This window comes from Ailuropoda melanoleuca, chromosome 8, assembly GCF_002007445.2.
Source record: "Ailuropoda melanoleuca isolate Jingjing chromosome 8, ASM200744v2, whole genome shotgun sequence".
In the NCBI taxonomy this organism is placed as follows: domain Eukaryota; kingdom Metazoa; phylum Chordata; class Mammalia; order Carnivora; family Ursidae; genus Ailuropoda; species Ailuropoda melanoleuca.
This window is the reverse complement of record NC_048225.1, coordinates 100,268,252-100,412,430: the sequence shown is the minus strand read 5'-3', so window position 1 is coordinate 100,412,430 and position 144,179 is coordinate 100,268,252. Positions and strand designations below refer to the sequence as shown.

General features: G+C 40.7%; 1 protein-coding gene and 2 long non-coding RNA genes across 5 annotated transcripts; 2 read left to right on the top strand and 1 right to left on the bottom strand.

The window, feature by feature from the left end:
- Positions 1-44,744: 44,744 nt before the first annotated feature.
- On the top strand, positions 44,745-57,155 carry LOC117803451. Of its 2 annotated transcripts, none has more exons than XR_004627334.1 (4): positions 44,745-44,894; positions 47,092-47,247; positions 54,714-54,753; positions 56,026-57,155. It is a non-coding gene; the product is annotated as an uncharacterized LOC117803451 (long non-coding RNA). The 2 variants fall into 2 exon arrangements; XR_004627333.1 differs by lacking the exon at positions 56,026-57,155 and adding an exon at positions 48,854-49,084 and having other exon boundaries at positions 54,714-54,846.
- Positions 45,032-109,104, bottom strand: LOC105235522. The gene is made up of 5 exons (XR_002141776.2): positions 108,863-109,104; positions 108,524-108,635; positions 104,293-104,438; positions 99,327-99,404; positions 45,032-48,466 (listed from the first exon to the last, which is right to left on the bottom strand). It is a non-coding gene; the product is annotated as an uncharacterized LOC105235522 (long non-coding RNA).
- A 52-nt stretch (positions 109,105-109,156) lies between these two features.
- ZNF281 (zinc finger protein 281) lies at positions 109,157-113,003 on the top strand. Of its 2 annotated transcripts, none has more exons than XM_011218903.3 (2): positions 109,157-109,297; positions 109,520-113,003. In XM_011218903.3, the coding sequence occupies exon 2, from the start codon at positions 109,538-109,540 to the stop codon at positions 112,217-112,219; it is 2,682 nt and encodes an 893-aa protein (XP_011217205.3). In that variant the 5' UTR covers positions 109,157-109,297; positions 109,520-109,537; the 3' UTR covers positions 112,220-113,003. The 2 variants fall into 2 exon arrangements, with proteins under 2 accessions (XP_011217205.3, XP_034522887.1); XM_034666996.1 differs by having other exon boundaries at positions 109,163-109,297; positions 109,524-113,003.
- Positions 113,004-144,179: the final 31,176 nt, after the last annotated feature.

Genomic DNA, 144,179 nt, shown 5'->3' with positions numbered 1-144,179 from the left:
CAATATTATTAGTTGTATTCACTATCCTATACTTTACATCCCTGTGACTTATATATTTTATAACTGAAAGTTTGTATCTCTTAATCCCTTTCACCTAGTTCACCCATTTGCCCCCCCAGCCTCCCTTTTGGGAACCACCATTTTGTTCTCTGTATTTAAGAATCTGTTTCTGTGTTGTTTCATTTGTTTGGTTGTTTTTCAGATTTCACATGTAAGTAAAATCATATGGAATTTGTCTCTCTCTGTCTGACTTATTTTGCTCAGCATAATATCTTTTAGGTCCATCCATGTTGTTGCAAATGGGAAGACCTCATTCTTTTTTGTGGCCGAGTAATATTCCATTATATACAAGTACCACATCTTCTTTATTTTTGATGCAATTATAAATAGGGTTTTTTTCCTTCATTTCTTTCTGCTAGTTTGTTACTAGTGTATAGAGATATAACAGGTTTTTTAATATTAATTTTGTATCCTGAAATTTTACTGTATTTATTAGTTCTAATAGTTTTTTGATGGAGTCTTTGGATTTTTTTATATATATAGTATCATGTCATTTGCAAAAAGTGACAGTTTTACTTCTTTCTTAAAATTTGGATGCCTTTTATTTTATTTTTTGTTTGATTGCTGTGCCTAGGACTTCCAGTACTATGTTAAGAAACTGAGTATGATGTGAGTTGTGGCCTTTTCATATATGGCCTTTATTATGTTAAGGTATGTTCCATCTCTACTCATGTTGTTGAGAGTTTTTATCATGAGTGGATATTGAATATTGTCAAATGCTTTTTCTGCATCTGTTGAGATGATCATGTGATTTTGCTTTTTATTTGGTTAATGCTGTGTATCTTGTTGATTGGTTTGCAGATATTGAACCATCCTTGCATCCCTGCGACAAATCCCACTGCTCAGGGTGAATGATCCTTTTGATGTATTTTTGAATTTGGTTTGCTGATACTTTGTTGAGGGCTTTGCATATATACTCATCAGTATACTGGCCTGTAATTTTCTTTTTTTGTACTGTCTTTGTCTGGTTTTGGCATCAAGGTAATGCTGGCCTTGTAGAATGAATTTGGAAGCATTCCTTCCTCTTCAATTTTTTGGGAATATTTTGAGAAGGATAGGTATTTACTCTTCTTTAAATATTTTATAAAATTCAATTGTGAAGCCACCTGGTCCTGAACTTTCATTTGTCTGAAGTTTTTTGACTACTGATGCAATTTCATTTCTAGTAATTGGTCTCTTCAGGTTTTCTATCTCTTCCTGATCAAGTCTTGGCAGATTGAATATTTCTAGAAATTTATCCAGTTCTTCTAGGTTGTCCAATTAGTCTCTTATAATCTTTTGAACAATATGTTAATGTTTCTAATGTAGTATAAGCATGTGAAATCATCTGACACTGACCATTAACCTTTTCAACTCTAATACAGAGTGTAGATTGTTCTGAATAACACTTGATTTTGCCTAAAGCTTTTGACCCCATTCACACTTACATGATGAATATAAAATTCACATGTGTAATTTTGGAAACTGAAACTCAGAAGCTTTTAAAAATATAATTGAATAAATCTAAAAGTCTAAATTTCATATAGGACATTACAGATTTAGTCAATTATATTTTTATATTATATATGTAATATATATTTTTGTTATATATTATATTTTCTATGCTTGTATTATATTTATATTATATATATATAATATCAGAAAATGACAAGCACTATAAAGAAAACCAGTAGATTAAAGGAAGGGGATAGAGAGTGCTAGGATACTAAGAGGGAGGGTTGCTATTCTATGTATGGTGATACAGTGATGTGGGAGCAGAGACCTACAAGAAGAGGAGACTGTGGTAAGTAAGAGGAAAAGGCAGAGCAGGTAGGGCCTCATAGACATTTGTAATGACTTTGGATTTCACTCCAAGTAGAGAAGCACTGGAGGGTTTTAAGTGGTGGAATTACATGATCTGATTTAAATTTTGAAAAGTCCATTCTTTCTGATGTTTGGGGAATAGGCTGTTGGGTAATAAGGTTGGAAGTACAAAGACCAAGAGGAGACCATGGAAATGATCCTGGGGAGATGATGGTGGCCGTCATGTGTTGTCCTTTTACAGATTTGATCAGAGTGTACTCCAGTCAGATAGGAACTCACAGGCTCAGTAAAAATGAAAATATTGGCAGGGGTTCTATCCCAGCATTTGAAGCAGTTTGTAGACAGCTCTGGGGTCAGGAAATCTTCCCGTGGTGCTCTATCTAGACTGAGCTTGGTGAGCAACCATGGCATATTAGAAAGCAGCACCAGGACCAAGTCAGGGAGCAGCTTGGGATCCACGGTGTGTGGCACCGTGAACCTTGGTTTGTAAAGCTTAGAAAAGTAATCCATGCTAGTGTCAACAGGAAAATCATTGTGGGGTAACTGAGCGGATTCTGGATCCTCAGATCAATACAAATTCCTCACTACCACCTTTAAAGAAAGTTTTGAGTAAGATAAATGCACATAAGAAAAATTGAAGAATTGATTATACCTTAGATATTTTTTCAAGGTAATGAGATTGTGTGGAGAGGACTATCCGACAGGAGCCCCTTTGGCCAGGGACCCAGCCACCCGACATGCCCCCATGCTGGGGAAGTTAACTGCCACCTACCTACTCTCCTGCCTCCCTCTGAGCTCCTACAGGGGCTCCCCGTCAGCAAATCCACTAAGAACTCAGAGGGCAACAGAAACCCTGAGGCTCTTCACTGGGGGTCTGCTTCCTTAGTATGGTGCAGAGTGGAAGAGAATTTAGCTTAGACCCTGAAAGGCAAATACCTTGTGGGATGGTTGACAGTGTGAAGGAAATGCCCTTCAAGAACTAGGAACAAGGGGGGCGCCTGGGTGGCACAGCGGTTGAGCATCTGCCTTCGGCTCAGGGCGTGATCCCGGCGTTATGGGATCGAGCCCCACATCAGGCTCCTCCGCTATGAGCCTGCTTCTTCCTCTCCCACTCCCCCTGCTTGTGTTCCCTCTCTCGCTGGCTGTCTCGATCTCTGTCGAATAAATAAATACAATCTTTAAAAAAAAAAAAAAGAACTAGGAACAAGAGACTAAACAGAATCAGGCTTTGTAAGAAATGCAAGGTGGAGAAGGGAATCAATACTCTTTTAGCATAAAAAAGTCAAAGTCAGGGGTGTCTGGGATGCTTAATTGGTTAAGCGTCCCACTCTTGATTTCAGCTCAGGTCATGATCTCAGGGTCCTGGGATCGAGCCCCCCCCACAGGGCTCCCTGCTCAGCAGGGAGTCTGCTTGAGATTCTCTCCCTCTCTCCCTCTGCCCCCTCTCCACTCTCTCTCTCTCACTCTCTCTTTAAAAATAAATAAATAAAACCTTAAAAAAAAAGCCATGTTAACAGAGGAAGAGATCTTGAATGTAGACTTGATTTATTAATAGGATTAACTTTTGTAGTTCTAAGGGATAATCAGAGCAACAGATAAAACAAAACACCAAACTGCAACAAAAAGAAAGGGAATCGCCCCACACCTTTCCTTCAGGCCTCTCTCACCCTCCTTGGGGCTAGAAGCCCCCCACCCGCAGCGGCTGGAACTGGCAGAGGGAAGAGACTGGGCTCACCCTCTATCCAGAGGCTGTTGTGTAATACCCTGGAAGAGGCTCGAAGCCCGTTCACCTCCCCCCACCCCCAGACAAGGAACTCTGCAGAGAAAGGAAGGAGACAAGACTTGGGGAAGGAGGGCTCTCGTGTAGGCTGACGCGTAACAGAAAGACCCTTTTGTCTGGCTGCACAAGGAGGGAGAAGTCATGTGAAAGACACTTAGCACTGGCCTGAGCACTGAATAAATGTGAACTGTTGCCACTTATGCTTTCTCTCTACTGTCCTCCACGCACCTGCCCGCCCCTGCCTGCACCTGGCCGTACTGGCCGCACCTGGCCGCACCTGCCCACACCTGGCCGCACCTGCCCGCCCCTGCCCGCACCTGGCCGCACCTGCCCGCACGGCAAGGGCGCAGACTCTACTGCAGATACCCGGCTTCAGCTGCAGGAGCCTGCTCTCCGCTCTCACCTCTGGACTGTGAAAGAATCTTCTCTGGAAGGCCCTGCTCCCTCCCAGATAGGTCCTTACTAGGCAGTGTGCAGTCTCCTGCCAAAGGCTGTGGGGGAGGGGTGGGGGAGTGTGGGTTTCAAACTTAACTTCCAGGCCTTCATCCCTTCTTGCACAAGTAGTGGGCTATTGGATCCGGAATTGGTCCTTTGTCACTCCTGGGCTCACAGAGGGGTGGAATTTACAAATTAGGCATAAGATCTGTGGCAGGTGTTTGATCTGTGAATTTCTAACTCCATCTCAGTCCGAGGGGCCTCGGACAGTTCTGAAACCAGAGGCCTGAGGGGTCAGCGTGGAGGGGGGCTCGTGGGCTATTTAGGTGAGTTTTCATCTTACAGACACTCCGCAAGGGGGCAACACCTTTGAGGAGCCTTTCTCAAGGCTTGTATCTATTCCCTGCTTGTATCTATTTCTCCCTCCCCCAGATCACTTTGCTTTCCATGCCCTCCTCTGAATGGGGCCTGGGCACAGCTGACTGGAGCTTAGGGTGGGGAGCAGAGGGGGAGAAGCAAGCCCGACTCTCTTTTCTCTGTGTCTTTTTTCTGCTCCCACAGCCCTGGAGCCCCTATAGACAGGTCCTGTCTGTTGGCTCTTTGTCTCCCTGTGCGGTGCAGCTCAGGTCTGGATTGTGACATTTGCAGGGCCTCCCTGCCCTGGGGGCTCAGACTCCTCCGAGCAGGGCAAAGTGACTGTGGCTGAGATGTAGAAATGTTAGCACCCTCTTTTGGTTCCCGGGGCACAGCAGGCAGCAGGGATGCCATCCCCAGGCATTGCAAAGTGTGTATTTCTCTTCACTGGGGAGTTTTGGCTTAAGGCAGGCTCGGGGAGAGGCAGGGCAATGGGCTTTGGACATGGTCCAGATGCTTCGGGCTGGGCTAAAAAAGTAAGCTGAGAGCCCCAAGTATGGATCACAGCTGCACTGTGGCTGCTCAGTGGGACAGTGGGAGTGGCTGCGACAGCCTGCAGAGGTCCTCAGTTTCAGGGTCTTTACCCAAATTAAATACGGCTTGCCGACAGCGGAGAGAACACACCTTACTTTCCCCATAAACCAACACTGACGTGTTATTTTCTGTACGGTTTGCAGTCACCTAACGGGGTTGCGTTTGCAGGGTAAGCCTTCAGTCCCCGCTGGTTTTTCCCCTCTCAAGTCAAGAAGCCTGAATTTCCGGTTGCAAACAGCAAAGGCTCTCAGGTTACCAGGTCAAGGAGATAAAGAGGTGACCTCGAGCACAGGAGACTTCCACGCAATGCTGTCCATGAAAATAAGTGTGTATTCTTAACCACCCAGAGCGCTTGATAGGTGCACTTAAACGATGGCCACACACTCAGGGCTTCAAACGTGCCAGACACTCTCCATTAATCTTTTAAAAGCCCCGTTAATCTTACCACTTTTTTACATGAAGAAAAGGTGAAGTGACTTGCCCAAGGTCACACAGCTAACGTGCGGGTAGGGCTGGGACATGAACCCAGGGCACTCTGGTGGGAAGCCTCATGCTTAACCGTTGTGTTCTTGTGCCTCGGTGCCAGAGGGGGCCACTCCCCAGGGTTTGAAAGAAATACTACGTTTAAGTAAAACACAAGTGCTTTCTGATTCTCTCCAACTCTTACCAGTCATTGCCTAGTTTCTACCTGTTTTTATGACAGGTTAATGGTAACTGCCTTCTTTCATAATGAGCCCTGTTCTCCCGTGAGGGCTTTAGTAACTTTAGATTCTGATTCAGTGCAGATAAAATGAAAAAAAATCGTTCTCATCTTTGAAATTGTGTTTAATGTAAGACCATATAGGCAGCTTTGAACAAATTATAATGTCTTTTTTTTAAAGATCTAATTGGCTTTATTAAAGGATTCGTGAATCTGGGAAGTGTCCCATCTAGCAAGGGCGGGGGCAAGGAATGCATTATTTAGGCAAGGTTGCTCTTCTAAGGGGAGCCTATCAGTAAATTCTTTTTTTTAATCTTATCAATTGTTAAAATTTAAATTTAATTAATTAGCATATAATGTGTTATTGGTTTCAAAGGAAGAGGTCAGTGATTCATTAGTCTTATATAACACCCCATCGCCCCACCTCTCTCCCCTCCAGCAACCCAAATTTTAATGTCTTTAAAGCTTCTTCCCAGCTGTATAATTACTCAAGAAATTAGGACGCCTCACTCTTCTGATCTTTCAGGACAGACATGAAAACACCCGTAAACCCGGTCTGCCTTACCCTGGCTGCCCTGGTTACAAGCGGTCCATCCCTCCTCCTGCTGCCCCTTTAAGGTTTTGTGTTAACGGGAGAGCTACACAGGGAGTCACTTTGGGTGCTTCACGCTAGAAGTTCGTTTTTTAGAATCTGATTTTCTGCCGACGCTTACTGTGTGTTAAAGGGGTTTTGCACTTCTCTTCTCTTGAACTTGAGGTGGGGTGGGAACTGTGAGGCAGCTAGTCCTCTGCTCTGGACTCGGTAGGTTTGGTATGAATGGTGCTTTGCAGTTCCCAGGGCCAAGGACAGAGCACGGGCCATCCTGTCCCGAGGCAACTATCCACGGCCGGTGACTCCTGCACGCAGTCTTTCTGGGCAGAGCCCGGCTGCTGTGATTTTCATCCTAAACTCATTTTTAAACCCAGTTTTAGTATGGATCCCTGGAGGGCTCTTTTTTTTTTTTCCAAAGAATTTATTTATTTATTTGACAGAGATAGAGACAGCCAGTGAGAGAGGGAACACAAGCAGGGGGAGTGGGAGAGGAAGAAGCAGGCTCATAGCAGAGGAGCCTGATGTGGGGCTTGATCCCATAACACCGGGATCACGCCCTGAGCCGAAGGCAGATGCTTAACCGCTGTGCCACCCAGGTGCCCCCCTGGAGGGCTCTTTTAACCCCAGCTCTGGTGGAGGCCACCAAAGAAGAAGTTAAGAACTGAACCTGCAAGTAATGGTAGAATTAATGGAAGTAATGGCAGAGTTAACTCTGCAACTCTTGAAAGCATGCATGCAATTTGAATAGAGAGTTACTAAACACAGGTCAATGGCAGCCGGGTCCCACTTCCTGTAGAAAACACGGGGCTGACAGACACCATGTGACGTCTAGGACTGACAAACCATAGCAGAGCAGAGCTTGAAAAGACTTGAGAGTTCATGCGCTCCACCCCTGTCTTTTATCTTATTTATTTTTAAAGATTTTATTTATTTATTTGAGAGAGAGAGAGAGAGCGTGAGCGGAGGGGAGAGGCAGAGGGAGAGGGACAAGCAGACTCCCCGCTGAGCAGGGAGCCCGACGCAGGGCTTGATCCCAGGCCCGGGGATCATGACCTAAAGTGAAGGCAGACGCTGAACTGACAGCCACCCAAGTGCCCCTCTACCCCTTTATTCTAAAGGGCTCAGTCAGTGACACAGCCAGTTGGAGGCCAAACCTAGCATAGTAGAATTCTCTCGTGATTTGGCTGGGAGTGTCGTGTCTCCAAGAAGTGGCGTGCGAAGTCGTGGAGATGCGTTCGAGAGGAGCCGTAGAAGGCACGAAATAAACTCTTGATCCTCGGGAGGCCAGGCCTCATCATGTCTGGCTGGCAATTGGTCAAACTACTTTGGCGTGTCAGTGTCTCCATACGTCTGGCAAGCTCTGGAGGATGTCTTCTCACAGAGGTTGACGACGGATGGGGAGCGTGGCTAAACCAGTAGATTCCTCAGTCTTGTAGTGAGAGCTATTTTTTTTTTCCTGTCTGTCCAGTGTCCCCAATGTGTTTGGTGAGCTGATTCTTCCCTATTCTCAATCATGTGATTCTAGTGAGGTGGCCGATTATAGTGTTCCTTTCTTGGCCCTAAAGATGGCCATGTGACCTAGGCCTGACCAAGGAGAGTCAGAGGGGAAAAAGAGGAGAGGCCTAATGACTTCAATTGAGTTCTTGGGTCCAGCTGTGTTGGAAGACAGGATTTGCTGTTCTGGGCTCTTTCAGTAACACGAGGCAATTACGTTTCCGTCACTAAGAACCAGAAAAGCTGTAGGGAATGTCAGGCTGGAGGGTAGGTTGCTGAAGGGGCTCAACCTGACACGTGTGGTCATCAGACTGTTCTGTAACAGAACAGAGTCCACCCAACCCGGTACCTGGGTGTCTGGCAGGCTGGGGGGAGGGGGGTCTCTTCTCTGAACTCGGTCACCTATTCCCAGAGCCGGTCATCCCAGGAAGGAGAGGGCTATGGACCGGGGCAAGTGCCTTCAGCTGGTCCAGGAAACAAACATGGTGACCAGTGTAGGGACAGAATAGGGCACAACTCTCCTGCCATCTTGTCTAAAGAAAGGTATTAGGCTAGGGAGTGCTCTGTGGCGGAAAGGCGAGGGCCCTTCTGATCTCTAGTGCTACCTCGGTCCCTTGACCTCTCCAGGCCTTGCTTCCAGAATGGAGCAGAGGCAGCGTGGTCAGAGCTGCAGGGGTAGGGAACCTCCCTGAGCCCCCCAGACTGATTCATACTTGCACCGCCTCTACCGACTTCCAGCACGTGGCCAACTGATGGGTCCTGCGCCAGGTGCAACAAGCACAGCCCAAACTCTCAGGCTCTTGGGTGGACAGAGGAATGTTTCCATTGCTCCTTCGGTTGCAAAACACCTTCAGTTCCTACCCCTCAGCATCTGCTGCAGGTGTGGAATGTGTGCCTGGGCTCTTGCCTTACAACGGGACTAAGCCTTCTGCAGCCCATTGTCACAGGCAATGCTTTTTCAGTTACTTGCTCTAGATCATTATGAGGAAATTCTGACATTTCTAGGAATTGCCCTTATGCAGTTTGATTGATTACTTGACTCTTGCAAGTGCAGATGCCCCGTCGGCCTGAGGAGCTGTCGGAGTTTCGGGTTTTACACCCATGGCACAATATTCAGAAAACACTGCTGGGAAATACCTACAAAATGTCAGGTTTAATTAAAGTCCATGCTGAAATTTCCAAGAATGCTGTCGGTGGGCAAAGGTACCATATTTCTGGTGACACCTAGATGAATTTGGACCTTGTTGGTCATGTGAGCAGCCAACGGGGAGAGTCCTGAACACATGGGCACTTCCCAGAGGTTCATGCCCTATTGTACATATGCTTAGAATTTTCTAGTTTATCCTCTTTGCCTCTGAAGTATACATGCAATTATCTGAAAGTTCACTGGTTTCTAGAAACAGTTCATGTTTCTGTGGTCCTCTTTTTTTTTTTTTTTTTTTTTTTTTGCTTTGCATTGCATCACAGAAGGATTTAGAATCAGCACGATAACATGAACGCAGTTGACTCAGCAGATAGGATGCTGACTTCTTGGGGACTGGTTTTCTTGCCTTATTCTTTAGGAGAAGTTGAAGTATTGAGGGTGACACTTTTTAATCTACCAGCCCCCAAACATAATCCTGGTAATGATGGTTGGAAAAGGAACACACCGTGACGTAATAGATTTTTTACTTGCTAGGTATTTTCTAAATCCTCAGAGCAGGAATGGTCTCCTTTAAAGTTCCTAGTGATTTATGCAAAGAGACTTGGCTCCTGGATGTCCCTCGAGCACTAAGCACACCTATTAAAAAAGCATCTGGGGAAGAAGTCTAGGGAAGTGATGTTTGCTTGCGGGGATTCTTGGCACTATAGAAAAGGTCTTTACTTAAAAGAGCTCACAATGGGAACCCGAGAACTCCAGAGGCTTCCCTTTCCCTTTTTGTCTCACAAGCTAACTTCAGAATAGGTTTGTGTAGAGAAAAGGCAGGGTCCTGGTGAATGAGGCACGACTTCTAGATAACCGAAGCTGTTCCTGGTGAAGGCCTGGAATGTTCTGCCAGTCCCTTCCCTGGCAAAGGTCCTCTTGTCCCTACTGCTGTCACTTCCTCGCTCCCCAAGTTGTTCTTCAAGAATTCTCACCTCCAGCTTCCCAAGTTCAAAACGACAGCTTCTTGGCTGGCGTGTCCCGTTGCAGCTAAGTGCCGGCTTCTAGAGAGAGGCTGTGTTCCCTTGTGGTGTGACTGCAGGGGGATTGCGATGGTCTCCCTGCTTCCCAGATCTCTAAGTGGCCTCCCCTCATTTCCACACTGGTCTGACTCTCGGGTCAAAAATTCGGTTCTGCAGGAGAGGTTGCTGCCAGGTGGAGCACAGAGTGAGGAGACAGACTTCTGCAAGCAGAATGGGGTTTCATTGGATTTTATCTTATTTCATAGAATCCAAGCGCTTTCCAAATCGTCAAGTTTTGTCCGGAATTAAAGGGTGAATAAGCAGATGCGAGACTCCAGAGGAAAATCGAAGCTTTTTTCAATTTTGCTCTATTTCTTCCCTCTCCTTCCCTTCCCAAACTTTGGCTTCTCAAAGGCAACCCTTGCCCCCTGCCCCAAGCCGCACCTCCCATGGCACCTGCAATAGCCCCCCACCCCAGCCAGCAAGCTTTCAAAAGTTTTTCTGAGCCCTAGGCGTCTGTTGTCCTTCCTCAAGGGATCTGGAAACTGCCATGCTGTGGATAGGATGTCAAGGAGCAGTCAGAAGTTAGAGCCTGGAAAGTTCTACTGAGAGTGTGTACTTGCTACGTTGCTCCCATCCTGAGAAGCAGAGTGACTTGCCGCTCCCCACGCTGTAGTTGCCTGTGGCTGGGGCAAAGGGAAAGGCAGCTCGGGACAACGTGAATCCAGAACCCGTGTAAGGAGAGTCGTAACCCAGGCTCTTGTTCCAGCTGCGTATCTATCTGCGTCATCTTGGGCAGATCGTCTGTCCTCCTGGTTGTGGACACCTCAAGCTTTGTTGTCGGGGTCGTCCGAGATGAGTTTGCAAAAGTGTTCTGGAGGCGACTTTACGAGATCGGAAGGTTGGTGCTTCTCACCCTGCACGTGAATCCCCTGGGGGTCTGGCTAAAATCAGATCCCGAAGCCGCTGGTCCGAAGCCGACCCTCAATGGGCTTTTCTCCCAAGCTCCCCGGTGAAGGCAGCGCCGCGGGTCTGTGGACCAGTAAGGGGCCAGGAACCTACTGAAGGTGTGTCATGGGCCAAGCACACAGTCGGTGCTTCGGGGGGTGACAACTGTTATTAGTTGTAATATTCCAGATAGGTTTGCTCTCATTTTGATCTAGGGAATTGCTTCCAGATTAACCTCCCCGCCTGACCACTAATCTAGATGACGGTGTATTTTGCAGCCCTGAGGAAAATTCAGACCATGAACTCTTTTCCCTGCAGAACTCTCCCTATAGGCGGCCCCTTCAAAGCAAGGACTTTCCTGATGATATTTCTGGAAGGATTTTTCCTTATCCCTTTCCATTGTCTCTGCTCTGTGGATGGGTTAAGATGCATTGTATCTAATTTTATGTAAAAACCGAGAGGTTGGGATAAGCCTGTATCACATCAAAGGAGGGCACGGGCTCACCACGTCTACCAGCTGCATAACAGGAGGCTGGCCTATCAGGAGAAAATGTGAATTTTCTTACATCCTCCTTAAATTTCTGTAGTCCAGTCCATCCGGTTCTGACATAAAATGACAAGTACATATGCAGAAGCCGGTGGCCCCAAGGAGCTCAAGGAAGTTTCATTTCCTCATTCACTTTTACTGAGTTTTTAAAAATAATATTCCATAGTCACACTGAACTCCAGAAGTGCATGAGAATTTGTAACAGGTGAAGAGAGAAGGAGCTCTTGTCCCTTGGCTGTCCCCCTCCACAGGCGCTGTGTCAGGCGCTGTCCCCACTTGATCGTATTGAATCCTTACAGCCTCATTCCTTTTTATTTTTTTTAAGATTTTTTTATTTTTAAAGTAATCTCTACACCCAACGTGGGGCTCGAACTCACCACCCCAAGATCACGAGCCGCAGACGCTACCGACTGAGCCAGCCAGGAGCCCCCTTACAGCCTAATTCTTATTATCACCATCCTCAGTTCACAGATGGGGAAACTGAGGCACATTCCCAACAACGGGTCATGCTCACCTGTGGACCAAGAAGGTACATTCCTTGACCACAGCACTGAGTAAATGGTAGAGTGGCGTGGGAGGGGATTCCGGTTCTTTTGGAAGAAAATTCTTTCTATTCCTTCGGTTTGCTAAGGACTTGATGCCTTTTCCCTCAACTGTCCAGGGACGAGTTGTTTTCCATCTGTATTCCTCTGGTAAAAATTAACTTAAAAGTGGACTGGGCTTCCGGTGCACTTGGCCTGTGAGGCACTTAACAATGGTCACTTTTCACCCTAGGAGGGGCCGCAGTGGTGGGAGAGGATGGGTTCCCAACATGTAATTTATCTGTTTGCTTAAAGCACTTTGAAGTCTTTCGGGATAGCGGGGCTGTGTAGATGTGCTATTTATTATTCATCAACTTTGTCCTCGTAATGGTCCCCCCTGACAGGTCTGAGGCAGTCGAGAGGGGTCAGGCTGCCAGGAACGCCACCCCACCTCCCTTCTCGGTGAGAGGGGGGCCCCCAGCTCACACTGCCACATGATAGGTCCTGTCGGGGTCCGCAGCTGCCCCGCGGTGCTTATGAAAGCCCTACAGTCACCTGCACCCTCGCGAGAATGTCGTTCAAAACACAGGGACCCTCAGTTCGTGGGTGAGTAGGGAGAGCAATAATCTGGCAGACCGAGCATTTTTGTTTCGGCTCTTTGGAGTTGCTGAAAGTCTTGCTAAACGGGATGCCTCCTACTTCACGCCTTACTTAGTGGACTATACGGAACGCAAATACTTTTTTCTAAAAGTCAGACTTTTTTGTCTGATTGTGAGAATATTCAAATGCGCATTTGTAAAAAATATAAGAAAAATAGAGAAATTAAAGAAGAAAATAAATATCGCCAGTAGTCCTTGCTGCCCAGAAATAATAACTTCTCTAAACTTTTAATTTTAATTCCTTTTGTCATTTTCACGCATACACACACAGACACACACACACAGACACACACGCACAGACACACACACGCACACAGACACACACACACAGACACACACACACAGACACACAGACACACACAGACACACACACACACAGACACACACAGACACACACACAGACACGCACACAGACACACACACAGACACACAGACACACACACACAGACACACACACAAAGACACACACACACACAGACACACACACACAGACACACACACACAGAGGTTCTTCATGCTGCATGTGCTTCTGTCATTTAAAATTTTGTTTCATGAATACTTTCTTGTTCATTGAGTATTTTAAAAAATATGATTTAGGGGCCCCTGGGTGGCACAGTCTTTAAGCGTCTGCCTTCGGCTCAGGGCGTGATCCCGGCGTTCTGGGATCGAGCCCCACATCAGGCTCCTCTGCTATGAGCCCTGCTTCTTCCTCTCCCACTCCCCCTGCTTGTGTTCCCTCTCGCTGGCTGTCTCTCTCTGTCAAATAAATAAATAAAATCTTTAAAAATATATATGATTTAAATGTCTTCATGTACACTACGCAAGCTGGTCTTCCTTTCCTGGTTTAGGCCTCGCATGGTTTTAGAGCAATCACCCAGAATATTATTTTCATTTGGTGATAAAAGGGAGAGGTGACCTGACTGAAAATGTGGTGACAGTGGAACTCAAACAAAGGTGAGTATATTTCAAGGAACCTCTACTCCTGACATGGGGCTCGAACTCACAACCCCAGATCAAGAGTCACATGCTCTATGGACTGAGCCAGCCAGGCGCCCCTAAGTCGAGTGTATTTTAATATATCATTTAAAAATAAACCATTTCTTTTTTTTTTTTTTTTTTAAAGATTTTATTTATTTATTAGACAGAGATAGAGACAGCCAGCGAGAGAGGGAACACAAGCAGGGGGAGTGGGAGAGGAAGAAGCAGGCTCATAGCGGAGGAGCCTGATGTGGGGCTCGATCCCATAACGCCGGGATCACGCCCTGAGCCGAAGGCAGACGCTTAACCGCTGTGCCACCCAGGCGCCCCCAAAAATAAACCATTTCTTATACTAATGAGCTTCTTTTCACCCTGTTACTAGACTAGAATAAAAATCCTACTTAATTTAGGCCTTTCCTGAGGTTCGAGGACGGTAGAATCATTTGGGCACGTACTGGCAAGAAGCAAGGGATGATATTGAGACCACGATGCGTTCCTCGAGCAGACATCACACATTCACAGACTCTCCCGGTGTCGGTGCCTTTGCGTGCACACCCTCTACGTTTAGTGATTCCAGACGTGAGAGCTCAGACGGGAGGTCTGCTCTGAGGTATTTCCCTGCTCTTCTTACTCCTGTCGGGAGCAGTCGGTTCATGCTTACAGACCCATACACTACATTCCTTTCAGAAGTATGAACTGGAACAGATCAAGCTGTAACTGAAAGAAAATAAATCTGAAATAATACCCACGAACACCTAAGAGCCCAGGGGGAGAGGCAAGGCTGAGCAAAATTTAACCTCTGGTAGTGAGTGCCAGATGTTTTGAGGGTACCACCCTGACCCTATTGTGTGTGTCCATCACTGGCTCCTCTAAATGGGGTTCTTTTTTTTTTTAAGGTTATATTTATTTATTTTATTTGAGAGAGTGTGTGTGCCCACGTGTGCATGCGTGTACCCATGAGCAAGGGGAAGGCACAGAGGGGGAGGGAGAGAATCTCAAGCAGACTCCTTGCTGAGTGGGGAGTCCGATGTGGGGCTCAATCCCGTGATCCAAGATCATGACCTGAGCTGAAACTGAGTCGGTTGCGCAACCAACGGAGCCACCCTGGCGCCCATAATAGGGTTCTTTTTGGAACCTCTCCTCTTACTAAGATTTGGTTCTGACCTGGCAGGCCAGGGCCATATCTGTGTACAGATACCGTCCCTTTGTACAGTATTTAGCCCAAACCCACTCACAATGTCACCTAATAAGAGGCTTTAACTTAGTTATTTCCTGACGAGGTAATGCATGGACCTGGTTCAAATTTTAAAAGGCACAAAAAAGTGTCCAGTCATAAAAAGCCTTCTTCCCCCCCCTGTCCCCAGGTGCCCAGGTTTTCAGTTTCTTATATCTTCTTCCATTGATACTTTATGCACTTTGCACAAATACCTATATAGTTTTATTTTTCTTCTTTTTAATCAAATAGTACCTACTATAAACATTCTTCTCTGCCTTACTTTGTTCACATAGCAGTGTCTTGGGAATCATTTCAAAATCAGTTCATGGAGAGCTTCCTTGTTCTATTTTCCAGCTGCATAGTATCCCACTGTTTGAGCCATAATTTAATCAATCTTTTTTTTTTTTTTGAGAGAGAGAGAGAGAAAGTGAGTACAAACCGGGGGAGGGGCAGAGAAAGAGGGAGAGAGAATCTCAAGCAGACTCCCCGCTGAGCACAGAGCCAGATGCAGGGCTCAATCTCACGACCCTGAGATCATGACCTGAGCCAAAATCAAGAGTTGGATGCTTAACCGACTGAGCCCCCCAGGTGCCCCTTAATCAATCCCTTATTAGTTGACATTTGGATTTTTTCAGCCTTTTACTATCACAAATAGTGCCTCAGTGAACACAGACAGAATAAGTCATTTTATCTGTATGAGGGAACAATGTACACCTTGGAGCCCTACTGAGTGGAACTGAAAACTTGAAAGGAACAGGGTGAGCTGGGGCCAGTATAGTTTCACGTTGACCCGAGTAGGAAGTCAGTGTGTTTAGTTCTTTTTCTAGTAAAAACAAAATGAACCTGAGTTAGGACCTGGTCCGGTACTGGCATGCAGTAGGGATGACTGTTCTCTCTCTGCTCACCTCAGTTCGCTGAGCAGCAGTTGGGTTTCAGGTACTCTTATTCTCCAAGAACTTCTCTTTTATTCCTACCCAATCCCATTTTTTTGCATTTTTAAAGAATCACGAATAGATCTCAATCCTCCCAAACACGGGAATTTCAAGTGCCATCCATCCTCTGTCTTTAGCCCCAAAAGAAAACTGAGCCTCCTGTCATATTTCCTTCCCTTTCCCTCCTCCCTTCTTCCCCCTTACCTGCTTCCTTCCCTCTTTTCCTTCTTTTCTTCCATCAACAACCAATGACCAGCCTTTACTAAATGCCTGGTGTATGCCAGGGCTGTGCCCCAACCGCTGCCCTCAGGGGTTTACCACCTAACAGGAGACAAAGAGAGGGCAATCGCTTTGGTTGGGCAGTTTAGGGTGAACTTCCTGGAGGGAAGTGGGCCTGGAGGAGTGAAGAAGACCTCACGGGCAGGATGGAGGTTAGGGAACCCCAGGCACTGTTTCCTCCAGTTGGAATGAACAGAACAAGTGAGGCCTAGAGGGGGAAGGTGTGTGACCCAGCCACAAAGAGCATCCAACTAGTATAGGGGGGCATAGAAGGCAAGGTTGGGGAGGTAAATTGGGGCACGCCTGTAGGTCTTCCAGGAGCTAGGAGTCAGAAGATGTGTGAGCAGAGCAGTGAAAAGTCAGAGCTGGAATCAAGTCACTGCTGCACTGGGCAGATTGACCTCTGGTGTGGCATGAGGGGAGGGGAGGCTGGCATCTTGGGACCAGACAGGAGGCCATCGCAGAAGTCCAACTGAGAAGTAAGAGTCTGAGCCGTGGTGATTGTGGGAATCCATAGCAGATGGGTGGGGAGGCATCGGGGGGCTGTACGTGGAGGGATCTGATGATTACGACACTAAGCCTTTGAGCCAGGGTGATGGAGCAGTTGATGATGCTTTTGATAGAAATAGGGGCATCATGAAGTAATGTTACTTTTGAAAGAATATTAAAAATTGCACTTTCCCAGGGCACCTGGGCGGCTCCGTCAGTTAAGCATCCGACTCTTGGTTTCGGCTCAGGTCATGATCTCAGGGTCGTGAGATTGAGCCTTGCGTCTGGCTCCATGCTCAGCGGGCAGTCTGCTTGTCCCTCTCCGTGTGCTCTTCTCCCCCCACCCAACACCTCCCACTCTCTCAAATCAGTAAGTAAAAATCTTAATAAAAAAATAAAAATAAAAATTCCATTTTCCCAGACGAAGCTGGAGTAGTAGGAGAATCTCCAGGTGGAGCGCAGATGGACAGATGGAGCTGGAGGTCAGGCCAGAGGACGGGTGACAGCTCTGCATCCTGCCCACTCGAGTTTGTGTCCACACCACCTGCTACATGTGTGGCCATTGGCTTGTGTGACTCCTCTATGGCTCAGTTTCCTTTTCTGTAACATGAGGGTAGGAACCTTCTTCAGAAGGTGGTTGTGAGGATTAAATGGGCTGATGTTAATATTAAACTATCAGTCCCGACTCCGCTTTCTCATTCATAAAAGGAAAGCAGGTAATACTTGCTTCATGAAGTTCCAAGTACTGATGGAGATGAAAGTCGCTAACCTGGAGGTGCTAGGCACATCTCCTGGTGCTCCGTAAATACCTCCTCACGATAAAGGCCATTCCTACCTTGCAATTCCTTAGACCTCCCTCAGGGGCAGAGAGGGAGAGAGAGTCCCAAGCAGACTCTGAGCTGAGCGAAGAGCCTGATGCAGGGCTCGATCCCACGATCACGACCTGAGCCGAAACCAAGAGTTGGTGGCTCAACCTACTGTACCACCCAGGCGCCCCCGGGGTATTTTTAAATAAGAATTATCTGAAAAAGAATTTCTGGAAGTTTGAACTCAACATCTCAACTATATTAAGATCACTTCAAATGAATGTTGAAGGAATGCTAGCCACCCAGATACCAATCTTTTTTTTTAATGTGTATTTTTCTATTTTTAATAATCAAATTAAATTATTAATCTAATTGAGGGGTGCCTGGGTGGCTCAGTCGTTAAGAGTCTGCCTTCGGCTCAGGGCGTGGTCCCAGCGTTCTGGGATCGAGCCCCATGGCAGGCTCCTACGCTGGGAGCCTGCTTCTTCCTCTCCCACTCCCCCTGCTTGTATTCCCTCTCTTGCTGGCTGTCTCTCTCTCCGTCAAATAAATAAATAAAAATCTTCAAAAAAATTATTAATCTAATTGAAAAGGTAGAAAACTAAAAAGAATAGGACAATAATACACAATTCTACTTCCTAGGGAAATTATATTAACATTTAGAAATCTTGTTTGATTTTGGGGCTGTTAAATAAATATATGTATACATATACCTATGATATATACCCTGCTTTTCTTTACTTTTTATATTATCAGTATTTTCTCAGAACAATCAATATTCTTTTACACCATTACTTTCAATGATTGCATAAATCCATTCTATAGATGCACCATAACCATTCTTCTAGAACGGGAGATTTGTGTTTTTTACAATTTCACACTATTACAGATAATGCTTCAGCAAGCATTCTGGTGCATAAACACTTTCATCTCTGATTATTTCTTTAGGATGTGTTCATAGAAGTGGGATTACAATATCCAAGGGAATGGAATTTGTAAAGGAGTTTGATAGGCATTGACAAATGTAAACTCCCACCGCCAGTAAACAAAAGTGGCTATCTCACCATAAGCTCACTCACAATGAGTATTATTATTTTTAAAAAATTTTTAGGCCATTTCAAAGGTGAAAAATGACACCTTGCTTTTGATTTAATTTAATGTTTCAGTTAGTAGTGAAGTTGAACATTTTTTTCCATATGTTAATTGACCATTAACATCAGCCAATGGTTTTTCTTTTATGAAGAAATTGTTTATGCTTTTTGCTCATGTTTCTATTAAGGCATTAGCGGGTTTTTGTTTTGGTTTGGCTTTTATTTTAGTTTGGGTTTTATGTTAGTCTCCCATAGATTTATAAATATATTACACTTTTGTCACATACATTGCAAATATTTTTCCATTTCTAGTTTTCCTTTTAATTTTGCTTGTTATATTTTTGAAATTCAGGAACTTAAAATTTCATGGGGTCAATACTGATCAGTATTTTATTCCATTGTTTCTTTTCATACATTTTATTTTTTTAAAGATTTTATTTATTCATTTGAGAGAGAGAGAGAGAGCACAAGTGGGGAGGAGAAAGAGAGGGAGAAGCAAGCTCCCCTCTCAGGAGGGACTCTCATGTGGGGCTCAATCCAGGACCCTGAGATCATGACCTGAGCCAAGGGCAGGCCACTTAACCAACTGAGCCCCCCAGGTGCTCCTCTTTTCACACATTTTACGCCTAGAAAATCTTTTCCTATCTTCAGTGTGTATAAATAGTCACCATTATATTCTTCTAGCTCCTGTAATGCATTCCCTTTGAATTCTCTAATGCATTTGGGATTTATTTAAGAGGTAAGGAGGGTTTAAGAGGTAAGGGGGTTTACCTCTTAAGGGTTTAAGAGGTAAGGAGGATTTTCTCCCAAATAATTAGCTGTTTTTATTAAAACTATTTGTCACACACTCCATCCCTTTCTCATTGATCTGTGATTTAAAAAACAAATATAAGAAAATAAAAAATAAATATGATACCCAACTGTCTCAAATATTCTAAGGCTCATTATATAATCATTTTGTCTATTCCATTGATCTGTTTATATATTCTCATGTCAGCACCACAGTGTTTTAAGTAATATATCTTTAAATTGGTTTTGATATCTGGTAAGGCAAATCCTTCTTCATTATTCTTTTCTGTCAGAATGTCCTAACTATTCTCAACTGTCTATTATTTCAGAGAAATGTTGAAATAATCTTGTCCAACTTTAAAGGATAGTATTTTTAATTTCCTAAGCCCATATGTTAATTGAAATAAAGTATTCCTCCATGAATTTTCCTACCTCTCTTCTCGCTTGCGTTGCTGATTCTAATCCAAGGTAAGAATGCCCCTAAAAGTCCCTGGCAGATGACAGAGAGGAAAATTAGAAGCAGATAATAGCTCTCTTGGGTGAATAGTATTGAACATTACGTATTTCCTTGTCAGAACAATTAGAAAGGGGGGAAAATCAGTAGATGCCTTAAAACCTCCTAGGGAGTTAAGTGGGCAATTTCAGAAGTAGAACTTCCATGCACACGGACGTTACAAGAGTCAAAGTGGCTTTAATTGGAAGTGTATGGCATACACTCAAGAGAACCGCCACACACGGTGTGCCTGCGTTTTCGTAATAATCCGGAGTGCTCCTTCGGTCGGGTGGTGAAGCGCTCACATCAGTCTAAACGCAGCCAACAGCAGCCATTGTGTTTTGTCCCCCCCCTTTGTCCCCGCCCCGACTCCGGGGGTGGGGGGGGTTGGTGTGTCATCAGAGGAGTCAAGCATGATTCACTCGGCTGAGTCAGGGTCAGACGCCGGCGATCTTAAAAATAGATGCTCTGGAGAGCAAATTTAGCTTGATTTCGTGAAACATGCCATCTTACAGGCAATGGTAAACCCTGCCGGAAACGTCAGTATTTTAAGGCGCTTTGAAGAAACTTCTCCTTTGGGCTCCGTTTCAGTGGAAGCCTACGAAAAAGAAAGAATAAACTACTCCCTTTAAGTTCTGATTTTTATAAAGACTCTCCCGTGAGGGTATGAACTAGTAATAAAAGTAAAGGTAAAGTTCTTTAGTCAATGGTGCAGAGCCCTACCTTAAAAGGACCGGGACGGGAGAGGTCTTTCCTGTACAGAAAAAGCAGCGTTTATCATTTCAAAAGGACTGGCTTGGAGTTTTATTAGTTTGGGTGGACTGATTGTTGTAACAACCCTCCTAGTGAGGGGCTTAACACAATAACGCTTTATTTCTCACCCGTGGTACAATCGAATGAGGGTCAGTAGGGCAGCGGACTGTGCTCCAGGCATTATTTCAGGGACGCGAGCTCCTTGCGCCTTGCACTTTGCGCGGGCTCCCCCCTCCTTTTAGGTGATTGGAGTCCCTGCTGACAGACGGGAAAAGGAGAGGAGGATCCCATATAGGCAGTTTTAACAAGCCAGGCCTGGGCTTAATTCTTCCAACGGGCATCCTTCAGTCCCGTGGCCAGACCTCACTGCTGGGGAGATTGGAAATTACCGTCTAGGAGTGCGCTGGGGAAGAAGAGAGGAGGAGCCGAGACACTGGGGAGTGCTAGTGGCTTCTGCCACAGGACTCCTGTATTTATTCATGATATTTATCGAGCACCTATGGCGTGCCAGACATTATCTGTAGCTAATACAGCAGTCCACGGGATTGCACGGGTGCCTGCCTCAGGAGAATGTAGTCGGTTCTGAATCCTCGCTGTGTGAGTTTCAGCTGTCGGAGCCGCCAGGTGGGGATGACCAGAGCTTGCAGTGCTGTTTAAGGACTGCCCGAGATCATGTAGGGAAAGCCCCCATCACGCTTTGCATAATGTAGTAAAGGACCTGTTAGGTGTTGATCACATCATTTGTCTTTAACATTGATTGTTAGCTATAAGTGTTAAGGCACAGAATTCACGCAATATGCGCTTTCCTCTCAAATCTCAGAATTGTGGATTTGTTTTCAACCTATATCAATGTTTTTCAACATTTACAAATTAAATGACTGGATTTTCTTTCTACCCAAACATCATTTATCCAAAGAAAAAAAAAACAAAACGAAAAAAACAAAACCCACCTTAATCCTTCAACCCAAATAGTTTATGAGTTTTATTATGGCCCATTTATACTCTTACTACCGAGGAAATAAAAACATACATTTGAGGACCCAGACACCATAGTCAGTATAAATAGTGAGAGAATTGGTGAAAGGAAGCTCATAGGTTTGCAAATCAAAACCTGGACATTGGAGGGAATGCGTCATCCCCTGCAGTGCTCACATTGGCCACGAGATGGCAGTGTCTCACAGGAATATGGTGAACGCCCCCGGGGACTGGTTGGTCTACTTGTCTCGGACTTCAAGTCCTAACTTCAAAATGAACTAAAGAGAATTGAAAGGAACAGTAAAACATGTCAAAAATGTTTTTGTTCTTAATATTGTAAAAATAAATATCTCTAAACACTCTCAAGAAGTTCTCTTGTGACATTTTCTATCTATTTTTTTAGAGGCCAACAGAAATAATACAGTTATTATATTTTTATGAACGCTGAAAATGTGTGCAACTTGTGGGGTTTTCTGAGTCATTTGCTGAGTGCCCTTTGGGGTTGATTTCTATTCTTGGCTTTCTATGCACATCTGGGAGCCAGTCTTAATTGAGGCTGCTGATGTAAATTCTCATTTTTTCCTGGTTAAAAAAAAAAAAATGAGGCATTCATGGGGAGACATCCAGAGATGCTAAAAGTGAATGGGGAGTTCTAGTGGTTTTTATCTTTAAGGTGATCCTGAGACTGTCCAGCCTGGAATGGAAACCAGGTAATGTTTTGTTGTTTTAGTTATAATCTGTATCTATGGTTTTTCCAGAGAACTAAATACTGAGTGGCACTCAACAGACAGGGATGATGAGGTGCCTTACCAAAAAACCACATTAATCACCATCGTCATCATCATCATCACAGAAGCTACCATTTATTGAGATATCACTGTGCGTCAGACACTGTTCTAAGGGTTTTACATGTATCTTCTCATTTAATTCTCACTCAAGCCAGGTATGTGCAGAAGATACTGATGTTGTTGGGTGTCTGGGTGGCTCAGCTGGTTAAGCATCTGACTTCGGCTCAGGTCATGATTTCCAGGTCCTGGGATCGGAACCCCCACCCCCAGCCCTGCACTCAGGGGGAGTCTGCTTATTCCTCACCCTCTTTCTCTGCCCCTCCCCACCACATGCTCTTTGCCTCTCTTTCTCTCAAATATATAAATAAAATCTTTTTTAAAAATTATAGTTTATTTACAAGTGGGGAAACTGATGCAAAGACAGGTTAAGCAACATGCCCATGGTCACAGAGCTAGTAAGCAGTAGTTCAGGACTTGATTGTTCGAAAAAGAAAAAATGAGCCCTTGTTTTTCTTATATGTCACATACTACTCCTCTTTTAAATTCTAGGCTTTGTCCATATATTAGCATTTCCCTCATCAGGTGCTTGCTTTCACTGGACAGTCCTCATTAATTCCATATTAAAACCCTACCACTCCTCCCCCAAATCAAACTTCATTTCTAGAATGAGTCCAGAAAAAATCTGGCCAATATTTTTAAAAACTTTGCTCCGCAGCCTGAAGGAAGAAATTGAAGGAATAATGAAAGTAAAGGAGACTTCCTGCTGTGGGGTGGTAGCTCATTTGCTTTTTCTGGGGACTGCCCAGCAGAGAGACCCTGGCCTGAGATGGAGCGCTCCCATCACCGTCATCAGCCCTGACTGCCTAACACCTTCCCATGGCTTCTGTTGCGGCTGACACCGCAGGCCAAGCAAGGACAGCGAACAGGTTGCTGGGGTGATGTGGTGCCCCCCCTTCACCCCCAACCTCAGCTCTGACCGCCACTTAGGTCATGTTTCCCTGCTTCACATAGAATGTACTGTGTCCCTTCCGACCTTCATAGAACGTAGTTCAGTTGATAAGGACACAGTTGTATTGTTACTTGTCCCCCAAAAAGGACAGCGAACCCCATCAGAGCAGCTCTGATGGTTTCTGCTTTGTTCATCCCATCCAGAAATGTGCCTGGTACACAGCAGGCGCTCCAGCGTGATGAGCTAAATGAAGAAACTTACCGTGATCGTATTTGCAGAATAAAAACAAAAGTCACATGATCTGGAAAAGGATATTTTTCCTGATTTGTTCATTTATTTATATGAAGTCATGTAAATATATTTCATCACGTTTTTTATTACTCTTAAAAACCAACATGATCAAGATCATTCAGTATTTATGCTGGAATCAGGACTGCAGGGAAGGCGGGGCGTGGTCCTGAAAGGGCTGGGGTGGGGTGGGGGGCTGGGGGTTGGTGCGCAACCCCGTGGAGGGCCCGCCCAGGCCGTGGGGCCCTGACTGCGAAACCAACAACCTGCTCCCATACTTGGGCGAAGAGCGTGGGCCTTGCAGGGTGGAGCGGTTGGGGAAGGCCTCAGGGTGAGGGGCAGAGGCTAGGTGGGTGCCGGTGTGAAGGGTGGGCGCTGCCACCCATCGCCCCCCGACACCCTCCCCCCCCACCCCGTGGCCCACCGCTCCGCTCTGTCTGGGGTAGAAATGAGCCCCACAAAGCTTTCAGCATCGACCCTTTCTTACAAGTTCTCCGTAGAAACTTTTGCACTAAATCTGGGCTTTAGTGAGAAGCCGCTTTCGGCGGTTCAGCAATAGTTCCGGGGCTTCCCTCCCCCGCTGTCAGGTTTGCGGGTTTTATTTGTGTGTGTAATTGGAAAATTCCCCTGTGAGGCCGGACAATAGCATCCATGTCGCTACACAGATCGGCTCGTGGCTGCACCGAGAGGATTGGGCAAGCTTTTGAAAGTGAGGCCCATCACAGAGGTGAGGGTCAGGCTGGTCATTTCGCTCCTGGCTGCGGTCGGACATTGGTCTTTGCGTTGGACTATTAGGAGGTGGCAACAGCCTGGGGAAGATGGGGTTGCGGGAGCAACAGGACACATAAAACACATTTACGATGCCTCCGTTGGCAGATGGTGTGGGCTGCTCGAAGATCCTGGAACGGCGGCAGTTTTGTGCTCCACCTGGGGCCCCCCCTGCAAGTCTCCGCAGGGCTGTTGGTGTCCCTAGAAGGATCTCCTTCAGTGCAAACGCTCACTGGCCGGGTGTCTCTCCTTCCACTCCTTCTTCCCTCTGTGCCTTCTTTCACCAAAGACAAGCAGACAGCATCGCCAAGTGTATGCTCGCTCTTTTTTTTTTTTGGTCCACCAAAACCAAATCTCTCTTCTCCCAGATCCTTGATAGTTTGGAGATGATCGCTAGAGGACATTTACTTTGCATTTGAATGTTTCCATTGTTGAGGGTCGTGTGTGAGAGATGAGCAGGGCCACATGCACTGATAAATAATCGAGAAAGGTTTGCTTATGAAGCGAGGACGTGTTTCAGTTTACAATGGCATCTTTCCTGTTGCTTGCTTCCGGGTCAAGTCCCCTTTGGCTGCAGAGCCCCGGCCAGCACCCCTGTAGAAAAATTGCCCTCTTGCCTCTTGCTGTGGGACTCGCTTCATCGCCAACCTCTGATTTTCATGTCTCTGAATTCCCCAAATCTTTTGGGTTTATATTTAATAGACCAGTGTTTGCGTAAATCAATGCCTATAAACCATTCACTGGGGAACCCGGAGCTGGTATTTTTATGACTCAGAGGACAGGAAAAGCAGCCTCCGCGTAGGCCAGCCATGAGTTTTGTGATTGAGTTATTAAGTTCTTGTTAGATCCCTGTCCTGATGTACCCATCTCCTGCAGCCTATAATGTCTCTAGTAAGAAAGGGGCTAAAAGGCAAGCACGCTCCACCCCGAAGTCCTCTGGAATCTCAAATATACTTGCAGTTTGAGAAATAATTCCAGTTTGGGTTTCCTGTGAAGGCAAGAATTAAGTATGGGGTGAGTGAAATCATTTCTACCCAAATATATCTTTAGCTGCATAAATGTATTTTTTTTTTATATTATGTTAGTCACCATACAGTACATCCCCGTGCATCAATATATTTCTTAGCAGTGCTTACTTGTTCCTCTATTTGTTTTTAATGAATTCTTTCAGAGCAGGGGTTAACCAGAAATGACCCATAGGCCAAATCTCACCCCTCCGCTTGTCTCTGCACGACCCCCACACTAAGAATGGTTTTTTACATTTTTAAATTGTTGGGGAAAAAAAATCAAGAGAATAGTATCTTGTGATATGACGTTACATGAAATTCAAATTGTTGTATCCATAAACAGTTCTGTTGGAATGCAGTCACACTTACTGTACTGTCTCTGGCTGCCCTCGTGCGACAGTCCCAGAGCTGAGTAGATACCACTGAGTGGATGGCTTGCAGAGCCTAGAATATTTACTATCTGGCCCTTTGCAGAAAATGTTTGTGGGCTCCTGTTCTAAAAACCATAAATGATGCCTCTTTGTTTGCCAGGAATTTCTCAGAATGCAAGTTCCCAAATGGCTTTGCAATCCTTTCACATGCAGAAGCACCTTTTCACAACAGTCCTTGCTGAGCAACGTCCCTTGTCATTTTCACAGTCCTTCAGATTAGGTGGTTGTCCCCTTGAAGACGTCTGTTCAATGAGTGTTTTTTCCCTGGATGTAACCTTTCAACGGGAACAGAAACTCTTCACTTGAGACACCTGGCAATCAGGCTTCTCATCCCTGGCTGTATGTTCGAGCTTTAAAAAATCCCAATAGACAACTGGCACCCCAGGCCCATTAAATTAGAGTCTCTGCATTTGGGGCCCAGGCACTGGTAGTTCTTAAAGGTTCCCAGGTGATTCTAATGTGGGTCAAGTTTGACTACCACTGTGCAAATTTACGAAGGGAGAGCCCTCTGTTATTTTGAAATTAAGGTTTTAATTGTTATAGCCAATTCCATTGGGAATTCAGTTCCTTTCCACACATAGTTGTTGAATGCCCATAAAAGGGTAATTGCTCTGGAAGCTGTATTTCAAAAAAGAAATGAAACGGCTCTCTGCCCTCAGTAGTCTAGCAAGAAAAAGCATCAGCACCAAAGGAGGTGGCCCCCTTGTTCCCAGACAGACCAGTATCCAAGTCATCATTTCTGGGAACTTGTTAAATAGGCAGAATTGGGTATGTAGATATATGGAAGCCAAAAAGTATTAATAAATAAAGTGCTAGCTTTAGAGCCAACGAATGATCATTTTGGAAATGACTACATCTATATTAACTATAATCTGTATGTGGGGAGCCTTCAGTTTTATCATAGAAGCAGTATCATCATAATACAGAACTCTCACTTCCTCCCACGTACCGGCAAAGCAGCCTTGAGTGTGTCCCTTAATTTATTTTAGATTTATTTCCCTCTTTTGTGAAGTGAGGGTAATATAATACCTACATCCCAGGGTTGGTGGAAAGATTAGATAATATACACAGAAGCTCTTTTATGACTGTAGAGTTCTAGTCAACATAGTTTCATTGGGGCTTACACTGTAGTGGGAAAGACAGAAATAAAGAAGGAAACAAATACGAATGAATGCCCATGCTGGTGAGAAAAGTTTAGCAGGAGAGAGCATAGGAGTGCTTGAGGGAGGGCGTGAGGGTGTTGTTTCAAATAGGATGGTCAGAAAAGGCTCACTGAAGGGACCCCAACAGCTGTTAATTATTACAGTTTGGTTTTGGGGGGGAGGGGCAAGGGAGAGGGAGAGAGAGAATCCCAAGCAGGCTTCCTGCTCAGTGTGGAGCTTGATCTCACAACCCTGAGATCACCACCAGAGCCGAAATCAAGAGTCAGACGCCCATTTATATAGTAAGTCTGCTTTTTTTGGTTCTCATGAAGTTGCAACAATTAAAGTATATTAGGTATTGTAAGTATGAAGTCATTGTAAACATGTATGCAAATGAATGAGTGAAATTTTGGTTTTGAGCTGATCTGGATGATCAAAAATGCTTTATGGTAAGTTTTAAAATTGGGAATGAAGCCAAAAATTAAAAAAAAAAGAGAGAGAGTCAGATACCTAACCAACTGCACTGCCCAGGCGCCCCTCATTACAGTTTGATGAGAAATAATGAACTACATGATAGGACGGCTAGGAAAGTCTGAGAGAAGGCAGTGACCAACTTACCCAGATCTTTTGTCTCCTGTCTCCTTTGACTCCAAAATTGTTGGGGCACTAACTCTGGTAGGGTGAAACTTTGCAATATCTGCGTGTGACTCTTGTTCTGATAAGAAAATCAGGGATGGGTGAAATAACTTCCCACTTTTCAGAAGCCTAATAGCGTACCTTGTGTTGGTATATATTTAGGTCAGTCCTAACCATAGGCTCTTGACTTCATGTGTTATGTGGACGTATGAAATGCCTCCAGACCAACTTGTAATTGGTAAGATTAGGGACCACTTAAAACTCCTTCTAGAAAAATGGGTCAAAACATGAAAAGATCTTCACAAAAAAATTCATAGAATTGGCTGAAAAACATGTGGGAAAAAGTTTATCTTTGCTAGTGACCAGGGAAAGACAAATTAGACCAAGATAACATTTTTCACCTGTCACATTGGGAAACTGGCTTGGTCATAATATGGTGGCGGGGGTATGAGCTGATACCTCCTTTTTTGGAGGGCAGTTTGTCAGTACCTGCCAAAATTTGGAATGCATGCTCATTGACCCAGAAATTCCATTTTTGGGGAATCTATTCTCTAGAAGTAATCACACACAGCATATAAGAATGTATGTATAAAGATATTTATGATAATAGTAAAAAAATTATAGACAATGATTCTATCATAGGTACTTGATATATATTTGTGGAATGAATGCATGGTTAAATGGAGTAGTATAAGACAATCACAAATGAGGTAGGTCTGTATGAACAAAAAGGAAAGGATTACTATGTCAGTGAGTGAGAAAACGCATATATGTGCCACATATATGCACAAACACACATAACACGTTAGGAAAAGGTCTGAAAAGCAGCTAATCGGACTGCAGAAATCTGTGCTAACAATAGCAAAGGGCATTTAATTACCGCTTTTCTTCATATGCTTCCGAGTGAGAGGTAAGGCGGTAGTGAGGGAACATTTCCACTTTCATTTTACACGTCAACATTGGTACAAATGCTTTCAATGATCACATACCACTCAGGTTCGTTTTTACCATTAAAACAATGTATATTTTTAAAGCTTTTTAGAAATATATGTATTTTCAAGAGGGAAAAAGCATAATATTCCTCATTAGTTAACTAGCACTCATTTTGTAACTGTTGTGACTAATTGTGGAAAGCATCTACTAAGTGCCAGACACTTTGCATATGTTTTTTCATTTAATCTTGCTAGATGGGGAAATGAAAGCTTCTAGAAGTCAAGTAATTTGCTAAAACTCCCACATCTGCATGTCGTCAGGATCATCCGGTTTCAAAGATCATGAGTCCTCTTGTTGCTGACCAGTGGTCATGGAGGAGGGCAGGGAGGACACAGACTACCGGGTAGAAATGAGGTCTCTTGAGGTCATGTCAGGGCACCCTCACAGACCCAAGAGCAATACTGGAGGCAGGGACATAAGGGATAAACTTTGCCTTTCTCACATTTTGCCTAGGGTCCATCTATGTGCAACTAAGAACTAAGACATTGCTCTAGAAAATTTTGAATTATATTTGGACTCTTTGAGGCCAGACATAGGCACCAAGCTCGGAGTTCAGATCTCGCCAAGTTGTATCTCAGCCATGGAGCCATGGTCACCAGAGAAAGTCATGGGAAAACCAGTTCTCATTTGCTATAAAGCTGTTTTCTAGAGAATTGAACATTATATTCCTCAAGGTCCTGAGTATACGGCTATAGGGAGACATTTGAAGCATCAAGTGCTAGGACTCCATTGGTCACCCCAAGAAATGGCTGCACTTTCTCCTTTCAAATACCTTTCAGACAACTAGAACCCAGTAACCTACATAACCCTTTTGGCTCTGGTTGTTAGAAAGCAAATTTGAAGCTCAGTGATTACATCTGTTGGGCCTTAGAGTGAGCAGATCTGTTGACTCTGGATATTCTCTTCCCAGATTTTCTAATTTTGCTTATATTACATTGCCATGTCTTTTGCCCACCGAGTCAAAGCCAAAGTCTTAACAATGTCCTCTCTGGCTCTCCGTGGCCTGGCTCCTGACCAACTTTCCAGCCTCACAGCTTACCATTTACCCTGACTGCGACCCGCTTTCTACGAGCACACACCAAGCTCAGAACTGCTTGGGGCTTTTGTCCTCTCTCAGTTCATTTCTGTACTCCTCCTGCAGCTTTTCATGTGGTTGGTTCCCTTCAGGTCTCAGTGGACGGCCTCGGGGAGGCTCTCGGTGACCTTTCCCCATTCAGTGTCAGTTACTCTGCGCCGGGTCACCATGTCCATTTCCTTCAGAGCATTTAGTGTGGTCTGTATCGATCTTGTTTACTTACTGACCGTCTCTCACCATCGAAATGACTAGAGTTCAGGACCTGGTCTGTGTGAGTCACCTCTGTATTCCTAGAGCCTTAGAAGATGGGCACACAGGGGGCACCCATTAAATATTGGTTGAACGCTTACTGAATACATTTGTTTTAGGCTGCTTCAAATTCTTTTTGGTTCTACAAGAAAGGTAAGTTATAAACAATCAGATCAGTACAAACATCAGACATAACCACGAACTGGGGTACATTTCTCTCTTCTTTGCCTGTGGGGCACATACCCAGGATTTTAGCTTATTGTACTAAGCACTGTGCTGACTAATTCCTGTAGACAGGTCCCTGGCAAGGTAGAAACTGCTTTATATAATCCTTACACCAACTAGCAAAACTTATTCCTTAGTCTCCCTCTCATGGACCCATCGAACACATTTATTGAGGGGTCAAATGCTCCCCCTTGGCCTGCAGACTGTTCTCATTTCTCCCTCCTCTGTAATATTGGGCATCACACAACTGGTTCACCCCTGCCTGTGTGCTGTGTCCCATTGGCTGCTCTTTCACAGGTGCTGATCTCGTCTCAAAGAGATGTCTGGCAGTCAGCGAGAGCTTGTATTTTCTTATATGACTCTTCTCTCACTGTCTGGGACCCCGTGCAGTGTAGATACTAAATATGCATTTGATGATTGAATGATTGATGGACATGTCATGTACCAATCAACAGGAAAGCGTATTTATTTCATATTTCATCAAAGCAGTGCCTTGACAACATATCATTTAGTAACGTACTCAATGACGCCACAGAGCACATTCGTCAAGAATAGAAAAGTCCTAGGCATTCTGGAGGAGGTTGGGTGAATAACACGGTCTCTGCCTGCAAGGAGCTTGTGGTCTCACTTGGGAAATGGGAAATATAAAACGTTAACTAACTTAAAAGTTAACATATATATATATACATATAATTATGTATGAAGATAATATATAGTAAGGTAATGGAATTTTAGTGTTGGAAAATATAATAAGGATCTAGACTAGATATTAGTAACCTCTCTCTGTAAAAAGCCAGACAGAAAATACGCTAGGTTTTGCAGGCCATGTGGTCTCTGTTGCAAGTGTTCAACCCTGGGGGTCCCCAGCAGCCACAAGCAGTATTTGGCCACAAGCCAGAGCTTGCAGACCCCTAGCCACAGGATTTCAGTAAGTGTCTTTGGGTAGGAAGAACGCTGGGCTCCTGTGGTCCGGAAGGCAGTGCTGAGGTAGGAGGTGGGAGTTGACCTGGTCTTTAAGGGCGTCATTAGGTTTGGAAAGCAGACAAGAGGAAAAGAGATGGTTGAAGTTAGATGACCGTCACTAGAAAGGCAGCAAAGCTGGGTATCTGGGAAAAATGGTGAGAAGGTATATGGCAGGAAAAGAATCCGCATTCAGGAATAAAGGGAGGGAGCTAAGACAGAAAAGGTGGTGGGAGCTTTGGGCTGAGCCTGTAGACTAGAGCTTCCAGAACCACCCTACCCAAACACCTAAAATGCTGTTTCCACATGGTTATCTTTAAAAATCATGTAATTTATCGTTCTCTATTATGTGTGTTTTAGTGAAAACAACAAATCTCGTAAACTACTTCCCATTGCATGAAATGAACGCTCTAGGAAAATGTGCTCTATTCATCCAGCGGTTTCGAGGACTTCACCGCACTCCTGGAGGGGCTGTTATTTTAGTTGGAGAAGGATGGTTGTGGGCAAGGAGAAGGATTTGGAGGAGAACTAGGGCTGGGGAAGGAAGGCCCTTTATAAAGGTCAGTATAACATGCTCAGCTGGCTGGGCGACATGCAGAGGGACTGAAATTGGAGGGCTTGGGGACCGATGAGAAAGCTGTTTTCATGGACAGCTTTGACATAGCTCTGACATAGACAGGTGAGAGATCGTGAGGGTCTGCTGCGGAGGGACTGGAAAGGCAGGAGACAAACGCATCCGGAGGCAAGGATGCCAGGGCTTGATGACGACCAGCTGGGCAAGTACATATTTGCATCCAATGATTTCAAACTTCAAGTTACGTCGGAAGACTCAGCATTATTTTGTGCTCTCAGTTTAGAGATACCTTTTATTGGTTCTGAGATGCATGCATCATAACATCTTAACATATCGGGAGGCAGAATGCATCCAACAGTTGAGGAAACAATCCAGTTTATTTGTCAAGTTTTGTTCTTTCTTAGGGGTACATAAAATTATGGGATGTTTTACTGTGGCATCTAAGATTTGTTGAAATACAGTATTCGTAAGATTTTAATGACAGATTACTAGCTAATAATTTCTCTGTTCAACACAATACTAAAAGCTGCTCCCACACGCAAGAGGAGGTTGGAAGGTTTTCTGAGCCCACCATGGGGTTTTTTGATCTGATTCTCAAACAGGGCAGCTCTCATTGTCCCGTTGACATAGGGAGGCAGCACAGACTAAGATCCAGGATTTTTATTTTTGTCCTGGAACTGCTCAAAACAATGGAGGTTTGTGTGTGATCTTAATTTTTCACCTACGACCCAGCAGAGACTACATTGTATACAAAACGTAAATAAATCGCATAACATCCTTCTATGACCTTTGAGAGGATGCAGATTTTGTCAAACTATGTGAGGAGCTTTCTTTAGACGATGTCCTACTTATTTATGGCAGTTAACTTCCGGTCAATGTCAGTTTCACTGTTTTCTGAGCAAAATATTAGACGGTTTGCAACATTCTAAAATTATAGAAGCTGAAAAATAAAAAATAAAAATAGATAAAATTTTGGAATCTGCCCTTCCATGGGGGGGGAAGCTTGGAGTGAAGTGTAGGGAGTTTCCCCTTGCATCACCACTCACCCAGCCTCACCCACTTGCAGACCTCCACTTATCTCTTGCTTTCTTCGGAGTCAGCTTCCCTTCTCTATTCCCTACTAGATAAAGAGTCTGATTAACTCATTCATACATAAATAAGAGTCAGATAAAAAAGACTCCATTTCTTCCCCCCAGAGGCTTTGGCATTTTCAATTATGAGCTCATCCCTTTAGTCTAATTGTTAAATATGAGGGACCTGAAATTGCACTTAGAAATGCGGCGGAGGTGGGCGTCTGGGTGGCTCAGTTGGTTAAGCATCTAACTCTTGATTTCGGCTCAGGTCATGATCTCAGGGTTATGAGAATGAGATCAAGCCCCACATTGGGGCTCTGGGCTGGGCTGGACCAGGAGCCTACTTAAGAGTCTCTTCTCTCCCCTCTGCCTCTGCCCCTCCCCACCACATGCGTGTGCGTACTCTCAAAAGAAAGCACTGCAAAATGTCATCTATGCATGAAATAATAATAGTGATACAGTAATAGTAATAATAGCAATAGTAATAATAGTAATATAGTTTTATAGGGTGATTGTCAATGAGTTTCTTTTTTTTTTAAGTGTGTCACAGAGTGCACACTCACTAAATGGTGACTTAGCACTATGGTTACTTCACAAATCCCTGTGAACTGATTTAGGCAATGAGCTTCAATAGCTTCAAATTTCAGAATATATTTCTAGTGAGCATTTTTTAATTTGAAAAATGCATGCATTTCCCACCATGGTTGGGTTTAGCCAGTAGTAGTTTTCAGTGAGCAGTGGCAAATTTCAAGGGCAAGGACCTAATTCAAACGTCTTAACAAATGCTAGAGGACCTATGTGTGATGGGACTTAAGAGGAGGTCTGCTAACATCATATTCTTCCTTCCTTGAATTCTGCCCACCCCTCTCCATCTAAATATTTTTAATAAAGTGAATTTGGGAAGGCACCTATGAGATGTCCTTCACCGGACACAGTTTCCCGGAGATTCCCAGCGGACAGTCAGGTTCTGAGTTGTGGAGTGAGGTTGGTTGGACCCTGCTGGGATCAGGGTTGATTAACGACATTGTGATAAGTAGGGAAACAGATCAGTGGCAGCTCCTGCTCCCAGCTGTCACAGCTGTGCCTCTTCACTCTTCCAGCCCCATCGTGCTCCCAGGGAGCCTTTAAAGCACCTCCTTTCTACGCATTTCTGTAAATTATTTGCTCAGATGCCAAGATGCCATCGAAGCAGCTGACGCTGAGAATTTGGTCAGACGCGTGTATTACCTAAGCAATTCCTCCTCCCGGCTTCCCCGAGAGTGAAGGGGAAGACACGTACTCTAACTTAGGAGAGAAAGAGGAAGCGAGCCAAGTGGCAAAAGCCAAGTGCATGGTTAGTAGGGGAACGCTGTACATCATTTCTTTTCCTGAAATGTTTTATAAAGGTGACTGACAAGTGAGCCATAACGTGCTCCTGAGACTCTCACAGAGAGAATTGCCAAGTGTGACTTGGTATCTGAGTTAATTCATCCGTCGCAGCAATGTGGCATGATGTCCACAGGTAATGGAATAATAATTATCGGGTGACCTATTACACAGCAACAGGCACTCAAATCACCCTCAACACGGGGATTCGGAGGCATGCTTTCATTTTCAATAGTCTCGAAAGGGTCACTCCATTACCTCCTGAAGAATGATTTAGGCTGGCTGAGGGAGACGCCAAAGGCAAACCACAGGAGCTGTGCTCTGCTCTGACCCCAATATACCACGCACGGGTAGGGTTTCAAGGACACTAGAGACAACAGCAACACATGGCATGTTTACTGTGTTGGCTGGACCGCTATTGCAATTTCCATTTTTAAGAGGGGAAAACTGAGACTCACCGAGGTTGATGAACGAGAGAACTAAAACTCTTCTGAGTCTCATGCTGTTTTCTTTCTATCACATCCTATCAATACAATTTTTCCTTAAAAAAGACAAAAAAGGGGATACACTAGACCACCAGTAAGGTGTCTTCTAGCTCCTGTGTTCTGCAAGTCCCTGATCTGAAATATGAAAGCTGGCTTTTCAGACTTGGGTGACCATCTGTGGTCAGCATTGTTTCAAAGGCTGCATCCCGCGGTGCAGACTTGTTCATTCTGAAAAGGTAAGTTGTACCCTTGAAGTCAGAAACAGAATGAGATGATGTAGCAATATTGGTTAGTATGGCATCTAAATAAGTAGTCTCCAAGTAAATAATGAGAACGGTACAATGAGCACTGAAAGGCATCTAGAATTTGTGATCCTTCTTAGAGCAGTTTCAGAGATATGAGCAAAAACTAAGACATCAAAACATTTTCGAAGAAACTCTTGCCAGTTGAGTTTCATGCTATTAAAATAGGACATTACTAAAGGCACCTCAAACCTTTATACCCTCTTGAGGCTCCTCTACATAAAATTAGCAGACAATTTTTCTGAGAGACATTGGAAGACCGTAAACCAACTCTCTCATTAAAACAGGATTATAGAAATGTGTTTTCAATGGGAGAAAGTTAATTTTTAAACATACATTTTTCAATTTCTAAACATGGAATAAAAAGTTTCTCTTTATTTTTAGATATAAAATGCATATTCCTGTAAGCAACATGACTGAAGAGCTTTTGTCTTAAACTTCCACTATTTATTTATTTTGCCATTATCTGGGATGTCAGCAGCGTCTTGTAATGCCTCGTGTCATTACACAAAAGCAAACACAGTCACGTTACATTAATGACTGGGCTAAGATCATATAACTGACTGGCTATAATTCTATGCCCCCTTGCTATAAAAAACATGACCCTAAATCCTAACCAGCTTTGGAATAAAAGGCCCCACAATTATGATATAGTAACAAAGTTCAGGTTATATACAATTTGATTGTTTCAATTCTCTTTGTCTATTCATTTTCATTTCACCTACTATTTATACGTGGTAGTAAAAAGTCAAGCAGAAAATCCACGCTGGTATTTTAGGTACAACATTCATCTACCCAACATGTTTGGCAGGATAAAACTAAATATAGTGGAACCCTTTTTCATAATCCCAGTGTTTGAAGTTACAACAGTGTAATTGTAATCACAGACCTTTTCCATATGTATTCATGTTTCCCAAACGAGGCCTGAGTAATGATCTACATCTAAATACATGATCAATCATCCCCAATACCACCTGATTTTTAGCTAGATTTGTCTTTACCAGATAGTAGGTATTCAGCAAGTACTAACTATGTGAAGCAGAAATAAACTCTGTTAGGGCTGTTACTTATCCAATGGTTTCAGTAGAGATTTTTTTTTAGTTAAAGCAGTGATACATGCACAATGTATTAGGCAAAACAGCACTAAACGGCGGTCAGTGTGATCCCGTCTTCCTTGCAGGCACCACACATTGCAAGAGGTCTCGTGCGTTCTTGCCCTTCCTGTGAGTCCGGCAGGGTTATTTTTTGGAGGCTAGGTAGAGAAAGCTTCGCCATCGTATCATTTCCTTCAGTGCCAGCAGCTTTTATCCTTTTCAGCAAGTGTTTAGAGGAAAGTGTTGGTGCTTATTAATCTGTTTCTTGTCTTACAAATGTGCTGATGCATGATTGGTGGCAAAACTACCCATCTGACAGCTCTCAATGTAATCTACATGGCAGGACGAGATTGTTACACTGAACAGATCTGTTTGGAGTTGTTATTCTTTGTAATTACCTTCATTAAGTGAAAGCATGTGTCAATCAACTTTGAACTTTAAACATACCAGTAATTTGCAAGAAAAAATGTATTTCTATTTCCTATAGGCACATGTGTGCTTGAAGATGAGTATATTATGTAGGTAGGTATATACGTGGTATTAGAAACATATTTCTGTAATTTTCTGAATACTTAATTACCCCCTGGTTTGCATCTGATAACTTACATAAATAAAGCATACAACGACTCCAGAGAATTGTTGACAATGTGAGTTTAATAAATAGCTAACTTACATACTAGTGTGAACAGATCATTTTTAAATAAAGAACACTCCTCCCTGAATTCCAGCTATAAGACCATACATTCACATTAATTTTAACAACCGCTGCTCACTGGGGATATCGGTTTGAAAACACATTTACTCTGTTGTTCTACCGTATTGTAAATGGACCATGGTGTTACAACTTTCTTGATTTGATCAGACTCACCTGGGTCAGAAATCTTCAAGTACAGAACATTCCACAAAAGTATCCAGAACTTTAAAAGGGTCGGTCCAGAAGCGATACTCATTCTACCCTTCACTGGCAGTTATTAACCGATACCTTTCTCGGCTCCTGTAACTAATGCCCCCATGCGTTAATTCCTTTATTCATTCCTTCAACCAGCCCGCTTTTATGGAATCACCCTGATGTGCACAGCACTGTGAAGGATTAAAGAAGAAATAAGATGCTCAACGGGGGCTCTAGGAAAGGTTAGAGGAGAGAAGCTGCAGAATTAGCCGCGTGTTGTCCTCCCACGGCTTTCTCAGCCCGTGCGTTAAGCAAATTCCTTTTCTGCTTCCTTCCAGTAGCCATTTACCTCCACCAGGGGGTGATCAGGGATAGAAAGTAAAGATGAAATTCCATCCCTTCTCAGGGCTGGCATTGCTGGGGGAAGTGAGGTTCCCAGACGACCTGTTGACTTCAGTTTACGCTCCATCCTGGCATCCCTGGAGATGGTCAGTCCCCGGTCTAAAACCCGCCAGCAGCTTCCCAGCTCCCAAAGTGAAACTTGAGCCGTCGTTACCTCCTTTGTACCCCCTCCCCGTAATCCCACACCATATCCCCCACTACTCACCCCATCTCTCAGGTCACTGCAGCCCCACGGCCCCCACGTCCACCCCCACGTCAGCCTTCGCGCTGGCTGTTCTCTCTGCCTGGACCGCTCCTCCTCGGATGTGCTCCCGGGTGTCCTGCTTCAAGCTGTCAAATGTCACCTTCTCCATGAGACCCACTCTGGCTGTGCTTTCAGAAACGGCAGCCCCGCCCCCTACCTGCGCTGGCATGACGCCCCCCCACTTCAAAAGAGCACTTAAGCCTTCTAATATACCGTGTCCCTTACTGACTAGCTTTACCGGCTGCCTCACCTCACGAGGAGACGAAGTCTATGAGGACAAGGGCTCTTATTTGTTTCATTGTTTGTGTTGTACGGACGCCCAGTTCCTAGAGCAGGAGACGTAGTGTCTATTAGACATCCCACACATCAGTGACTATTTCCACACCCCCATGGCCAAGCACAGGTTGGCTTTGTTCGGCTGTCTCCTCTTGCCAGCTGGACCATGTGCGGTGAGTGTCGTCGGTACGTGTCAAGACCTCAGAACAGGGCCCGGCACGTGGGAGGCTCTCCCCGCACCGGAGACCCTGATGCGAGGCGTGGGGTTAGAGCGCGTGCTGAGGCTCTCCTCCGGCTCTCCGACATGTGCAGCCTGGGGAAGCGCCTTCATCTGCAGGTGCCGCCACGCTCACGTCATAACGGAGCCGGTCGTGATACGAACTGCCTCAGGGCTGTGCTGGAAGCTCCAGTGACGCAATCCATGTGAGGCCTTGGTTCCTCACAGCCTGGGAGGGAGAGGGTGGTGGGGGCTATGGCAGGAAAGAAATCTGAGACACGGAGGGCTAGTCTACAGACTCGCAGTTCCAGGAGTACTTGAACCAGGGCGACTGATGTTGATCATGAAGCTTTTGGAACAATTTGAGAAAACTTGACTCTGGGGAGCGGCCCCGGGGGTCATTTAGGGGAAGAAGTCCTGCAAAGCTGTGGAGTCTATTCAGGACTGCGGGGGGAACTCACAGAATCCCTCCCGGTCTTTGGGTGGCGCTGAGTGTGTGATGTTGGGTACATATTGGGTGGCGATGTCATTTTGGCTGAGAGTTAATCCCGTTCAGTGCAGTGCGTGCATTTAAAGCATGAAATCCTAATCTTCTCCATGAGAAAGGCTACAACTTCCGTGAGTTCCTGGGAGTGGAGGTTGTGAAAATTAGAGAGACAACCAGAGAAAACCATTCATTATTGAGAAGGAAGAGGTGCCATTACGTGGGAGGAGGGGAGGATGGGGAAGAGTTTATAAGACGCCCAAACAGCACGTGCAAAGGTCACTGAAATTTCTATAATTAAGGAAAACATTTTTGGAAGTGATGGGTCGTATCTCTCTGGGTTATATGCTGACTGCTCTGACTGTAATATTCCGGTTAACACACTCTCTTGAGGTTTACATGATTTCAAAAAAATATATATGGTCATTTCAGCATTCAGTTTTCTGTTGTTGAAGTACACCTTTTATTTCTAACAGCTTTATTGAGATACAATTCACATAGCATATAATTCGCCCATTTAAATTACACAACTCACTCTTTTTTAAAGTGTATTTGCAGAGCTGTGCAACCATCACCACAGATGATTCTAGAACATTTTCATCACCCCAAAAGAACCATCCCCATGAGCCGTCACTTCCCTTCCTCCCTCCCCCAGGCCCTAGCAATCACTAGTCTTCTTTTAGTCTCTATGGATTTGCCTCTTCTGGACATTTCGTGTAAGTGGAACATGCAATAGGTGGAGTTTTGTTCCTGACTTCTTTCGCTCAGTGTATGTCTTTAATTTTCATCTAAATTGTAGCGTGTGTCAGTACTTCATTCTTTTTAGGGATGAATGATATTCCACTGTATGGTTAGACTGCATTTTGTTTATTTTGTTTATTCATCTGCTGATGGACATTTGAATTGTTTCCACTTTTTTGGCTCTTATGACTATTGCTGCTATGTGTATTGGTATACACGTTTCTGTGTGGGTATATTTTTATTTCCTATATATATATACACACACTACTCCTGTAAATATATGAATAGAATTGCTGGGCAATATGATAACTCCATGTTTAACCTTTTAAAGAACTGCCAGGCTCGTTTTCAAAGCAGTGAAGCCCATATTCAGCAGCAAAGCAAGAATTTTATATATGCTATGGCCTTTCAAGAATCTTTACTTTTGGGGCGCCTGGGTGGCACAGCGGTTAAGCGTCTGCCTTCGGCTCAGGGCGTGATCCCAGCATTATGGGTTCGAGCCCCACATCAGGCTCCTCTACTATGAGCCTGCTTCTTCCTCTCCCACTCCCCCTGCTTGTGTTCCCTCTCTCGCTGGCTGTCTCTATCTCTGTCGAATAAATAAATAAAATCTTTAAAAAAAAAAAAAAGAATCTTTACTTTTTATCGAGACTTTCTCCTAAGATCTGATCTCTGCAGCCTGAAGCCTCCAGGGTAGCTGACCTGCAGACAGGGTCACGGGCAGGTGTCTGGGAGTCTGGGAGGTGTGACAGAATAGAGTAGGAAGACAACCAGGACAAGGAGAAGAGAAAGAGCAGGAAGAAAGAGAAAGAAGGAGGGAAAGAAAGGAAGGGAGGGAGGGGGAGAGATAAAGAGAGAAAGGCAGGAAGGAAAGAAGGAAGGAAGGAAGGAAGGAAGGAAGGAAGGAAGGAAGGAAGGAAAGGAGGAAGGAAGGAAAGAAAAGGGAAGAGAAGGGAAGGAGGGAGGAAAGAAGGGGGGAAGGAGGGAAAGAAGGTGGGAGGGAGGGGTCAGCAGAGGCAGGAATCATAGGGGGTTGGGCTGCCTGTCGAGGCTGCCCACTCCTAAGCCTAAAGTTAATCAATATATTTGTATCTAAGCTTTGTGAGTAATTTCTGCAAATGCTCAAGAGGGAGCGTGTGTGTCTCAACTCCATGAAGGAGGCTGAACATTGTGTCATCGGCTGTAGCCTGTCCACAGGATTGCTCATGTCCTGTGGTGAAGGGCAGATAGGAAAGTGACTCACTTCACGTAGGGCAGTGCTTCTGACGCACATGAGAATCACCTGGGAGCTTTTAAAAACTATGTCTGCCAGGGCCTCACGCCGGAGATTGTGATGTGATCTGTCTGGGGTGGGGCCTGGGTGCAAGTATATTTTAAAAGCTCCCCAGGCACTTTATATGCAGCCAGTGTTGAGAACCATTGATGCAAACATACAGTTTTTATATTTCAACAAACATTTTTAAGACAACTACTGTGATGATCTTTAAATTCATCATAGGACTTTTTCAGAAGCACATCAGAGCCCCAATTACTGCTACTTCTAAAGGATGCTAGTGAATAGGGAGTTTTGACTGTGATATCAATTTGCCTCCTTAGTGCTCTCCTTTGGCCAGAAATCATTCTGTTTTGGAACCATGGAGCAAATCTGTTGGGACCCCTGGAAAATCTCGAGGTGGAAGAAAAGAGTGTAAGGTGGAGCTGAACTAGGTAAGTCTAAAATCAATATGGCCTCTTGGAGACCCTGGAGCCCAGAATGAGTTTCCTGATCTCCAAGTTGGGAGGTAGTCTAGGGAGTGATTCTCTTCATGCAGCCGTACATTCATTCAATACATATTTACGGGGTCCCTTCCGAGTGCCTCATAATAATCCAGGGCACCGTTGTAGGGTTAACAGCATGGTTCTCTGGGCTCTGTGACTTCTGTCTCCGTGAGTCTCCATGCCCTTCCTACTGCCAGCATAGTCCAGGTCACCATCTTCTTCAGCCTCCGCCTCTGCAGACATAACTGGTCTCCTTGCTTCTGCTCTTAGCCCCCCTGCGACCTAGCCTCCTCAAAGCTGGAGGGATCATTAGAAAAGAAAGTCAGATGTCATCATTCCTTTGCTCAAATGCCTTCTCATCATACTCGGGATTACATTCAAGCCCCTTGATCTTACAAGACCTCACCTGCGCCCACATCTCCATTCTCATCTCTCCTCTCCTCTTTCTAGCACTTTTGGCCTTCATGCTCATTTCTTCCTCAGGGTCTTTCCACTTGTCCGTCCCTCGGCTTGGGATGTCCTTCCCCCAGCTGCCATATCCCCAATGAGCTGACAAGCCTCTCTGTCCCAAGGTGTCCCTGTGCCAGCTGCCTGTGTGTCCCGCACAGCATCTAGTAAGGTCAACTGCATTTAGGAGGTACTCTGTAAGACACTTGAGGATATGAGTGGACAAAAATATAAAGAAAGCAACATGCTGGAAAAACCCCAGCCCAGAGTTCTCTGGAACAGGTAACTCAAAACAGCCAGCTCAGCATATCAAAGTCTGATGTGGTTCTCTTGCTGCTCCGAGAGCTGCAAAGATTTTACGCTTGTGCAAGCAGATCCTCTAAAAGAAGTAATTTTCTCTTTAGGAGAGTAGCAGTACACAGGCTCAGCAGTAAATTCACAGCATTTTACAAGAAGATGAAAAGTGAAAATCATATGAAAAGTAGCAATCGTGCCGTAGCAGCACCTACCTGCACCTTAATGGTATGATGCCATAATTCAACCATAATTTCTCTCTTTCTCTGTGTCTGGCTCTCTCAACTATGGAAAATGCTTAGTGGTCTACACAACATGATATAAACCAGTGGGAGTATAGACAGATGCATTTAGACATAACACAGTCTTTGTTTCCCATATTTCTTCTACCATTTCACGAACAGTAGGCTTTGCATCTGTATAAATGATGCCGACAATAGTGTGGGACTTTAAAGACATGGTCCATGATGGCTGGAGTCCACGGGTCACCAACCACAGATGAAAGTGCAGACTGGTGGGAGAGGTAGGCACCATTTCCATCTGGTTTCTCTAACTTTGATTTTTTTTTAAAGATTTTACTTATTTATGTGACAGACAGACAGCCAGTGAGAGAGGGAACACAGCAGGGGGAGTGGGAGAGGAAGAAGCAGACTCCCAGAGGAGAAGCCCGATGTGGGACTCAATCTCGGAACGCTGGGATCACGCCCCGAACCGAAGGCAGACGCTTAACAACTGCGCTACCCAGGCGCCCCATCTCTATCTTTGATTTTTAATGGGGTTTCCAAAAACGCTTTCACCCTATGAGCATTCATTCTGCTTACCTATTTGGAGCTGACTCAAAAATTGTCTAGGACTAACCTCTGTGTACAAGTCCAAAAGCAATACATATGAATTCTAATGGAATAAAAAAACCAGTTACCCATAGTTCTACCACTCAGAGAAAACTCTTAATAATTCTATATTCCTATGTGGGAACACTTGGACATTTTTTCCTGTGATTTTGAAAGTAATATATCATCATAGAAATTTTGGGAAATGCAGAAAACTGTAAGAGAAGCTGAGGGACAAACAGCCCATAATGTAGAAAGACTTTCTTTTTTTTTGTTGTTATTTTATTTATTTATTTATTTTTATTTTATTTTATTATATTATGTTAATTACCATACAGTACATCTCCAGATTCCGATGTAAAGTTTGATGCTTCATTAGTTGCGTATAACACCCAGTGCACCATGATACGTGCCCTCCTTACTACCCATCACCAGTCTATCCCATTCCCCCACCCCCTCCCCTCTGAAGTCTTCAGTTTGTTTTTTCATAGTCCATAGTCTCTCATGCTTCATTCCCCCTTCTGATTACCCTCCTTTTCTTTATCCCTTTCTTCCCCTACCGATCATCCTAGTTCTTATGTTCCATAGATGAGAGAAATCATATGATAATTGTCTAGAAAGACTTTCTGATAATGAGTATTTTACCATGACACACACGGAAATCAAAAGCATGAGGCTTACTGGTTGAAAAACCCCAAATAAAAAAAAATACAAAAGTATTCCCCTCGGTCTGAAATGAACAATACTTGTAGCCTCTCAACATTGGAAGTGACTTCTAGTTTCTGGAAATGCTGGGGTGACTCCTGACCCTGAGGATGACCGTGGAGTGGCTCAGAATCACTACAGGAGATGGGAAGCTGGGTGAAGGCTAAGAGTGTGTATGTGTGTGTGTGTGTGTGTGTGTGTGTGTGTGTATGTATGTATATATGTATGTGTGTTTGCGGAGGGAATGGGGAAGCAAAGTGGGTTTGCTTGCACAAGCATCCAGGGTCGGGAAGACCAAGGGAAAAAGAGATCAGGCAGGCCAAATCTCCAAATGGCTCTGCACAGGGGTCTGAGCTGGTGGGAAACCCGGTTTGCAGGCTGCCCTCTGGGGGGGTCTTGCAGACGCTGAGATCCTAGATTTGGCCTGGGGTCCTTCAGGTGCAGGGTCAGCTTCTCTGTGGCCTGGCAGGACTATTTGGCTGCAAATCAGCTCATCTGCAGCAACTAGGCTGCCATCGAGCCTAGTAGACCAAGATGACGGGAAAGTGGGCTCCAGAGTGTGGAGGCGGACCCTCATCCCTGTTTGTTCGTTTGAAGATTTTGTTTATTTATTTGAGAGACAGAGAGAGAGAGAGCGAGCAGGCACATGTGTGAGTGGAGGGAGGGGCAGAGGGAGAGAGAGAACCTGAAGCGGACTCCATACTGAGTGCAGAACGACACAGGGCTCCATCCCATGACCCCGAGATCATGACCTGATCCGAAACCAAAAGTTAGACGCTCATCTGACTGAGCCACCCACGTGCCCCCTCCCTGGTTTGTTTTTTTTTTTAAGATTTTATTTATTCATTTGACAGAGATAGAGACAGCCAGTGAGAGAGGGAACACAAGCAGGGGGAGTGGGAGAGAAAGAAGCAGGCTGCCAGTGGAGGAGCCTGATGTGGGGCTCGATCCCAGAACGCTGGGATCACACCCTGAGCCGAAGGCAGACACTTAACGACTGAGCCACCCAGGCGCAGCCCCCTCCTGTTGTTTTGAGTAAGAAGTGGCTCCAGCTCTCCAGGTGCTTTAGGAGAACGTCAACTTGTAGAAAGAACACTCTCCTGGGAGCTCATCACGTGTCCAGCTTTCCACCCAGCTCTACGACTGGCCAGCCTGAAGCCCTTTCCTCTGTTTAGCCTGGATTTTGTTTTGTTTTGTTCTGAAGTGAAATCAATGCCTGCCCTGCTTACCTCTCAGGAGAATTATTATGAGAATAAAACAAGGTGATAAACATGAAAGACTATTCCTACTATTTAGGGTGATATTCTGTGGCTGAGTCCCATGCACCCTTCAGATCTGTTAGTTCAGCGCTCCCTCCAGGGGGCCTCACTGGACCCCCAGCCTGGGTTAGGTGCCCCCACTTCCCTAGCAGTTGATTGCTAGCAGATTGATGGTGGTCAGTTTACTTCTCTGCCCAAGCTAGTGCTTGAGGCTAGCTGGTTGGTCCTTGTGTTCTTACCCCACACCTAGCACAGCTGGGGGCTCTGTACATCTTTGTGGGCTGCGTGAGTTTACACTGAGTCATTGCAGAGTATAATGCAATAGTTACTGGTTGGCTTTTTATATAACACAGCCAGAAACTGAGACTCCAGCTGCTTGACACGTTGGCACCCTCGACTTGCCAGCTTCCACTCTAAAACTGCCCCACGAAGCTTTCTCTGGGTGAGAAGGAAATTTGCTAAAACATCACGACTGCCACTTTCCACCCAGGGCAGCTCCTCGAGGCCAGAGGTAACAAAAGGAAGAGTGGGTGAGGGGTGCCTGGGTGGCTCAGTGGGTTAAGGCATCTGCCTTCAGCTCAGGTCATGATCTCAAGGTCCTGGGATCGAGCCCTGCACCAGGCACCCTGCTTAGCGGGGAGTCTGCTTCTCCTTTTCCCTCTGACCCTCTCCCCTGCTCATGCTCTCACTTGCTCTTTCAAATGAATAAATAAAAAATCTTTATTAAAAAAAAAAAGAGGAAGAGTAGGTGAAGCAGGAAGCAGTACAAAGCCCTGGATTCCAGACCAGCCTTGCCCCTGGCCAGCCTGGTGGTGCTGGGCACAGGTCACGCTCTGGAACTTTGCTTGCCTGTCTGCAAAATGAGTTGGTAGGGCTGTCTCGAACACCCTCTGACTTGTATTGTCCTGAAACACAAAAACAGGGGGACTCAGCAAGCGAAGCTTAGGCAGCACCCCAAAGAACTGGGTTTTGTTTGCTGGCTAAGAGGAGGCAGCAAATAACGTTTTTGTCACAATGTCTGGCAAGGATGAAAACATTTCAGCCAAAGATGTGAAATGGAAGAATCTGTACTGGGTGTGTGGTTAAGTCTGCATGCTAGCGTGTACACAGAGGGCTAGACCTAGGGGGAGAGCCACGCTGCTAGTTCCCGGAGCTGGTTAAGCATGTGTGCCATGCTCTGTGTGTGTGTGTGTGTGTGTGTGTGTGTGTGTGTGGCAGAGAGAGCAAGAGTGGAAGGCTGTAGGGAAAAACCATTCATCGAATCATAGGTACTTTTTCATTTGCTATTTTTGGCAAATTTCTGAGGGTGTGATATATTTTTCATTACAACATATTTATAGCATGACTGACTGACCATTGCTGCCATCTCCCGCTGTGTCAAAATTATTGCTAACTGAAGGACATTCTCTATGAAAATGGTGAAGTTATCTCTAAGAACACTGTGTTATTTTGTTGCTAAGCTCTTGGCCTTATTTCATTTAAATGACTCTAATGGAGTACCTGATAGGTTTATTATCCTGATATTATAGTTAATGTATACTTCATGTGTATTAAAAGCATATAATACAAAATATATCCAACCTTACATTATAACATTAATGACTCCACATTCTAAAATTAGCAGTGTGCTTGTTGAATCATAGAAGGCATATTTTCCAGAAAGAAAAAAATTATTTAAGATTCGGATGAATGAAAAAAGTAGTTTGTAGTTTCTTTAATATTTTTCATTAAAAGCAATTTTTGTTCATCTGTAGCTATTCCTGGATGAACTCGTTGGTTACTCTTGGCAATGTTCTTATTCCCTCCAACCCCACTTCATCGTTGTGTATTTATTTAATAGCTGAAAGTATCGTCCTCAATTGATTGGAGGATGTTTCAGACCAAGGCACTGGTTACCTAATAATCTAAAGGATCGTTGACTTTCCTCCTGTGCTGTTCCAAAAAATCAGGGCATATTTTGAGATTAGAGTGATCCATCATGCATAGAAACTCTTCATTATTACTCTACAAACTTTAAAAAAAAAGAGATGTTTCAGATCAGGAAAGAAATGTGTTGTAGACTAAGAATTTCATCAGAGTATAAAAGAAAAAAATAAATCTATTCTCTTCTAACCGTGTTTAAGATTTATATAGACATAAGCTTTTTCCTTTGTTTGAAGAGAACAATAGCACAACCCTCTGTTGAGGATGATTTATCTCTTGCTAAACCGCCCTAACTGTTTATGACAGCAAAAAGACAGGTATCATTAACCTTAGGTGTTGACAATTTAGAATTCATGAGAATGAGTTGGAAACGGGCCCCACCCCTGAGTTTGCGGAGAGCAGATGAACCCTGTGAACCATCGCCACTGATCCCTTGTTATCAGAAAAGAGTTCCCCTGGAATTTTCATAGAGGGGGATTGGCTTTTAATGTCCCTTTTCTCTGAAGTTGAAGTGAAAATTGTTTTTAGGAAAAATGGATCTATTTTCCAGTCAAAGTATTTTCCAAGGTCCTAGAATCCAGTTTATTTGTAAATCCATAATTTACTGAACTGTTTTACCTTCCTTGTGATTCATGTATAAATTAGTGATGAATTCCTGATTAATTTATTTTTGCTGCTGCTCTTGGATTTTAAAAGCTTGCATTCCTCAGGATCACCCTTCTTCATAAATACCTTCAATAAATTTCAGCACAGAACGACGGCTCACACTCTTTTCTCCTTTACAGGATGATATAATCGGGCATTCTAAAGCAAATAAGAATTCAGTGACCCCAAAAATGTACCAGATTAAAAACTACCAATAAAAAATGAAGTGTTGCTGGAGAAAAGAGTCTGTAGCTCTTCTTTGCTTTAGAGACACATCACAACACCATGAATTTGGGGTAAGAGCTGGTCTTACTGTGGCATGCAGTAATTCAGATTTTAAAATCTTTTATGTATATTAGCTTCTTGTGAGAATATTCTTGCACTACATTAGATCTACTTAAAATCTATTGTGAGTATTGATTTTTTTCTTCAGAAAAATCAACATAGAGAGATGGTCTCTTTCCTCTTCTAAAGCCCATTAGAGAAAACCAGAATTGTGTTGACATAAAGGAGAATGCTTCCTAATGTACATGACGTATGGCCGTGGTTCAGAGGACTCAACTCTCGTTCAAATCTAATGAACTGATTTTGTCAAGCTTGGACTCTAGTCTCTGTCTGCACAGTGATCACACCTCTATCAACATAAGCTCCCCTACTTAGTAACCAGAAGTGGCTAAAGGGAACTGCTAAAAATATAACTCTCTTAATGCTAGTTTACCCAAGTGGTAACATTACATCCAATAATTACATGAACTGTTTGGATTTCATTGGGGCAGTCTTTTTTTTTTTTAAGATAATTTTCAATTACTATGAGATCGGAATTTAAGAGTGTATGATTTACCTGAAATGTTTTGGCAAAACGTGGCAGGTAAGTCACATACCCTGAATTCCCTTAATAGCTGTTATGATTTTGACATCTTCTTATTTTAAAGAAATTGGTGAAAATTTGACAAAACGAATGTGGATGGCTAAAATTGAACTTGACATTATCTATATGGGGGAAGAGGTGAAATCACTATATTTAGAAAGGAACGCTTCTATCCCGCCCCAACTACATATTCAGGTTAAATGTGTGCACATCCTGGTAGCTGGAACATCTGTTTCTAGCTTGTTGTTCCTCTTGGCTGCTTTTCAATTGGATTTCCTCAAGCAGGTCCCAGGCTTGTCACCGCAGCTAGGGTCTGTTAACCATCACCACTGGTCCTACATTAAGTAGGAGGTTCAGGGCTAAGCTAATAACTCGCCTGCCTTTCTGACTGATCACAGTGATGCTCTCCGCGGCCACTTGTCATCAGGCTCCTCTGGGAGGGTGCTCTTCTTTGTCTGTACCTCTGGGGGGAATTGGTTTTGTTTCTCCTTGTTCCTGGAGTCACATGTGAAAAGGCAGAGCTCATTGTGGCTTCTATGGAGTGGCTGTGCGGTGTTCACTGTCTGAGAGTCAAAGGAACTCGCTGTGCCCCTTCCCAGGAACTCTGTTATATGTATGTGATGGTTCTCTTCTCTTCTTCCTCCACTCTGTAAAACAGAAAAGAAACTGTCGCTGAATGTGGGTTAAAGGAAGCGAGGCGACTTCTAAAATGAAATAGAGTACTTTAGTGTTCCGAATCGTGGTTATGATTTGGCATAAAATCACAAGTGGAAAATGCTTGATGTTTATAGGGTAGCGAGCGGTAGTCCACATCCCAGGGGGTGAGCTGGGGGGTGGGGTTGGAAGGAGATAGGCAACTGTAAGGATGCTTATAAAGGCTTTTATACAATTCAGTGGCTTCCTCTTTATAAATGTTCCAGGCCGACTATAAAGGAGGATGGTCACATTCAAAGATAGATGAAAAGCACTCAGAAAGTTTGCTAACAGGCAAGGGGGGGGGCGTGCTGAGTTTGCTTCCCATTTCCACTTTCTAGGTGGCTTCTGAAACAGCAGAGAAATGTGGATTCAATCCTGCCTTTGTATCCTGAGATTGACACCATCCTGTGTGACTTCCACAGCTGAGCTCAGATAGATATCAGCTCGCTCTGCCAAACCCTGCGCTGACTTTAAACTTGACAAGTAGTTCTTTCCCTAGGGCAGGCATTTCACAGGGAATTCACCTTTGCCAGACCTTGCCCTGGTCCCTTGTATGGATCTATTGCAAGGTAAGAGACAGATACTGGTTGAGCAACCTCGGGTAATAATAACAGGAGAGGGATCAGGTACGGTTATCAAAGCACAGGAAATAAGATCGGGATGCAGTACTATTCTGAGGCACATGGTGTTCCTTCTTTTGAAGGGCGTTGGGGGAGGGAGGTGGCTATTATCCAGATTTCTGACTACCAAAGTCCTGAGTAAACCTAGCACTGGGTCTTACTATACATGATAATAACAGAAACTTTGTTCTGATGTGATCTATCACCTTTGCTTACCCATTTTATAAATTCTTCTGGAAAAGGATCCAACCTTTGGGAATTGTAGTGGTTAAAATCTGCTTGTTAGCCTGCTTTTAAGGCACAGAATTCCACTGTTAAAGTAGTTTGAACTTTAAAGAGAAAATAAATTGATGACATAAAGAATCGGTGAAAACTCTAGCGTTTGGGGATGAGCCAGTGATTGCCTTTTTGATCCTCCTGGAAAAAAAAATTGCAGCTGCTGCCTCTAACTAGTGATTGTGCAGAAGATACTGGCTGAAACTTACTGAGCATTTACTAGGTAGCCCGTCTCCTACTGAGTGCTTTACCTATGTTACTTCCCTGGATCTTCACAAGAATCCCACAAGGTCTCCGTTACCTTTATATTAACCGAGCCCAAATGGTGCAATTGTTCTCAAAGTTCATCAGAACAGCAAGCATCTGCTTCTCCTGTTTAAGGAAACTCTGAGAGGTGGGTGAGGGGATGGGGGAAAGAGAGGATGAAGATTAAGGGGTGCACTTGTCTTAATGAGCACTTAGTGATGTATGGAATTGCTGAATCACCATATCGTACAACCGAAACTAATATAACACTGTATGTTAACTATACTGGACTTAAAACATAAATAAACAAACAAGCAAATAAATCAATAAAACTGCCCCCTACCAAAAAAAAAAAAAAGAAAGAAAGAAAGAAAGAAAAGAAAAGAAAAAGAAAGTAAACCTGAGAAAACCTGGATCCTTCCTTCCCTTCAGCCCCCACTCTGTGCGTTCCCTTTTAAGCTGAGGGAAACTTTTATCGTACTTAAGAATGGGGTGAACCTGAGAAAAGCCTTGAAGAAAGATGATGTATGTTGAAAAATCATGTGGAACTGCAGTTCCAGCCCTGAGCTTTGCATAAGAAATGAAAAAGATCTGGAGGGAAGAAAAAGGCAGCAGAGAGTGGAGATCGAAAAGGAAGAACCAAATGGGCAATAAATGTGGTCTTGACAATTTCAAGGCAATTGAGATGATCCTCATTATGACATCTTTCTAACTAATCCATCATCCTCTGTATTAGAGTGACTTTCTTTTGTTTTGGGACAGATGCAATTATGTATAATAATAATGAAAGAATTCCCCCCAAGGACAGTAACATGTAAACACCCTGACGAAATCCAGACTATTTCCAAATACTGGGGAAGTAGAAAGGAGATATGTATTATTAACTAGCAGTATTAATTCAAACTCCTTACTTAATTTTATTTTATTATTATTTTTTTTTTTTGAGAAAGAGAGTGATCAAGCACGTAACACGTGTGCACGAGCATGGGCGGGGGGAGAACAGAGGGAGAGGGAGAGAAAGAATCCCAAGCGGGCTCATGACCCTGAGATTATGACCTGAGCCAAAATCAAGAGTCCAACACTTCACGAACTGAGCCACCCAGCTGCCCCAAACTCCTTACTTCATTAAAAATAGATTATTTTGTTTTAAAGGATTTCATATACTACATACATTATCTCATTGACACTAAATAAAAGTAACTGCTCATACTTTCTGCCTATACTGTAGTTTTCTTCTTATTTTAGGATTTTGTTTTACTTTGACATAGTTCTCCTCAGGCACCACATTCAATTTTGCATCCTACCTTTCCCACCCCCTTAGCATTCTGTTTTAAGCATAGCATTTGCTGTGGTTTTTTAGACAAGGTTTTGTTTGTTTGTTCGTTTAAAGCTTTTATTTCTAAGTAATCTCTACATCCAGCATGGAGCTCGAACTCACGAACCTGAGATCAAGAGTCACACGCTCTACCGACTGAGCCAGCCAGGCACCTCCAGAGACACTGTTTTTAATGGCTATATAATATTCTGTCCAGTAGGTGGTCCAAAGTTGCCCCATAGCTCATATTTTGGGGTTGTTGCCAATGTTTTACTGGCAAATATGTTTATATGTATAAACATTTTAATAACTAGGTTTTCCTCAATGTTATAGTCCCAGAATCACTGAGTTACGTGGTGTGCATAGTTGAAGAAATCTGCAGTCCTTAATTTTTCGATAACGGAAAGAAAGCCCCTTTTCAAGGTTTTGGTTTAGCAGAGGAGCTGAAACTTCCACTACAGGGAATTGGCTTATCTGACCTATGTCTTATTAATGTATGCAGTGGTTCCTGCCTTGTTCAGAAACACTAAGGTGATAACCGTAAAATCTAAAATGAAAAAGAACCACGTCCTACTCTATGCTGAATACAGACCTATTTTCTAGAGGGGAAAAAATTCTGATTTATCTTCACATATTTATAAATTCGGCTTGCAAATATATCTTAGGGAAGGTAGTAGATGGAATTAGGAGGATGCAAAAACAGAGAGGGTGTATTAATAGGTCTGTAATGATATAAAATTTATTCTGGGGGTAAGGTAAAACTTAATGGTTCATAAATAGCAAATTCATTATATTTTTAATACTCGGGTTATATTAACACCATATAACATCTTTATGGTACCATTAGTAGCATTTAAATCCTTGACTCAACTTGAAAAACAAACATTTCCAAATCTTGACCATGAAATGACCAGCCAAATAAAATGTTTTAATAAATATTATTGGATTAGAACATGGTTGGTTGGGTCATAAACTGTCTTATAAATGTTTTATGTCATCTGTTACACTGCATTTTTAAATGTTAACAAATTAATTTATTTTAAAGGCCACATCAAGGTGAAAACACCTTGTTTTCACTGGGGCATTAGGCAGCGGGACAATTCATCATGTGGCCATTTCTCATTCAGTCATATCCAGTGGCAGAAGAGATGTTAGGACATAAAATGTGGTATGGTTTGTTAAATATTCATTTATAATTTGCATTCATTATTAAATTATGTGTTGGGCTAATCTTTAATCTTAAAAATACATACAGTGTCATAAAACTCTCAGAAGACATGATAAATATTTAAAAATTTAGTGTTACTCTAAGTGTTGACTAGAATGCACACAAATGTTTGTCAGTAATGATACTTAATTATTCCGAGGAGATTTGATCTGCATAGGTATTGAGTTCAATAATTCATTCCAGCCTTCAGGTCCCTAAGACAAATATCAGTTTGGGGATCCCATCTCTTCATGATTAATGGTGATTCAGCTACTTGCTCCTTTGGTCATACTGTCATTCATTGCCTTAAACCATTTCAACAGAGTGGTGACTTTGAGGGGCCTTTTTTTTTAGTGGTCTCCATGACTATCATGATAAATTTCACTTTTGGTTTGGAAGCTTGGGAGTTGAAATCCTCTCCTCAAAGGAGATTCAGTCCTTTGAGCGACTATCCCAGAATACAGCAGATTCCAGGCTGAGAATTTCTCATGCTCGAATAGTCAAGTATTTGATTAAGCTCCATAGCCATGATATTCAATTTGCATTTGGTAAACTGAAGAAGTACAAGCATCACGAGAAAGCTCGATGTGGCGGAGTGGTGATTTGTATTATAGTAGCCTGGTAGCTGCCCAATGAACCATGTAAAACCAGTTCATTAAAATGTTCATGTGCTTGGCTGGTTAATGCAAAGAAAGCTTTATCGCAGCCTTATAAAACCTTAGTAACTTCGGGTCGGAGTCAGATCAATGCATTGTAATAACTCAGGCATATGCTTCAACTCTTCTGGAGTGGAAAGAAGAACCCAGAAACTTCCTTTTCTTCCTTGTTTCTATGACCACATATTTTCAGGTTTTCAAAGTGAATCTAGACTTTATTCCTTTTAGCTCTTTTTTAAACCAGATAAAATATTCCAAGTTCATTTGTAGGCAATTTGTAAGACTTTTTGCATAGAACCTTGGAGTACGATTTGTAATTAATAAAATCTAATCAATGAATATGTGACTACTACATTTTGTTTGGAGGTTAAACTTTTATGGAATCTCAGCTATATTGAACATCGAAAAAATAATCGGTATTAAATTGGAAAGCAGACATGTTAATTTATTTGTGAGCTGGTTTCTCCCATTTACTTCAACATTTTGGGGGATGTACAGACAAATTTCAAGCCCATGAGGACATTACTGGGAGATTATAACTATGTGAGAGTATTAGACTCTTCTATGTTGACGTTTAAAAATATTTAAAAACATTTGGATCTATAACAAAAAATGATTTTTTAAAACTCCCTTTAACAAAACACCCATTTTTAATAGAAAATTGATCTATGTGGGCATTTATCTTCATAGGATATACACAATTAGACTTACGGATAGAAAGTAGTATTTCCAATTCATCAATATAAAGTCCTCTAATAAAAATGGTTTATTCATTAGATTAGTATGTTGAAAAGAAGCATGAGAAGAAAATATGCTTTCAGGAGCAAAGCCAAAGGTGCTAACATCATAAAAGAGTATAATATTAAGAAAGATATCTCTATATGTTTCCTCTCCTTCCCTTGCTGTACACACCACTATTTATTATAACAAGCTAACACATAGGGGGAGAGGCGAGAGTAGAATGTTACGGTAAAAAATGCATCAATTAAAAAAGACGCTCCTTGCACTCAGTCGTCTCCATTCTTAATGTTCTGTGCATCAGCCAAACCATGGCATTTGACAATTGTACCGTAATATGCTTGTGAACTCAAAATGTACTCCTACCCCCCCACCCCTGTAAGCTTGGGGATTGGATGGCTGCCCCTAACTGGCATTTGGAGTTATTTTTTCCTAATTCCTAGAACTGTTCAATCTAAGGCGGAGTTCTTTTGGGATTAGGTACTGCATCATATAGAGATGAATTTGACTCCAACATCCAGTATATATTCAAAAAATATTCGTAATAAATCTAAGCAAGCACCAAGAACCATGTTTTATACATGGGAGACACTCCATAAACATTTGTTAGAATGAAGGAAGGAATGTTGAAGGAGTGTCTTTTAAAATCTGGTTTGAGGGGCGCCTGGGTGGCTCAGTCAGTTAAGTGCCTGCCTTCAGCTCAGGTCATGATCTCAGGGTCCTGGGATCAAGCCCTGCATCGAGCTCTCTGCTCACGGGGAGTCTGCTTCTCCCTCTCCCTCCCACTCTGTGTTCTCCTTCTCTATCAAATAAATTAATTAAATCTTAAAAAAAAAAAGTCTGCTTTGAAATCCAATGGCTGGTCCTCTTATCTGAGAGTCTGAGGTTGGAGAGAAGGATGGGAAGGGAAGAATTCATGAAGTTAAATGAAAGAAGTCAAACAGTGATCTGCTTTGGAGCCCGAGCCCAGTCTTCAGATGTACACAGAACGCCATTTAAAATCTCCATTAGCACACTGCTGGACATAAGACAGTTTCTTCGTTCGTGCGTTTTTAACATAAACTCTTGAGTTGTTGAGTTGGGTCTGAAGCCATACCAGTTTAAGACCACTTAATTGAGAATCTCTTCTTATCATTTTAGGTTGCACATCCCATCAACTTTCATATGAGATTAAGAGGAGGTAAGCAGTGATGTGACCTCTGGTGCATTATCCTCTGGTTCGTGATAAATGGGGCGCTTACGTGTGCTGACCCATATCTTCCACCAGCTCTACAGATATCTGTGGCCAGACTCAGACTTGAATGACTGTTTTGGCTTCAGATGAGACTCAAAGCAAGTCAAGAATCAATTTTTAAATGTGTTTGACTAAAATCTGTGTGTGTGTATGTGTGTGTGTGTGTGAGAGAGAGAGAGAGAGAGACACTATGGCTATGGGAATACAGTGAGAGAGGGGACAGTACACAACTGGAAAAGAAGGTCATAGATCTGAAACTCACTATACTTGTGATCATGGCTTTTCAATTCCTAGGATGAGAAAAGACGTCTTGGATAAATTTAACGAAGCTTCCTCATCTCTTGCTGTTTCAAAACGCCTGAGTGGGGTGGAACGAGGAGGGCTTGCTAACCATGTGGGTCTCCTCAAGCCCTCTCAGATTTAATTGCAAGCATAAATGACCCCCAGTCCTGCAGCATATCAACTTGATGTGTATAATTGATAGCCAAACATTTTTTACAGGCTGTTAAATGGGAAGGCCAGAATGAAATGCATATAATGTTGATTAAAGTGATTTTTTTGGTACAAAAGGGTCAGAGACATTAACAAGTTAAAAGAAAGTGTGAGCTCTGTTCTTATTCCTCTAACCTTTGTTCAGTTTTTTCCCATAATTGACACCACATGTTTACCATTCCTATTTTTGTCAAATCTAAAGCTCTAAAGTATTGAATGTATTTAGAAGTGCTCTTGAGATTAAGGCACTCACAGAGTGCTCAGAAAGGTAGATTTCAGATATTATTGTAGCACATGGTAAAGGAGTAAGATTTAAATAAACCCACTGGTGTGCCTTGTATTAAATTGTCTGGCTCGTAATGGCAGACTAAAGTAACAGTAACTCTGAAAAGGATTCAAATGGACATCTAAATGATAATTACTGGGTAATTTTGTTTTGGTTATAATTTGTGGTGTTATTTTTATAACTGACATGAGACATAATATATTTTTCAGGGTTCTGCAATAGCAGGGCAACAAATGGAAGCTGTCAGAAAGTATTTGTAGGAACAGTTATTGAAGAAAGCTGTGAGGTTGTTGAAATGCTGCACAGACTCGATTTTTTTTAGCCCATAGAGCAGTCGAATAGTTTCTTAAAAATGTAATGACTGTGGACATGTGGTGTAGAGCAAGCCCTCTGCCTTGGCTTTTAAAATCCTTTTCTTTTCATTAATGCAAAACCCAAAGGTACCGTTCAAGGATTTCTTCAGCACGACCCGTGTCGTAAGGGAAACAGCACAGAGCTGTGGAAGCTGTGGGTGCTGTCTTGTCTCACCTCCCATCCTCTGGATCATCACCCCTCTCCCTTTTCTTATCCTCTCCTCTCCTGTCTGTGCTTTGGCTCTGTCTGTGGCACCAAGGATACTGCAGGGTCTTTGGCTCTCAGTCCTTAACTAGCAGCACTCAAATCTACTGAATTTACTGACCTCTGCCCGAGCCATGAACTGAGACCGATGAACAGACCACCCAAACTCCCTGCAACAACCAGATGGCATTTACGCCCGGCCCTTCCAATGCGACGTAATTTCGTGGAATTTACCTCACTGCTCATATGGCTCTGATTATTTGCTGACTTGTAATTTTAGTTATTTGCGTGCAAGTCTTATCTTCCTTGCCAGACTGTAAGCTGCTAGATGACAAGAGCTAGGCTTGGTGCTTTTTTGTGTGTCTTCGCTCCTTCCCCGGGGTTGGTACAGTGCTCTGCACAGCGGGGAAAGTCAGTAGACACACTCCGCGTGCATCAGTGACATGAAGCTCCAGACACGAAGGATCCTAGAGATAATCCAGTTATCAATGCCCAGAGATTGGCCACATCCCTGGCTCAATCTGCAGTTATCCAAAGTAAGTTTCCAGTTTCTTATTTCCATAGATATGAAATCAAGAGGATATATATTTTAAGATTTCCACAGTATCTTATTTCCAGAGATTTGAAATCAAGATGTTATATCTTCCTTCACTGAGTAGGAAATAGCTCTCACACGCTGCTGTGGCAGTACAAGGTTGAAGGAGTTATAATGATCCTTGAACTCAAATCTATGGATAACACATTCTATTAACTGGCTGGAGACCAGAGTAAGACTGTGGGTGAAACCAGCGTCTCTGAAGCAATTCTTATTTCCAGGCACAGAAACTGCACTTTTTAGCAGCAGAATTTAATGTGAGAAGTGACTTTACTAGAGGAAGTTCTAGCAATCATTTGGGTTCTTTCTTCCCTGAAGTTGTAGGAAAAGGGTAACTCATAGCCTCAAGCACTCACGTGTTATTGTTATAATATGTAGACACACTTGCCTTGCACTTTGTTTGCATGATGGTAATTGGGAAATACACAACAAGAGGTTAACTATGTTTCTTTATGAACGTTTCTAACTTTTCCAATGTGTGCTGCCTCATTTTTGCCACACGGATATTTTAAATAATAGTATCAGTTATTGAAATAACTGAAACAGGAAGAAATCAATACTTTTCTACATATATCGCCTTTCAGAAAGGAAATTTTTTCATTCCAAATTTTATTTTTTTCTCAATTTCTTTTCAGTCCTCGATATTAAATTTTAATAATGGTAATTTAATAGTAAGATATTTTTCATATCATGAGCTCATCGGTACAGATAAGGTATTTCTAATGTAAGTTATAAAAGTGAAAATTCAAGAAGACTGAAGTTAGAAACATGTTTGTGTCTTTTTTCCACAACGAACCCATGTCTATTCTCTATGAAATTGATGTCAAAAAAGTATTATATATTTTCAGTAGGAAATAGAAGGCTGCCCTCTACTATCCTTGTCAGGATGTCGTATCCCTTTAATCATACTTTTCATTTCAGTACATTGAAATTTCCGTTACCAAGGACAACATCATAAATAAAAGTGTTTGTGAAATTTTACCTGAGGCTTCCTAACTTTGTGCATTAAGCATGAGACTAGCAGAGAGGTGGTCAAATGTGAAAATTTATAATCATTTATTACGTACGGCTGAAGCAAGAAGGGAATAAAAGCGTGAAGGCATACATCTATAAACGGAAGCCGAAAAGCTTAAATGAAAAGTAAAGTGAATTTCTGTGTCTTGTCATAAAGTAATGAGAAGCTAGAGCTTTTATTCATAGCAACCCAAGATGCATTTACTCTCAATCTAGCTTCAGCAGTAAACGCTTCCCTGATGTATTGCTTTGGACTTACAAAGAAATATTTGTGCTCTACATAATAGTATAGTTAGGAGAATTACTGCATGGTTGAGAAGATTCTATAAAGGTTTATAGCTGGTGGTGTTACTGTAATTTAATCACAATGTAGCTAATGTAGCACTTTAATATCACAGGTTACTTTTTTATTTACCATTTATTAGTAACTGACAGAGTCAATCATCTCTACATCATAAACACATCATGGATGGATTCTGTAGAAACCCTAAAATTCCAGAATAGATGTATTATGGTTGTTTGACACTACCATATTCCCTGTAATGAGCTAACCATCAAATTATTATTTAGATCTGTGGAATGTAAGTCAGGCTCCTTGTTCTCAGTCCATTGGCCAAAGACAACTTGAGAACATTTAATGTTACGTGTACAATTAGCAACGCGTGTTGTTTATGCACAGAAATAAGTCACTGGTCCATTTCAAGTGATGATTAGAAGGGATTTCTGAAGAAACGTAGGGTATTTAGCTGGAGATTCTTCCTGAGTGTTCTGTAATATGTTCATGAACATTACCATAATATTAAGCTTAAACCAATACTTTCTCATCAGAGTTTTTCATAAAAGTTTGTTTTTGCATTTGAAAAAGAAACGCAATTGTTTCTATACTTTCTGTTTATGGATAGTCCTCTTTCGATAGGTAGATAGAGAGATGGATAGATATGAACAGATAGTACTAATTATTTGATACATAAATCAAGTCTCGTTATGCAAGGAGTATGAAATCAAGACTAGTCAAAGAAAGGCACTAATGTACAGAAGCTGGGTGATATTGTGGAAAGTAGACTGAGAGCCAATCTAGGTCTAAGCCAAGGTTCAATTCCCTGACCTTGGACAAGTCTCCTGACCTTGGTGAATCTCCGTAATCCCATCCATAAAATAGGAGTAGTGGGAGTTGTCCTATTTATCCCTCTGGATTGTTGTAAGGCTCAAATAAGATATTGCATGAGAAATCATTCTACAAACTGAACAGGTCCACAAACAATCAGTGCTTTGGACATAAAAGATATTGAATAAATGTAGAATTCAGTGTTCAGAGCAGGTTCTCTTTGTTTAATATTTCAACAACCTTTATTACAAAGTGAGCATACAAGTCATATAAAAAAAAGGTCTGTCATCTAGCTAATGTTTTTTTGAGCACCTACTATGTGTCACAGGGACAGAGCCTATTGCATTAAGGATAGTTGATGAAAGTTTCGAAAAGGATAATGAATTGGAACTACGTTGTTAGTATGCAGCTGGTTGCAATCATCTTTTCTAGAACCTTTGCACTTGAGACTGTATGCCGTCCTGCCTTTCAGTGTGATTGATTAGATTTTTTAAAAATTTTATTTATTTATTTGGCAGTGAGAGAGCACAAGCAGGGGGAGCAGCAGAGGGAGAGGGAGAAGCAGGGGCTCAGGGCTCAATCCCAGGACCCTGGGATCATGACCTGAGCCGAAGGCAGATGTTCAACCGACTGAGCCACCCAGTTGCCCCTTGATTAGATTTTCTAAATTGTTTAATTTCTAGGAATTTACAGACTTTTAAATTCTCTGTGGAACTCCAGCTCACGTGAGGCTAGTCCCATGTGATGTCGTTAGGCTATAATTTGGTGACAGTGACCGATCTCTAGTTTAGGAGGTGATACTTCTGGAAATAAAAATAGCCCCGCTCAAAAGCACAGCCTTAGATTAACAACTCAAATAAAGAGAAACAGTCTTCAGGTAACTGAAGTGACCATTCAGTTGAGAACAGAAACGTCAACACAGGCATGGGTTTTATTGATTTTTTTCACGATGTTATTTAGTTCCTGGTGCCTGGACTACCCTCCCCTTTGTCTGTCAAAGTCTTGCTTATTCTTCAAGGTCCAGTTGAAAGGTCACGCCTTTTGTAAAATTTTCCCATCTCTGCCTTGTATCCCACCACACTAGCTCTCATAATTCTAAAATTCTGCTTCTATTACAGTTATTTCCGTGTCGTTATCTATTATACTTTCAATTTTTAAAAGCAAGGGCAAGTAATCTTCATCTTTGAGCTCCTTTTGGCTTCTGGCATCATGCCTTGCACAAGACGCTAATCAGATGGTTGTTGAATTTAATTACTGCTACTTAAAAAAAATTGTCTGATACAGGTGTGTATATAACATTAGGATTTTAAAATATTGGTGACTTCAAAAATAAGAGCCAAAGCTATGTTTCCTATGATAAGACAGTGACATACTGGTTTTATTTTTTCTTTTATGAGATTAATTTTTTAAATTAATGTTAAATTAAAATTATGTTTTAAACATCACCAAATTTTATACTCTAAATGCAGTATAACCTTATTCTTTCTCCTTTGTAGTTGATTTTAACTCTTTCTTCTGTACATCTTATGACATACTCTTTAGTACAAAGCAACAACAGTTCTGGCCTGAGTGGTCCTCCTGTGTTTGGAGCACGGCCATGGGTACAAAAGGGGGCTCAAGGGAAGAAGATGACATCCCTTCCAGGAGCCTTTGCTGTCTTAGAATTATAACAGATCTAGGGGGTCAGCCCTCCATCAAAGCAAAACATTGTGAGGACCCCTGCCAAGGTGTAGGTGCTGTATGACTTGATGTTGATGGAATATCAAAGAGGGAAAACCGAGGAGAGGATTTACATATCCCATTTGTCCAGCCAGCCTCACTGTAGTTGAGGCACATTCTCTCCCTTCTAGAATACTGAACATTTTATCTCAGGGACAGGAGAATAGAAAACTATAGCAAAATAGGATAGATGAAGTATGCCCAAAGCCTTCTTATTTGAGGTAAGTTTTTAAAAGATTTTTTTATTTATTTGAGAGAGCGTGCATTCTTGCACATGAGCTGGGGGGAGGGGCAGAGGAAGGGAGAGAATCCTGAAGCAGACTCCCCATTGAGCTAAGAGCCTGAGACGGGGCTTGATTCCAGGACCCTGAGACATGACCTGAGCCGAAATCAAGAGTCAGATGCTTATCCAACTGAGTCACCCAGGCATCCCTATTTGAGGTCATTTTAAATCATTTTCTAAATAATTTATCTTCCTATCACTATAAAGTAAAGCAATAAACTAAAACATTTGTGTTAATGATAATAGAGAATTATGATTTAGTGGAAAAAACAACTGTTTGGGAAGTTCTGCATATTATATCAGCTCTAACACTCATCTAAGTAACTAGTTTCACATCTATATAAACAACAAATTAATTTGTCATCGTTCATTTCATGTGAAATGTCTAATTGTACCTTTTAGAGTTGCAGACTAATTAATGTAGTTTGGCTTTAATAAAATTTGTGAAAGTTTACTCTGTGCCAGGTTCTTTGCTAGGAGTGTGTGTGTGTGCGCACAAATGCATGTGCGTGTGCACATGTATGTGTGCCTATGTTCTGGAGGGTGTTTTGGAGAGAAAGATGAATAAGACATGAAGTCTGCTCTGGTGGGGGATGCAGATCACTTAAATGCCAAAGGGCTTACCCTGGACGATAGATAATATGCCCGGCATCTATGAGGGACTTCATTCATAGTAAGTAGGATTTCGCATATAATATTTGAGACATGTTTTCCCAATTCCCCTTCCTGTTAGTTGTTTTAAGTGTTTTAGATGTCTGTTCTCTTTGACTGGAATCTATTACCTTTTGTGATTTTTTTTTTTATTATTTTCTTCCAAATCTTGGAAAACTATCATGTTTCCAAAGAGTGATAAATACACTTACAATACAAATAGATAACGACACTGGGCTTTTCATGAATAATATTTAACTCTTTAATTCAAGTGTTGTTAAAGATATTTTTAAGCCTCGCTTTTCTGGATACACACAAAATAGAGGAACTTGCAGGCGTAAAGAGCTGCTTCGAAATTTTTGAAAAGCAATTTAGCACATTACAGAAATTAAGCCAAAGAAAACTCTTCCTGGGTTTAGAAAGAACCTCCACTCTGGAGGAAATAAAATAGTAGAGAGAAAATAAAATAGTACCGGGAAAAATATTGGATATTGTGCCTGGTATGTAGAAAATACTTGAATCCTTATTGCATTTGAACCTCTGGGAAGATGTTTATGATAACTCTTGAAACCACTTGAACTTCTAGACATGGAGAAGTTCCTAAGTATGATGCTTTTCATGCAAACCTAAGGGAAAAAGTGGGAAAGTTACGTAGCCATCGGAATTTATGAGGATGGATGTGAAAAGAAATTATACCTACATTTTTGCATTTCTTGAAATGTAGCTTTAAATTATATAGTTTCGGGACACCTGTCTGGCTCAATCAGAAGAGCGTGCAGCTCTTGATCTCTGGGTCGTGGGTTTGAGCCCCACATTGGGTGTAGAGATTACTAAAAAAATAAATGAACTTTAAAAACATATATATATAGTTTCTACTTAAGTGTAATTATTTAACTTATTTAACATAATTATTTAAATGCAGTGTTAGTATTACTGATATTTACTTATTTTATTTTTTAAAAGATTTTATTTATTTATTTGAGAGAGAGAACATGAGTGGGGAGGTGGGGTGGGGAGGAGGGACAGAGGGAGAGGGAGAAGCAGGCTCCCCCCTGAGCAGGGAGCTCAACACAGGGCTCGATCCCAGGACTCCGAGATCAAGACCTGAGCTGAAGGCAGATGCTTAACCGACTGAGCCACCCAGGCACTCAGAGTATTAGTAATATTTAGCGATAGTATTTAATGTATAGCAATGATCAAATTTAATGAAATTATTTAGCTGCCTAGAGAAAAGCATAACCAAGTGGGAAAGTCTGCTGGATTGTTACCTCAGTTAATTATATTCATTCATTCAATATTATTTATTGAGTTTCTTTGTGCCTGGCACTGTGGATGTAATGGACGACCAGCTGTAGGGCTTAATTGTGGGAGAGATGGATATTAAACAACTAATTACAAAATAAGCATTTAAATGCAATTGTGGGGAGTGCTTCAAAGAAGAAGTACAGGAGGCTAAGTACATGTTAGATGTCCCAGATGGAAAGCTGGTTGGTGGGATATTTTGAAGATGAGGTCATAACTGAGGTCATAACCATAAGCTCATCATCTACTAGATCCAACATCTCGTAAAGTGATACAGCACCTTCCTAAAGAAGGAGGAAACAGTCTATGGTGAAGATAGCTCCTATAGGCTCATTGTCACCTCTGGTTGACAGTTGATATAATTGCCAGTGGGGTGGGGGTAGAAGAAGGAGCAAGAGAAAAATTCACTCAGTATGAGAAACACAAAGGAGAACTCCTGGATTTTCCCACAGACTCAGGAATACTCGGAGAATAGTTTAAAGGTAGTATTGGAATTCCCTTAAATGTTATCAAATAAGGTCTTTGATAACAGAGGATAGGAGGCAAACGCCAGAAGATTTAAAAGAGGTTGAGGGAGTGAGAAAATGTAAAAGGGGTTTAAGGAAAATTTGAAAAAGAACTGAAAGGAGAGAGGGAGAATATATGACAACACTTCAAGTTATTATGGGACAACTTATGGTTATTTAAATCAATATACTATGTCCTTTTGTGGTGAATATCCAATTGCCTTAAGTGTGCTAGGTAATGTGGTAGGTGCTAGGAAAGCAAGGGTGAACAAAACCGACCTTATTCCTGTTTTCATGAAGTTTGCAGTCCAGTCAATCACTAAGTAAAATAAATTATAGGGAGAAATGTATAACTAGAATTGGATTCAACTAGATTCCACTGGCTAAGTGCTATGAAAGAAAGGTATCCATAACTCCACGAGAGAATGCAACAGGGGAACCCGACCTGGTCCGGGCCCTAGGGCATTAGGCAAGTGATAGCTGGGTTGGACGAGAAGAAAAAGTATAGGGTTTACTAGTGGAAGTGGAGTGGTCCGGGGAGAGGGAATACCACGTGCAGAGGCCCTGTGGCTAAAAAGAGTGTAATGTGTTGAAGACATTCGGTATGGCTACAGCCGAAAGCAAAGAAGTGTAGTCAGTGAGACTGGAGAATACAGAGGGGTCAGGCGGGACAGGGCTTAGTAGACCACGTTTAGGATTTGAGTATTTGTCCCAAGAGCAGCAGGATCTGTTAAAGAGCTTTAAATAACCAGTGCTATAATCTGAATTGTGTAAAGATCTTTACTGTGTGAGAAGAACATACTGGAATAGGGCTGGAATGGATTCAGGAAGACTGGTTGGGACACAGCTGCTGTAGCCTTAGGGAGTGATCATGGAAGTGTGAGCTAGGGTGCTGATGCTGAGGGTGCTGAGCATGGACAGGAACAGACAGACCAGGCACAGATTTAAGAGGTACAGTTGTCAGGAGTGGGAGAAAGTTTCTGGTCAATGGAACTGGCTGTTATTTCACGGTAGGGTCATTTCCTGACAGAGAGAAACCTGAAAAAGGACCAGACATTCCTTTGAGACAAGCAAGTGGAGCTGTCGAGTAGGCAGCTGGGTATTTGTGTCTGAAGCTCAAGTAAGTGATCAAAGTTAGAGATAAAAATGTGAGTACACTGGGCTGTGGTCACAACTAAGACAGCCTCCAGGGGGTTTAGTGTGAGAAAAGTAGAGCATTTGGGACTAGCGTTGAAAAATTCTAGCCTTTAGAGTTTGGAGGGGGAGGAATAAGGCTAAGAAGGAGCCAGAAAATAGAGTCTAGATTGCAAGCCCAGCTTTCTGAATTCTGGTATTTCAGTGTACTGCATATTGCAGTATATTACACTCTTTATGGAAAACAAAATACCATTATCTCATATTCTGCAAACTCTGATCTGAGTCATGTAGGTCTTGAGACAAATCTAGATAGTTATGCACAGTTTCACAATCTTTAATTGAACAAAGATATGTTGATTTGCAAAGCATGTAGATCATATCTCTCTCCTGTTCAAAATCCTTCCAAGGGTTAAAATATTGCTATTTTAATTCCTATTTCCTGAGTTACAGTGAGCCTGCACACCTTTTCCTTTTCTCATATCAATAGGTAGATGACAGCCACCTTAAAATTTAGGGGGGAAGGGTGGAAAGGAGGACAGGAGGAAAGTTTCCAGGCCTAATTCCTAGCCTCAAAATTTCTCTTCTGTCAGCTCCCATCTTCTGGGACCTGGCCATGGTTTACCTAAAATAATTCTATCATCTCACCTGGGAAGAGACTCAAGTTGCAAGGACAGCCTGGACCCTGGCCTTTCAGGATGAAAGAGCATCTGAGGTTGAAGAGTAGGAGGGGATGGTAACCACTTCCTGCCTCTCCAGGGTTTGGAAAGAAACACCCCAAGATCACTAGTGCTGGTTTGATTCTGCTCTGCAGTCATCGAGAGGAAAGAAAATGAGGAGACTTTGGGTCACCAAAGCCAAGGAAGAAATTTCAAGGAGCAGGTCAAGTGCTATATGGCCTCAGATATGTCCATAAAGTTCAGGAGATCAGGGGCACCTGGGTGGTGCAGTTGGTTAAGCGTCCAACTCTTGGTTTTGGCTCAGGTTGTGATCTAAGGGTCGTGAGATCGAGCCCTGAGTCAGGCTCCACACTCAGCATGGAGCCTGTTTGAAACGCTCTCTCACTCTTCCCCGTCCCTCTTCCCTGTGCTTGCACTCTCTCTCTCTCAAATAAATAAATAAATAAATCTTTTTTTTAAAAAAAGTTGAGGAGATCATTTTTAGTGGGAGCTCTTTGGGGGTGAAGAGATGCAAACTGTTTTATTTTTTAATTTTTTTTAAAGCTTTATTTACTTGTTTATTTGACAGAGAGAGCACAAGCAGGGGGAGTGCCAGGTAGAGGGAGAAGCAGGCACATGGCTGAGCAGAGAGCCTGATATGGGGGTCAATCCCAGGACCCTGGCATCATGACTTGAGCTGAAGGTAGACGCTTAACCGACTGAGCCACCCAGGCTCCCCTGGAAACTGTTTTAAAGTGAGTTGAGGAGTTAAGTGGGAAGTGAAGAAATATGTTGAAAGTACAGATGACTCTAGAAATTTGATTGTAAAGAGGAAGAGTACAATAACGCTGGAGAAGGATATAAGGTTTAAGGAAGTTTTTTGGGGTTTTTTTGTTTTGTTTTTATTGAGACGGGAGAATCTTGAGTGCATCTAAAGTTCTTTGGCAAGGATCCAGTTGAGAGAGTGAGGTGAATATGTCTAGAGAGAAGAGGGATAATTAAGAGTAACTGAAGCTAATATACCTAAGAAGGAAGGAGAGAATGGGATCCAAAGCTCCTGGGGCACTGGTCTTAGGGAGCAGAAGGGGAGGGAGAAGCAAGGGAGCTCAGGAAATGGGCAAAGATGCTCTTAAAGTGAGGGCTGTGTCTTGCCATCTTGAAAATGAGGAAATGAAATAGTTTTTAAATTGGGTAAAAAAGTCTCCCATTGGATTGTGAGTTCATGGAGGTTAAAGACTCTATCCTAATTATTTTTGCTCCAACAAAAACCACTCAATAAATGTGTGTCGAACTGAATTGATAAAAGCCCTACTATTTCTTAAATCTCTAGCAAATGAGTGTTAAAATCCAAATCCAAATCCTATGGGCTATTGATTGTGATGTAACATATAAAACATACAGATCTTTCTTAGCCTGGCGAGAGGCTATATTTTAAAAAGCATAGAGGTTGATATAAGAAAGGCTCACTATATTTGTAAACAGCATTATCATTGATAAATTTTATTTTAATCCACGAGAATTTAAGAATGTGTGTCTTACCTGAATGTGAAATTTAATTTTAGTTGTCCATTTGCCTGACTTAATGCTTTAGCTAGTTCTTCAAGAAAGCCTCTGACTGGTATGTTTGCATTCTACAGAGTCTTAAAACTAACATCATTTTATAGTATTCAAGGTAAGTAGACCCATACATTAGGAAGAATTATACATTAGAACACTTGTAATATCAAACCAATAAAAGTCCAGCCTGTTGGCAACCACAATGACAAACGGCGAGAGTATTGTATTAGAAGAGAACACTGGACTGTGACTTCTGGTTTCAAAATAAATGATTATCCTAAATGATTGAATCAGCAGTAAGTCTGGCAAATTTCCAATTCCTTTATTAAAGTAGATTTTTGTAGATAGAGAATAAGTTTCCCTTCCTATTTTTAAATAAAGTTCTTCTGCCCCTGACTTAATGTAACCTGACACCTGCTAAGTATCTAACAGGACAGTTGCCTTAGATATTTGCTTGAGTCACTATTGAATGACATCAGAATATTCATTCATGGGCACCTGGGTGGCTTAGTTGGTGAAGCGTCTGCCTTTGGCTCAGGTCATGATCCCGGGGTGCCTGCTTCTCCCTCTCCCTCTCCCTGCCACTCCCCCTGTTCTGTACCATCTCTCTCTCTCTCTCTGTCAAATAAATAAATAAAATCTTTAAAAAAGTATTCATTCATATTTATTTATATTGATATTAATTTGTTATCCAATATCAAGTTCCAAAGGAGCCCTGTCTCTTCTGCAGTCATATAATTTTTGTATTCACGTTTTTATGCATATGTATCAATGCTGAGCACGGATCCTGGCTTATCCATCGGTGATTGTCAACTGAACAAATTAATGCTTCCCAGTGGTACGTGGAGATGTCATGTACGTATCCTCTCCATTCAACGATAAACGTAGGGCAGGAGCTGTATCCTCCTCATCCTTCCATCCCTTACATTCCCAGGCATGCAGTAGATACTCCGCGGACATTGGTGGAATAAATGCATGATAGGAAATTGCAATTAGCACTGAGTCTGCCTTTAATTAGGAGTAACTCCGTTCATTCATTTTCTTTCCTTAACTTTGGTTCTTTTATCTCCCTGCTCTTTTTCTCCCCGTATATTGGTCAATTTCTCTTTCTTTGCCTTTTCAAGTATATTGTGGTATTAATCCCTTTATATTTTGCTGAATGGCTAAACTGGGCAGATGAGGTCAGGCAACCTCTTCTGTTGTAAGGACCCCACAGTATCAATGATATGATTAGTAAAGTATAGTCAGGACAATGACAACCCAACATGACACTGAAACACTTGGATCTCCTTCAGAACTTGTCAGCCGAGGTGACTTCAGAGTGTGTGTGCACGCGTGTGCACACATGCACAAGTGTGTGCACGAGTGTGCATGACAGTGTGTATAAAGGTGTATGTGTGTTCCATTCATCACCCCATCCCTATTGTAACAGAGATAAAGACCACTATTTTCTCCTTCTCTTTTTGTGGTTTATTGACTCTTCCTTGTCATATATTAATAATAATGCTTTTGGCATTAGTAGGTACTCATGATCGTTGAATTGGTTGATCTCAGCCTCACTGGAGTGATGCTGAATCACCCACAAAAGCAGCTCATTGTGTTTATACTCCACAGCCGTGAACATGATTTCTTAAATATACTTTGATTTAGCTCAATGGGATTCATTTATTTTTTAAAAATAAAGTGACAATTATGATACATTTTTTGATATGGCGAGTCCAATACTCATGATCATTCTTGTTCGCACATTCAGACACTATTTTTTTAGCGGGGGGGGGGGTCGAAGAAGTAACATTAAGCTATGGTTTGAGTCTGTTTTGCATCTCAACAAACTGTATCCCTCTGAATAATAATAATTATTGTCCTTGATTGATTGCTCTCCAGGTAACACTTGTGCTCACTAAGATGGGGAAACTCCTAATTTAGGGTAAGAGCCAAGAGATCTGGCAGGTGGGGATGGGAGATGGGTGCTAGGACAGGAAATCATAACGGAAAGATACTATAATATTTCCAGCTCCGTCTTCAAAACTGACTTGCAGTGCCTGCTTTGCAAGCACATATACTAAAAATAATTAACAAGCAAAGAAAAAAACCCTAAAAAACAAAAAAACCAAAGAAATAAATTTACTTTTAGTTTAGTGGGATTATTTTTAGAAAGAAAATAGGGAATTTAGGAAAATATAAAGAAGACAATAAAAATAACAGAAAATTCCACAACTAGAAAAAAAATCCCCATTACTATCCTGGCCATTTCCCATCAGTCTTTTTCAGTATCCAAATCTCAATATATTTATATAATTGGGGTCACACTCTTTATACTCTTTTCCCTCAACATTCTATCTGTCATGAGCCATTTTCAAGCTGCTGAAGATTCTTTGAAAAATTGACTGCACAATATTTTATCATTTAAATGAAACAATTCAATGATTTTTTCATCATTGGACATGCTTTCATTTTCTTCCCTATTATATTCAGTACATCCAATATAGTTTTTATTATTTAAAAATCAGCTCTGAGTTAACTAATCTCTTTCTTATGTCTCACAGAAAGTTCAAGGAAGGTTCTGAAAGATATGTGTTTCAGGTATTTTTTTTTTTTTTTAGTATTTTGCATTCTGAGATGCCTGTCCATCTAGCTGGGGCCTAAGGGAATGGATATCTCTGGGTACACAACAGGGATTGGGTAATGAGTTTGGCTTAGAAGCGTATTATCAGAAAGAATGAATGAATGAAACAGTTATCTTAATAAAATCAAAACCAGGGGATTTTGCTGAAGCTGCTTTCAAAACATGAATGACCTCTGCTGACATAAGGAAAGAAGAAAGATTACAAGGTTTGGTTTCTATATGATTGTTTTGGGGGTTTTCCAGTTAAAGTGTTATTTACTAGTACTATAAAAGTATGCCAAAAATATGTCTTCAAATGCAGAAGAGATAATTGGGTTGAACTGTCCCAAGTCAAAAGAAAAAGAATGATTTTCTGTCCAATCTCTAAAACTTTGGCCACCTGCCTGGTATTTCTCTTCAATTTCACACTTCGCAGTGGCCTCCGGGCAGACACCGTTCAGGATCAGTACCAAAGAACAAAGCTGCCAAAGTAACCTTTCCACCCATTTTTCAAAGCTAACCAGCCCTATTCAATCTATAGAGAGAGGGATTGCTAAAATTAACCTTTGCTTATGGAAATTATTGTTTTTGTGTCATATTTCTTATAGTATGGCTATCCCTGATTATAAGCCAACAAAATTCATGGAATTTATAATAAATACAAGCTATCTCACCTGAATCTTCAAGCTCGTAAAATTTTAACTAGATTGTGCTCATTTCCCCACAAAACTAACCCTCAGCAAATTTTTGAAAAAGACAAAGTATGTCATTGGATATTCTTGCACTGATGTTTTTGGGGTCCTTACATATTCTTTCTTTTCTCTACATGCAAATCATTCACACCAAGTTACAAAGCACCAATAACCACTTAAAATGTTACCCCTCCCAGATGTTATCACCTCTCTGCAATATTTCTCAAAGTTTGCAGTGCAGAAAGTCCTTGTTAAAATGCAGTTCCTGGTCTCCCTTCCTGGGTGAGGCCCAGGAATCTACATTATTAGTAAACATGTCAGATAATTCTGATGCAGGTAACAGAGAGCCACACGTGCAAGGGGGTAAAGCTCCAATGGATGGGATTGTGAATATTATCCAGTGGGTAGCTGACTTATATAGAATACTGGACTTGTTTCTGTGGTTCCTAAAATGGGTGCAGGGAAAGACTTTTTTTTTTAAAAAAATTGAAGTATAACTCACATGCAACATTGCATTAGTTTCAGGTGTACCACACAAAGACGATTCGACATTTGTATACATTGTGAAATGATCACTACCATAAGTCTAGTTACTATCTGTCACCATACAAAGTTACAAAATCTGTTCCTCTTGCGATGGGAAATTTTTAAGATGTACTTTTTAAGCTTTACTTTCTGAGCATCTTTCAAATTTGCGATCCATTATTGATTAGAGTCACCATGCTGTACATGACATCCCCATGCCTTATTTTATAACTGGAAGTTTGTATCTTTTGATCCCCTTCACCCCTTTTACGCACCCGCAACCCTCCTTCCGGGTTTCCAGAGGGCAACTTAGTGTTTATAAGCTTTGTTTTGTTTTGTTTGTTTTGTTTTTTAGATTCCACATATAAGTGAAATCACATGATACTTGTCTTTCTCTAACATTTCACAGGGCAGAACACCCTCAAAGTCCCTCCATGTTGCTGAAAACAGGGAAGATTTTATTCTTTTTTAATGGCTGAATAGTATTCTAGTGTGCATGTGTGTGTGGCATGTGTGTGCATGTGCCCAGGTGTAGACACCACGTTTTCTTTATCCATTCATCCACTGATGGACAATGAACATAGTGGTGCAGATATCTTTTCAAATTAGTGTTTTCATTTTCTTTGGATAAATACCCAGTAGTAGGGTATCGTAGGGTAGTTCTATTTTTAACATTTTGGGGTAGTTCTATTTTTAATTTTTTGAGGAAATTCCATACTGTTTTCCACAGTGGCTGTACCAATTTATATTTCCACCAACAGTGTATGAGGGTTCCCTTTTCTCCACACCCTCACCAACACTTGTTATTTCTTGTCCTTTTGATAAAAGCCATTCTGACATGTGTGAGGTTACATCTCATTGTGGTTTTGATTTGCATTTCCCTGATAATTAGTGATGCTGAGCACCTTTTCATGTGCCTGTTGCCCATCTATATACCTTCTTTGGAAAAATGTCTATTCAGATCATCTGCTCATTTTTAAAATTGGATTTTTTTTGGTCTTTGTTATTGAGTTGTAGGAGTTATTTATATATTTTGAATATCAACCCTTTATCAGATATAGATTTGCAAATATCTTCTCCCATTCAGTAGGTTGCCTTTTCATTCTGAAACCATTCCTTTGCTTTTTAGTTTGATGTAGTCCCATTTGTTTATTTTTGCTTTTGTTGCCATTGCCTTTGGAGGGAGAGCCAAAAAACATAGCTAAGACCAATGTCAAGAAATTTACTGTCTATGTTTTCTTCTAGGATTTTCATGGTTTCTGGTCTAGCGTTTGAGTCTTTAATTTCAGTTTATTTTTGTGTATGGTATAAGATAGTGGTCCAGTTTCATTCTTTTGCATGTGGCTGTCCAGTTTTCCCAACACCACCTATTGAAGAGACAGACATTTCCTCACTGCATATTCTCGCCTCCTTTGTCATAAATAAATTGACCATATAAGCATAGGTTTATTTCTGGGCTCTCTATTCTGTTCCATTGATCTAGGTGTCTATTTTTATACCAATACTGTACTGTTTTGATTACTAACACTTTGTAATATAGTTTGAAATCTGGAAGCATGATGCCTCCAACTTTGTTCTTCTTTCTCAAGATTGCTTTGGCTATTTAGGATTTTTTGTGGTTCCATACAAATTTTAGGATTGTTTGCTCCAATTCTGTGAAAAATACCATTGGCATTAAATCTGTAGATTGTTTTGGATAATATGCACATTTTAATATTAATTCTTCCAATTCATGAACATAAAATATCTTTCATTTATGTATGTCTTCTTCAATTTCTTTAATCAGTGTCTTATAATTTTCAGCATACAGGTCTTTTACTTCCTTGGTTAAATTTTGTCCTAGGTATTTTACTCTTTGTGATGCAATTTTAAGTGGAATTGTTTATTTAATTTCTCTCTGATGTTCATTGTCAGTGTATAAAAACAGAACAGCTTCCTGTATATTAATTTGGTACCCTGCAACTGTGTTGAGTTTGTTTATTGGTTCTAACAGTTTTTGGGTAGAGTGTTCCATATATTTTTAAAAAAGGGTTTTTTTAATGTATAAAATCATGTTGTATATAAATAGTAGCAGTGTTACTTCCTCCTATCCACTTTGGATGCCTTTTATTTATATATTTTTCCTGCCTAATTGCTGTGGCTAGGACTTCTAGTATTATACTGAATATAAGTGGTGAGAGTGGGCATCCTTGTCTTGTTCCTGATCTAAAAGGAAAAGCTATCGGTTTTCACTGTTAAGTATGATGTTCACTGTGGGCTTGTCCTATATGACCTTTATTTTGAAGTATGTTCCATCTCTCCCCACTTTGCTGAGAGATGGAAGAGGTTCTTAATCTATCTTCAGTTAGGTGAAATCTATTCATTAAATCTTTGTTTAACCATTCATTCACTCACTCCCTCACTCATTCAATCTCTTGATAAATTTTAAATACATGATCTTTTGGGGGAATTGTTGGGGAGGGAGAGTGCAATAGAAGAGGTGAAAAAAACTTCATATTTGCCCATGAATTCTACTATGGAATTTGAGTATGTTAACATGGAACCATAGTATGAGACAAAATTCAAGATATACCAACTAATATCAATTTTTTGGAAGTTTTGTTTGGATTCAAATTTGGATTCAAAAAATTATCTGGGGTGGCTCTAAGGATACATGTAATACAACAGAATGAAAATAAAACAGATGAGGAAATCAGAAATATATAAAGGTAGGAAAAGAAGATGAAATCAGAGCCAATACCATACACAAAATATCCATCTTAAGCATAGGTATAGTAATACATATGAGAGATGGGCAGCACTTTTGGGTCTGAGCTTTCTCAGCTGCCGAAGAAAAAAGTGTCTTATACTGTGGCAAATCCACTATATCCATAGATATAAAGACTTCTGGGACCAAGTCCTGAGAAAAATCTCTATTGTAGGTCTTCATCAGGGATACTTTTGTGATGTAGTGGACACTGTTACCAACCATATCCCTCAAAAAATGCAAAGTTGTATTTTACAGAGCAGTTTATTATAATGCTGAAATGCTTCTTGGTAAAAACAATCCGCAGACAGCTGCATGCAAAAGAATGAGTTGGATCTTTACCTCACCCCATTAAAAAAAAAATTAACTCAAAATGAATCAAAGACCTAAATGCAAAATCTAACATCAGCAAACTCTTAGAAGAAAATGTAAAGGCAGATCTTTGTGACCTTGGATTTGATAACAGGTTCTTTGATATGACACCAAAAGCACAAACAAGTACATGAGACTTCATCATCACTGAATTTTTTTGTACTTCAAAGGACACAACAACAAAGAATGAAAAGACAACCCACAGAATGAAAGAAAATACTTGCAAATATAACTTCTTTCTTGAATATGTAAAGAACTTTTACAATTCAATAATAAAAAGACAACCCAATCTAAATAATCATTAAAGGATCTGAAAAGACATTTCTCCAAAGAAAATATACGAGTAGCCAATAACCTCATGAAAAGATGCTCAACATCATTAGTCATCAGAGAAATGCAAATCCAAACTCCAAAGCGAGATGCTACTTCAGTCTGACTAGGATGACTGCAATCAAAAATTCAGAAAGGGGTTGGGGCGCCTGGGTGGCACAGCGGTTAAGCATCTGCCTTCGGCTCAGGGCGTGATCCCGGCATTATGGGATCGAGCCCCACATCAGGCTCTTCCTCTATGAGCCTGCTTCTTCCTCTCCCACTCCCCCTGCTTGTGTTCCCTCTCTCGCTGGCTGTCTCTATCTCTGTCGAATAAAGAAATTAAAAATCTTTAAAAAAAAAAAAATTCAGAAAGGGGCACCTGGCTGGCTCCGTCAGTAGAGCATATGATTCTTGACCTCGAGGTTGTGAGTTTGAGCCCCACCTTGGGTGTAGAGTTTACTTAATAAAAAAAAAAAATCAGATAATAACGAGCATTAGAGAGGATGTAGAGAAATCAGGACCTCATAGACTCCTGGTGAGAATATATAGTTACTGAGGAAAATAGTCTCGCCATTCCTCAAAAATTTAAACATAAAGATACTATTTGGCTCAGCAATTCCACTCTTAGGCATATACTCAAAAGAAATGAAGACATAAGTCCACACAAAACCTGTACATGCAAACTTATAACTGCATTATTCATAATATCCAAAAGGTGGAGACAATCCAAATGTCCATCAGCTGATGAATGGATAAATAAAATGTGGCCTATCCACAGTGAATTATTATTTGGCCATTAAAAAGGGATGGATACTGACACTTGCTACGACATGGCTGAACTTTGAAAATATTAAGTAATGAAGGAAGCCAGGCACAGAGAAGTACATATTATATAATTCCATTTATATGAAATGTCCAGAAAAGGCAAACCTGTAGAGATGTAAAGCAGTTCAGTGGTGTTTAAGACAGGGGGAGACAGACTTCAGAGAGGTGATAAGTAATGGGTACTTTTGTTATTGTTGTCATTAGACGATAAAAATGTCCTAAAATTGATTGTGTTGATGGTTATACAACTCTGTGAGTATTCTAAAAATCACTGAATTGGACACCTTAAAATTTTTTATTTATTTATTTGTTTGTTTATTTTATTTAGGGAAAGAGGAGGGGAGGGGCAGAGGGAGAGAAAGAGAGACTCTTAAGCAGGCTCCATGCTCAGTGTGCTGCCCACCATGGGACTCGATCTCTCGACTCTGATATCATGACCTGAGGCAAAACCAAGAGTTGTCCAATTGAGCCACCCAGGCACCCCTGAATTTTACTTTAATAAGTGAAGCATCTATATCTCAACGATGTTACAAAAAAAAAAAAAAAGTCCTAGGAGAGTTCAAAATGTTGCAATCAAATATATGGCAATCTGATGGTTTGGCTTGGTCCCAGACAAAATCGAGAATATGTAGGAATAGACAGGCTGTATATCTTTCTGGAAATTGTCCATTAATATCATTTCTCATAAGTGGGCTTTGATAAGAAGGGGGTAGCAGAGAATTCAAGTTACATTTTCTGGCAGGATCCTAAAATGCAGTTATTTTTTGCTGATTACTGATGAATTCACTTACTTTGGCAAACCAAAATAGAATTCTCTCTACACCTGAAACTAATATAACACTGTATGTTAACTACACTGGAATTAAAATACAATTTTTAAAAATAGAATTCTTTCACAGGGCCTGAAAGTTTAGATACATTCTATTGAAAGTGCTTTGAGGTCTTTTGATTGAAGCACTGCTCAGTATTGAAGATAGAGATAAAATGGTCACAGTGATTTTAGTCAATAGTCAGAACAGTTCTCAATGCAGAGTGGACTTTCAACAATTAAACTGGCAGTGGTCCCAAGTACCACAATGAACTAAAACAACATAATAAAAAAAAGAGGGGTATCTATTGTGGTTTTCTTAAAGTTCCTAAATTAAGAACCACAATAACTTAAAAAAAAAAATCTTTTTAAAGACACGTATTCAGCCAGAACAGTCTTACACTAGTTCTTGGTGAGAAGGGGCTCACCAGCATCTCCAGTGATTTTGCTGTGTGATGCTTGTGGACTTCGCTCATGCTCATATTCCCTCTATCACTAGTAATTACGGTGTAAAAGGGAATTAAAGCCAAATATCATCTTGCCCTGGGTGCTACAACCTTCTCCTTGAACCATTCTTCTGGTCAGAAGGAGCACAAGAAGGCAAGACTGTCTCACCCATTCAAAGAACCCATGTTTGCTGCCGTCACTGCTGTCTCCAAGGAAGAGGGCTTTGCCCAGCCCAGGGCCTTCAAGACACCTTCACAGGCTCCCATGCTTTGGGTGTTTTCTGACACAAGGCTTCGTTTTGTCACCACAGCGCCGGAGGAGACCCTCGGGTCTGACTCCGTCACCTGAAGCTCTGTCTCTCTGCTTCTACACACTGCTGACAGTTTTCTCATCCTAAGTTTGGGCCCTCCCCCCAAATTATTTCTTTCTAAGGCTTTGAGAGGAAGCACAGAAGACGAGACTGCAGACTGCTTGCAGAAGACGTATAAAGTTAACAGATAATAATAGTGAATTTAAGTTTTCAAAATGAGTTGTTCTCAAGGTGATATTTCCTAAATAAGATGGAAAGTCCTATTATCACAGCATCAGAGCAGAGGCTCTAACCAGTGCATCAAGATGGGGGTGAGGTGTAGACCCCACCACCACTATTTGCTGGGCCAGCCGCTGAATCTCCCTGGGCCTGAATTTCTTCATCTGTAAAATCAAAAGGCAGGACTGTTTTATCGTCATTAGGAGATGGTATTCAAGGCATTTTCTAGCTTTAACATTTATAATGATTTTAATGGATCCTATTCATCAGATGCAGAAAGAAATCCCAACTGTGCTGCTAACCTGTTATCTTGTTTCTATTAAGGCTTATGGCCTTTATACTGGAAAGAGACTAAGAAGGATTTGATGCCCAGTTTGGATATCAGAGTTTTGGGAAAAGGTTCAGCTTAGAAACCTGATTCTACCCCTCAGGATACAGCTCCTAACAGAGGAAGGAACCCACCCTGACTAGCTAGGACCCTTTAAGACTTATGAGTTCTCTTCCAGGAGTAACACTCTGGTTGTCCATACTTATTGCAGGGTTTTGCCGATGGAACAAGAGCTATCATGTAGCAAATATTTATTGGGCACCTACTGTGTAATAGATCCTGAGACCTTAGCAGTGACCAGATTGACAAGGCCTTTCCTCATGGAGCTTAGTGGAGGTGGGCAAAAAATTAAACAAATAAATATGGTAATTATCAATATGGCAAGAGCTAATAAGGAGGTAAGTAGGATGTCTAGATAAATGCAATGAAGGACAATTATGGGATGTATGGGATGTGGAATGTCCTAGAGAGTCAGGTTAGGAAATGTCCCTCGGAAGAGGTGACATTGAACCTGAGACCTGAAGGCAAGAAAAAGCTGGCTTTGCAAGGACTAAGCAGAAGGAAAGCCAACACAAAGTTCCTGATAGGAAAGGGTTTGGGGTATTTCAGACTCCCAGAGCAGGCTAGTGGTGCAGAGGAAGCAGAGGGAAGGGGCAGGCGGGAGGGTGAAGACAGAGCCTAGACCAACTCATCAGGGCCTAGAAGGCACCATCAGGATCATAAGAGGAGAGAAGCAGAATCTGATCATGGCTTTTAAGATTACTCTGGATGTTGGGTGGAAAATAAATTAGAGGGGGAAGGGAGTAGGAGTACAGGGAGAGGGGAGTCACTCAGGACCGATCATAAGGAATGAGCCAGAGGTTCAGTTCAATTTTCCCTCAAACGGCTAGCCAGTTATACCATAGTATTAATTAATTTATCTTTCTTCGAAGGATTTTAATTCATATTCTACATCCCCCAAGTATGTATTGCTCTATTTCTGGGCTCTCTGTCATCCATCTGTTGTATATCCATGCCAGTGTCAAAGTAACTTTATAATATATCTTGGTATGTTGTAGAGCTAGTCCCCTTATTACCTCTCTTTTTCATGTCTGGAGTACTCTCATATCAGGGTCTTCAAACTCTGCAGAACTTTGGAGTCACCGGGAGTGCTTTATAAGTCAACTATGGCATTGGGATTTCATCTTATGTTTTTTTAAGTAAGCTCTTCGTGCAACCTGGGGCTCAAACTCAAGACGCTGGGATCAAGAGTTGCATACTCTATTGACTGAGCCAGTCAGGCACCCCAGGGCATTGGGATTTTAAAACCTCCCTAGGTTTTTTTGTTTTTGTTTTTTCTTTTTAAGATTTTATTCATTTATTTGAGGGAGAGAAAGAGCACGAGCTAGAGAGCACAAGTGGGGGAACAGCATAGAGAGAGGGAGAAGCAGGCTCCTCGCCAAGCAGGGAGCCCGATATGGGGCTTGACCCCAGGACCCCAAGATCGTGACCTGAGCCAAAGGCAGCCATTCAACTGACTGAGCCACCAAGCGCCCCCAAAGCTCCCTAGGTATTTTGATAGGGATTGCATTAAATATATAGATTGCTCTGGGTAGTATAGACATTTTAACAATATTTGTTCTTCCAATCCATGAGCATGGAATGTTTTTCCATTTCTTTGGGTCATCTTCAATTTCTTTAGTAAGCGTTTTATAGTTTTCAGAGTACAGATCTTTTACCTCTTTGGTTAGGTTTATTCCTATGTATCTTATGTTTTCTGGTGCAACTGTAAATGGGTTCGATTCCCTAATTTCTCTTTCTGCTGCTTCATTATTGGTGTATAAATACGCAAGTTTTTCCACAGAGCTAGAACAAACAATCCTAAAATTTGTATGGAACCACAAAAGACCTAAAGAGTCAAAGCAGTCTTGAAAAAGAAAAGCAAAGCTAGAGGCATCACAATTCTGGACTTCAAGTTACATTACAAATATAGTCATCGGGACAAAATAGTACTGGCACAAAATGTAGTCATCAGGACAGTATAGTACTGGCACAAAAAACAGACACATAGATTAATGGAACAGAATAGAAAACCCAGAAATGGACCCACAACTCTATGGTCAACTAATCTTTGACAAAGCAGGGAAGAATATCCAATTGGAAAAAGACAGTCCCTTCAACAAATGGTGTTGGGAAAACATGCAAAAGAATGAAACGGGACCACTTTCTTATACCATAAACAAACATAAATTCAAAATGGATGAACGATCTAGGGGTGCCTGGGCAGCTCAGTGGGTTAAGTGTCTGCCTTTGGCTCAGGTCATCATCCCAGGTCCTGGGATCAAGCCCTGAGTCAGGCTCCCTGCTCAGCAGGAAGCCTGCTTCTCCCTCTCTCTCTGTTCCTCCCCCCCTCTCGTGCTCTGTCTTTTGCTTTCTCTCTCTCAAATAAATAAATAAAATCTTCAAAAAAATAATAAAAATTAAAATTAAAAAAAATGGATGAAAGATCTAAATGTGAGACAGGAAACCATCAAAGTCCTAGAGGAGAATACAGGCAGCAACCTTTTTGACATCAACCATAGCAACTTCTTATTAGATATGTCTCCTGGGGCAAGGGAAACAAAGGCAAAAATAAACTACTGGGACTTCAAGATAAAAAGCTTCTGCAAAGGGAAGAAAACAAAACTTGGAATGGGAAAAGATATTTGCAAATGACATATCTGATAAAGGTTAGTATCCAAAACACATAAAGTACTTATAAAACTCAACATCCAAAAAACAAATAATCCAGTTAAAAAATGGGCAGAAGATGAGAATAGACATTTTTCCAAAGAAGACATCCAGATGGCTAACAGACACATGAAAAGATGCTCAACGTCACTCATCATCAGGGAAAGACAAATCAAAACTACTATGAGATATCACCTCAAACCTGCCAGAATAGCTAAAATCAACAACACAGGAAATGACAGATGTTGGCAAGGATGTTGAGAAAGAGGAACCCTCTTAACACTGTTGGTGGGAATGCAAACTGGTGCAGCCACTCTGGAAAACAGTATGGAGGTTCCTCAAAAAGTTAAAAATAGAACTGCCCTATGATCAAACAACTGCACTACTATTTACCCAAAGGATACAAAAATACTGATTTGAAGATACATGCACCACGATACTTATAGCAACATTATCAACAACAGCTAAATTATGGAAAGAACCCAAACGTCCACCTACTGATGACTGGATAAAGAAGATGCAGTACATATACACAATGGAATATTACTCAGCCATAAAAAGAAGGAAATCTTGCCATTTGCAATGACATGGATGGAGCCAGAGTATTATGCTAAGCAAAATAAGTCAGAGAAAGACAAATACCATATGATTTCACTCATATGTGGAATTTAAGAAACAAAACAGATGAACAGAGATGGGAAAAAAAGAGAGAGGCAAACCATAAAAAAAACTCTTAACTATAGAGAACAAACTGAGGGCTGCTGGAAGAGAAGTAGGCAGGGGGATGGGTATTAAGGAAGGCACTTGTGATGAACATTGGATATTGTATGTAAATGATGAATCACTAAATTCTACACCTGTTACTAATATTACACGGTATGTTAACTGGAATTTACATAAAATCTTGAAACTACAAAAAAATAATAAAATGAAAGCTCCTTATGTGATTGAAACACAGCAAAGTTTGGGAATTGCTGTATCACATGTTTACTTTTTTAAAAAAATTATTTGTCAGAGAGAGAGAGCACAAGCAGAGAGAGTGGCAGGTAGAGGCAGAGGGAGAAGCAAGCTTCCCGCTGAGCAAGGAGTCTGATATGGAACTCGATCCCAGGACCCTGAGATCATAACCTGAACCAAAGGCAGACTCTTAACCAACTGAGCCACCCAGGCATCCCACATGTTTACTTTTCCAGATGAGTTTTAGTTTGATTTTATGAAGTCTCACCCCTCTTCAAACTCTACTGTTATTTTGATGGGATTGCATTGCACTTAGAAATTAGAATTGACTTAGGGAGAATTGGCATCTTTACAATGTTTAGTCTTCTTGCCCAAATACAAGACACTTGGCTCTACATGATTCATATTTTTCCATGTACTTGAATCCTTTTTATGTTAAATTCTTCAGGACTTTGTCTTATTTGTTACTATTGCATATGGAAGCCTTTCTTATACATTATTTAACTTGTTGTTGAATACATGTTGGAATGCTAGTGGTTTTATTTTTTTAACCTGTTTTTAACCCACTTCTCTCTGCCTTCTTTAGCTTCCCTCACTTTTACACATGGAAATGCAATTTCCTTTCCCCACTGTTTCATATCATCTACTTCCGCTTCAAAGATCAAAGATGGTGGCTCAGTTGGTTAGGCACCCAGCTCTTGATCTCAGCTCAGGTCTTGATCTCAAGGTCATGAGTTCAAGCCCTGCGTTGGGCTCCACACTGGGCATGGAGCCTACATAAAATAATAATAATAATAATTTAAAAGACCAAGTAAAATTTATTTATTTAATTAATCTAATTAAAACTAGAAGAGGAAAACTTTTGGCCTCCCCCCTTCAATTCATCCTCATGAACTCCCACCACATTCATCTCTGCCCAGCAAGGAAACTATCTTTTGCTTCTGTGAATCCTAATGGTATTTTACCTAGACTTCTCTTTTGGTCCCTATTCATGATAGCACTAATAGCTGAGTTTCCCTATAAATTGTATGCGTATTGAGGTTAGGATCCTTTTTGTATTTTCCCATAGTCCTTACCTCAGGAACTTTGCAACATATTCAACATTCTACAAATTTAGTGAAAAAATGAATAAAGGAATACACCTGTATAGAAGAAACAGATGAAGTCATAAATGAGCAAAACGAATGAACCTTTGACATAACTACAATGAAAGTTCTTTGATGACTGGCCTAAAAGTAAACCTAAAAATTAAGATTTAGTAGGGGCACCTGGGTGGCTCAGTCGGTTAAGCACCTGACTCTTGATCTCAGCTCAGGTGTTGATCTGTGGGTGCTGAGTTCAAGCCCAGCATTGGGCTCCACGCTGGGCTTGGAGGCTACTTTTAAAAAAAATTAGGATTTAGTAGCATGCTGTGGGAATTTTTCCTTGATCCTGTGTTGAATCCTCTCCTGTCATTCATAATGTCCTACTATTTGCCAGGAACTGTGCTCATTCGGGTGGAAGCAGGTGAATAAAACTCAGAAGCCTTGGTCTTTGCTGTCTAGTAGACTCTACAGGAGAGCAAATAGGTAAATAAAAACAGAATGGTAGAGTATTATGCTTGGCTAGCAGTCTGAATGGGGTTAACTAGGAACACAAAGGAAAGAGCAGTGGATCTGAGGTGGGAGGAGGGGAGGCACTGGGAAAGGCTTTATAGAGGAGGTAACCCTTGACCTGAGTCTGTGTTTGACCTTTTTATCAAGTACTGAGATTAGGAAAGAAGGTGTGCTTATCACAGTTACACATAATACAAAACTTGGAGAGACATACCCGATGACAAACTCAGGAATTAAAAAAAAAAATTGTGATAGCAATACTTCTAGGAATGTATACAAAGCAGATAATCGCACAAAGACTGTTTACCATAGTTCTGCTTATAAAAGTGTAATTTGGAAACCAATTTTTTATTTTTATTTTTTTTAAAGATTTTATTTATTTGAGGGGCGCCTGGGTGGTGCAGTTGTGAAGCGTCTGCCTTCGGCTCAGGGCGTGATCCCGGTGTTCTGGGATCGAGCCCCACATCAGGCTCCTACGCTAGGAGCCTGTTTCTTCCTCTCCCACTCCCCCTGCTTGTGTTCCCTCTCTCGCTGGCTGTCTCTGTCAAATAAATAAAATCTTAAAAAAATAAATAAAAATTTTATTTATTTGAGACAGAGAGTGAGTGAATGAGAGAGAGAGAGCACAAGGTCGGGGAGGGAGAGGGAGAAGCAGACTCCCCACGGAGCAGGGAGCCTGACACGGGGCTTGAACTCAGGATCCCGGGATCATGACCTGAGCCAAGGGCAGACGCTTAACTGACTGAGCCACCCAGGTGCCCCAAATTATGTGTTTAAATTGTGCTTCACAAATGCAATAGAATACTACACAATCATTAAAAATAATTTTGTAGCTCTATATTTATTACCTGAAAAGATGTATATGTTGAGAGAAAAGAGTAATGTTACAGGATAGAATATAGTGGGATCCTGTTTTAAAAATTGTGCATTCATGGGGGCGCCCGGGTAGCTCAGTCGTTAAGTGTCTGCCTTCGGCTCAGGGCGTGATCCCAGAGTCCTGGGATCGAGCCCCACATCAGGCTCCTCCGCTGGGAGCCTGCTTCTTCCTCTCCCACTCCCCCAGCCTGTGTTCCTTCTCTTGCTGGCTGTCTCTCTCTCTGTCAAATAAATAAATAAAATCTTAAAAAAAAACAAACCTGTGCACTCGTATCAATATGCGTGGAGTTTCTTTTTTAATTAATAATAATAGAATTATACAGTGTGGCAACTTGCCTTTATATGTATTATGCAACAGGCCTCTTTTTATACTTGAAAATGACAAAATTATCAGCGCAACAGTAAACTTACTATTATAAATGATGTTTTCTTTGATACCACTATAAACATAAACTTGTATGTTGATTCTTTTTTAAATGTAATCACTCCTAGGTAGTAGCATTTGGGATGATTTTACTTTCTTCTTTGTACTTTTACCACTTAAAGTTTTTACAATGAAAAATAATTGTTTAAAGCACCAGACTACTCTTTTAATCATAAAAAGCTAGCTACATATCAAAATAAACATGATGAAACAAAAGAGGGATATTTCATATCTTCCAAGTAAAGCAAACAAAATAGGAGAGGGGCAACTTGATAGTTTACGTGAATAAGATCTGGAGTTTTGTTCGTCTAATTATATGTGCACTGTGCATAGCTCCATGATACGATGTAGTTGCTAAGTTTGGATGCGATTTTAGGTTACATTAACATATTTATAACACGCCAACCATTGGACTGCAAGCTTGTCCAACCACATGTGGATTCACTTCCAGCTTTGCTCTATAGTAAGAGACATTTAATTTAGGGTGTATTCAGTCAGAAGAGAGAGATCAGAAGCATGGTCACAGATCAATGCTGAGAAAACTCACAACAATTAGCCTGGAAAAGAGAAGATGCAAGAGGGCACATGTCTGATATTTTCAAATATTTTGAAGATGGGAAACAGCATAGAGTTCTTCTGCATTGCCCCAAAGAGCAAAACTGGGGCACAGGAATAGGATCTATAGAGGGGCAGGGTTCAGCCCAATATCACAATATAAATCAGAGCTGCCCTCAAACAGACCTGGCTGCCCACAAAACAGTAAGTGTTCAAAGCAGGTAAGTGATCATTTGACAAGGAGGTGACAGTGCTGGGAAATGGTTTCAAATGGCATACAGATGAATTAGGTCCCTTCTCTTTTTAAGATTCGATAGTTTAATTTTTTTTCTCCATAAATATGAATCCTCATTGGCCCCAGATTTTGTTCATTTCTGACAACATCTTCATTTTATCAGTCATTTTAATTTACAATTTCATAGGGGCTGGCTGGTTCAGTTTGTAAAGCATGTGACTCTTGATCTCAGGGTTGTGGGTTTGAGCCCCATGTTGGGTACAGAGATACTTAAAAATGAAATCTTAAAAAAAAAAAATGTAGGGGCAGCTGGGTGGCTCATTCAGTTAATTGTCTGCCTTGGGCTCAGGTCAGTCCCGGGATCGAGCCCCACATCAGGTCTCCTGCTCGGTGGGGAGTCTGCTTCTCTCTCTGCCCCTCCCCCAACTTGTGCTAGCTCTTTCTCTCTCTTTCACTCTGTCTCTCAAATAAATAAATAAAATCTTTTTTTTAAATGTTAAGGGGCATCGGGGCGGCTCACTCAGTTAAGCTTCTGCCTTCAGCTCAGGTCATGATCCCATTGTGCTGGGATCGAGCTCTGCATTGGGCTCTCTGCTTGGTGGGGAGTCTGCTTCTCCCTCTCCTTCTGTCTACCGCTCTGCCTACTTGTGCTCTCTCTCTCTCACTGTCAAATAAATAAATAAATAAAATCTTTCAAAAAATTTTTTAAAAAATTACAACCTTGGGGCACCTGGGTGGCTCAGACAGTTGAGTGTCTGCCTTTGGCTCACATCATGATCTCAGGGTCCTGGGATAGAGCCCCACATCAGGTTCCCTGCTTAGCGGGGAGCCCGCTTCTCCCTCTCCCTCTGCCTCTCCCCCTTCGCTCATGTGCTCTCACTTTCTCTCAAATGAATAAATAAAAATTTTTAAAAAATTACAATTTCATAATCCTTAGCTGGGAGAGCCCATGGCCCAAAGGTCAGATGATTATTAAGAAGGTATTTCTTGGTATGAGTTCATGCCAAAGAAATTAGGAAATGTATCTTGCCGAACAACCTCATGCCTTTTCACTTACAGGATTTGTCTCAATAAAGGAAAGTTTTGTTAATAAAAGATATGCAGTGCTACCTGAAATGGGTAATGATGATTCAAATCCCTTCCCTTGATGACCCATCAAAATCACTCACAGCAGGTTTCCTATTGATTGTACCAGCCTCTCTTGGCAAGGGTACTTTTATATGGACTACTGATGTTGGCAACAGTTACAATAAGTTAACAACAGTTAATAAGTTATTAAGAAAGTTATTTTAACACAGCTATTTAAAGATGACCATTTTGACATAGTATTCTGTGCAAGAGAAATTCTAAACATTTAATGCCATCCTTGAGCCAATTTTCTCTCCCATCCCTGAATCTTGCCCTATCACACAACCTTATCAATTCCTTTATTCCTACTCCATGACAGAGACTGAGCTCATCCTCACCCTCCCCCATCTAGGAAAAGAGTGTGATTCCTTGGGAAACTGAACTGAGAAGGCTTTAGGTAGGAGGTAGGTGGAAGAAATAATTTCTCATTTTTCTCTGAAACTTTCTTAGACAAACATCTGGAAGTCAAGATGTCTAATGAAGGTGGGAGTAAGGGGGATGATAAAATAGTGCCCACCATAGGGAAGCAAGCCATCAGCTAGACTGGGATAAAACCTCCAAATTTCTGAGGGGGAGATTAATTTTTAAGCAAGATTACTTATTATTATGAATCTGTTTGTTTCCTATTATACTCTATAATGTTAAAGCCTTTGTTTAGTCTTGCTTAGAGGCTTTCTTTCCATCTGACAATCATAACTGAACCATTTATTAATTTGTTGATTTGTTCAATCATTCTTTCACTGATCCATCAAAGGTTTATTGAACAATGCAGTCAGTAGCAGGAACATGAGAAGGAACAAGATATAGACCTACCTTCCAGATGCCCATGCTCCAAACTGGATGGGATCTCCATCCTGGATGCTCCAATTAAAAAGGTCAAACTTGGGGGAGTGTAATGCCCCAGCTGTGATCTCTACTAGTGAATTCTCTTCCCAAAGGCCAATTTTAACCATGTGGAGTTTTGTTAAGAATGCAGCTCCCCGGGGGATGCCTGGGTGGTTCAGTTCGTTGCGCATCTGACTCTTGATTTTTGCTCAGGTCGTAATCTCAGGTCATTAGATCAAGCCCCACGTTGGGCTCTGCACTCAGCAGGGAGTCTGCTTGAGATTCTCTCTTTCTCTCTCCCTCTCCCCTACCCCCACTCATGCTCTCTAAAATGAATAAATAAATCTTAAAAAAAGAAAAGAATGTAGCTCCCTGGGAAACTCCTATTATCCATCCTTCGAAACTTATGAACATCCTCGGGGTAGGGCCTGGCACTGTATCTAGGAAACCCTCCTTGACTTGCTCTGATACTGAAGTATTATGAATCATCCCCCAGACCATTTTTGTACTTCACTGTTGGTTTTTCTGTCTCCTTTTCCAGATAGTTAATTCCTCAAAAGGAGGGACTGCATTTGAGCATGACTGTATCCTAATGCCCTGCAGAGCTCCTGGCACGTAGCCGGTATGCAGTCAACTTCGCCAGAAATGAATTGCCCTGAAGGCTCCATGGTCTGCTGTTGCCAAAGCAATCGACTTCCTGGTGTTGGGGTCACCTCTCTTTTCAGATGATAACTCTGCCCACACAATCTGGATACCAAGGTTCGTAGATGTGCTGAGTCACCACAGGAGAGAGACTTAGAGGAAACCTTTCTACTTTAAGGAACAGTTATTTTCATTCTCTTAAATGTCAGCATTGTCTCTGCTTCCATTTTAAGATTCCAAATAGGAGCTCTTCTTTGTGGGAAGAGCTGATTGCAGCTCATTTGTTTCTGGACATGTCTATCCTTCATCCACAGTACCACAGGCTGGGATCCTCGTGTTTTCACACAGGGATTCTCTCCTCAGAACCTAATTTAATGTTCTGAGCTATAAACAGGAGTTATTATCATTAAGCCTGTTATTCGGGATAACCTCTACAGATACTGACAAGGTTTTGTAAACCAGAAATCAGAGCTCATGTTCAGTTGCAGAGGGAAATAATCACAGGTTGAGGCAGAAATTAGGACTGTCACAAATAACTGGGACATAGTATCACTGGGTCTAGCACTTCCTTCCTCCAATAGAATTCTCCTGAATGTCAAGCATGTCCTCTACTCTTCAAAAAGCATACCACGGTTGTCAATAGATGTACAGTACCTCCCTTGTTCTTCCATTTAATTCCGCAAGAAGGCTGCATGGTCTCACAGAGAGAAAATGCACTTGGACCTGGGTTTGAATTCCTGGCTTTGTTACCTACAACTTGTGACTTCGGGCAAGTTAGTTGACTTCTCTGAGCTTCTTTTCTTATCTACAAAAGGGTTACCTTGGATGAAGTGCATAACATGTCTAGCAGACATGGTAGACACTTGATATATCCTAGCCCCTCTTCCGTTTTCTTTAGCTCCTGTGAGATACTGAAATGATCACTTTATATAAAAACAAACCAAACTAAACCAAGCAAGATAAAAATAAATTTAAAAAAAAAGGTGCCAGGGTGGCTCAATCAGTGAAGCATCTGCTTTCAGCTTAGGTCATGATCCTGAGGTCCTGTGATTGAGCCCCACATTGGGCTCCCTGCTCAGCAGGGAGCCTGCTTCTTCCTCTCCTCTGCCTGCTACTCTGTCTGCTTGTGCTTTCTCTCTCTGTCAAACAAATAAATTTAAAAATCTTAAAAAAAAAAAAAAAAAGACAACAGTTTTAAAATTCTGGCTTCCAAATTCCTGAGTATTTGGTCCAGAAACTGTGGTCACACACAGAATAACCTGGGTTATGTCTGGATTGAGGTCCCAATGGCTCACTGTGGGCTCTAGAATTGGACATTGTTGGGTTTTGTTTTGTTTTTTTTTTAAGATTTATTTTTTTATTTTGGTGGGGAGGGGCAGAGGGAGAGTCTCAAGCAGACTCCATGCTGAGTACAGAGCCTGACTCAGGACTGGATCTCACGACCCTGAGATCAAGACCTCAGCCAAAACCAAGAGTCAGATGCTTAACCAACTGCACCACCCAGGTGCCCCTGGACATGGAGTTTTTCTTTGGGTTGACAGTGGTCAATTTCCCTAGAATCAAATTCATGAGACTTGCCATGTTGATTCAGCTTTTGCCATGTATATTGACAGATGCCATTCAGAACACAATTCAAAATCTTTTCAAAATCATATTCTGCATTCCTTCAAACTCAAGTAGTGAAATTTATGGATCACTATTTTTGGTAGAAACTCAAGTTTTCTGTAGATCTCCAATGCTACATTTCTCAGCAAGTAAAATTGTGAAAGATCATATTTTGTCTAATAAAGGTTCTTTGTTTCAAAATCAGTTTATTAGTTTCCTCAGAAATGTTTTCAAGTTCATTCTTGATGGTTTTTCCCTAAATTTTTCCAAGCTGTTAAAGTGAGGCTGACTAATACATTATGTACAATGTAAACAAAACTCTGAAAGGAAAACAATTGAACTTAAATTTCAGGACAATAGAAATAGGTTTGTAATGCTACGTGAAAACCGCAGGCTATAAAACACAGAATGAGCTTCAACTTCCTTTCAAGCATTGAAGTATGAAAAAGTCCAGAAAGATAGGTACCAAACTGATGACCATGGTTATCCCTAGATTGCAAAATTATAAATAGCTTAAATATTTTTTTCTAGTTTCTTATTTATGAATCAATTGACAAGTAGTCTAAAGTGAGCATATGCCACTTGTTTAATATAGGGTAAAAAAAATCCCCAAATGTTATTTTAGTTTTTAAAAGCTGACTTTCTTTCTTTTTTTTTTTTTTTTTAAGATTTCATTTATTTATTTGACACAGAGAGAGAAAGCACAAGCAGGGGAAGTGGCAGGCAGAGGGAGAGGGAGAAGCAGACTCCCTGCTGAGCCAGGAGCCTGACATGGGACTCGATCCCAGGACCCTGGGATCATGATCTGCACTGAAGGCAGACGCCCAACCAACTGAGCCACCCAGGTGCCCCTAAAATCTGACTTTCAAAATGATAAGCTGGTTGGACAATTGTGTTACTGTTATTTATATCTCATGTAACATTTTAAGCCACCAAAATAGCCCAGATAACCATTTGGTGAAGCTCCCAAGCCCAGGCACAAAGCTTCCAGGCAACTTTTCTTGTGTCCCACTTTTAAATTATAAGAAAAACTTTATAAAAATACCCCCAAATTCTATTATTAATATCCTTAGTATCCAAGAAATGAGAACAAGACACTGTTAAAAGAAAAAAATTCAGAGAACAAAACAGTTTTTGAAAATTAATGTATGATATGATAAATAAAAAACACAATAAAAGGGCAGGAAGATAAAGTTGAGAAAATACCCCAGAAAACAAAATAAAATAATAAAGAGAGGGAATATTAGAAAAAAAATTCAGAGATTCTGTTCAGGACATCCAACATTCAAATAAAGGGGTATTTCAAAGGGGGGGGAGGGTAGGGGACAGAGAAATTAGGAGAAGGGAGAAGAAACTATTGAAGAAACAAGTTAAGAAAATTTCCCAGACACGAGAGGTAAGGGTTTTCCAACTGAAAGAGCCTCCACATGCCCAGCTCAAGGAATGAGACTTCACCCACACCAACAACACTACCAAACACTGGGAATGAGGAGAAACAAGCTTCAGATGGATAAAAGTAGGCTTCACAAAAAGGATCAAATATAAGAATAGTATCCAACTCCTCAATGGCAGCCCTGGAAGCTGGAAGGTAACTGATAAGTGTCTTCAAAATTCTGAGAGAAAATGCTTTCCCAACTAGAATTCAGTACTACTAATTAATATGAGGAAAAAATAAAGATATTTTAAGAGATGTGGGGTTGCAACTTTGCCCCCCATTTCTCAGAGCATCCTCTCTCAGAAAGCTACAGAAGGATGTTGTCCACCAAGAAGGAGGAGTAAACCCAGAGAAAGGAAAGCAAGGGGTCAATGGAGAGTCAGATATAGAATGCAAACTTAGGGGCGCTTGGCTGGCTCAGTCAGAGCTGTGAGTTCAAGCCTCACATTGGGTATAGAGATTACTGAAAAAATTTTTTTTAAATTAAAAAAAAAAAAAGAAAGAAAACTGAAATGTAGGAGGTAGCAAGAGAAGCATATTATTTAGACATTGAGTTAAGCATGAAAACAATCTGTGAAAATTAGTGGCCTCTGGGAAGTGGGAAACTGGAGGTAGAGGTCAGTGTTTTCTTATTAAATGTCTTGGAGAACTATTTGATTGTAGAAACTTTGCGCATGCGTAACTTTGATAAGAATAAAATTAAATTTAAAAATTAACATAGATAATGTCATTACTCACTGAAGGCGCTTGTGTAGGGGAACAGTGCTGGTGTGATCTTAATATACTGTTTTCTGATAATCTAACTTTATACAGAAATAGCCCTCAAATAATCAGAATCATTGACATATATCCTAGATGCCATCTTTCAAAATTTCAGATGTCTCAAAAAAAAAGGCTTTGGCAAGTTCTAGGCTACAGTCAATGGATGCCTGAAACCCTGTCAAGTACCTGAAGAGCTGATATTCCATGTTGTTGATGGAAGGGCTTCCAATGAGCTTAGAAGCCAGATAGATAAGTAAGGCAGAACCATCCTTTCCTTGTGCCATACCAAGAAATTCTGTGTACTCTTGCAGATTGTGGGTTAGATACACTTGTACATGGATGTGAGAGGAGAGGTACAGGCACGTAAGCTTTTGAAGACTTTCAGAGCTCCAGAGATGCCCAGAAATTGCAGTAACACAGAGGTGTTATTTGCCCTGAAGAACTCTTACTGAAAAATGTAACCTAACAGGGCTTTCAAGATGTCAGCCACAAAAGCATTCCCAAGTATCTGAGTATCACCCTACTGAACAGTCATTTCACAGCTATTTTAGTGTTAAAGGAGTTCCCTTACAACACTCTTACCATCAATATATTTGATGTTGAGTTGTTGCTTCCTACTCCAACAAGATAACTAGATTAGCTGCTTCTGAAATCAGCACCCAGGTGAGAGAGAATTCTCCAGACCATCAGCTAAGAGGCTGGTGCTTATTCAGTTCATAGAATGACTGCTATTTAACTATAAATTAAAATAATGAGGAGCCTACAACAAAGCCTTATTTTATACTCTTTAGGACTGAAAGTTCTTTCTCTGATTTAGCCAGTAATATTCTACAAGTTTTGAAAAAGAATGGCTAATAGTCTAGGATTTAGGGACAATTTACTGATTACGCAGTCAAGAACTAAAAATCTGGTTATGTCGCAGAGATCCACGTTGTCCTCAACTACTCATGGTGAACTAAAACAGGATGTAAGCTCTGGTGGACCTACTGTTTTTGCACAGTGCTTAATCTTCTTAGAAGATTTTAATTTGAGGGGCACCTGGGTGCCTCTTTCTGTTGAGCATCTGACTCTTGATTTTGGCTCAGGCCATGATCTCAGGGTCCTGGGATCTAGCCCTGCGCTGGGCTCTGTGCTCAGCAGGGAGTCTGCTTCAGGATCCCCTTTCTCTCCCTCTCTCTCTCTGCCCCTCCCTCTGGTCTCTCTCTCCAAAATAAATAAAAGCATCTTAAAAAAAAAAAAAAAAAGAAGGGTTACACCTGAAACTAATATAACACTGTATACTATCCTAGAATTTAACATTTTAAATTAATTAATTAGTTAATTAATTAAATAAAGATGGGTTAGATAAGATTTTAATTTCATCTTAGGAATTTTTATTTATATACTATCTTCTCCAAGAAATTCACCAGTGAATTTTTGGCCTACCATATGAAGAGAGCAGAGATGATTACTGTAAGTATAAAACAAAGAGAAACAAACATGAATAAGACATTTTATTGGTTAAGTGGAATTGTGCGATAGTAGAACAAATGCCAAACTAAGAGCCATGAAATCTGGGTTCTAGCTTTGCTCCACTACTTTCTTTTGTAGCATGGGGCAAGTCATTTATTTTCCTCATTTTTTAAAATGGGATTTTGTGAGTCCAAAATGAGACCATGCTCCATAAAAACAACTTACAAAGCATAAAGTACTATGCAAATGTTTAAAAATGAGCAAATTAAATGTCAGGAACTGGAAAAGGGAACTTGCACGGGGCTAGCTTTAGGAGTTCTGGCTCTTACAAATATTATGACGAGGGCTTTAGACTTCAGGGGAAATTTCCAAACATTTTGGCCTTGTGCCATTTTTATGGTTGATTTTTTAAAATTTCATACTTGTTATTTCGAAGTGTGTTTTTTTGATATATGTATAATACACCAAATCTTACACCAGTTGGCGTATGTATAATAGAGAGGCCCCTGGATTTGATGAAAAGTCTGGAGACAAGAATTCTGAAAGTTGAATATCCAGGTAATTTAAACACTCAGCAATGTATGTTCATAGTAACATAGTAAACACTCAACAATATTTGTTCAATGAATGTAGGTCCTGATGAAGTTCAACCTGAAGGGTACATCAGGTCAACATAGCACCTTGACATGAGAACTCTATTGGACTACACTCTGAAGTCCAAATGGTATGCGTTCCAAGAACAGTAGTTGGCTTTGGCAAAAGATACAGCTCGGTTTAACATGCCAAGACTTTTAGACTTTTCTTTGTTTTTCAAATTTTTCAACAGACCATGGGGATTACTAAGTTAATTTGTTTGCCTGGAACAATTTGCCCAAATTCCCCAAAGAGGCTACTGCAACCTCTTTTTGGTTCATATCAACAACTTGTCTCCTGTTCTGTCACCAGATGGCAAAATGGCATAATACCCCTATGTAATTATGTCTACTCTATGTGATTATCTCCTAGACACAACAGGAAGTATGGAAGTTGTTGTTAGCTCTGATCTTCTGGAAAGTTCTAGGAAACTTAACAGGTTGTTAGTTTCTGCTAAAATGTTAAGATGCTTTTGTAAAACTCCTTCCTGGAAATGTGTAGTGACCTTTCAAAATGAAAGTAGAGGTTTGAATTTATAACAGATACAGTTCATACATAATTAGCAGAGCAGCTACTCTGGATATTTCAGATTTATTAGGTTTTTATGTTTACAGAGTTCTTTTTGTATTATTTGGAGAGGCAGTTCTGATTATAAAAGAAACATAAACCCATTGGAGAAACAAGAGACAGAAAGGGTAAAAATGCAGGAAAAAGACATTTCCTTAAATTTTACCACATGATAGCAACACTTAAACATTTTGGTGCATTTTTGTCCATTTTTTAAATTTGTTTTTTTATACAGTTATGATTATATTGTGACACAAATGTGTATGCAGATTTTCTTATTTAACGGTTTGTAATATTTATTGCCCCATGCTATTAAAAATCTTTTAGTGGCGCCTGGGTGGCTCAGTCATTAAGTGTCTGCCTTTGGCTCAGCCTGTGATTCCAGAGACCTGGGATCGGAGCCCCGCATCACCGGGCTCCCCGCTCAGCGGGAAGCCTGCTTCTTTCTCTCCCACTCCCTCTGCTTGTATTCCCTCTCTCGCTGGCTATCTCTCCCTCTATCAAATAAATAAATAAAATCTTTAAAAAAAAAGTTTTAAAATCTGGGGTGCCTGGGTGGCTCAGGTTAAGCATCCAACTTTTTTTTTTTTTTAAAGATTTTATTTTATTTATTTGACAGAGATAGAGACAGCCAGCGAGAGAGGGAACACAAGCAGGGAGAGTGGGAGAGGAAGAAGCAGGCTCATAGCAGAGGAGCCTGATGTGGGGCTCGAACCCATAATGCTGGGATCACGCCCTGAGCCGAAGGCAGACGCTTTAACCGCTGTGCCACCCAGGCGCCCCAAGCATCCAACTTTTGATTTTGTTTTGTTTTTCTTTTTTTTTTAAGATTTTATTTATTTATTTGACAGAAAGAGAGACAGGCAGTGAGAGAGGGAACATAAGCAGGGGGAACTGGAGAGGAAGAAGCAGGCTCCCAACAGAGGAGCCTGATGCTGAGCTCGATCCCAGAAGGCCGGGATCACGCCCTGAATCAAAGGCAGATGCTTAATGACTGAGCCACCCAGGCGCCCCACCAACTTTTGATTTTGGCTCAGGTCATGATCCCAGGGTTGTGAGATCGAGCCCCACATCAGGCTCTGTGCCGGGCATGGAGCCTGCTTAAGACTGTCTCTCTGCCCCTCCCCCTGCCCTTTCTCCCTCTCTAAAAAAATAAAATAATAAAATAAGGGGCACCTGGGTAGCCCAATAGGTTAAGCATCTGACTTTGGCCCAGGTCATGATCTCAGGGTCCTGGGATACAGACCCATGTCAGGCTCTCTGCTCATTGGAGAGCCTGCTTCTCTCCTTCCCCCTCCCTCTGCTGCTCCCCCTGCTTGTGCTCTCTCTCTCTCTTTCCCTGTGATAAATAAAATCTCTTCAAAAAATTCAGTAAAAAACTAAAAAATAAAAAATCTTTTGGGGCGCCTGGGTGGCACAGCGGTTAAGCGTCTGCCTTCAGCTCAGGGTGTGATCCCGGCGTTATGGGATCGAGCCCGCATCAGGCTCCTCCGCTATGAGCCTGCTTCTTCCTCTCCCACTCCCCCTGTTTGTGTTCCCTCTCTCGCTGGCTGTCTCTATCTCTGTAGAATATATAAATAAATAAAATAAAAAATTTAAAAAATTTAAAAAGAATTAAAAATCTTTTAAAATCTATTTTTAGAAAATATTTTTCTGATAATAAGGGATATAGAAAGCTTTAGAAATATATAGTGGTATAAGAAAAATAAAAATTATCCACAATCTTACAACTCAAAGGTAATCATCAATACTTTGGCATTTTCCTTCCTTTCTCTTTAAATGTATCTCCTTTTACACAGATAATATTTTTATTTTTGATCCTGTTTTTCTTCACTCATGTATTTTAAGGAGTTTCTCATATGATTAAAAACTTCCCATAAAGCTTATCTTTAATGTCTAATGTTATATCATATCCATATACCATAATTTGCTTTACCATTCCTCTCCTTAGGGCTTTTTCTAACAGTTTAATTCTTTCCTTGAATGATCCAGAGGTCTTTAACTTTATATTAATTTTTAATAAATAATAAAATAGTTTGAGAAATTTATATTAATAAGCTATGAAAGAAAAAATGGGTCATTACAAATATGAAGTCAAGATGTAGTCATTCATAGGGGTGCCTTGGGTGACTCAGTTTGTTGGGCAACCAACTCCTGATTTCTGCTCAGATTATGATCTCAGGGTGGTGGGATTGGGCCCCGAGTGGCATCTGACTCTGCCCTCAGTGGGGAGTCTGCTTGGGATTCTCTCTTTCCTTCTCCCTCTGCCCCTCCTCACCCTGTGTGTGTTCTCTCTCTCTCTCAAATAAATAAATCTTAAAAAAAAAAAAAAAAAGTGGTCCTTCAAAGTCTTAGGTACTGGGCTAGACTCTAAATATATGTTGCATGGACATTGATTTCTCACCTTTTCCAAGGAGGATTTGAGATGGTTTATAGAGATACTTGGAAATTAGGACAAAGTAAAAAAGGTGCTAATGGCAGGCCACAAATTTAATTCTGAGCATCAGCAGTCAAAGAAACAAATGTTAAGATTCACAATTTACTTACAATGAAATCCAAGTTCAACTAAGAAGGGGAGCTACCTGGTACTGAAACGTAAGAGCAATCCTTACAAAAGGGTTCAAGATGTCTGTGGATTACGCCTGAGTCTGAGATAGGAGACTGAGTCTGAGAAAGGAGACAGGAGGTCTGAATTCCAGTACTGGCTTTGCCACTGATCAGTGGTTCAAACTGGGTAAGTCACTCAATCACTCGGTAAGGCCCTTATTTCTGTCATTTAATGTTCATTTGTAAGTACCCACTATGCACCACTAGGATTACAAAAGCAAGTAAATTTGTGTCCTTAAGGAGCACGGATTCTCATGGGGAAGACAAGCATATAAGCTGCTTATGTGGATACACAGCAGAAACATTACAGTAGAGGGGTGCCTGGGTGGCTCAGCTGGTTAAGCGTCTGACTTTGGCTCAGGTCATGATCTCAGGGTCCTGGGATTGAGCCCTGCTTCAGGCTCCACACTCAGAGGGGAGTCTGCTTACGCCTCTTTCTTTGCCCCTCCCCCCACTCATGCTTTCTCTCTGTCTCTCTCAAATAAATAAAATCTTACAAAAAAAAAAAGAAAGAAAGAAACATTATATTAGAGATATGAACAGGGATGTGAATGTCCCATCTGGCACCCTGACTTTCAGGTTAATCTACACACCAAATATCACCTTCTGTAAAATTCCATTATGTTTGTTAAAATCAATATCCCGAACTGAGAAATACTGAAATCTTAATAGGATTGAGTTGCCTAAAGTATCTGTGAAGCAACCCTCACTGGGAATGGTAATCGTGTTAACGTAGAAAGCTGGGTATGCACACGATAGACAGAAACGGCTGTCGTTTTCCTGCTCGCTTTTCTAATTATAATGTGGGTTGTTTTGCAGAACTATTCCATCAAAGGATTGTCTTTTTTAATTGTATGCTTTGTCAGAAAACCAACTCTCTCTATTTCTTTCTTCTCCTACATCCTCTCCTGCGCTTCTCCTGGCAAATCGTCTGGCTAAGCTCTCCTTTCAAAATCTCTACCTTGTGCCCCTCCCTGTCTTCCACATTGTTGCTGCAAATCTCCCTTTTCCATTTCACATTCAAGTTTAACGTATTCACATTTCCTGGGCACTTATTCTTCCATGGCTTCTTGTACCCAGTCAATCAAATTCTACAACTTTTTTCTGAGGAACACGTTCAGATTTTTCATCTGCCTCTGTTGTCACCGACAAGTCCATGCCTCCATGGGGGTAAACTCTTGTGTGGGATCTTCCAGTATCTTCTTTGTGCGGTTCTCGGCCTTTATTTCCCACACCCCATTCTAATTATTTCCATGCCTCTTTACATCACTGGCTTCTGTGGTGATTTAATTCTTAGAATTCCTTTAATAGCACTGCCACTGTCCAGAGTGAATGACTAATTTGGTCTTCATGGAAAACTACAAAGACTCTGATCAGGGTTTTCCATCCAAGCAGGTTTTACTGCACACACTCTCTCTTTTCACATAATCTTTGCCTCTCAGCTATGAGACCTCTCATTGGTCACTATGATTATTTCTTCTCTCTCTCTTTTTAAGATTTTATTTATTTATTTGCGAGAGAGAGAGAGAGAGAGAGAGAGAGAGTGAGCGCAGGGGGAAGGGCAGAGGGAGAGGGAGAAGCAGATTCCCCGCTGAGCAGGAAGCCCAATGCAGGACCTTGGGATCATGACCTGAGCTGAAGGAAGATGCTTCACTGACTGAGCCACCCAGGAGCCCTATTTCTTCTCTTTTAAAACTCAGAATCCCGGGGTGCCTGGGTTAAGCAGCTGCCTTCAGCTCAGGTCATGATCCCAGCTCATGATCCCAGCGTCCTGGGATCAAGCCCTGCATCGGGCTCCCTGGTCAGCGGGAAGCTTATTTCTCCCTCTCCCTCTGCCCTTCCCCCTGCGCTCACTCTCTCTCTCTCGCAAATAAATAAATAAAATCGTGGTGTTTTTATAATACCATAGGCCACATGTATAAGCCTTTCTTTATTTCATATATACACATTTCTTTCCCCCACTAAGCTTTGGGTCCCGAGGATCGTGACTACATCTGCAGTAAGCACTAACTGGGGAGCCAACATTCCCCCGGTGACTACTTCTATCCAATCCCTCCCCATCCTCCAGCTTGAGCTAAGTGGTCTGAATGGAAATGGTCATCATCTTTTATGATCTTGCTTTTCTGATCACAGGACTGGTTAAGGGGTAGACTTGTAAATCAGTCTGAGCCAATCATAATAGCTTATTCCCTGGACCACAGTGAGTGATTCAGAGGGATAGGTGACCTAAATGGGGCCAGAATCCTATCTCAAGAGTTGAGAGAAAGAAGCCAATTTTTCCCTTGTATTAAAAGATGTAAGAACCAGAACCTGGATCCTTTGGATGCTACGCCTTCTTCTTCTTTTTTTTTTTTTTTAAGATTTTATTTATTTATGTGACAGAGAGACAGCCAGCGAGGAGAGGGAACACAGCAGGGGAGTGGGAGAGGAAGAAGCAGGCTCCCAGCGGAGGAGCCCCATGTGGGACTTGATCCCGGAACGCTGGGATCATGCCCTGAGCCGAAGGCAGACCTTTAACTGCTGTGCCACCCAGGCGCCCCCTTGGATGCTACGTCTTCTAGAGAAAAATGATCTGGGAGAATAGCTGAGAAGCAGAGAATTCTTTGTTCATTCCTTTTCTTGCCAATCTGAGATTTAATTATTCAGCTATTTATTCAATTCTAAGAATTCTCTCAATCAAGTGCTTTTATTTGTTTCACCTGGTTTGAGTTGGGTTTCTGTCATTTGCAACCATGACGGTCCTCATCATATATTTAAACTATATTTTTAAATCCTTGCAGCATTGATCTGTAAAATGTTGACCTCTATATACGATAGGCCTCATATCTCACCAATCATCTTAACTTTAAGAAAAAGATCTATAGAAGAAAATACCTGTTGTCAAAATTGTCTAAATTCTCTCCTGAAATTCTTCCTAATTTATTTACTCCCTAAGCCTTTCGCTTACAATACCTGAAAGTTGATGCAAGATAGAATTTATTTCATCTTCAAATAAAGCAAACTCTGACCTCTCTAAAGTTATAGACTCTTTTATTTGCTGATTATCCCATAAAACAGTGATTTGCTTATTTTACATAACAAATCATATAGAAGGCTTATTTTGAGCCAGGTGTTGCGCTAAAAATTTACCTCATCAATCCTTCCAACAGTTATTATCTCCATATTCAGTGAGAAAACTGAAGTGCAGAGAGACTGAGTAATTTGCCCTAGGTCACAGAGTTAGTACATAGTATAGTTGAAATTAATTCTTAAATTTAATTATGCATCAGAACTCCAGTGTGTGTTAAAAATGGAGATTCCCGGGACCTGCTAATTCAGAATCAGACCAAGAAAAGATAAGACTACTTTTTAGATTTTTTTACATTTACCAAAAAATTCTGATCTCTCATCTGCAGGCTTCAGTTATCTTAAATTTGGTTGAGAATACATTTCATGTGGATCTGATATTTAAATTGTACTGACCTTGCTTCAATAAATAATACCAAATGCCTACCCTTCAGGCATTCACTGGAGATCTTAATCTTGAACTGACTCAGCTCCCTGCAAAGGAATAGTAGAAACAGGTATTTTGAGAAAGACTTGATCAAGACATGTTCACTACTTGATCCTGTAGCGTTCCTTACTCTATCACCCAAACAAACCCCCCACAAATCCACACGCTTGGACTTTGTCAGTTTGGTTCTCTGTGGAAATGCTTTCAACCTTTCCCAACCTCTCTCTCAATTAACTAGCTCCCGTTCAATGCTCAGTTTACCACAATCTGGGTATTGTCCTCACCATGCTTCTAAAGCCACTGGTGCTAAGGTCTCCAGCGGCCACCTGGAGACAATACAATTTGGAGGTTAAGGAGGTGTTCTCTGGAGCCAGTCTGGCTCAACTCAAATCACACCTCCGCCACCTCCCAGCCCCGGCACCTTGTGGAACCCCTCCATGCTGCTCAGTGTTTTTACTTGTAAAATGAAGGTAATTATGGTACCTACATCCTGGGTAATTGTGAGGAATGAGCAAGGTAGTAATGCTTGTCCAGTGATTAGAACGGTGCACACACAGTACAAACTCAATAAATGCTCTGCACCAGAATAGAAGGTCCTCAAGAGCAAGATCAGTATTTTGTCCATGACTATCTCCACAGTCCCTGACAGAGTAGTTACTCAAATATGAAAGCAAAGAATTAGTAACTCCCAAATCCAATGGCACTTTCAGGTCCTTTCTTAGTTGATCTTACTGTGACAATCAGTCAAATACTCATACAGCAGTTACCCATGCTAGGCACTGCTCCAAGCACTTTACAATCGTGAACTCATTTAGTTCCCATAACAATTGTATGGAACAGGTACGTTCCCGTGAGCATTTTATACATGATGAAAGTGAGGCACAGAGATGTTTAGTAATTGGTCCAAGCTCACACAGCTAGTAAGTGGCAGAGCTAGCACTAGAACCTAGGCAGTTTGATTTCAAGTTTATGCCTTCAATCTATGTTTGCCACTAATCATTACTTCTTTGAAACTCTCTTCCATTGGCTCCCACGAAAACACCCTCTCTCAACCTCTCTGACTCCTTCATTGGTTCTTTTCTCTCTGCTCCACTCTGAAGCAGGGATGACATTTCTAGAAGGCTATCCAAAGCCATTGCCTTTACTTACTTTACACACTCCCTAGTTGAGGGCATCCACTTCTGTCCATACTCAGATGATTCCCAAACCCGTATCTCTATCCCAGATTTCCTTCCCAAGGCTCAGACTCGTGTCCAATTGCTCACTGGGCCACATTCACATTCAACACATGTAACAGAAAGCATGCAGTTTTTCCATTTACTTCTCTGTCTTAGGAGATGGTACCACCCCACCCCCCCATCACTGAAGCCAAAAATCTAACAATCATCTCTAACCCCACTCTCTGCTTTTCCCACCATGTGAGGTCCGCATCCTGTCCGTTTGCTATTTGACTGTACCTCTTACACGTCTCTGCATTCTCATAACCATTTCCCTGGTTTTGATTCTCTTACCCTGATGATGGCTTCCTAACTGGTTGCCCTGTGCCTCTGTAACCCACCTCCCTCAATGCTATTAGAGTTACTTAAAAAAAAACAAAAACAAACCCCAAAACTCATGACACCACTTTCCAGATTACAACTTTTTAATGATCCCCTTTTCCAAGAGAGGAATAACTGCACTCCTTGACATGGTATGCATGGCCTTTTCCAGACTGCTGCTGTCCCTGCTTCTGCTTTCATCAGCTGCCCCTCACTAGCTTGAAAGCCACTGGCTCTAGCAATTCTGAGCTCCTTGCAGGTCCCCGGGAGAGCTCTGTGCTCTCCGGAAGCTGGGCTGTCTCACAGATCTCTCTTGTAAATGCCTTTTCCCAGCTGTCTCTCTGGTCCCCCTTCCTTCTCCTTCAAGAATCAGATCTTCAGAAAAGTAGCAAACCAAATGCATAATGCAAAACAGGTCATCACTTAATAGATTTCCCTTGCCACCATCCACCCTCTTTTCCTGGAAAAATGAATGATGTATAATTTGCTTATGTTTCTTTTAGTCTACTAATCACAATGAATACACATTTATTGTTAAATTATAAACCCATTTAAAAACCCATTTAAAAACCCATTTAAAAACATAATAAATTCAAGCTTAAATAAATTTAAATAAACTCACTTCCACCTTTTTTCATTCCAATGTATTATACTCTTTATATTAAAAATAATAGGGCGCACTTGGCTGGCTCAGTTGGTGGAGCATGTGACTCTTGATCTTGGGCTGTGAGTTTGAGCCCCAGGCTGGGTGCAGACAGAGATGATTTAAAAATAAAATCTTGGGGTGCCTTGGTGGCTCAGTCGTTAAGCGTCTGACCTCACCTCAGGGTGTGATCCCATGGTCATGGGATCAAGCCCCACGTCAGGCTCCCTGCTCTGCTGTAAATAAAATCTTTAAAAATAAATAAATAATAAAATAAAAATAAAATCTTAAAAAATAATAGTAAGGGGTGCCTGGGTGGCTCAGTCAGTTAAGTGGCTGCCTTCGGCTCAGGTCATGATCCCGGAGTTCCGGGATAGAGCCCCACGTTGGGCTCCCTGCTCAGCAGGAGTCTGCTTTCCCTCTGACCCTCCCCCCCATGTTCTCTGTCTGTCTCACACTCTCAAATAAATGAATAAAATCTTAAAAAAAAATAGTAATAATAGGAATCAAGAAAAAAACCCTACAGTATTATCCCCAAATCAAATCGATATTTTATTTGTCCATCTTATCTTTAGATCCTTATCCAAGCACAGATTCTGTTTTCATTCATATTTAATATGCTCCAAAGAATTATATATTCCACCTCTTTTGATAAGGTCATGCATGTTTCTGGTGTGCTTCTGTCATGTTTCACTTGCCTCCTCTCCCTCTCATCCTTTCCAGTGAGAAGCTAGTGACAACAGTCTGGTGTGCACCTCTCCACACCCTTCTCTCATTGAATCAGTTATGTTTGGGGAGGGGGTAGGGAGGGTTTTGTCATTTGTTTTACAAAAATGAGAGTGTGTAATACATGTGTCTTTTCCTCTTGCTTTTCTCACTTAACAAGGCATGGAAATCACTCCAGGCCAATACACATAGCTCTACCTCATTCTCTCAGCTGCCTAATATCATAAGGGATGAAGATACCACAATCTATTCAGCCATTCCCGTGTTGAAGGGCGTTCAGGTTATTTCCAGTTCTTTACCACTACCCACAGCAACAAGCAACCTCCAACGTACCTGTCCTTGCACAGGAATGCTCCTGTTTCTATGGGATTCAGTCCCCCAAATGGGAATTGTTTATAGAACCTAGGTTGGAGCATGATTTGTAAATAAACAAAAGCACACGGCATAGTGCCATACATTCAAAGAAGTTCAGTAAATGATGATAATGGTAAAGTATATCTGACTATGTGGTTACCTAGCAGCATTTTGATGGGAAAAGATACGTTTCCCGGCAACTAGCAAGTATACATCATCGAAGGAGAATTTGTAAGGAAAGTACAAAGACAGAACCTGGCACATAGCAACTGAGAATCATTGTTGCAAAGCGTATTTCCTGTTGAACTTGCTAGGGCATCTTAGACTGGTAGGGCACCAGGGTGCTGTAAAGCCCTATTAGTGCATACTGAGCCCTTGACCTTCTGAGCTAATCAAACGGTAATATGCTTTCAAAAAACCTCAGCTTTGAAAGGTCTCCCCATTGTATTACCTGGAAGCTGGTGACTTCAGAGGTACGAAGGTGTCTATTTAAGGCAGTTGTATGTGAAAGTGCATTAGATGAGGCGTCAGAACACTAATCCTTGCCTCTGCCAACTTGTCAGCACGATGGCATTTTGAGCAAGCCTCAAAATCCTCATATAAAAAAAAAGCTAATAATACTCATGCTGCCTACTTCACCGTATTGTAGTGAGGAACAAATGGAATTATGTAAATGAAAGTGCTTTGAGAGAGCTCTACATATATTAGCATTGTTAATATTATTCCGATTCTTGAGTGGGCAATGTGCTGTGTGTGGTGGCACCTTCCTGTTCTTTGTATCGCCAGGAAAGAACACATTACCACTGAAAAGGCTGATTTTGTGGCAGTCATGAACTCCACTACCAAAGTACAGAACAATGAATATAAAAATAACAGACTAGATGTCAGCCATTGAATCTATCGGCCGATAGCATTCAATGAACATTTTTGACAATGAAGATATTTACAAAGCTGCTTCAATTTTTAAAGTTCCATATATCAATGAAAATAAAATCATAGAGTATGATTTTCCCCTCTCTTTCCTTTAAGTCTCTATTTTTAACTCCTGTACAATATCAGATATAATACCCTTGTGTTCATTCCCTAGTCCCGGCTCCTACCCATAAAATATACACACACTACAGAAATCCAGGTATACCTGGGATGCTTCCTACCCAATCCCTGTTATTTTTATTGTGATTCAAACTTTGAGAAATTGGTTCCACTATAGATCAATACTCTCTCTCTATTATGAATGGATATGTCTCTGGATAGAACAGCAGAAACTACCTAACAGACATGAGGGATCATTCATTTCAGAAATGTGGCAAACATACAGTATTGACTCTTCGGTGGGACAGAATGTTCGTATAAGGGGTTCAGAAACCTCAGTGCCTGTTGAAATTTGGCAGTTGGTTCCTTTCCAGCTGTTCTTAAAGGTATTCTCTCTGCAGGGATTTAAAAGTGGCTCCCAGCTATGGCTTAAGATTTTTATGTTTTGCTGTTTCTGTTTTGATTCTTCCCTTTGGAAAATAGAGAAAAACACGACATGTATCCAGTAGTGCAAGGTTTATGGAGTTCTGTAGAGTTAGACCCAAATGATCACAACCGTCAATAGTTGGTAAAATCCATGGGGGAAAAAGTCATCATGTCTAAAGTATACAATTGAATTAATTATTATTATCAATGTTTTACCTTTTGACTGGTGGTGGTGGCATCTGGTAGACAACCCATGAGAAAGAAAAGCAGAGATTCCTTAGAGTGATTTCAAGTTTCAGGCTTTGTCAGGGTCTTTGAAGTCATCATTTTGGGGATTGCCTGTCATGCTCTTCAGTGTGCATCTGTTGAAGAAAAAGGAGAAAGAGCCAAAAACCCTCTGAGATTGGAGCTGCCTTTACTTAAAATTGTTTTTCAGTCTAAATCCTTTTTTCAAAAGGGAGACTTTTGTTGTTGATTATTTTCTATTCCTTTAAAAAGTTAAAAGTATTAAAATTTAAAATGTGTGATAAGTAACATAAATAAAAATACTAGGACATACTCCATATCCTCCTCACTTTACCAAGACATGAAGAATAAATGTGATTTTTAAAATTCTCTTCTCTTGGGTTGCCTGGGTGACTCAGTCGTTAAGCGTCTGCCTTCGGCTCAGGGCGTGATCCCAGGGTCTTGGAATTGATCCCCACAACAGGCTCCTCTGCTGGGAGCCTGCTTCTTCCTCTCCCACTCCCCCTGCTTGTGTTCCCTCTCTCACTGGCTGTCTCTCTCTGTCAAATAAATAAATAAAACCTTTAAAAAAATAAAATAAATAAAATACAATAAAATAAAATTCTCTTTTTAGAGAAAACCGAATTTACAAAATGGATAAATTACAGGGGTGCCTGGGTGGCACAGGGGTTAAGCGTCTGCTTTTGGCTCAGGGCGTGATCCCGGCGTTATGGGATCGAGCCCCACATCAGGCTCCTCCGCTATGAGCCCTTCTTCCTCTCCCACTCCCCCTGCTTGTGTTCCCTCTCTCGCTGGCTGTCTCTATCTCTGTCAAATAAATAAATAAAATCTTTAAAAAAACAAACAAACAAACAAAAACGGATAAAATTACAGGAGTGATGGTACACATTGTAGAAGGGCTCTTTGATTTTCAAAGCACCATACAGCCTTCATAGAAACAGCTGAATTTCTTAACATATACAAATCGTAGTGCATACTGTTCAATATCCAAGACATTACAGTGGAGAACTCTATTGCACAAAGCAAAATACTTGTATCTCAAAAATAGAAATAAAATTTGAGTGACCTACCCTTAATTTTATATCTATATAACACAACATGAAATAAAGAATTAGCAATTGTGAAAGGAAGGAGGACTGTTAATTATCTTATACTTTTGTTACAAATCAGACAAGAATTTTGTTTCTTGAATTACCTAGAATATAGGTAGACAAGTAGCTTATAAAATGATTACCATCTAAGCAGCTTGAATTCACTCTGCATTACGTAGATCTTGAGAAAGGCTACTTGAAAGATGGACTTGAGTGTTGATATTGAGCTATGGGACATCACGAATGCACAGTGAAAAAACTTTCACTGTGTTTGAATTGTTAATAGTTTATGACCCAATTGACATTTTTGGTTGTTCAAAACTCTTTATCAATTTTTCTTCTTACTACAAATACATATAATGCAAATTTGTTTCTGAAATCATATAGAGAGTAGTATTGAAAACTAGTAAGATTAATTGTAATGAATATACCATACTACTGTAAAATGATCAGAGACACCTGTCTGGCTCAGTCAGTAGAGCATGCAACCCTTGATCCCGGGTGTTGTGAGTTCAAGCCCCACATTGGATGTAAAAATTACCTTTAAAAAATTTTTAAAAAGTAAAATGATGAAGGGCACCTGGGTGGCACAGTCAGTTAAGGGTCCAACTCTTGGTTTCAGGTCAGGTTATGATCTCAGGATCATGAAATTGAGCCATGTGTTGGATTCCACACTCAGCGTGGAGTCTGCTTAAGACTCTCTCCCTCTACCTTGGAAATAAATAATTTTTTAAAAAAGTAAAATGATGATAATTGAGGAAACTGGGTGTGGGATACCTGCAAACTCTTGGTACTATCTTCTCAATTTTTTTGTAAGTCTAAAACTGTTCTTAAAAAATAAAGTCTAGGGGCACCTGGGTGGCTCAGTCATTAAGCGTCTGCCTTCAGCTCAGGTCATGATCCCAGGGTCCTGGGATCGAGCCCCACGTCAGGCTCCCTGCTTAGCGGGAAGCCTGCTTCTTCCTCCCCCTCTGCTTGTGTTCCCTCTCTCACTGTGTCTCTCTCTGTCAAAGAAATAAAATCTTTTTAAAAAATAAATAAAGTCTATTACAAAAGAAACTAACAAGAGCAAAACTCTTCTGTTTTATTCAATTTCCTTGTAACAGGATCTTTTCCATTATCTGTAAGGTGTTAAGTACTCAGATGTAAAATAAATATTAAGATATTCCTGTAATATTTTCCTTTTGAAAATGTCACATTTCTTAACTATCTGAACCATTTCCAGAAGTTAGTGCAGACTTCTGTCTAGCATTTGGTTTACTAATACCTAATAAGAAGAGGACAATATAGATTTTTATTTCCTAAGGCAAAAACACATGCAAGATTTCTTGTTCCCTATTATCTCTACTAAGTTTAAACTATATCAATTTTATTTACTTAAAAATTTTAATCTTTTAGATTTAAGAGTGAGATTCATTTTATATTTTACAATTAAGCATTTTCTAAAATGAAGGACTAATAAACAGCAGATCTTTGGAACTTTTTAAATAAACGTTACAATAAAAATGTGTGCAATTTTACAAGTGATAATGTGAAATTTATCTTAACTTGAACTGGTATTTTAAATATTATTTAAAAGCTACTCATATTTATTACCCTAAGTTTGTTCTTTTAGCAATTTTAATTAAAAAAATTTTTTTTACCCCACTGAAGATGGTAACAAATATATTCTAGTTGCTGTATTCTAAAACAGTGCTTAGAAATACTGATGCTGAGTGCTATTTCTGTGATTACTTTGACAACATTTTCTGAGTTTAATTTTTTCATTACCCAGCTATCTTCCAGAGACTGGCATACTGATTTTTCTAATTAATAGTCTATGTACAGGAACGGTATTTTTACTTTCTATTTGTGGAGAATTGAATAGCACAACCACTAAGTGATGTGCTGATATGTTACCTTATAAATGCTCAAGGTACAGCTTCTAATGTTGAAAAATAGAAAAATAAATTGACCTTGATGAAGTGTGTCTTCTTTTGTCTGTTCCCAGCAAAGTTTATTTCAGGTATTTCTACTGCTGAAATGATTAGCGTTAACAGCTTTTTCCCTCCATTTTATTTTACAGGGTCTCTTCATCTTCCTGATATATGGGGTATACAACACAGAGGTAAGTCTGCTTGGAGTATCTCAAGGCTGACAGAGTGAATGAGAGAAATGACAGGTTTCTTATCTTGATAACTGAGGAACAAAGTTGGCTTTTCATATGAATGTCCTACTGCCCTTCATGCTTGGACTAGCTTATATGCATCCCAGCTTACCATTAAACACTGACACCCTGAATAAAGGCACAGCCTCATTTCTCATAGGCACTGACTAATATTTTACTACTGCCTTAAGTTTTTGAATTTTGCGGTCTTTCTTTTAACACTTAACTATACTTGATGGTATTAAAGTTTCACAGTTTAAGTGGCAGAATGCTTATATGTAAATGCATGGAATTAGAAAAATATTATTTCTTACCTCAAAATTATCATTAAACATTATCTTTAAAGTTTTTAAGCTGGCTATGAGAGGCCCATAAGGAATAATGAATAGTATTTATGGTCTCAATGGTGAAATTTCTCAGAGAAGTCATTTACTATTTAATTATGAGAAGTTATTTAGCTAGAAATATTGTTGAGAAAATTGACTTGAAATTTCATTATGAAAATATACTATGTAAGTAAAGTATTGTCACAGTTCTAGTTCTTTTATGGAAAAATATTCTGTGATTTATAAATAGTCTTTGTTAGGCAAGCTGCTGGTTTAGATTTCTGCAAGCTTAATAGGAAAGTGAGCGCTCTGTGTATATTAGGCACTGAGTAAAGACTTGTTTGATTTTTGTTGGTCTTTGATCTTAAGATTTTCCTTTGTAATTTTCACTTAAGAAAAAAATTCGTAATTCTGCATGCGTTTCTCAGCATTCTATGCTGAGGGAGGGCAGAGTGAATCCTAGTACGGATCTCAGAAGGGCCTAGTAGTCAGTTTTTCATAAGTAACATAAGGGGCTAGGCAACAATGTAACATGGCCAACAGACTCATTAGCCAGACTGAAAAGGTATGTGGGCATTTAAATAACATCTGATGATGATGAAGTATGTGTGTGGGTGTGTTTTACAGGACTGCTGCACCTGGATTACACGCGGTTTCCTTTTCCAGTAGCCTTCAGGTAGGTTGGCAAGAAGACAACTTTTTTTTTTTTTTGCAACGGTACCTCTATTGCGGTTTCAAAGCAGGCTCCTCCTATAAACGCAAAGGATACACGCCCATTATTAAAATGTTTCCAAACTAAGAGGGATAACAGAAGCAATCTGTTTTAATAAATGTTTAACACTTGAAGTTTACTGCTTTTGGGTAGAACCAAAACTGCCCTAAGTGATCCACTTCTGGGTTTGGATTTTGATTCAATACCTGGACGGCAAACTGTAAGACAGAGAAAGCCCCCACATTCAGTCCTCAGTTTCCCCCACCTTTTCTGCCAGCCTCTTTCTCTGCAGCCCCCGAGCCACGCTGCATTACGGTCCCGCGTAATTCCGCCCCTTGGGTTCCACCTCCTGAGCGTCCTTCCCCAGAAGCCCTCAAACACGTCCATCTCCGTCAGTGCAGCCCACCAATCACGCCAGCTCGCCGGAAAGCCTCTTTCTACAGGGGCTCCAAATCCCCGCCCCTCGAGCCCTGGCCTCCCCTCCGCCCAACCGCCCCAGTGATTGACAGGCAGGCCGGGCGGAAGCTGCGGCGCAGGCGCCGTCGCTCCGCAGAGCTCCCCTCTGGCTGGGTTGAGGAGTTCCCAGCAGACACCGCGCCGCGGCTGCGCAGTACAAGGGAGGCTTTTAATTCCATTGTGGAGAGGACGGCGTTATTTTTATTAACTGGAGGCGACGGCGGCTGCGGCGGCGGCGGTACCCGTAAGTGTTGCCGGTGGGTCGGAGAGGGAGAGGGCGAGGCCTAGCGAGGAGTCGCAGGACCATGCGTACCGGTGCCGGAGGCGACCGGGCTGGGAATTAGTGCTGGGCGCGTTGCGGTCTGGGCGGCGGCGCGGCGGGGTCCTGGGCGCTGCGGTGGTCCCGGCCCGGGGCCCGGTTCCACCCCCTTTCCTCCCTCTTCCCTCTTCCCCCTCCTTTCCTCAGCCAGGCCTCCTCCGGGGTATGAAAATCGGCAGTGGGTTCCTGAGTGGCGGCGGTGGTACCGGCAGTAGCGGTGGTAGCGGCTCCGGCGGCGGTGGTAGTAGCGGCAGCGGCAGCAGCAGGAGGGCAGAGATGGAACCCACCTTTCCCCAGGGTATGGTTATGTTCAACCACCGGCTTCCCCCGGTCACCAGCTTCACCCGGCCGGCGGGGTCGGCCGCCCCTCCCCCGCAGTGCGTGTTATCCTCCTCTACCTCCGCAGCCCCGGCCGCTGAGCCCCCCCCTCCGCCAGCCCCGGACATGACTTTCAAGAAGGAGCCGGCGGCGTCAGCCGCGGCCTTCCCCTCGCAGAGGACCTCCTGGGGATTCTTGCAGTCTTTGGTTAGCATCAAACAGGAGAAACCCGCAGATCCGGAGGAGCAGCAGTCCCACCACCATCATCACCACCACCACCACTATGGGGGGCTGTTCGCTGGGGCTGAAGAGAGATCTCCAGGCCTAGGAGGTGGGGATGGGGGGAGCCACGGCGTCATCCAGGACCTCAGTATTCTCCACCAGCATGCCCAGCAGCAACCAGCCCAGCACCACCGCGACGTATTGCTCAGCAGCAGTAGCAGGACTGATGACCACCATGGCAGTGAGGAGCCAAAGCAGGACACTAATGTCAAAAAGGCAAAGAGGCCAAAGCCAGAATCTCAGGGAATCAAAGCCAAGAGGAAGCCAAGTGCATCTTCCAAACCTTCTTTGGTTGGAGATGGAGAAGGTGCCATCCTCTCCCCAAGTCAGAAACCTCATATCTGTGATCACTGTAGTGCTGCTTTCAGAAGCTCCTATCACCTGCGGAGACATGTCCTCATTCATACTGGAGAAAGACCTTTCCAGTGCAGCCAGTGTAGTATGGGTTTCATTCAGAAATACCTACTGCAGAGACATGAGAAAATTCATAGTAGAGAGAAGCCATTTGGATGTGATCAGTGCAGCATGAAGTTTATTCAGAAGTACCATATGGAGAGACACAAGAGGACACATAGTGGAGAAAAGCCATATAAATGTGACACTTGCCAACAGTATTTTTCAAGGACTGATAGACTGTTGAAGCACAGGCGCACATGTGGTGAAGCCATAGCTAAAGGAGCCGCTAGTGCAGAACCTGGGTCATCAACCCATAACAGTATGGGTAATCTGGCTGTGTTGTCTCAGGGAAATACAAGTTCTTCAAGGAGAAAAACGAAGTCAAAAAGCATAGCTGTTGAAAATAAGGAACATAAGACTGGTAAAACAAATGAATCACAAATTTCAAATAATATAAACATGCAGAGTTACTCAGTAGAAATGCCTACTGTGTCTTCCAGTGGAGGCATAATTGGCACTGGTATTGATGAACTACAGAAAAGGGTGCCAAAATTGATCTTTAAGAAAGGAAGCAGAAAGAATACAGATAAAAACTACCTTAATTTTGTGTCACCATTACCAGACATAGTTGGACAGAAGTCCTTGTCTGGGAAACCAAGTGGCTCACTTGGCATAGTATCGAATAATAGTGTGGAGACCATTAGTCTTCTCCAAAGTACCAGTGGCAAACAAGGTCAAATAAGTAGTAATTATGATGATGCCATGCAGTTTTCAAAGAAAAGAAGATATTTACCAACTGCCAGCAGCAACAGTGCCTTTTCTATAAACGTAGGACACATGGTCTCCCAACAGTCCGTCATTCAGTCTGCAGGTGTCAGTGTTTTGGACAATGAGACCCCATTGTCCCTTATTGACTCCTCAGCTCTAAATGCTGAAATTAAGTCTTGTCATGACAAGTCTGGAATTCCTGATGAGGTTTTACAAAGTATTTTGGATCAATACTCCAACAAATCAGAAAGCCAGAAAGAGGATCCTTTCAATATAACGGAACCACGAGTGGATTTACACACCTCAGGAGAACACTCAGAATTGGTTCAAGAAGAAAATTTGAGCCCAGGCACCCAAACACCTTCAAATGATAAGGCAAGCATGTTGCAAGAATACTCCAAATACCTCCAACAGGCTTTTGAAAAATCCACTAATGCAGGTTTTACTCTTGGACACGGTTTCCAGTTTGTCAGTTTGTCTTCACCTCTCCACAACCACACTTTATTTCCAGAAAAACAAATATACACTACATCTCCTTTGGAGTGTGGTTTCGGCCAATCTGTTACCTCAGTGTTGCCATCTTCATTGCCAAAGCCTCCTTTTGGGATGTTGTTTGGATCTCAACCAGGTCTTTATTTATCTGCTTTGGATGCTACACATCAGCAGTTGACACCTTCCCAGGAGCTGGATGATCTGATAGATTCTCAGAAGAATTTAGAGACTTCGTCAGCCTTCCAGTCCTCATCTCAGAAATTGACTAGCCAGAAGGAACAACAGAAAAATTTAGAGTCCTCAACAAGCTTTCAGATTCCATCTCAGGAGTTAGCTAGCCAGATAGATCCTCAGAAAGACATAGAGCCTAGAACAACGTACCAGATTGAGAACTTTGCACAAGCGTTTGGTTCTCAGTTTAAGTCGGGCAGCAGGGTGCCAATGACCTTCATCACTAACTCTAATGGAGAAGTGGACCATAGAGTAAGGACTTCAGTGTCAGATTTCTCAGGGTATACAAATATGATGTCTGATGTAAGTGAGCCATGTAGTACAAGAGTAAAGACACCCACCAGCCAAAGTTACAGGTAAGGTCCCAAAAGTGACCTGGCTGGAGGTCTAATGTAATTTTGTTTTATTTTGAGAACACTGCCATTGGAATGTTTCTACACGATCCTATTAAGAATAATGTAATGCCCTTTCAATGCAACTTTTCATATTTAGTTTATTTTGTTAGCGTGATTTTAGCTCTGTTTGTATTATGATTTTTAATCAAAATCAATAGATTAAAGATAGTTTGACATTCAAAGTGACAATGTTTAGCAATCAAATTTACATGTATAGATCGTCAGGGAATAGCCCAAGAGTTTTAAATGCAAAAAAAACCACAAAAAAACCAAAAAAAACCCAAAAAACAAAAAAAAACCCTACCAAAAAAAAACAAAACAAAAAACACACAAAAAAAAAACTTTGTTGCTAGGATTAAGGTTATTCTAATTGCTTTACTCTCAGGAAAGTGTAATAACGCATGGGAATTCTGTACGTTATCACTGTAATGGAATATCCAATTTACAGATAGTATGATATACATTTCATCATTTAAGTAAGGGATCGAAAACATTTCAAATTGCTCTATCTGGGCTGATATACATTTCATCATTTTTAAGTAAGGGATCGAAAACATTTCAAATTGCTGTCTCCATCTAGGCTGATCCAAAATTCTGAGATGTTGGCTACCTGTATTTTGTTGCAGCTTTTAAATGTACTCTGACCTTCCAAACCATTCATTCCAGCCTGGTAGAACAAATATTCTTGGATCTTTGATCAAAGCCTGGAATGATAGCTTTAATAAAAGAAGAAAAAAAAATAGCACCCTCTCCTTATCCCAACTGTAACAAGGCTGTAGTTCCATTAGAAGTTATGATATCTGGCAGTGTTGATGACCGAGTGGTTGGTTGGTACCAGTATTAGAAGCCAAGTTGGAATTACATAATTCTTTGAAATTTGGGGTATGCATTATTTATTATACATGGCTTAAAACATTGTTCTATTGTCTGTTATTACATGTCACCCACACTTCTGGGTTTTTTTTTTGTTCTTGTTCTTGACCTACCCTCTTTCTTAGAGTTCTGAGCCTGCCTTGTTCCCTCCTCTATCTGGACAGTTTCAATTTGAGAATGATTTACATTCCATTAGGTAATTCATTAGGCATTTTATATGCCTTATGGCATTCAAATACTAAACAATAGGATAAACAACCCCCCATGGACCTTTTTAAAAAAAATAAAACCCATACAGATTTCCATGTATAATAAAGCCCCACATAATCTGAGCTATAGGTATTATTACTAAGGTGGTAATTCCAAGTGGTGATATTGCTAATGTGAGGGATAAGAATGTCTGCGTTTAGTAATGACATCAGAACCTCTTTGTGAAATTGCAGCCTTTAATGTACATTTTAAAAGGGTGCATTAGTCAGTATTGTACAGGGGTCTTGTAAAGTCATCAAAACTTGCTATGAACGCTAATTGCCATTTGAAGCTACTGATAAGCAGTAGCTCTGCTCTAAACCACTTTTTAGCAATTGTATTTTTTTCCTGATTATATTTTTTAATGTACTTTGATGTTTATGCTGATGAGTTTTTTATGTACTTTTGGTGATGTTTCAGTCTTATGTACTCTTCTGACGTCAGAAAAGTACCACTGGTTGTTTGCAGTCTTATTGTGTAATCAGCCTACCACAGGCTTCCATGTATAATAAAGTAATTAATATTGTGCAAGTGTAAAACACTTCTGTTATGAAAGCAGTGTTTGGAAAATAAGAAATTATTAAAAATGGTTACAAAATATTAGTTAATTTCCTTTCCCCACTTTCCTCCCTTAAGTCTGCTTACCAGCTAAAGGGTCACCTGTTTGTCATTGCAAGATTCTTAGAAAATGTGTTTAATCCTCTTAAATACACTCAATACTAAAAAAGTCTGTATTTCTTATTTTGGTAAGTGCGGTAAGTTCTATTGGGTACAGAGTACAAGCTGTAATAAAAGGATGGAGAGGACCTTTACCACTGTATCTCTTAAGCTGTATGATTTTTCTCCAGTGTTTGTTTTATACAGGTTTTGAATTTCTTTAACTTTTATTGTGTGTACTGAATACTGCATATGTATTATTCTGATTGTTTGCTCTAGTTTACTACCAATAAAAGACCTGTTAATCACAAAATTGAAGAAAGGAGATATCACTTAATATCCAGTAACATCTTTCAGGTTTTTTTTATTAACTACATTTTCTAAAATAATTCACATTGGTGGTATAACCTGCATTTTAGGGACTTGTATTTTTATTGTGGTGGTGGTTTTTTTTTTTTTTAATTTAAGTATTTCGTATTTCTAGGTTTATTTGAAAATTGGTTGAGTATTTTCTTTGTGTATGAGGTGCACTGTATGGAAGGGTAGAAATTTAATATTATGTAAATCAGAACATATTTTGTTGAAATTGGGTTACCTATCCTAAATATTATACCAGAGAGACTATTTATTGAGACCTCATTTAAAATCAGATTCCAGTACCTTTTGGTTCTAGATGGATCCTTTTTGTCTCAAAAAGGTTGTAATAAGATAACAGTATGACACAAAAAGGGCCTTGAGCATTTTTAGTAGGAATAAAAAAAGTATTAGTCATAGTTTAACCATGTTTAAAAAGGTTTAAAGTATAGATAGCAGAAGGAAAGAAGTGAGACATTTAAATATTAGAGACGCAGAAGAGATGTTTGGAAATGTCTTTTAAAGATGGAGACAAAATTGTGTATGTAAAATCATGAGAATATTGTGTGTTGAAATTCAGTGGCAACAAATGTTGAATTAAGGAATAAAATATTAAAGGATAGAATAGGTCTTTGAAACTTTGCTTTTTTTGGCATATGATACTGTTGTAGGGAAATGATAAATTATTTATATTAAGCATAAACATGGATTTCTCTGTAGAGAAATATCTACTCCTGGGCCCACATGATTACGAAAAGTAAATTAGTTCTTTCTTTGCCAAGGTCATTCCTAGATTTGGTCATTTTCTTGAACAAGACTGCTAAGCAGAATCTCACCAAGTCTGCATTCAAATCCAGCTCTTGATTTCTCTGCACAGATGACTTCTCCGTTCTAGGTTAACACTAACTTTTTTTTTCCCCACCCACCCCTCCCCTTTGTTTCTGTCTGCAGAATGTCCTTATCTGAATATGATCTTTTTAAAATTAAGGTTTTTACTTTTAAGATGTTAGGATATGAAGTGGGAAACTGTTGTATTGTTGTACAATCAGGATGAGGAGGACTACCATAATTGAGCAGTTGCTAGTCAGTAATTTGGTAATTCAATTATGAGAACAGAAATATGTGGGGGAAAAAGTCTGTACTTAAAAAAATTTTTAGTAGGCTCTACACCCAACTTGGGCCTCGAATTCACAGCCCCATAAATCAAGAGTCAGCCAGGCACCCTTGTACTTAAAAAAAATTTTTTTTAAGATTTTTTTTATTTATGTGACAGACAGCCAGCGAGGGGAGTGGGAGAGGAAGAAGCAGGCTCCCAGCGGAGGAGCCCAATGTGGGACTTGATCCCGGAACACTGGGATTACGCCCTGAGCCAAGGGCAGACGCTTAATGACTGCGCTACCCAGGTGCCCCCTGTACTTAAAATATTTTAATATTTTAAAATTGTGAACAGTGATACAAATATTTCTACCTCATATTTAGTTTTATGTATTGAATTAATCAGGTAAGAGAGGCAAAACTTTTTGTTCCTTCCTGGTATTTGGCATTTTATAGTTACTTGTAATTAGTAGCATTTAAGTCTGAACTGGGTGACAGTTTGAGCAATATGGCCTCATGAGGACATATACAATCCTTAGTTTCCAAATTCATAGGTCTTGTTAAACTGAAGAACTTCCCTCAAAAAAAAAAAAAAAAGCTTCTGAACTTCAAAGTTATATTTTTAGAGTAAACTATATCTGAAGACTATCATTTTTTTTTGAGTTTTATGGTCTTCATGTTTTTCTAATCCATAATGACAGGGTTTTAATTTTTAAAGTGTGATGCAAGATTCCTTTGTTAGTGCTATGATACGATCCATGCATCATGTTGTGTGAGATTACGTCAGTAATGTTCCATGAATATTTTTGTGATGGGATCCATTACCACAGAGGAGGATCTGTGGTGGTTTGCCAATCTTCCTGTAGTTCCTGATAGATTTTGAGGGAAAAAGTTGTGTTAGTTCCACTTGTTATATTATTTACATCCTTAATAATTGATTACTTGAAATGAACATTAGCATGAAGACAGCACTAGGAATTCTGTTGCCTTATCCTTGACCAAAAAATTCGAAAAATCCTCTGAGATTACAGTGAGTTTAAAAAGAGATTAAGCTATAAAGAGGCGTACAGTTTTAAAATTATTTCTACTTTCTTTGTGCCTGTTTTGCGTTTTAAAAAAGTACTGACTGCATGTGAGTAATAAGTGGATTCTATTTAAATTTTCGATGAGCCTTTGGCTCACTCTAGGGAAGAACTGTTCAATGTTTTTAGGGTTACAGACTCCTTGGGCAGCTGCTGATAGAATTGCTATCTCCCCACCCCCGTTCATTAGAATTATATTTGCACATGAAAATTTACAAGCCAATCTGTATGCTCACAAGAACCGCCCCCCCCCCCACACAAAACTCCCAATAAAAAATTCTTGACCTGTGGACCTTAGGTTAAGAATCCCTGCCTTGGGGCACCTGGCCGGCTCAGTGGGAAAAGCATGCAACTCTTGATCTCAGGGTCGTGAGTTTGAGCCCCACATTGGGTGTAGAGATTACTAAAAAAAATAGACAGACTTAAAAAAAAAATCCCTGCCTTAGAAGACTGCCTAAATATTGAAATTTTATTTTACAAACAGTCAATACCTAAACTACAGAAACATCAGATATTAAGAGTACTTAAAAGTTTCTTAATATGCAATTTAATTAGTTACTTAGCATTTATAGAACACATTTAGGTTACATAAGGCCATAAAGTTTTATGATAAGCTGGTCAAGTAATGAGCTGAATATACTTCTTTGCACAGTTTCTCATCTGATAATAAGTGCCATAGAGATGCTAAACTTGACAATAGTTCAGTATTTTCCATCAACAAAGACGCGTTAACAGTGTAAAATAACTACGGTCAACTACTGCACTGTTGTAGTTGTACAGGAGTAGCTTCCCCACATAAGCATGTATGTCGACAAAAATGAGCACCCACCACCAACCCATACCTTTTTGCCTAGAAAGAATAATACCGAGTTCTTAATAACATGAGAACTCTGCTTCATATGGCCTGAGTGTGACTAGCTAGGTTGAGATACACTGTGCAAGATAAGCCTGGAAAAGTATGTTGTTACATGTTGAGATAGGTATCTCTTGGGAAATGTAGATAAACAGCTGGAGAAAAATGTAATGATTTGGATCTTATACTCCAAGGGGAAGATTTTGTTTCCTGTGTTTGTAGGGAGTAAAAGAATAATGGGCAGAGGTTGCGTGTTAAGGGAGGTAAGGAATATATTAGAATAGAAGAAGGGAAGGAATAGGGTTGAAGGAAAATAGGGAATATAAATTTACTCCAACATGGACAGGGGTCCTGAAGAATTTAAGTGACTAGAAGGGTAAGGGAGATCTTTGAAAAACTGTTCTTACTCTGTCATTCTTTCAGTTCAGACTTCTTTAGGTACTTTGGTTTGGTATGAACTTTAGTACTATTGTGGAACAATTAATAAATAACTTAACAGACAACTGTGGTGAACTTCTGTTTACATTCCCAATCTAGGAAAAAAATGGCTAATCTTTGTGTTTATGTATTAAATCTTTTCTTTAGTAACTCATAAAATCACACAGCTTCCATTGGTTGGTGAGAATTGTAAATAACTTTTCTTATCAAAACAATTGCAGTCAAAATTATTGTCATATGTGATGAAGTGAATATGCACAGCATTTAGGAATTAAGACAAAATCTCTGAATCTACATCCCCAACCCACCAAAAGAGAAATGTACAAGTACAGCATATAAAGGCATATTGTGTTATGACAAAGGAAAAGTGAGTGATTGTAACAAGTTGGAAACTCCCTAATTAATTATTATTTTTTAGATTTTGCTTTGAAAAGTGTTGTTTAATTTTAACTTGTGGCTGACTTATTTGTTCATTCTACTTTCTATAAGATCTTGTTTTTATAAGCATTATCTATTGGAAACAGAAGTTAGGAGCTGGAGTTTTAATCTTGATTTTTGAGATAAATGCAGCTTTTTAAGTCTGGAAGTGACATTTTTAGATTAATTTTTTAAGAGTGGATTACAAAATTGAATGACAAGATCAGCAGTGTAACTGTTTTATGTTTGGTTGCACATAAACTAGTCTCTTCCTACAAGGAAGCCAAGTATAAACATTTGGAAGAGAGTTCCTTCTTTTTGGAGAATAATGAGAACTGTAAATGGGTATCATTGTGGGTCTCCATGAATAGACAACCCATGACCTTGATCAGTTTAGTAGTGGAACTGGAAATATCCTCTCTGAGGCTGCAGTTTCTTACTTAGTGGCCCCAAATAACAAAAATGCTAAGTAGAGATTAGCAGACTGAGATGGGACCTGGAATTTTCATCTCACAAATGGATCAAGTACAGGAATGAAAGTTATGAGAATGTTTGTATTTAATAGACCCAACATGCAAATTTTACTCTGTCATAACCACAACATTAGAAAGCTGAGTTAGTTTCATGGCACTGCTTTTGTGCGTTAAAACGTTTTTAAAAATTGGTCTTGAGTGATCCACTTTTGTTTAAGTAGCCTTTCAATGAACATCTTAAAATTGTGTTAATAGTGTGAAGGATTATGTTGTTTCTAAGGTAAGTTACTGTGGAGTTTTATTTCTTTGAATTTGGGAGACAATGGTGCAGAAGTTCCACACATTTAATTATTTTTTTAATGCAGTCCACTAGAATATCATGTGTTTCTATACGCGATCACATTTGGAATAGTCAGCTGTGTATTTTTTTTATGAGTGTTAATATTAGTGATTTGACTGATCTCTTAAAAGCAAGCGCTTAAGAAAATTTGTAGGAGTAATCTGAAACCATTACAATCTTTTTTAATTGCCTCATTTTTAGTAAAGACAAAATTATGACTAGACTTAACATAGTTCAGGATTTATATGAATATAAAATACCTAAGAATGTTGGACATAGTATTAAAAAAAAGTATTCAAACTGTTGTGACAGATTTGTCTTTGAAAGGGAAGGAAGGACTGTTGTGTAAAGGAAAAGTGTAAAGGAACGTAAGGAGATTAATATTAATGGACACGTTTATCACAGTCGTATAGTAAAAGAGCTTAAAGATTTGAATGAGGGATATTTGGGAGACTGGTAGTAATGGTAAACTGATAATGGGTTACTGCTGGTGAATCACAATAATGTATTATGAAGGCAAAATTAAAATGCGATTTGGGGAGATTTCTAGAGAAGACTGGTGGAATGAATAGAAAATTACAGTTTTCAGTTTGTTTACTCTTTGATTTTATTAAACCTCTAAAGCAAATTGATATTTGATAAGGAGAGAAAAAGTGTATTAGTGAATGATGTAATGTTATCTTGCTGATAATGCTAGTGTGTGTGACCTATAAAAAGGAGAAAAGTTAGTATTTAGGAAAAGATGGGAGAAAAGGGGGCATCTTGCATAATCATATGTTTCTAATAACATTTAAATTTCCTGTCTTGCAACTGAGATTTTGAATTACTGTAATTTCTTATGGGTGAACATCTTAATTTGTTAAAAAGAATGCTATCACAAACAACTAATTGGTTAATATAAGGTAAAGGAACACTTTCATTCCTAGCTAAAAATTAAGTAGCAAAGAATTATAAGGGGAACTTTTTTTTTCTGCTTTTAAATCCTGTCAATTCATCTATGTATGTAGTTGAAATCTTATATAACATGCAAGTAAAATTTTATAGGATTGGATGTATAATTACGAAATTATTTCAAGGCTTCCCATGGTGTTTAATGATAGAAATTATTTTTCTGATTTCCAAACTCAAAATAAATAATATGCATTTTATAATTTAATAAGATACCATTCTGGATTATATTCAGTCATTCACCCAGCTGAACCAATACTCCCATCTGGAGCTAAAATACAAAAACATTTTGAACGGTCTGAGTGTACTGCTTGTTAAAAATGTTCAGTACTGAAATATCAGTTGGAATTTTGGCAGCTGAATATGAGAGCAGAAATTCAAAATATTTGTAGAATTGCCTTTCATACTTCAGTTAGTGATTTTGTTTATAAGCCATGTATAAATAATTATTTAGCTGATCAAGTTTATTCTCACTAACGCCCCCTCCCCATGTACTTGCTTTGAAATAAAATATTCAGAACACAAATTACTGGGGCTGAATATATTTTAAAAATTATATTTTCAGATGAAATACTAGCAGGAGCAGATGGTAGGGACATTGCTTGGCAATAAATAATGTGTTCAGAGTTATTAAGATTGTAACAAGAAAGGAAAAAGTTTAGCCTGTCAATAGGAAGCAAAACACTGCTTAAACCTGACTTGATTTGGTTTGAAAAAGTTCATTTCTCATAAACCTGGCTAGAGAATTGAGCTTCACAGAACAGATATTATTTTTGAAATTCTTTGTTCATATAAGGTTTAAGGTAGATCCAGTTTCTCCCTGTGTTTCAAGAACAGCCACTTCAGATCTTTTAGGAGGCTCTCAAATGTTGGAGAGCAGCAGTTGTTCTGGTTTATTATAAAATGTGAGTCAAAGATTTTTTTTTTAAAGAAAACTGAAATTTTTCACATGGTAAAATTAAAATGCACTTCAGAAATGTCTATTGAAAGGTAAAATGAAATACTTTATATTTAGCATTTACATTGTGAACATGTGAAATGAATTATTCTTTTAAAATGGTCACTATAGTGTATTTAAATAGAATAGAACAAAGAAATAATAAATTTAGTTTATACTTTGGAAATGGATGTCTTCAGAATTCTCTTATTCCTCTCTGCCGTTTGTTCTATGAAATCCTTAGGTTGGTTGAAGCCTATTAACTTATTAATTTATAAATAAGTTTTAGTCATATTTTTTCTCAAATATAGCATCACTGGATTTTAAATTAGGAATAGTGAAAAATGTTTTGATAATTTTATAGTTGTGCTTTGGTGATTTGATTTAAAATTGTCTTTGTAATAAAAATAAATTGAGCATTTTACTGTTACCAGAGGCTCTCATAAGTAAACATAATTTTTAAGTTGGAAACTATGGTGCTGAGTGCTCTTCTTGATTTTGATCCCAATTACATTGTTATCCAAATTGAACCTGGAGGGACAACTGCTTGGTCTTGAATTTGGAATGTATTCTACTTCTCCATTTAGCTAATTTTTAATCTCATAATCTCTCAACTGCTCATAATCTACCAACTACAAAATTTAGAGATTGTACTATGTGTTGGAGTAAGCATTAAATAATGTTGAAGCAGAATGTGGAAAAGAAGGCTTTTGCTGATCAGTTAGTGAAATCAGACACATTAGTCATTAGTATTTTGTATTATATGGTAACCAGAAATTAAGCTAAATGTTTTTTAATATCATACATTTCAGCATATTGCATATAGATAGTCGTTACATCATGAAAAAGATGCCATGTGAATTTAAGAGATTATTTAGTACTGGGATTTTCAGATTTTTCATTCCATAAAGTATTCCATGCATCTCTCTCATCAGTCTTAGAAGCTGAAAGGAAGGCAATGCAGACAAGTATGGAATGTACTTTTCACTAGCAAATAACTCATCTGCGTAGTCTTCTGCGGTCCTGATTCTTGTCTCAGTGAAAAGTTGTTTTTAGAATGTTTAAAACATTCATCAATGCTCCACCACCTTCTCTTTGGCTTTTCTTTCTCATCTCTAATCAAAGTCCATCATTTCCACAGATCCTTAATTCCAGTTTTCCTGGTTTCGTTTTTGCATTTTTTTGTACTTTTTATTATTGCAGTTTAACTGACATGTAACATTATGTTAATTTTAGGTGTACATCATGATGACTTGATACATGTGTGTTTTGTGAAATGACTGCCACACTAAGTTTACTTAACATCCAACCCCACACATAGTTACCATCTTTGGTTTAGGGTTTTTTTGTTTTTTTGGTTTTTTAAGATTTTGCTTTATTTTATTTTTTTAAGTTTTGCTTATTTAAGTGATCTGTACACCCAACATGGGGCTTGAACTCACGACCTCAAGATCAAGAGTCATATGCTCTTCCAACTGAACCAGCCGGGCACCCCTAAAAATTTATTTTTAAGTAATCTCTACACCCAACATGGGGCTCGAATTTAACAACTCTGAGATCAAGGGTCACACATTCTGCCAGCTGACCCAGCCAGGCACCCCACGATCTTTGGTTTTTAAAAATCCTCTGAGCAGACATCCGGGTGCCCACTATGGGCCAGGCTCTATTCTAGGTGAGTAGAGGTGAAAAGAGAACACAATTAAGTGACCTTAAAGTCTAGTGGAAGAGGTGGGTGAACAAATGCTTTTCCTGTGGGGGTGGGGTAGGCTAAGTGCTAGGAAGAAAAATAAAGCGACCAGAAAGTGAAAGTGAGTTGGGTGCTCTTCCAGATAGGGAAGTCCTGGAAGGGGTAACATTGGAACAAAGACTCAAAGGAGGCAGGAAAGTGAATCTGGGGAAGAGATTTCAGGGTGCTGATAACCAATCATGAGGATTAAAAAAAAATCACTGGGGGTGCCTGGGTGGCACAGCGGTTAGGCGTCTGCCTTCGGCTCAGGGCGTGATCCCGGCATTCTGGGATCGANGATAATTTTGCTTGTATGTCATAGTGCACATGGTGCTTGTGTGCTATAGGTGGGAGTATTTTCTTTAAAAAAATTTTTTTTAATTCCAGGATAATTAACATGCAATTTTATATTAGTTACATGGGTGCAGTACAGTGATTCAACAAGTCTGTGCTCATCACAATAAGTGTACTCTTAATCCCCTTCATCTGTTTCACTCATCCCCCCATCCTGGGTGGGAGTATTTTCCTAACACTGGTGAAGAACAGAGATCCAGGGAGGGAAGTGACCTGCTCTCTTCTAAGGTTGGTGAAACCTCTTCATGAATCTAAATCTTGTGGCTTTATTTTGTTTAGTTTTTAACTCTACTCATCCTACTGTGCCTTCTTCTTTCAGAGGTCTTTGGCTTTAAGGAAAGATCCATATAAAAAGCATTCTAGTTAGGCCTAATTTAAAATCTTGGCTCTGGCACGGAATAGAAAAAGTTACTTCATCTTCCTGAACCTGGGTTTCTTCATCTGTAAAGTGGTCCTTGTAGCAGCTGCCACATGGGGTTAGGGCTCATAGTTCAGAGGTGTTAACTGTTACTATTAAATCACTATTTAAGTGTCCCAGGCCGTGCATGTGCAGCATGTCAACAAGGATCTTGTGGAAGTAGAGACACCAGAGAAAAGACTGCATCGGTGATTCATTCAGCCAGGAGCAGTGGTATCCCTCAGGGGACAGTGGGCAATACCTGGAGACATTTTTGGAGCCAGGATGCGTGCTACTGGCGTTTAATGGGAAGAGAGTAGAGATGTTGCTTTACATCCCACAATGCCTAGCACAGCCCCCCCAACAAAGAATTATTCAGTACAGAATGTCAGTAGTGTTGAAGAAACTGTTCATGGTGTGCCACTAAGAGGATAGTTTGGGGACAGAAGGGGAGAGCTTTTGGAAGACTTAGATAATCTGACCAATGGCAGTCTAAGAAATGAGTACAAGGTTCAGGTGTGATTAACGATGGGGCAATTTTTAGCAGGAAACTTTCCTAGAAAAATTCCTCGGGCCTATCTAATTCAATTATTTAATTTTTAAGCTTGTTTTAAAGCCCATTACCCTTTTTTTTTCCCTAGTCGTCGTTTTTATTTGACAGCTATTTTGGTAAACTGAAGGAACTTAACTGCTTCTTAAAATCACTGATGGAGGGGTGCCTGGGTGGTTTGGTCCTTTGAGCATCCAGCTCTTGGTTTCAGCTCAGGTCATGATCTCAGGGTCGTGAGACTCAGCCCCACATCCAGCTCCATGCTCAGCAGGGAATCTGCTGGAGAGTCTGTCTCTCCTCTCCCTCTGACTTTCCCCCTCCACCCTCTCTAAAAATAAATAAGTAAATTTTTTTAAAAATCAGTGATGGAATATTAGAGATATCTATAGGCTTTACTCAAAGCTCTAATAATTCTTGTGTATTCTGGATAATTTCTGGGTCACTGTAATGATAGATTTAGGATTATTACATGGTACTTAGAGTTTAAGATTAGCCTAATTTCTTTAATGAGAATAAATCTATTTGAAGTTCACTAAAACTCCTTTTTATATTAATTTCATATTTATATAAGTTAACATTTAAAAAATAAATTAGTCAAGGAAGAGATATCTAATCCCTATTTTATTCCAAGACTCCTCTTCTTTAAAAAAGAAATCTCCCTTAAAGACAGGTCTTTGTATGCATCTTCTGAATATCCTTATGTAGCTCGAGACCGTGGCAGAGGGAGTGAGTAGCAATCACTGCTATCCATCAGAAGCAGCTGCGGAAACAGATGAAGGAAGGAGGATTCCTATTATGTTCTTAGGAAAAAGTGGCTTACATGAGACTTGAGACTCTAGTCCATCAGTTGGAACATCTGATTTGGAAGCTGAATAAACCAAAAGAACCCCCTGACTGTTGTGTGCCCTGCCACACCGTGATAGAGTGTGCTAATATACCAAGTATACATCCTGAAGAACCCAGTGTTGCTCATGGGAGCTGGCATGGCGGCTTGTGGCTCTGGGGTATTCGTGTTCGTTGAATGTCTACTTCGCAGCCAGAGACGTTGCATACTTTGCCCCATTCAATTCTCCTGATGAGCCTGAAAGACAAGATAATATTCATCTCGTTTTACAGATGAGCAAACTCGGTCAGGACACTTGGAATGGAGGAACACTGGAAATAAGGGAACAAGAATGCAAACGTAGGCTTAGCTTAAGACCCCGACACTTTTACATGCGCTCCCTATCCAGCCTGGCACCAACTTTGAGTAGAAGTGGATAGAGATCAAGCCTACAAGTCCAGAGGCGCGAGTTCTTGGAGCAAGTCCCAGCTCCAGAACTTTTAAGCTCTGTGATTCAGGGAAACTGCTAAACCTTTCTGGATTGCTTCTTCCTGTAAATATAGAAATACTTGCCTGCCTGTTTCTCAGGACTGTGACTATCACAGCAGAGAACAGGAAATTACTCTGCAATAAGTAAGGCCTATGGCCCAAGGAATCCTAACCTGCTGGAGTTACATAAAAGAGGGTGACTGGCAGAACTGGGCTAACAATGTGCAGGAATGAAGGGTTTCTATTTTTATTCGTTCTTTTTTACAGAATCTCTCCATGTCCTATTTGTGACTCACTGGTTAGGCACTGTCTATTCTATTGTGCTCAGCTGTTTGTTTGCCATCTTCAATGTGTGCAGTTAACAGGGCTAATATTTGGAATTTACACAGTGGGAAAGTTTTTTTGAGGGAAGCAAATTTTGTAACATAAAAAAGGTTATTTTCTATCTCTATGATGTTCAGATTATTTTTGTAGTTTCCACTGGAAAGATGAATATAAAGGAAATTTAGTATAAATATTAACCACCTTCCTCATTTTGTTTCCCCAAAATGTAACAATTTATAGAAACACTTGACTCTTGTTATCCTGTCGTAACATTCTTGCTTAATAAATATTAATAAGTAGATAAAAGGAAATATAATTTTCTCTGAAATAGAAATCATATAATGATGTCAGTGTTGTTTATGTACTATATAGTTTGATTTGTTTTCAGAATACTTCAGAGGAAAAATAGAAAATAAAATGATATATTCAAGAGTGAAAACTAGTGTTATTTAACTGCATTTTGTGAATTATAGTCTACTGAAGAATTTTTGCTGAAGCAGTTTAATGTAAGACTTGCTTAGAGAATGGACTGAGAAACTGAAAATTATGTGAGAATATTTTAAAGTTTATTAAAACAAAAATGCCACATGGTTTTCTACTGCTTGTATTTATTATCTGATGATGGTTTTTCTGGGACTCCTCATTGTTTAGCCAATTGGCCACTTAATTTTTCCAAAAACTAGGTAGAAAGGAAAACAAAATTTTTTGCTTGTGTTTGGGATTTGAGTTCAGTATTCTAAGTACATGAACGTCAACCATAAAAGATATAATTTAGGAGAGTATAGGCGCTTCTAAATGCAAACCAGTATTTTGTTATTGTTATCTCATTAAGATGCAACTCGTACTTTTTCATTTTTAAGTATTTATCTTAACTTAATACACTTGGTGATTTTTAGCAAAAAAAAATTTTTTAAAGATACCTATGTAAGATTAATAATATCATAGTTATATGTAACAGATTTTCTTCATTGTTGAGACCTCACATTTGAACATGCTAACATACACTAACCAGTCTTTTACAGTGGTTTTAATGACATAAACTTTTTAAAAGGTGATCTTCAGGGCACCTGGCTGGCTCTGTTGGAAGAGCATGTGACTCTTGATCTCCGGGTTGTGAGCTTGAGCCCCACGTTAGGTGTAGAGATTACTTAAAAATAAAGTAATTGTAAATAAAAGGTGATTTTTCAGTATTAGCTTTCTAAAACAAAAAATTGCCAAAAAGGACTAAATGAGCATTTAAAATGGTCCATGTGTCAGGGGGCACCTGGGTGGCTCAGTCTGTTAAGCATCTGACTCTTGATTTCAGCTCAGGTTATGTGATGGAGCCCTGGATCAGGCTCTGTGCTCAGTGGGAGCCTGCTTGAGATTCTCTCTCCCTTTCCTTCTCCCTCTGCCCCTCCCCCTAAGTGCACACGCTCTCTCTCAAATAATAAATAAATCTTAAAATGGTCCATGTTTCAGATATTCTGTGCTGCTCAATAGACCCCAACATCAGCCAGATATGTTGCAGATTTATGTCATTGGTCACAAGGAGATCAAAAGGGCTAATCAATGTAAAATCAATCTGTGCTGGTGACAAGCCAATTTTATATCACTTTCTTAGTGGGGCAGTCTTTACATGAAAAGGATAACAAAGGAGGAAAATGTGGTGAAAGATCTAATGTAATGGTTTCACTTTTCAACTAAAAAATTACTCTACTTTTAATGTTTCAGTTTTTAAAATATGGTATTACCCCATCACAGTATTAATTGCATGCCAAGGACTGCTAGCTGCCAGCTCTAGAGTTAAGAATCAGACAGGGTTCTTCCTCTCCTCTCAAGCTTAATTAAGGTCTAGTGAATTAAAAAGGGGGGCCTGAAGTAGAATACAATGAGAGAAATTTGACTGTGGGGTCATAAAAAAAGTTTGAAAGCTTCTATTCTAATGTAATAGAGAAACATTTAGATGTGTATAGTTGGGAATTTAACCAGATTTAGGAATCATGGAGACCTAAAAGATGAGAAGGAGTAAAGCAAAGAGTAAGTGTAGAGAAAACAAGGGCCAAATTTCGGAAGGACCATGACTGTACAGCTAGTGGTAGCAGTTGGAACGGACAGGCATGGATTTGCCCAGGCAGCAAGACAGGGCCACGATTGGAAATGGAGTGTTGGATTGGGGTGGAATCCAAGCTGGATAGAAGGGGACAGGGAGATGGAAAAGGGGGGAGCCCTCAGAAGTTTAGAAAACAGCTTTGGTGGTATTAGATGAGGAAGCCTGAAGGGGAAGAGGTCCCAGTCAGAGTGGAATGCCAGAATTTATTTCAGAGAGAGAGCAGGTCTGGACCCGACAAGGTCTCGGGTGCAGCCGTGAGAGACGTGATTAAACTGATGGAGGGCAGAATCCTGTTGGAGGTAAGGGTGGTCAAGAACAAGAGGGGAAAAGTAATGGATGGCTGGTTCCCTTGGATCTTGAAGATATTCCAAAAGATGGCAGGACTTGGGGAGGAGAGGAGCCCATTTCCAAAGTGACCCTCTAGGACACGGCTAGGTAGTTAATAAATGTCCGCTAAGAGAGATGGTGCAGAGGGATACAGCCAAATGCCATGAGGTTCAAAGGACTAGCTTTGCAGAAAAGTAAAACTTTTAGGAAGTTTTTAGGAAGGAGGTGTGTGGGAAAGGAGGACACTGACCCCCACCTGGTCCCAAACCCAATCTTCCTTAATTCTCCCCATTTCAGTCTACTGGTAGATTTTACTGACTAGCCTCCAGAATGCATTTTCGATCAGTTCTGTTTATTTCCACTGCCACTCTTCAGGTTCAAGCCGCCAGCACCTCTTGTCCAGATGGTTTCAACTGCCTACCTCTCCTCCCCATTTTCATTTTTGCCACCACGCAATCCATTTCCTCTAGAACTACTCAGATCATGTCATTCCCCCACTCTAAATGCTTCAGCGGCTCCTACAGCTCTTTGACTGCAATCCAAACTTCCTGTGAGGCTCTGCACAGCCACTCTGCTGTCAGCCCCTTTCAGATTATGCCCTCCTCTCCTGACACACGGGCTTCCTCTCTGTCCCTGCAAGAAGGCGAGCCCAGTGCCAACTCAGAACACTGCGTTTGTCACTCTTCATGGTCACATTCACGGTGCTCTGCACATCGCGGTGCTTGGAAGCTACTAAATATTTGTTAAAACGGCTGAAAGAACTGTCTCCTCTTCAGAAGACTGTGGGAGAGAGAGGTTTAGGTGAATGCCAGGAGGTAAAGGTTGTAGGAGGGTTTGATTATGGAATGCGCTCCAGAGGATACAAAGGAAGGCTTTAGCAACTCTAGTTAAGTGGAAGCACAGAGAATTTTGAGGTTTGTGGTACTAGCAGGCTGTATAATTAGGGTTATAACAGGTAAACTAAGTATTAAGAAATAGACCAGGATTTAATGCAGCCAACCTGCCAACACTTCTCATATGGTTTTGGACAACACAAAACTTCTGAAGGTTTAAGGTTTGGGTTAGGGCATAACTGTAGAACCCTTCCATCTCAAGTAATTCTTTTCATACTTTCTAGGAATACTTGATTTGGGGATTTAATTTTTTTTAAAGATTTTTCTTTTAAGTTCATTCATTATTTTAATAATCTCCACACCCAACGAGGGGCTCAGACTCACGACCCCAAGTTCAAGAGTCATACACTCTACTGACTGAGCCAGCCAGGCAGCCCTGGGGATTTAATTTTTTATTAGGGTGGGGAACAGTAGTTTATTGATGATTTCATTGTTTCTCTATTACATTAGAATAGAAGCTTTCAAACTTTTTTTATGACCTCACAATCAAAAATACATTTCACATCACCTGTTATACAGATCATATAATAGATCCAAGGTTTTCACAAAAAATATCTTTCTTATTGCCCTCTCCTAGATTTTATTCTATTTTATTCTTTTCCAGTTTCACTGAGAAACAATTGACATATGTCACGTGTGATGGTTCCATTTACATATACTGTGAAATGATTACTACAATGGGTTCATCTAGGTCTTTTTTTTTTTTTAAGATTTATTTATTTCAGAGAGAGAGAGTGTGCACGCTTGTGTGAGCAGGGTGGGGGAGGGAGAGAGATACAACCAGACTCCCCACTGAGTGTGGAGCTCTATGCGGGTCTCAATGCAGGGCTCAATCCCAGGACCCTGAGATCATGACCTGATCTGAAATCAAGAACAGGGTGCTTAACTGACTGAGCCACCCAGGCACCCCTATTTCATTTTTTAGAAAGTGCTAGATGGGACCCACTAAAAACTAATCTGTAACTTGAAAAACATTATTCTAGAAGATGAGGAGTATCACTTCTCTGAACGATAGAGTTCAGATTTTGTCCTTTCTAGAGGGAATGAGGGAGAGAGATGGAAAAAGGGGAGCAAAAGGGCTTCTGGGTGCCTGGCTGGCTCAGTGGGAAGAGCATGTGACTCAATCTCAGGGTTGTGAGTTCTAATTCCACAGGGGATGTAGAGATTACTTAAAAAGGCTTCCATTTTTTGACTCTAGTTTTTACATCAATATTGACAAAAGGTTCCGAATATTTTTGGATATATAGACAAATAAAAGGCCTCTGTCCCATTTCCTTTTTCTTGCTCTGTTTGCAAATGCCCATTGCAAAGGCGGTGAAATGGAGAGTGAGTAACTAATTCTTTTCCTTTGATCCACTTTCTGACAGTCTTAATTGTCTTTATTAATGGGAAACATCTTTTATTGCCACACGTGTCATTGGTAGGCCTTGAATTGCAAAGTTACTGTGCTGTTAAAAGCTCGCATAAATTATCCCAAAGAAGAGCAAAATTTAAACACTTTCACAAACTCTCCAGAAATTATAGAGCATCATTTAGAAGTATTTTAAGTTATAATCCTTAAATGAATAGTCTCCATTAACTGTAAGCTAAGATGCCAAAGATAAAAGTCCAGGACTCTCAGAGTACTTGGTAACATTGTTCCTGAAAGAAATGAAGCTCAAGAATGGCATAAGTTTTTATGTTTCTTTTATTTTCTTCTGATTATCATGAGTATGATGTTTATTGTTACAAAGTTGGAGGATACAAGAAAAGCAAAAGTATCCAGCACTCAAACAACTATTTAAGTGAACTTTTGTTATATTTTCTTTCAGTTTTCCCTATGAAATGCAGTTTTTTGTTTTTTTAAGATTTTATTTTTAGGGGCGCCTGGGTGGCTCGGTCGTTAGGTATCTGCCTTCGGCTCAGGGCGTGATCCCAGGGTCCTGGGATCGAGGAGCCTGCTTCTTCCGCTCCTACTCCCCCTGCTTGTGTTCCCTCTCTCACTAGCTGTCTCTCTCTCTGTTAAATAAATAAATAAAATCTTAAAAAAAAAATTTACTTTTAAGTAAACTCTGTACCCAGCATGGGGCTTGAACTCACAACCCTGAGATCAAGAGTAGTATGCTTCACCAACTGAGCCAGTCGGGTGCCCCATGAAATGGGAGCTTTTAAATCCTACTTTAGTTCATCAGTATCTTATTACTGGTCGTTAGTAATTTTTCACTGTTATGATGAAATATATAACACTCTGAATGCCTTTGTGTATAATTCTTTATCCCTGTCTCTGGATTATTTTAATGTGATAAAGTCCATAAGTAGACTATACGAGGTTAAAGGGTTTGAAAATTCTTAAGGCTTTTTTTTTTTAATTAAAAAAAATTTTTTTTTAAATATTTTATTTATTTATTCGACAGAGATAGAGACAGCCAGCGAGAGAGGGAACACAAGCAGGGAAGTGGGAGAGGAAGAAGCAGGCTCATAGTGGAGGAGCCTGATGTGGGGCTCGATCCCATAATGCCGGGATCACACCCTGAGCCAAAGGCAGACGCTTAACTGCTGTGCCACCCAGGCGCCCCAGAAAATTCTTAAGGTTTTGATATTGCTAAATGGGCCTCCAAAAAGTTTGTGCCTGTTTGTTTACTTATCTGCAGTGTGTGAAAGTACCCATCTCATGCTGTTTCCCTCTTGTCAACTCTAGATATTTCTAAGAAATGTTGCCATTTTGATAGAGGAGAAATGTAATCATTTTAATTTGCATTTTTGTGATTATTTTGAAAGTTGTTTTCTTATGTCTATTGGCCATTTTTCTTTGTTAATTGATATTGCCTACATTTAAGACATCATTTAAGTTAAACACACTGTTAATGTAACATCCCTTTAGAGTGGACTAAACTTTCCATGTGGTAGTTTATATTAGGTCTGCTTTCCTGGAGGTTAGTTTATATCAAAAGCTTTAAAATATGCATAGAGCATTTGAGCCACTAATTACAATTCTAGGGACACTTTCTATGAGAATATTGTGAGAGGTGTACCAAAGATAAGCAAAGATGTTCATCCCAGCACTATTTACAGTAGTGAAAAACTGAAACATTCTAAATGTCCAGACAGATTAACTAACTTATTCTATTTCTATAGAGTGCAATCATTAAAAATGATTTTGTAAAAATGCTCAATATTTATTCAGTTAGAAAAAAGTTGTTGCAAAATACAAGATGATAACTTTTTTCTTTTTGTAAGAATGTGTACATAGGAAACAGCCTAGAAATATTAACAAAGTATTATATCTGGATGATGGGATTGTGGGTGTTTTTTTCCTAAATCTTTGCTTATTTGTATATCCTTATTTGTCTACAGTGATACTTACATGCGTAAAAAGTAAAGCTCTGCAAAAAACAACAAAAAGGAGGTGACCTAAATTTCATAAAGTATCAGTATCATCGGCAGCAAAAAGCATACTCAATGTAAAGTTACAGAGTATATTGATACATGGTTACTTTTCTTGGAATACTATGTTTTAAAGTTAGCTAACGTAAAATATCTTTAAACTCACTCTCATTATTTATTCAGAATATTATTCACTCCGTTTTAAGTTAATGTGAGATTTAAATTCACTTTTATGATTATTGATAGATCCTTTGTTAATATGCTAATATGAAAACTTCTTACCCCAGCTTGACTCACACTGTCAGACATCTGAGATCTTTCCTTCCTATGCAGAGAAGACACATTAATGCCAGATTATTAGAGTATGTTCAGAGTTTTTCTGAACTCTTAGAATGGTTGCAGGATGGCAATAAATCCTATATCTTTTTTCTTTTTGAAGGAAAATTAATTTTTAAAGAGAGTCTGAATTGGGTTGTCTCTTTAACCACATGAATATTAAATAATATGATAGAAATTCATTTTAGTTATATATCACCTGTGTCTTTAATAGATTTGATCACTGTTACATTCTTTAAAACTGCCAGCTCTACCCCCTCAGGATGATTGTTTCTTCCACATCTTTGTAGCTTTAAGGACCAGCATATCTGGAATTTTACTCTAGTTTTTGTCATTGCAGAAGACACAGTATCACATTTATTTATTTTTGATGCAGCTTTTTGCATTCATTAGTTACTAAGAGCCACATGTGAATATTGCATACATAGAGAACAATGCATGACTCAAGAAAAGATGTCTGTGCCTTGGTGGAATGTAAGCGGGGTAGAGATCTCTGTGGAATTGAGAAAAGTGTAAAATTTGCTGAAATCTTTAAGAACTCTTTTGCTAGAAATCTTTCTAGAAAATCTCAGTGCGCTTTCTAAAGACAGTGTATGTTGAGCTCCGTAGCCACTGTTGACCAACTTCTAGTAAGTAAAAGCTACAAAGAGTTCTAAGGCAATTGAATAAAACTTTTTGGTTTTTGTGTAGTCTCTTCTTTGCTGAGTTTTCTTTTCCTCTCTTTGTTCTGATTCCATGGTGATCTTAAGTGCTGTGTGGCTACCTTGAAGAGTCACATTGGGCTCTTAAGTCATTTGTGGTAAGATTTGCCATAGGGTTTTCAAGGATTTGTGGTTTGGCTTTCTCGGTCTTTGATTCCTTCTATTAATTTCCTTGAAAGAGAACTACCTACTATGTTTCTCACTTTATTTCTTCCTAATTAAATTTATTTAGTATCCTCATATAGAGATTGGTCCTTTAGGGAATAGAAAAATATAAAACATTTAACAAAGAATGTGTCTGTGTATCAGGGTGTTGGACTGTGTGGGACAGATCTTATCAAGTTCATTGTGGCTAGAATGGCCAGTCCACAGAGAAGAATGAGGATTTGAATCCAGCCTTAAATGCAGGGGCTCACTAGTGTTCTTCTGTTACCTTCCTTCTGTGAAATGGGTTCCAACCAAGAGATTTATAGATTGTAAGTAAATTAAGATTCTTTGAACTGAGGGTTGAGGGAGAAGATGAAACCCCGATTTATATCTATGTAGTGAGTTCGTTTGGTCTTAGCATTCATTACATGGATTCATTCGACAAATAGTACTTAATACAGTACCCCCCACCATCTAAAAGTTTATTTTGTATCACTTCGCTTTTACAAAAAACCTACATTAGTACTTGTTTTCACTGACTGAAATAAATCTGAAGAGTATTTGCACTTTTACAAAATGGCAATTGCTTCTCTACTGTAGGCTGTTTGAGCTTAAGAAAGCTTTCATAGGAACACACTATCTTAGGAGAGCAGGGGAAACTTCCACCTTCCTGGCACTGTTTGAGGCCTTCCACAATGGTGAACAAAAAAGTAATGTCTCTACAATCAGAGAGTTATAACTAGTATCTTTATTATTTTTTTAAAGATTTTATTTACTTGAGAGAGCACGAACCGGGGAGGGGCAGAGAGAAAGAGAGAGAGCGAGCTCACAAGCTGGGGGAATAGCAGGCAGAGGGAGAAACAGACTCTCTGCTGAGCAGGGAGCCCAAAGTCGGGACTTGATCCCACAACCCCGGGATCATAACCTGAGCCAAAACGTTTAACCCACTGAGCCACCCAGGTGCGCTAGCTAATATCTTTAAACTGGTTTCTGAGAAGGATGTGCATTTAAATAAGTTTGTGAACAATTACTCCAAAATGGCGCTAAGGTGTTTTGGGGGCATATCTCATAAGCTGTCAACAGGGGACCGCAACTTCCCATAAATTCCTGGGCTGGATCGACCAGTCATTGGATATGACTTCTTTCCCACTTCTCCAGTGCTTTACTTGATATAAACAAAGCCCATCACATTTTAGTATTCATCATATACTTCCTGGAACACCCATATTACTCATGTTTCTGAGAATAAACTTTTAAATCTGGGTTGAAATGTATTCAAGATGTGAAAATGTTCATATTCTTTGATTTGGTAATCCCAGCCAGAGAATTTGTTTTAGACTAGTAAGAGCTATCTGTAGTGTTCTTGATAGTGTCCCCCAAGCAAAAGAGAAATGCCTAATATTCCACAGAAAGAGCATTAAAAAAAAAAATCACAAAATTTTATCAGGTGGTATATTTACCACTGAAAATTATAAATAGGAAGTGTCTGGTAACATGGAAATATATAAAGCAAAAAGGACAAAATTCTAAATAGCATGTATACTATGAATGCAATTTAAAATTACGTTCGTGGGGCGCCTGGGTGGCACAGTGGTTAAGCGTCTGCCTTGGGCTCAGGGCGTGATCCCGGTGTTATGGGATCGAGCCCCACATCAGGCTCCTCCGCTATGAGCCTGCTTCTTCCTCTCCCACTCCCCCTGCTTGTGTTCCCTCTCTTGCAGGCTGTCTCTATCTCTGTCGAATAAATAAATAAAATCTTTAAAAAAAAATAAATAAAATAAAATAAAATAAAATTACATTCGTGTAGGGGCACCTGGCTGGCTCAGTCAGAGGAGCGTGTGACTGTTGATCTTGGGGTCATGAGTTTGAGCCCCACATTGGGTGTAGAGATAACTTAAATAAAACCTAGAAAAGAAATAAAGTTATGTTCATGTATTGATAAGGAATGAAGTATTTGGTGTGGTGCAATGGCAGTATTATGCCATTAATCCTTTTTTTCTTTATACGGATTTCCATTAATGCTGCTATAATATTTGTACAAACGTAAAACAGCTAAGTTAATAACATCCATGCTATACCTGGTTTGGGAATGATTATTGATGCAAACAAAAATTCTGTTATATTGAGCCCAGTGTAGGGGAAGGTGGTGAAAACAAATACAGCAGCTGAAAGTCAGTGTTGAACTTTTATGCTTTCTTAATATTTAGCTAGACTTTGAATTACCATAATGCTGTTGTGAAATATCAGTCTGTACCATGTCTGAATGTATCTCAAGAAGGTTGATCCTAGTGTGTATTCATCTAGGTTGTTGGGGTCGCATTTTCAACAAATGTGTCGATTGATATCAGTATAATCTTTTAACCCCAAGATTACTCAGAGTAGAGCTTGCATCATGCACATGATGTACCCAAGGAACCGGACTATATTATTAAACCATGGAATAATCCAGGGAATGCAAAATAAATGCACTGCAGTTAGTTAAACTAGAATTGAATGCCAGTAAAGTTAGAACGGTCTAGATTCAATTTCATACTTACTGCTGATAAGAAAAGATCCTGTTAAGTGAAATCTTTTCCTAAGAATCCAGATATAATGAAAACTAGAGTATCCTAAAATTATAGGTTAAAGCAAGATGAAGAAATTAATATGTCTTTGGTAGAGCACTTACAGATTCATTGTTGAATTAGTGAAGTGAGTATTTTTACTATCCACTGATAATTAAGCATGGCAGGAAATTCATAGTTGCTTGTTAAATTGAATGGGCTTGCAGTGTTGTAGCTGGAATCTTGCAGTTTTTAATACCTTAATTCTTAAAAAAAAATATTTTTGGGATTATAACCCTCTCCTTAAATTTGAGAGTGGTTTAAACTTTGAACTGTCAAGATCTTTCTTACCATCTGTCTGGAATGGGAAGACTGTATCATTTATCCATGGGTAATATGTCAATTACCCAGAAAGCCTTTTTACTAAATCTTATTTAAAAATAGAATTCTGTGTTATCATATAGCAGCCTAGCATAGTGGTCTACGAATACTTTTACATATGCCTTCCTGTAGCCGGTGATAAGCTATTGACCTCACCCTTGGTCACTCATTCATTCATTCTTAAGAATTTGAATATCTGTTAGGTACCAGGCACCATGTCAGGTGCTGGAATATACTGATAAAGTAGGAGAGTCAAGGTTCTTGCTCTCCTGGAAGCAACATTCTAGCGAAGTAAGCAGGGAATAGCAAACAAGATAAGTGGATTGTGGTAAGTGCTACCAAGGAAGGACACAGGGTGGAGAGTTAGAGTAGAACTGAGGTGGGATGCACTTTAGACTGCATCCCTGGGAAGAGTTAAGATGAATCTTGAACTGTCTTTCATTTCCTTTTTTTTTCCTTCAAGATTTTATTTATTTGAGAGAGAGACAGAGATAGGGACATAGGGAAAGAGAGAGCAGGAGCTGGGAGAAGAGGGTTCAAAAGCAGGCTCCCTGCTCAGCAGGGAGCCCAACACAGGTGGGGGGTGTGCTCCATCCCAGGACCCTGGGATCATGACCTGAGCCAGAGGCAGACGCTTAATCTACTAAGCCACCCAGGCGCCCCTGTATTTCATTTCCTAACACTCCTAGGAACAGCCTCTGAGCCCATTAAGTCAATTTGACCAAGAAACTTCTGAAACTCCAACATGATCAAGTCTACAGAGGCAGTCTCTAGAATAGCTCCAATTTGGTTCTATTAACTCTTATAGCCATGTTTTACATGTAGGATCTGTGCTTAAATTTTAACACCCAGTTTTGAAATATGGTATGTAGCAAACACATTCACTTTTAAGCAGGATTCCTTTAATGACTTAAGGCAAGTATGCATGCTTCTATAATTTCACATTACAAATTTTATTTTTATTTTGATGAGCTTAGTTCCTTTATTTGTTCATTTATTCATTTATTCAACAAGTATTTACTGAGAACCTAGGTCCCGGCGATGCTGCAGTAAACAAAATAAATAGTGATCTCTGCTCTCATTTAGTTATAGTCTCTGGCTATGCCACTTGATTCCCTTTCTCTTTCTGGCTTTATACTAATATACTGTTAATATCACTTCTTAACATAAGACCACATTTGGAAGACAATCTTTATGTGATGTAAATAGATCTATTTCATGTTCTGCTGTTCTTAACACTTAAACATTATTATTATCAGTGATTTTTATTCCTTGGGATGTGGGTAATTTAACTTTTATTAAGGTAATTTTGCTATGTTAGATACTCAACTCTTTTGGCCATTAGAGTGCTTTTCTTTGTTTAGGAGCATATAACTACTTGTCCCTGACTGATTGTGCAGTCAGGACATAGCTAGAGTCAAGATCCAACTTTAAACACTGTGAGATAAATCATTTCCACATTCTTGCTTAAGTGGCCATTTTAGTGTAGAGAAGCACATTTTCTGTTGAAAGCCAACGCGAGTGTTTCCTTGACCCAAGGTCTCAACAATTTTTGTGCAACATAGGTGTGATGGTTTAGAAAGAGCTCGATAGATAAAAACAAATCCTGTAAAATTTAAATTTTTCCCTTGGAAGAATTACTGACAGAAGTATTCATTTGAAACTGTATATATATATTATTATATATATATATATATAATATATGTATGTATGTAGATATACAATCTCAAAAATGAAAACGGGGTCTGTTTTCATTTCTTATTATTTACTGACACACCAAAATGACTGTGTCTGACTTTACCAATCATTAGCTCAGCTATAGCTATACTTCTCTAGACAGATTTCTGAGTTCGTATGAATATTTTGGTCTCAAGACAGTGAAAATCTGTAGAATTTAGTAGGTGGGGTTTCCCCCCCTTTTTAATGCTTTATATAACAAGCATTCTGTCCCCTTTCCTGTGTGAACATTAATGAACAGTATCTGCATGAACGCAGAGTTCGAATAGTCAAAGCTAAGCTTCATTCCCACACTGCTTGGGTGATGAACTCCCTTTGGTAGCAGACCAGAGACAAGAGGAGAGCCCCTATCTCTCCATTTACCTGTGAAGAGCTGTAGATATGTCCGGGTTCACTGGGTGTGAAAAATCTGATTTGGAGAAATAAACATAGCTGTGTACTTTCCTACCTTTGGGTCTAGGATCCAAAGTCCAGTCTAGAAAGGGCTTACTTGCCTTCCAGAGTGCAGGGGTGGTTGCAAGGGGGTGGGCCCAGAGGTTTTCACAAACGGGGTCCTCTGTAGAAGTGCTAGGAGCTTGGGATGTAGAACTCCACACCGGTTTCTTTAGAAGAGGGGGTTGGGGGCGGGGCCGTGTACCTGGTCAGTCTGACTGTATCCTGGACTCTGGTAAGTCTGGGTTGACTTTGGAAAGGTTAGGGGATTGAGGCAATACTGATGGGAGTATTCTTTTGGCTGTTGAATGTTGGGCAAGTACCCTGCCCCCAATTTTTAAGGGACGAATGTTTGAAATGAGCTGTATTTTTTCAAGTATTTATGTGCCGATTTATTTATATAAAGCAGATTGTGATGCATTGTACATAACAGTTTCTTCTTTCAAAATTTATCAAAACAGTAAATCAACATTACCGAAAAGTTAAGGGAATAAAGGGGTAAAAAATAACCCATAATCCTGCCTTCTGTTTTTCCTACATGAAAACAGATTTGAACATGGCCTCAATCATAATGCACATATAATTTGTATTCTGCTTGTTAACAATGTCCTCAACATTTTTCCAGATTGTGAAGTCTTCATAATTCATGTTTTTTTTTTTTAAGATTTTATTTATTTATTCAACAGAGATAGAGACAGCCAGCAAGAGAGGGAACACAAGCAGGGGAGGTGGGAGAGGAAGAAGCCAGCTCCCAGTGGAAGAGCCCGATATGGGGCTCGATCCCAGGACCCCGGGACCACACCCTGAGCTGAAGGCAGACACAACGACTGAGCCACCCAGGAGCCCCTTCATAATTCATTTTTAATGGCTGTGTAATATTTCATTAGGAAGATGTACCATAATTAACATTTTTCCTATTGGGTATTTAGGTTGATTCAGATTTTGTAGTGAACATCTTTTGGGTGTGGGGAACATTTCTTAAGATCAGTTCCAGCAATAAGATTACTGTGTCAAAGGGAATAGACATTTTTATGACTCCTGATATACATTGTTAAACTGCTTTACAAAAGGTTTGACCTTCTTCTTTGCACAACTTCAAAGGTGAATCATCAGCCATGAGCCAATGCTTACATTTTTGGACAGTTAATTATTATTTCCATATTAGGCAGAGAGAGTTCTGTGCACATCTGAACTTCTTCTAATTGCTTTCATTACATAGAGCTGACTTGTTGAGAAAAATGTCCTGGCTGTGAGACATTCCAGACAACAGAGCCATCACTTTAGAAAAGTTTGGAGCAATCCCAATTTTGTAATCAGTTCCCAGGGTTGTTCATATTTCTTTTGGCAGAGATGTCTGTCGCTGTGGTCAAGTGCAGCTGAATGGCTGAAGTCACAGGGCGAGCTGATCAAGGTGCCTATTTTAGTGCTAGGTTGGCAGTCTGTGGCCAGGTGTCTGGGTATTTTGAGAGAAGTAATTTTGAAAAGTAATTTGCAATTCATAACCGTGAATAGCCTCAGAAGAGTCATATGCAGGTCTTCTGTGGAAATTCTGACCCCTCCCCTTCCCTATACTGATTGGAGGATAACCATTGGGTTGTGGTGGAGACACAGAAGTGCAGGGAAGTCAGGATGCTTACGGCCCCGGCCGCACATCTCATGGTGACTGTGCTCTGCACAGACTACTTCACCTGGGTTTCCCCCTTTAACAAGCAAGGATGTTGGAAGCAGGAGTCCCAAAGTCCCTAAAATTTTTTAGGTTCTCTGTCCAGTGGATGACTCTAATTGTATCTTCACTTTCGTAGCCAAAGATGTAATTTCCCTATTCACTGGTGCTTCTGGCAGACAACAGTGGGAAAGAACAGGATGTGAAACATAGACCAATGTTGATATTTGGACACTTCCACCAAAATATTTCATGGCATATATGATTAGAACTAATGGCTATAATTATTTTAACTACCTATGGCTTGCAATTACTTAGACCATCTCTGTTCCTCATTAATATGTTAAACATAAAACCAAGGAAAAAAATAGCACCCACTCTTGTCCAGCAGGTCAAGAGGAAGTTGATCCAATCTGTGGAACTGGTCTTGAATTTACTGACCATTACTTTATTTGCTGACTGTAAAAATTCTAGCATAAAAAATAGCACTCTCAGCAGCAACATTTTCAAACACGAAGGCCAATGATATTTTATTTAGCATAGCATTTTTAAAATCTAAAGGCAATTTGGTAAGAAAAACTTTGGCCTAACTTTACGGGAGGAATAAAGGATGTGGTCACTTTCTGTTTGCTATACTGAATTATTTTTCATTTAGTCTCTTATAATAGTAGTTATTCTCGTTTTCTCCCAGGAAGGCACAGAATCAGAAGAGAGATTTAATCATGAAGCTATGTGGTCACTTTAATGTAGCTGCTCTTAGAAGGTTTTTTGTGGACTGTGGAAACTTCTTCATGACAAGCAAGGTGAAGGTCACTCTTGCTGGGCTGAAGCAGTTTACTTAACCTCTCTGTTTCTGTACTAGTAAAATGGGTTGTTGTGTAGATTCGAGCTAATATAGTAAAAGCACCGAGCTGCTCTCTTGCACGTGAGGATACTATATTTAGAGAGGAACCCAATTCTCAATCTCTCCCCAGGGAATAGCTGCAGGAGAGCGCTGTATCTCAGGCCTGAAGGGTTGAGACTGTTTTGAAATAGCTTTTAGTATCATAAAGCCGACCACATTCTTTCATCAAATTCCGAGTTTTTTCTTTTAATGCCTTTTATGCACCAGGTACAGTTTCGGGTATTAGGGGTACTGCTGTGAAGAAAACAGAAAGAGGCCTTGCCCTGCTGGGGCAGACAGACGATAAATAAGTAAACAAACAGGATTCATCAGATGGAGATAAGTGCTATTAAAAAAAAAAGAAGAAGAAAAGAAAAAAGCACAGTACAGAGATAAGATAGAGAGTGATAGGGTGGGAGGGATGCTGTTTTGGATAGGGCTTTCAGGTCAAATAAGATCACCAGAAGACATTGGAGCAGTGTCCTGAAAGAAGTAAGGGAGCTTTGAGTTTGTGATACGAATCCTGCGTGAAAGATGTCCTAGACAGAACAGTCTGCGCAAAGGCCCTGAGGCAGCAGCATGCTTCGTATATTTCACTAAAGAGGCCAGTGTTGTGCCTACAGTGGAGTGAACAAGGAAGAAAATGGAGTTAGGGACTAGGACCACGGAGCTGGGTAGGGTGGCCAGATGATATAAGGCTTTGTAAATTAAAATAAGGACATTCTTTGGCTTTTATTTTGAGTAAAATGGGAAGCCATAAAGATTTTTGAGCAGAGAAGTGACATCACCTGACTCTAAAGGAGATTTTATAGTGTGATGTAGAGTCAGGAAACAGGAGATAGGGTGGATGGGAAAGAGATCACATAGAACTGTGCTTTCCAATATGGTAGCCACTAGCCACAGGTGGCTATTTTGGTGTAAATCAGTTAAAATTTTTTTAAAAATACAAATTCATATTCTTAATTGCACTACCCACATTTCAAGTGCTCAATAGCCACATATAGCTAATGGTTACTGTATTGGACAGTGAGATAAAAATAATTTCCATCATCATAGAAAGTTCTATTGGATAGTGCTGATGGAATCCTAGAGGCCTTCATAGGGCCTTCAGCTTTTATTCTGGGTAAATGGAAAGCTATTGGAAGGTTTTAAGCAGAGGCAGATGTGCTCTGAGTTATGATTTCAAAAGATCACTAGGGTTGCTATGTTGAGAACAGACGGTAAAAGGGGCAGTGGTGAAAGCTGGGAGACCATTAATCGTCTAGTTGAGAGATGATTGTGTCTTGGTTGAAGTGGTAGCAGTGGTGATTGTGAGAAATGGTTGGATTTTGAATAAAGCTTGAAGGCAGAATCAATAGGCTTTTCTGATGGAATTGATGTGTGATTTGAGAAGAAAGTGATAAAAATGTTGTGGGTGATGACAACAGGATAGAATGTAAGGCACAAGTGGAAGGACTGAACGCATAGAGGAAAAGTCCCATTCATCATGAACCAGGGACAACGCAGGGCTGTGGCTGGAAGACAGAGGTGTTAGAGAGCTCTCATCTGAGTTATAGAAGACAAAGAGTCTAGTAGAAGGAAGAGACAGGTGCTGAGAGTGTAAGGATGGTGCAGAAGATTTCAAATAGTTGTTGGAAAGGGCCCGTTTGAAGTTGGTGGCCTTGAAACTGTCTACATCTTTGATTTCCTCCAGCAGAGTTTGCTCCCATGCAAGGAAAGGGGAAAGAGGAGGCTGGGTCAACATCATTCAGAGCTGTTGTTTTCCTGGATGGATTTGTAAGAAATACAGAGGGGAGGGAAGTTTAAGGGAATAGCGACAGGGGTATTATAACATGGAATCTAAATTGATAAAGAGGAAAGTGAAAAAAGCAGAGCACTGATGAATTGGGAGGAAGCAGAGGGATCAATAGACTGGAGGCACTAATATTTCTAAGAACCAGCGACAGCCATAGACCAAGTAAGTTGGAAAGAGAGATGCTTATCCCCACACTGAATGCTGGAGTCAGTAACTTTGCAGGTGGAGCTGTTTCAGGCGATGACAAGGTCAGGCCTTTGGAGTCTATGCAGCTGTATCTTCATTCTGGGCTGACTTGCTAAGTCCCTGAATTCCAGAAAAGACGATCTCACTGTGGATCCCATGTAAGCAGGTTTGGTAACCAAAAGCCCAAGAGCATGGGTTTGGGGCCTACCCCATGGTTCCAGGCCTGTCACAAACTGCTGTGTAACCATGGACCTTGAGGAAATGAACTTCATGGTCCCTTCCATCTCTAACCTGTGACTATCTATGGCCTCATTATAATTATAGTCTTTTTCCAAACTGACCTTCAAGATGGACCCTGGGGGATTTGCCTATTAAAAACATGCAATTTTGCAAATATTTATCTGCTGCTTCTTGGAATATTAAACTGTTGGAAAGCTGCCTTCTGGATCACATGACAGAATCTTGGCCATGTGGTCATCAGAGCTGGTATGAGAGGAATTCTATACCAGCCACATCTGGGGCTAGGTGTCCTTCAGGCCCTGCTCTCTCCAATGCTCTTCACCTAATAAGCATTTCTGCCTCCCTCTCTCTTTCTCTTTTAAAATGTTTAAAATATGCTCTATGTCCAATGTGGGGCTTGAACTCACCACCCTGAGATTGAGAGGCACATGTTCTACCGACTGAGCCAGCCAGGCACCCCACATTTTTCTCTTTTAATGTTGTTAGTGCCTTATGGGAGAGCTCCTTCAGCAGAAATGATAGAGGCTGTTGCTCTCAGAATCAGACGCAATGTTGTGACCTGTAAATTCCTACGAACATTTGAACATTTTATTGGTATTTATTCAGGAGCAATTCCAAAAGGCCAAACTGCACCCCCCTCCCCTCCTCTTCACCAATCACTCTTCCCTCTGTAGGGCTGAGAGAGCATTAAGAACAATCTAAGGTAAATTTTTAACAAGATGGTGTAGCTTGGGCTTTGTAGGCTTGACTAATGAAGTAAGTGGTAGTTTTTAGCTAAAATAACCTCATTGTTTGGACAAGTTTTCTCCTTTCGGTTTTCTAGGGTC

Coding starts and splice junctions, on each gene's coding strand:
- ZNF281 (XM_011218903.3), top strand. CDS start 109,538: ATGAAAATCGGCAGTGGGTTCCTGAGTGGCGGCGGTGGTACCGGCAGT.